This window comes from Vanessa cardui, chromosome 27 (assembly GCF_905220365.1).
Source record: "Vanessa cardui chromosome 27, ilVanCard2.1, whole genome shotgun sequence".
Taxonomy (NCBI): domain Eukaryota; kingdom Metazoa; phylum Arthropoda; class Insecta; order Lepidoptera; family Nymphalidae; genus Vanessa; species Vanessa cardui.
Window position 1 is genome coordinate 4,013,813 of NC_061149.1, and position 110,408 is coordinate 4,124,220.

A 110,408-nucleotide genomic window follows, 5' to 3' on the forward strand; every position below is an offset into this window, starting at 1 on the left:
TCTGGAATATATAAGTTTGTTTGAATGTAGTATTTTTTTATGGAATAGGTTGTCGGACAAGCATATGGGCCGTCTGATGATAAGTGGTCACCATCACCCATAGCCAATGACGCTATAAGAAATATTAACTATTCCTTACATCGTTAATGCGCCACCAACCTTGAGAACTAAAATGCTATGTCCCTTGTATCTGTAGTTACACTGGCTCACTCACCCTTTAAACCGGAACACAACAATACTGAGTACTGTTGTTTAGCGGTAGAATATCTGATGAGTGTGTGGTAGCAGGCGGGCTTGCACAAAGCCCTACCACCAAGTAAAAGTATAAAAGGGATCGTAAAAAATGAAGACAGAATTCCCTTCCAGATCCGGTTTCCTGAGCATTACGATTATATTCCATCACTTTCCATCATGTTTCATCGTGGTCAAGCGTAAGACAAAGTCATCTTGTTACTGAACGACAAAATTCCTGTTTTGTTTCTCTCTATAAAACATATTTGTTTTCAATGTGTTATTAAGTTAATGTTTCTATATCGATCCATTTTACTGCCACAATGACATTTGAAGAAATTACGAAACTATATTATATATGAATGTATTATTTATTAAATAGTATTAAAAATGTTAATTAATGTTAATGTCCTGTAGATAGATTTTGTTAGCGTTCATTACAAACCTACATGTTGGTTTTCTAACGCGAACAAAAATATAATTATTTTATAGTTAATTTAATTTATCCTGTAATTTTAAATAAATAAAAAACATAAATATAAAGCCTATTCGTCTTCCGTGGTTTGCTCGCAATTTAGGGAGTTGATTGTTGTGTCAGTAAAAAGGTAGCCTTCCTTCATTGAAATTCAAATTTGCTTCGCACCAAATTTAATCAAAATAGGTTCAGTGGTTTGGTCGTAACAGACAGACAGAGTTACTTTCACAATTATAATATTAGCATCTATAAATAAATAAATATGAGACAACATCACATACATTACTCTGATCCCAATGTAAGTAACTAAAGCACTTGTGTTATGGAAATCAGAAGTAACGACGGTACCACAAACACCCAGACCCAAGACAACATAGAAAACTAATTGTAATCTACGTCGACTCGGCCGGGAATCGAACCCGGGACCTCAGAGTGGCGTACCCTTGAAAACCGGTGTACACACCACTTCGACCACGGAGGAAGCCTATAGATTCACGCTTTCTGCTAATTATCATCAAAACTGTTAAACCGTCGTCCGTTATCTTAGCTCGTTTTATTATCTATAATTTTATTCAAAACGGGATAGGCGTAAAGAAATTCGAGTGGAAATTATCCATTGATTGAGTTGTAAAAGGCAGGTGATTTCCACGGTCCGATCTTAGGGGTTCGATGTTAGTTTTTACTTTAGACAACACAACTCGTCAAACCGGTTATAACTGGTAATTTCTTGAAAGTTCATCCGGTTTTAACTAGTTCTTGTCGATACGACAAAAAATTATAAAATTATGCAAAACACTACTTAGGCCGTCATGCAAAAATAAACAAAGCTTTATGAATAGTAAATAATCGTTTATTATATGAATTACATAAATACTAGATGAAAACCCGACTTTTCTTGGGTAAAACAAGTGAATCTGAACAAATGCTGTTTATTATTTATTAAGTTGAGTTTCTTGCACATACTTACTGAACATACACACATATATTTTTTGATCATACTGAACGCAAGAGGCGAGGTGGCCCAGGGGCTGAGACGCACGAATCTTAACCGTTGATTGCTGGTTCAAACCCAGGCAAGCACCACTGAATATTAACGTGCTCAATTTGTGTTTATAATTCATCTCGTTCTGCATGTGTCAAATTTCATAGAAATTCTGCCACATGTGTATTCCACGAATCCACATTGGAACAGCGTGGTGGAATATGTACCAAACCTTCTCCACAAAGGGAGAGGAGGCCTTAGCCCAGCGGTGGGAAATTTACAGGCTGTTGTTGTCGTAGTGAACGCACCCGTAAACGTCAAAAATGGTTGTACTTGTCATTTGTACAAGTCATTGAATTTTAAGGATTTGGAAGAAGTAGAAGAAAAGAAAATACATAAAAATTAAAGACATTTCTATTTCTTTAATGTTCTATGTCTGTGATAGGTTTTGATCCAGTTTATCGTTCTCTTCTATCTTGAACGAAATTACTATTAACGATACAGTGAAATAATTATAATAATAAGTCACAGTAGTAACACTATGACGTCATATATCTTAATTATTAATATTATAAATTTGAATGTAACTCTGTCTGTCTGTCACTCTTTCAGGACTAAACTGCTGAACCGAATTTGATGAAATTTGTTATGAAGCAAACTTGAATTTTGCCTGACACATGACAACCAACACATAAAACGCAAAAAAAGCCGCAGCAACTACTAGTATTACATTTATTTTTGTTAAGGTTTTCTTTAATATAATAACATTGCGCAAAATGTTTTGACTTTACCTGTTACACTTGTATATGTAGTTTTGAAAATAATATAGCTTAGGAAAAGCTACCATATATTCTACTATATAAAATACATATCAAAATAAAATAAAAAAAACATTATTTATGTATATATGTATGTATGAAAAAATCAAAATGACAGTGAACTTAATTTGGTCTATATAGCTCTGTCACCCTTCAAACCGAAACAAAACAATACTGAGTACGCTGTGTGTATAATAAAATTATTATAACACTTTGATTTCATTCATAATAGTTATTTACTAACTATAATTAAGCTATGCTTATCTGTGGCAGTTGTGCGGTCAGTCCAAAACTCGAAATTTTTTAACTTATTATGATAATATGTTTGTTACTGATAAATAAATAAAATCAAATAAGACCTCTTTGCGTCTAAATTTTGCAACCCGAAATCCTTATCTTATTTACTATTAACAGCTTGTAAATAACCCACTCTCGCCTGAGGCTTAGAGTTAATCCACCACACTGTTTCATTGTGGATTAGTGGATACACATGTGGTATTATTTAATTAAAATTAGATGCAGGTTTTCTCACGATGTTTTCCTTCACTGAGCGTTAGATGTTTTATAAAACACATGTTACTTTGAAGAATATGAATTTGACATATAGGTATGGTACGACACAAATTAGATGTAGCATCGGAAAATGCAATGAAATGGAAATAAAACCGATTACTGCCGATTGACACGACCAATAGAAATAGCTCCCTATCGCGCCATTCGACGCTATAGATTCTCGCGTCAGAGAAAGCAAGTTCATGTAAATGGACAAGTCAAATTGACGAATATATTAGGTCATATGATATTACAAGTTATTACGTTTATGCAAAGATCATATTCGCATGAGAAATAAATATTGATAATTTGGGATAGCGTACTCAATTCGGATGTGATCGGTTTTACGAATTTTGCCGATGCGACATCTAAGTTGTGTCGTACTATACAGTTACGATGATAATTGTCACAAGAGGCCGTGGATGCAGCTCGTGAGGAGAGTGCTTCTCCTGACTCACTTTAAATGATAAATATTGGACAACATCATATACATTAATTTGATCCCAATATAAGTAGCTAAAGCACTTGTGTTGTGGAAAATAAGAAGTAACGAAGTAACGAGTCGAGATTCGAACCCGTGACCTCAGAGTGGCGTACCAATGAAAACTGGTGTACACACTACTCAACCACAGAGGTTGTCAAAAGGCTTTGTAGAAGAGGGAGTAAGGGTGTTTCCCTTCTCAGGTGTTGTCTTCTAGTTTGGAGGCTAACCAAGGTGGGCCAACCGGAGATCACGGTAGCATGCTCAAGCGTTCCCTTGATAACCCCCTGAGGAGACGGAGTTGGTACCACTGTTGTTTCCAGAGAAAAAAGAAAAAAGGAAAGAAAACTTACTTTGTCCATACTTTCTCAACTGTCAACATAAACATAAAAAATCTGTTAAAGCTGTTATGAAATGTTTTTGGTAATAATTTTGTTCATATATATTTCTTATATTCATCTTAAGTCCTTAAACTGAGATATTACCATTATTTATTATGTATAATAGCCTAATTGCAAAATAAATACCTAGTTAAGATTTCATTCGAAACAGCACTATTTGTTTTTTTTTTTAACATTTGATGAAGGCACAAAGTTAGCAAGTGATAAATCTGTTTTAAGTTTCTTTAACGCCCATAGCCTCCAGAGTAACATATATAAGCTCGGACATAGTACAGCCGTTTTATAAACATAATACAGGTCACTGTTTTTTTTTTAATTTTATTTTTTTGTCCATGTTATCTGTGCAGCATCTAATCACGGTAGCAACAAAGGCTGCTGTTCTCCGAAAGGTCGTGTAATTATACCGTCCAGTATGATACGAAAGAGCCTTAGGCGTAAACTTCGTTATACAGAGTGAATATTGTTCTTAAAATTTTTATTGATTTATTTGAAAATGTTGTACTTTTTTTTAAGCAAAGGAATAATTTTATTATTCCCAAAATCTTATCAATTTGCTCTTTAAAAGATTTAAAAAGATTATTGAGTCTACATTAATAAACAAAACTTATTCTTAAAAGAGTAATTTTCAGAAAAATCGCCTTTATTTAGTTTCGGGTTCCATCACAGAACACTAATTATTGTAAAATAGATCGTTTTGTAAATCTGTTAATTTGAAAAGAGCAACTCTGCGACTTTCTATCCGTTCCTTCTCGCTGGAGGCTGTTTTTCAAAGCGGTCGTAGTATTTAAATATCGTATATTAAATAATATGCTCCATGGTGAAGTTTACTTAAATAAACTTGATTTGTGTCCTAAAATATATCAATTCGTACACACATTTATTAATTATCACGCTGTTATTTAAAAAGGTCTTGTGAAAATCTCTTCATATATAAAACGAAGTCAACACTGTCTAAGCGTTTAATCTTTTAAAACACTTAACTGATTTTAGTGCAGTTTTTATGAATAAATAGAGTTATTTAAAAGGAAGGTTTATGTGGTTAACACTAAAATAACAATCTTTATTAACATTAAATGCTTAAATATATATATACAAATATGAACTAAAACTAGTTACTGTATAAATCTTAATATAATATAATCGGTTAACACTTGTATATTATAGTAGAGAAAACCTCAGAAATTATCCAAGCCGGATTTTTTTTGTAATGTTAAATATAAAATTGGATTAAAGACCATTTTAGTATTCGAATGAAACCACAAAGGGTTTCAAGTCATGAAATAACATACTTAATCTTAATATAAATAATGAATATCTTTTTGACATATAAACATCAAAAAGCCCAGTCTTAAAACCTAAATAGACATTTAAAGGCTTGCAAAACAAATCGACAAACAAAACATAAAAATATGACAGTATACATCAGTATTACTAAATATTCAGCAATAGGCAATAGATTTTGTGCAAGTCGGTTCCCAAGGCTAGTAGCCAATTGTCGATTTATATGGTATTTCTTACAGTGCTTATGTTCTATAAAGGCCATCAATATAACCTTGTCTTATATCTTAATTCATCATAGTCATATATAATTATATAAATATGTCTAATGCAATTAAGAAATATGAACAAAAATAACGACGCAAACCGTATATCTCATCAGATTACATTTAATTTGTAAGAAGTGCACAGTGCACAGTGGTCCGCCACTACCTTTTACGACACGCACAGTGGTCCAGTGAGGCAACAACGGCCAAAACAAATATGGCACTGTGGTAACAAATTAGTCTGATACACAAAACCTCATAAATAAAACATATTAAAAATATAATAATTAAAATTATGTTTCATTTACAGATTAACGCGACATGTGCAAGACAAAAATATTATGTTTTATGGCTTAATTCTATAAATATAAACTAATTAAGATATTAGTTAGACACATATATGGTTTTTCTCTCTAATGATAATAGTAATTGTTATGCAAGTAATATGTGGCATCTTCGGCCCTTAAATGTGGGCCTTAACTGCTACGATCCGATTTCTTCTGTGCTTTATTTGCATAGAACTCTATCTGGGCATACTTTCGAAAATCTTCTATTGAGTCAGCATTTCTTATAAACTTATATTCGAATAATAATAAGGCCCTAGTACCTGTTACACTGACTCATTATCCTTCAAACATTACACTACAATAAATATTGCTGTATGGTGGTAGAATATCTGAGCGGTAAGTACCTACGCAGACGAGTTCCCACCTACCATACCACTGAGTAAAACTTACCTTTGGAAATCGGATTTTCCCAAAAATTTCAGATCAGTGAAGATAGCCTGCCAAAGGTAACAGAGACTATAATGTGGCAAGTATCTCAAGGATTTTACTCATTAACGTCAGAACGGCTGAACGGTAAACAGCATTTTGGCGTATAATTAGAACATAGTCTGAAATACCACAAAGGCTTTTATTTTTGACACAGAACTTGACCGCAACTACGGTCCTAGCTACCCACAATGCGAACTAGTATAAATCGTTCATTAATTTAGATTTTGCACTATTCTCTACGTCTTATCCATTTATTTAAAGATATTTTATTATACAACACATGATTACATAAGAAATTCGCTTACCGCTGTCTGTCCCTATGTATGCATAGATCTTTAAAATTACGCAACGGATTTTGATGCGGTGTTTTTTTATAGATAGAGTGATTCCAAAGGAAGATCTTTGTATATAATACATGGACAATATAGTAAAGAAACAATGATAACTTTAGGAGTTTCTATTGTGATGTCATATCATTGTATCCGTGCAAAGCCGGGGCTGGTCCCTAGTATTAGGTAAATGCTCTAAGGCGGTCTTATTTATACTTCAAATTATTTTTAATTTTGAGATACATAAAAAAATCTTTTAAAGTAAAAATTTCGGTTACTATTTACTTTATTAAACTCAACAGTGTGTTAAGTTAATAATTAATCATCCTGTATATAAGAATTCCAGAAGTTGACTGTATGGTAACTCGCACGCCTCGCTTTCGGCCCAAAATATATTTTAATGATACATCCTGTAGCTCATTTGTTGAATATTTAATACATCGGTAACATAACATTTAGTGATATTTCTAATGTTAGGTTTATTTGATCCTTCTAATAAACGATTAGATATCATGTTTTGGGATAAGCTTGTATTTATACTAGTTTTTACCCGCGGTTCCACTCGCATTTTCGTTTAGTTTTCATCTGTTAGAGCCCAGATGACCCAGTGGTTAGAACGGGTAGAATCATCGGGTACGATGCACGCATCGCACCGATGATCGCGGGTTAAAACCCAGGCAAGCACCACTGAATATTCATGTCCTTATTCTGTGTTTATAATTCATCTCGTGCTTGGCGTTGAAGGAAAACATCGTGAGGAAACCAGTATGTGTCTAATTTCATAGAAATTCTGCCACATGTGTATTCTACCAACCCGCATTGGAATAGCGTGGTTGATGTTCCAAACCTTCTACTCAATCTTAGGAGACCTTAACTCAGCAGCGGGAAATTTACAGGCTGTTGTTGTTGTTGTCGTTTTGTTGTTGTGTTAGGCAAAAGAGCAGTCTATGTCCTTCTTTGGAGTTCAAATTTACTTTATAAGTAATTTTGTCAAATTCAGTTCAGCGGTTTGGTCGTGAAAGAGCGACACACAGTCAGACTTTATTTTCACATTTATACTATTAGTATAAATTATATTTAGCGTGAATTTCTTCCTGATTATTTTATTCGTTTAACAACTTGTCTTAATCTGAGATAGTTTAGTGTATATTAGCCGTATTATTATTACGTAGTGTTGGACGTTCTCGGGCACGGTGGAGTGATGATTTACGCAAGACGGCTGGCAGGAGCTGGATGCGAGTAGCCGGAGATCGTCACAGTCGCGTGCAATTGGAGCCTATGTCCAGCAGTGGACGAAAAAAGGCTGTTGATTATAATGATATTAGCTGATATCCTGATCAAAGATTATTGGGTTTCTCTATAAATGGATGATACTGATGGTGAAAAGGAAAGCCATTAAACAGTTTTGCATCTGAACTCTGATCGTTTTTTTACCATCCCATCGCATTATCAGAGGTCATAAGCAGCTGGTTTTACGCGTACACTTTTGACTTTAATATGAAGTGCGTGCTTGGCTAGTATATCTTGAGATTTACCAAAGTGGCTGAAATGACAATGAACTGATATGGATGGATGGTTGTCAATGATGGTAATCCTGGTTAATCAGCCCGAAGCTCAGAAGCGTCATAGCAAACAAACTTAGTACCCACTTACACACACGGTACTTAGTGTCATTGTTATAGGATTCAAGGGTCAATGACCCAGTGTAAGTATAAACACAAGAGATGCATTACGTTTACCTTCAAGTGGCCCATTACACATACCTAAATAAAAAAAAAAAAGTTATGTTTGTGAAAATATAAAACGACTAAATAAACTTTGTTACGTACAATATTGTAACAAAACAACATCGAATGCTTTAATTTATATAATAGCACAATGCAATTTTAGCAAAGCGTCTACGATTGATTTTATATATTTGTTTTTTTATGAATCTTTTTTTAACCAAAGGAATACTTTTATTATTCCCAAAATCTTAAATGAATCCTAAAATATATCAACGCTTAGACACATTTATTCATAATCAAGCTTTTATTTAAAAAGTCTCCGCATATATAAAACTTTACTGATTTTATTAAAATTTTCATTAATAAATAGAGTGGTTCAAAAATAAGGTTTATATGTTCAAAAATAAGGGTTATATATAGCACTGTATCTTCTAAATCCAAATAGAATCCCGAACTAAAACAAGCTTTACTATCGTGTTTGTGACAGCTACTCTTGAGACTCTGCAAACGTATACAGGCAGTCCTCGACTTACGTAGTTTTGTTTCATCCGTTTCAAGTTACGTCCTGCAATATTTTGACAATGTTCCTCAAACATACGTCAACTGTTTCGATTTCCGGCATAGGAAAATCACTTGTCGCGAGGTCAATGCCATAGGAAGAAGTAAAAAGCTAGTATTTCTCGACTTACATCGCTTCTATTTGCGTAGCGTATTTTGAAAGCTTAACATGCCGTAAGTACGAGGAACGCCTGTATTACTTTACTAGTGTGCGTGCGTGTAGTTAGTATGGGCGACTATTTTCTTCGACGCGTTCTCTACTTAGACAGTCTATCTAGATATAGAAATAATCAAAGATACAATGTATTCCCGAAAAGCATCAAATCTTTGTTAGTTAAATATAAACACGATTAAATAATAATCTCACAATTCATTAGTGAAATTGCCCCTAGGATATTATGTAACATAAGTATATATGTTTATGAAATCACATGTGTACTATACACTCTCTAAATCATTGGCAATCTAATACAAACACGCCAATTACAGGTTTGAGAACGAGTGAAAAACTCCAAATTATTTATTGGCTTTGAACCCAAGACTTCAGAGTTTTAAACAACTAAACCAACAAGGCGTTAAATAAACAATAATTCATAATATAAGAAGTACTTATTATTTTGTATCTTCGTTTGATATTATAGGTAGGTAGAGGAGCATATAGGCCATACTTGGTAATTGGTCACCAAAGCCCAACGACATTGGCGCTATAAGAAATATTAACCATTCCTTACATCGCCAATGTTCCATCAACCTTGAAAGATAACATGTATTTTGTGCCTATAGTTCCCCCCAGTGATCCTTCAAAATGAAAATATCTATTTTTGCTTGGCAGAATATCTGCTGACTGAGTACTTACCCAGACGGATTTGAACAAAGCCCTACAAGCAATCTTAGACCTTAGTAGAACAGAGATACAATAATAGATTAAAAAAATAACATTAAATATTGTAGATTTTATAATTCAGCGGATGTCTAAGTCTATTAAGTAGGAAAAAAATATTAAAAAAAAACATCCATCGTTGTAGCAAAAAACTCGAGACATGCACCCTTCAATAATTCATGCGTACATAACGCCCCAGGCGGGGTTCGAACCTACACCTCTCGGAGAAGCAAACGCAACTCAACCCGAAACGAATAATAATAACCATCAAACAAAATTAGATCTTAATACTTTACTGATAAGGTTTAACAAAAAAATATAATTTATCGACTTATGACGTTTCAATAGAAACAGTTTCTCGATACAAATGATAAGAGAATCCAATGAAATTTATTTCGAATAATATATCAATCAAATTAAAGCCTTATTATCATTAAAATAAAGTCCAATTTGATATTTATTATCATTGAGCTATTGACTTATTTTTTAAAGAATAATTTATGTCTGTCTTTGACCGCAAAATACATACTTTGTAAAAAAGGCATAAGTCAAAAAATGAGTTTCTCTAAATTGAATTTTAATCCATTTTAATAAAATACATTTTCATTCGTCAACATCATATATTAGTATGCAAGACTGGTTAACGTGACATCGATGTAAAAAAAATACAGTATTTTTTTTTAATTGTATATAAAATAATAGTAGTTGTTCATGTTTTTTGTAGGCAGACCAACGAGTGACATCCTGGTGGTGGATTGACCATCCCTACCTCCCACAGACATTACTATAAGAAATAAAACCATACCTTTAACTTCCCACCTCGAAAACCTGGATCATATGTTCCTTATGCCTGTAGTTCTGGCTCACTCACCCTTTAAACTGGAACACAACAAAACTAAATAAAACAATTCCTCTTTTCTATTAACTCATATAACATTTTTTTATGGAATAGTTGTCGGACGAGCATATGGGCCACCTGATGGTAAGTGGTCACCATCACCCATAGACAATAACGCTGTAAGAAATATTAACTATTCCTTACATCGTCAATGTGCCACGAACCTTGGGAACTAAGATGTTATGTTTGTGCCTGTCGTTACACTGGCTCACTCACCCTTCAAACCGGATCACAACAATACTAAGTACTGTTATTTTGCGGTAGAATATCTAATGAGTGGCTGGTACCTACCCAGGCGGGCTTGCACAAAGCCCTACCACCAAGTAAAAAATACAAATATATTAAATACATTATATTATATCACTTTTAACAATTACCAACGCATTTCATAGAATTGGAAAACGTCTGTATTTAGGGCTCGGATTCCATCACAGGAAAATTATTGTGAAAAACGGCACTGTAACTCTGTTTGGAAAGATAAACAATAAGTTTCTTACCGTTTCTTGGAGGCTGCTTTCCGATGATAGTGTTTATATTGACTATTCAAAAATGTTTCGTTATTTTATTTATCCATTAAATATGCTGTTTATTTTATATTAAAAAACGATGTAACAAAAACACTATTGGATTGTTTTGTACATCGATTCTGGGATGAAGTTATTCCATAACAAAAACATTAAATAATAAATAAAAAAGAAGGTCATGACAAATATATAATGTTACAATATGTTGTTTGTGTTTTATTTATATATTTTTTTCTACAAACAGATAACTTGATATTTTATTTATTTATTTATTTATTTATGTACCAACAGAGTTTACAGAGAATTATATAAATGAAAAATGTGTACAAAGGGATAACTTATCTCTAACAAGAGATCTCTTCCAGAAACCCTGAATCTAGTGGAGATTATTTGTAATATCAATATGGTACAATATCAATTAGTTTTATATTATAAAATTCGAGTAGACTTAACGATAAATTAATATATTACACACTAAATACAAATAAATACATTAATATATACCTATATAAATATATATTTGTTTGTATAATTGAATAAAATTGATTTGTTTTGATTTGTAACGTTCACTGGAGTGTTTGACTGAACTTATTTGAAATTAAACCGACTTCAAAAACTAGAAACGGTTAGTGAACTATGAATAAAAAAATATTTAAATGAAACTTCTAGGCAGATTTTAATGAAACTTACTCTGTCCCCTAATTTGAAGTGTACCAAACTTATATTAAAAATTATCATCGTAATGTGACTTTTAGCTTTCGAGAAATTCGTGAACTGATTTTGATGAAATTTGGTATGTAGCAAACTTGGACTCTAAAAAGGAACATAGGCTCCTTTTTTTGCATGTCACATGACAACCAACACCCTAAAACGCAAGAGAAGCCACGGGCTACTACTTGTATTAAAACAAAACATTCAAAATATCTCACTAGGGTTAATGTAACATGACGGTTCATCGGAAGCCTGTACCGATTTTGATGCGTTGAGATCGATTAAAACGATAAATACTCGTTCTAACCTGTAATTATGAATTTATCGACGTGAATTATCTTTGAGCCTTTTTTTAGAGGTTCGTAAAGTATGTCAGATTATGTTTTATAGTATAGAAGATAGTATGTTATGTGTAATATATCAACAGTATATGTTTTGTATTAGTCATGGATTAGTATTATATTTTGAACAAGCCTAAGATCCTCATAGTTTTATTGTTAAAATAAAAAAGCTTGCCTTAGAAAGCTTGGAGTTTATTTCGATGGTGATGATGATGTAGATTGGACACGTGCAGGTTTCCTCACGATGTTTTCCTGAATCGAACACTATGGTCTGGTATGGTTTAATGTCATCTATGGTCAAAATTCGATATAATTCTATATAGGAAAATGGTTTTACGAAATTATAGATTAGATACGGGTTTTATTTCCCTCATTATATGTTAAAAAAAACTTAAAATTGATTTAAGAATCTATACTTACATACTGATTTTTATAGTAATTTTTGGAATCTTTAACTAATAAAAACAAAAACAATTAACATTAAACTTATTCCAGAAGGTGCAACACATTCAACAAATTCGGAGAAGCTTTAAGTATATGTACATATGTCTATATGTATGTATATATGTCACCGTAAGATTACAAAATTCGTTAGATAATAATCTGTTTCGTCAGATTATAATCTGTCGAAATACTGTGAACCGTGAAATATGATTGGAGTTGAACGCATTATTTATCCCTATATTGTAATTATAATTTACTTTAAATTAAGACTATTCACATAACAAAAACAGCAGAGATGGCCCAGTGGTTAGAACGTGTGCATCTTAACCGATGATTTCGGGTTCAAATCTAGGCAAGCACCTCTATATATATGTGCTTAATTGTCTTTAAAATTCATCTCGTGCTCGGCGGTAAAGGAAAACACCGTGAGGAAACCTGCATGCGTCTAATTTCATCGAAATTCTGCCACATATGTATTTCACCGACCCGCATTGGAACAGTGTGGTGGAATATGTTCCAAGCCCTCTCGTTAGTGGGAGAGGAAGACTTAGAACAGCAGTGGGAAACTTACAGGCTGTTTCTTACATAGCAAAAGAGGACTTCATTAATTCCCTTGAATTGAATTGTTTTTTTTATGTTATAGGTTAGCGGACAAGCTTATGGGCCACCTGATGGTAAGTGGTCACCATCACCCATAGACAATGACGCTGTAAGAAATATTAACTATTACATCGTCAATGTGCCACCAACACTGGCTCAATCACCTTTCAAACCGGAACACAACAATACTGACTACTGTTATTTGGCGGTAGAATAACTGATGAGTGGGTGGTACCTACCCAGATGGGCTTGCTCAAAGCCCTACCACCAAGTAAAGTAAGTGTTATTGTGTGTTATTCAATAAATATGACAAGATGCATAATTGTTTATTCATTAGCGAATCTTTCCTGATAATAAAATGTGGATGAAACGAAAATTATATTTTTAAAGTTCAAAAAGTATTATTTATGAGAAAACAGTAGCCCGGTGCTGTAATTACAAATTTTGAAAATTATTATAATCTCGACTTCACGAAAATTCCGTACTGACACTACGTACAAGCTTGTATCGTTAGCAGAAACATTAATATCTCATTAAATATATAGATTATAGTTGTTTAGCTTTGTGCAAATACGTCTGGGTAAGTCACACATATTATAGCAGACACTCATACTTGGTGTGGTTTTGTGATTTGAAATCTGACTGAGCCAATGTGAACCAACTTTCGCACAAGATTTAATATTGGTTCCCAAGATTGGCGGCCAATTGGTGATGTGAGATGGTTAATATTACAGTGGCCCATTTGCTTGACTTCATATATAATTTGAGGACTTCCGTTTACTGGCAGGAGCTGGATGCGAATAGCCGAAGATCAATCACAATGGCGTGCTATTGGAGAGGCCTTTGTCCAGCAGTGGACGAAAACAGGCTGTTGATGATGATGATGGTGATATATAATTTATAATAAAAAATAAGTGATTGTTGACTTCAAATCATTCGTCAGTATCATGAGACACTAATGTCAAATAACTCGTTATGTATTTGGGAACTGATCCTTCAACGTAAGCACATATGTGTTACGAAACTGGTCACGACAACATCAGGAATTATACACTAATCAACATTTAAAACAGCTAAGTATTTGAACAATTTGCAATGGCGGCAAGAAAGCTGTTATTAGTTATCTAAAATAATATTATACATGCAAAAGCAACTATGTTTGTCTTTTAAACTTTCAAGGTCAAACCACTGAATCGAATTTGATGAAACTTGGTATGTAACTTTTCATTTCTGAACGCTAGGATAAAGCCCGAAAACAAGAGAAAAGCCAGGCAACTAGAGTTATATTTAATGATACGCCATTTCCTATTCTTTCCTATTATTTTATTAATAATAAAATAAATGTTACTTTTTATTCTGTCCGTACTTTCAAACTGACGAACGCCAGCGGCCATTTTCTGAACGTGATTTTTAAATAAAAAATATATCGGTCGGTCTGTTTAGAGGTGATTTTTTTTTTTTGATAACTTTTTGTTTCACAAACTCATAAAATTTGAGAGAATGTTTTTGTAACCATTTTTATACTTTCGTTTTACTAAATTCAACTAGATAGTTAACAAAATAAAGTTTTAAGGTGTCATTTTTTATATGAAACGGTTGGACGATGTTAATAGGCCAAATAAGCTAACAACAACAGCTTGTAAATTTCCCACTGCTGGGCTAAGGCCTCTCCTCCTTTTGAAGATAAGATTTTGGAACATATTCCAACACGCTGTACAATGCGGGTTGGTATACACATGTGGCAGAATTTCTATGAAATAAGACTCATGCGTCCTCACGATGGTTTCTTTCACCGCCGAGCAAGAGATGAATTATACACACAAATTAAGCACATGAATATTCAGTAGTGCTTGCCTGGGTTTGAAAACGCAATCATTGGTTAAGATGCGCGTGTTCTAATCACTGAGCCATCTCGGCTCATATAAGCCAACCCTTATATGACCAATGCGCCACCAACCTTGGAAACTGTTACATTCACAGATCATTCTAGAACATTACAATACTCAGTATTGCTATTTGGCGGGAGAATATCTGATGAGTAGGTGGTACCTTAACGATCCTGCACGGAGACTTACCACCAAGTATATCTTTAAAACCACTACTCTAGTTGCGTAGTGAAAAAACCTACAAACCCATATCTTAAATTTTGTGTTACACCAGTAGAGGCAGGCTTTTAATTTTGCTTTTATGTTTCACAATAGTTTTTTCTATTTACTTTATTAATACTATAATCAAAGAAGAATTAATTCTAACAGGTAATCATGAATCTGATTAGATTTTTTTTAAAAACAATAATTCTTTAATAAACTATACTAACATTACTCATCATCATCACTAGCCCATATTCGTCCATTGCTGGACATATGCCTCTCCAAATTCACGCCACTGTGATCGTTCTTGAGCTACTCGCATCCAGCTCCCGCCAGCCGTCTTGCGAAAATCGTCACTCCACCGTGCCTGAGGACTACCTACACTACTAGAATATAATAACAATAATATATATGTATATATAGACATACGCAATTTAATAATGAAACAGAGAATTAGTGATCCAGCGTTTTAAAGGTTTTGGTTTTATGAGCACAACTAGCTTGCTGCACATAGCTTTTGAGCAGCGATATATTCATAACCAACCCTTGAAATATAGGTTATCTTTGGCCAACATTATTTTCAAAAAAAGGAGACATTGGCATTCATCATCATTATTTTCGACTTGGTGGTAGGGCTTTGTGCAAGCCCGTTTGGGTAGGTACCACCCACTCATCAGTTATTCTACCGCCAAACAACAGTACGCAGTATTGTTGTGTTCCGGTTTGAAGGGTGAGTGAGCCAGTGTAACTACAGGCACAAGGGACGTAACATCTTAGTTCCCAAGGTTGGTGGCACATTGACGGTATAAGGGATAGTTAATATTTCTTACAGCGTCATTGTCTATGGGCGATGGTGACCACTTACCATCAGGTGGCTCATATGCTCGTCTGCCAAGCTATAACATAAAAAAAAATCATTATCATCAGCCCACTGCCATCCACTGCTGAACATAGGCCACGTTGATTGGTCCTCTGCGTCTCTCATCCAGCTCTTACCGGTGATCGTGCGAATGTCGTCGGACCAGCGGGTCGAAGGTTCTACATTACGCTTTCCGAGACGCGGTCTCCACTCAACTGAGGCTGTAATAAATCTGACTTTGATACAGGAGGTATTCAGATAAATCCATTTAAATATTCAACAGACGATAGCGTGATGCCATAACCGTTTTTCTAAGGAACTATATTTTACGTCGGTATCGCGTCAGCCGCGGGCATTAAATCAATCCTTCAGAGATCCGATTTTTATTCAGAGCATTAATATTTTAAAAACAAGAGTGAAGGAAACGTCGATCAATTAAAATTATCGCATAGAAAACTGTTGAGTGGTTATTGTTTGATTAATTATTAATTGAATTTTTTTTTTGATATACCACCAAAATCAAATCAAAGTATTCAAATATCAAATCAAATCAAGTATTCGAGTAGGGTGAAGCTACCACCGGTTCGGAAAGTAGAATCTATGGAGAAGAACCGAAGAAACTCAGTAGTTTTTCTTTGTCTCATGTTAGTTAATTACAGTGGTATATGTGTGTAATATACCCTGCCTAGAAGTCACAGTATTAATTCCACGCTTTTTTATCATAGTAACATCGTAACATTATAAAATGGTACTCAAATAACTCATACTCAGGACTCCACCTGGTTTTTTAGTAATTATTATCAGAATGCACGCAAAAAATACCTATACAATTTGTATTCGTTTTCGTTGCTTTTACTTTACTTGTAATTATTTTATTTAGCATTAATTTTATTTAATATAATACCATCACTCATCATATATCTGCTAAGCAATGGTCAATTTTTGTGTTTCAGTTTGAAGAGTGAGCCAGTGTAACTGCAGAAATGTCAATTATATAACATGTCATTTCCCAAGGTAAACGATTTTCTTTTTTTTATTTGTGCTAGAACTTTTAAATGTATACAAAGTTAGAAATATTTCAAAATACCCGAAAAGTTTAACATTGCGTGCGGCTCCACGGATTCCTGTAGCATATCCACAGTTGGATTGATCACCGATCAATCAAGGATCGTAATAAATTCAATGTTTTGAACCGTGTTATTACGAGAATTATCGGCTAACCGGTAATTAAGATCTATTGATCTATAGTTTTTGGTTTTACCTTGTTTCCTATTTTCTTTTTTTTATTATTAGTCACAATGTATTTTAGTACATGACCCAATTGATGTAGTGGACGAATTTGGCGTCAGTTAATGGGTTTAAATCCAATACATTATTGTTTTTTACATTAACTATAATTTGATAATAATTACTTTTAATGAAGCTTTTTGCACCACCAATCCAAAGGCCAAATGTTTCGAGATCAAATGCATGCAAATTGTAAATTAAGTCAAAACTTGCTTCATCAAAAGTGTAACATCTCACCTTCTTGCTTTCACTGGTGACAGGAGGACTGGTTCGTTTTTAGCCCAGAGGATCGGAATTGCGATTCAACGGGAAAACGCTGCTAGCATTCTTGCCACCATTGCACGCGGTCAAGATTTATACAGTAATTATTTTTAATTCATATTTGTATACGTTCAAGGACTTAATTATATATTAATAATTCTTAAATAGAACTATAATTGCTAGATTTGCATAATTTGCCAATGATTGTTTTTGATTTAGTGGAAATAGGAAGGCAGTCTGGCATGTTATGGGCAAGCGGTCACCACTACCAGTAGACTTTATTAGCACCTTTAGAAATATTGATCATTCCTAACATCGCCAGTGCGCCACAACTTTACTAAGAAGTAAGATGTTATGTCCATTTAATGTATGTTAACTTAGCGTTCAAACCAGAACACAGTTGTACAAGATATTGCCATTTGATGGCAGAATACATGGACTGTACCTCATTTTCTCGTTGGAAAAACCCATTATGCAATTTCCTCAAGTACTTAGTACACCGGAATACTCATTAAAAAAACTAGCAACAAACTCTCCGTCATTTCAGTGGGCGCCACAGGAACCCTTCCAGCTGTGTCTACTCAGTAGAAATTGCAAAAAGCCCTACCAGTTAGTCAGTAATACAAATGCCAGTGACTTTAACCAGTTTTATCCGGATCTCCTCGAATTCAAAAAATTCGCTTAACAATGGTCAAATTAAAAATCCACAATGGTTTATATGCTAGCAATATCCTAGACCTAGACAGACTAGGAGCGTATTCCACAACATGAGATTCCTTGGAGTCCTTGCACTATTCTCGATGTTTTCCATATGAGAATAGGGCGGTACCACAAACACCCAGACCCAAGACAACATGAACCCATGAAAACCGGTGTACACACCACTCGACCACGGAGGTCGTCTAGCACAAATGAAGTCCTTGGAATTATCTTCTGTTCGAATAAATGATCCATTTTGTTATAATTATAGTTATACTTCATTTATTTGAATAAATTAAATCATTAAAATATTTCAAAACGTAAATGTTTACTGTAAATAAAAACAATTGTTATTTCAAGAAACGTTTAAATAAAATGTAACAACTAAGTTACTCAACCTCTCCGCCATCTTGGTCTCGCTTAGATCGTTGCGTGCGTCGCGTGCGCACGCGCAATCATGTGCTGGAATGCGTTTGTTCTTTCCTTTATTTTATCTACTCTTTTATCTTGGCCTTTGTTTTTGTTTGAGCAACTCTTGAAATACAATTTGAGAATGATTTAAATTGTTAGCAATTAGTTGTACATTTCAGACAACAATTATTATTTAACAAATTTATATCACTTATGATTTGTACATTACTTTTACTTTTTACTTTTAATTTTACAAGTACGTATAAAGATCGTCTGCACTAAAGATGCGCTTTACCGCGTGAAATTAAATTACTTTTTTATATATAAATTAAGTCAGGGCCGTATTTCCTACCGGGGGCCCTGGGCATATTAGGATGATGGGCCCCTATGACTTTAACAGAACACTTTTTTGTTAGAAAAGATTAAGAAAGTAGTTGAACAAGGTTATAGATTTATTTTTATTAACAATCTTTTTATCAAACAAATCTGATCTGAGGGCCTATCAATCGCGGGGCCTTGGGCACTTGCCCAAAGTACACAATGGGAAAGAGGGGTCTGAATAGTAACTTGATCTGAACAGTAAGTAATCTGAACAATATAATCTCAATCGTATATTGCTTTACTAAATCGATTTTATATGTTATTTGACGCTAACATAATTTACAATTTCACCTTTATCGCAAAGGAAATAAGAGTCAATTGCGTGTTTAAAATCAACAATGATTGCAATGCGAGTATGGCAGCAAGTAAATAAGTCATTTACTAGTATTACTTTTATGGAATCATACAAAGCAGATATAACCCCATCGCAATAAGTTAAGAAAAAAAAATGATAAGTTAATTAATAATATTTGGTAAGAACAACTCTATATACTTACTGTTGTTTCTAATAAGTTTATTAAACATTTAAAATACAAGGTTATACTATATGTATAATATAATATATCCTGTCTGAAAGTCAAGTAGCTCCAGGCTTTACTAGTGTGTAATTCTGGCTATTGTGTACAGATTCCTTAATGTGAGAGAGATTTATTAACACGTCTTATTTCCTAAAATATATTTATTTTATTTTCTTTGGACAACCAACAGTAGATAGAATATCATGTCCAAAATATGTAAATTTTAATATTATTACATATATTAATTAGGTTTGTACTGGGCTAACGCCTCCTCACCTTAAGGAGATAATTTGGAACATATTCCTCCACGCTGTTCCAATGCGGGTAAGTGAAATGGTCATGTGGTAGAATTTCTATGAAATTAAACACTGATTTTCCTTCTCCCCCGAGCATGAAATGAATTATAAACACACATGAATATTCATTGGTGCTAGCCTGGGTTTGAATCCGCAATCATCGGTTAAGATGCACGCGTTCTAACCACTGGCCATCTCGGCTCATAATTTTGTATAAACTTAATAAATTATTTTATAAAGTATATAATATTTTATTTATGAATATCACAATAATAAATGCCTGTGCTCAAAATTTGCATACATTTTAATTATATTTGATAATTTACGATTGATCTTGATGAAAGTGTGTGTATGAGTGTTTTGTACGATAAATCGATCGAAGCAGCTGTCCTGATATGGAGACTTCATACTAATTGTTAAGCATATATGTTTAGTGACGCCATTTTAATGATAGCTTCGAATTATTTACACGCCTTCAAAGTAACTCAATTTAATTTATATATTTAATAAAATATTGGAGTGTCTGTATGTAATATTAACTCTTAATCGGACAGGAACAAAAACAAAAAGTCAGTTTTTCTTAAGTATATGTTCTTGGATCATGATTCAGACGTTGACATTTAAAAATTGAAAGCTATATACCAGTAAAATAATTCTGTATTTATCCAAGATTATTTTTGTGTAAATAATACAACCTAAAGTTAGCCATTTTAAATATTGGGAAATCAAAATCAAAATAAACTTTATTCAAGTAGGCATTTACAAGCACTTTTGAATCGTCATTTTACAATTAAGTGAAGCTACCACCGGTTCGAAAAGTAGATTCTACCGAGAAGAACCTGTAAGAAACTCAGTAGTTACTCTTTTTCAACATTTAAAAGATACAAAGTCATGTTAGTTAATACAATTATTTAAATTAATATATCCTGCTTGATAGTCAACAGGTATTAACTCCACGCTTTTTATCATCTATTATGAATTTAGCTAGAATTGGGAAAATAGTTCCCTGTACCCGATTAAGGGTTAAAATAACCAATTTTAACTAAATACATATGTTATATACAATATACATACCAAAATTTTATTTTGTTAGTAAAACATGATATTTTTTATCTGTTATCTGTCTGACTTAACCTACTATGGAGCATATATAATGATATGCGATAGCCTTATAAAGCCACAGATTCCGAGGTTCTGGGTTCAAATACCAAGTCGATGACAAATTATGTATTTTTTTTTCAATTTAAAATAATATTGTTTTTTCCCTTATCAACGATAATCAGCACTAAATATCTTTCAATCAAGCTTCACATCTAAAACATTATGACTATGGATTACTTTATCTATTTCGATGAAAAGATTAAAGATAGATAAAAATAAGAAATCAAACAAATATAAACGGTTAAGTTAATCCGAACGATTCTTCAAATGAAATGTCTTTAAAACAAAAATAAAATTCGATTCGACGCAATTTTCACATCAGCGAAATTCACCTTGAACAATTCAAAGATGAAATAAAAAAGATAAGATAGAAATCGAGGCAGGAAACCAATTTAAACTGATTTCTGTACGATCCTATTCGGATTTCTTAAGATTGAGTAAGACATTTGTTTTCTGTTTTTATTAAATTAACTGAAATTTTATTTACATATATAAATTTTTTGTTGAAAATTTAACGGAGTTACGAAGACGAAATATACTAATAATAATAAGGATTTAATTTTCACAGCGATCTTCGTAATTTATATGTAAAATACGTATACAATATTAAAATAGCCCTTATTTACTCAATGCATGTTATTCATGTATACACGGTAAATATACCAAAATAACATTTTTTACAGTTTTTGTCGGTCTGTCTGTTTGTTCCGGCTAGTCTCTGGAACGGTTGGACCGATTTTGACGGAACTTTCACTGGCAGATAAGTAATATAATAAGGAGTAACTTAGGCTACAATTACAGTAATAAATAAAATATATTTTCTTTACAACCTTAAACCCCACGATATACTTGCTATCAAAAAACTTGCTAAGATTAGCAAAATATACCTAAAAACTTTGTTACTTCCTCATGATTAAAACAGTTTGTTTACTGATTTTGGTGTGATAGCAACAAATCGAGAGAAATCACAAAGCTGTAAAAACAACACAAAAAAACTCAAAACTCACCGCATACCATGACCGTGATATCTTTGAAAGTAATCCATGATAATGACATTAATAATTATTATTAAGGGATACAATCAAAGGAGCACAGAGGTCCACTGTATGTCGTCTTGTAAGCTTTCATGAGTGAAATGAGAAGTGAGTTTTTACAGAATAACACTGTTGTTGTATAGTCATTTATTACTAGATATTTGTAAATTTTAGTCCAGAATATAACTACAATTGGTTGGATTAAGCGCAAGTTTGGGGTTGGACCAATTTCCAATCAAATTCTATCACTAAACTAAGCTCCAGAAAGTAGCGTTTTTTTCTAATATATAATAAATAGTCAAGAAGCGATCGTTGAAAGAATTAATTCGAAATTCGAAATTAAAATTATTATATACCGTAACCAAAGAGTATCAATATCTTCAATAGGTATGTAAAAAAAGTTTTTGAAATACAGAAAGCATTCTTATTTCAAAATCACCAACGATAACATCTCGAGTATAGATAATATGCTCTATATTTCGTAAATCCCTCTGAACCAATAAATCACGTTACTGACTTATGTGAATTATTACAGCGTTCGTCGGTTCGATTCCCGGTAATCGCGGCCCCAGGGTAGGAATTAGTTGCAATTAACTGCACATTTCCACATACCTTAGAATGTTTTGTTTTTTTTATTCCAATTTCTTTTTACGTTTGAAAATTACCCCCTTTTCTAGATTTGATATATTGATCGATAGTTTCGTACTAAATGCTTATAAATATATTTCGTATAGAGTTATAAAGGTTTTGAAAATTACATGGTGTAAGTCAGGCTGTAAGAAATTCTACAGTTGCTTTTTTATGATTAAAAAAAAAAGAAAAATATCAGTGTCGTTGGACAAGTGATTAATACGAAGTTACTTTAAATTACTTATTAAAAAGTAGTTAATTGTACAATAATGAAAATATTGTTTAAATAAAATATATGTAGGTAATGAGAAAGAAAGAAAGAGAAAGACAGAGGATTTTGTCTTGAGAGAAAAACCTTTTTTCAACCAGTGTATTGTAAACCACTGGTTATAAAAAGAACTTCGTTACAAAAGGTACTTCTTTATACACATAGCTAGTTAGATCGGCTAATGGTTGGTAGTTACTACAGATAGACCGTAGCACTGATATTAACAATCCGGAACATCAATGCGTCACTTATCAGAACTAAGATATCATATCTTGAGCATTGTTACATAGGATCATTAATGAACACGGTAACAAGGGAAAGTGATCCCGTGGTGCCATCTGAAGAGTACGGTACCGCTGGTATCGAGGGTATTCTGGTGTAAAAGGCGTCAAGTATCACCGGTAAATACCACATACTGTATCAAGCAAACAGTTTGCAAAATGAGGCCAGATCTGTGATACAATTATAAGTACGATGAAATCAACTTATATACTTTTTAAATCACAAATATAAATGATTAAATAAGGTAGGTTTGTGCAAAGTTGACTGGGTTTGTATAACTCATCAGATGTTTTACCAACAATAACGATTAGTGTTGTGTTCCTATTTGAAGGGTGAGTGAGCTAGTGTAACTACAGATATAAGGAACACAACTTGGGCGATGTAAGGATTGTTTAATATTTCCTACAGCGCCTATGTCTACGGGTCATGTGGGGGCCAATTATCAACAGGTAGCACTGGATTGACGGTTAAATACTTTATAAAAATATATATATTATAAGTTATTCGAATAGGCACACATACACACACTTTCAAATTTTATATCCTGCCTTAAAAATTAGCCTGTTTTATTTTATCTTTGACTAGTGAACATAGTCGAGATGGCCCAGAGGATAGAACGCGTGCATCTTAACCGATGATTGCGGGTTCAAACCCAGGCAAGCACCGCTGAATCATGTGCTTAATTTGTCTTTATAATTAATCTCGTACTCGGCGGTGAAGGAAAACATCGTGAGGAAACCTGCATGTGACAAATTTCATCGAAATTCTGCCACATGTGTATTCCACCGCACCCGCATTGGAACAGCGTGGTGGAATATGTTCCAAACCTTCTCCTCAAAGGGAGAGGAGGCCTTTAGCCCAGCAGTGGGAATTTACAGGCTGGTGTTGTTGTAGTGAACATACGTACATGTACGTCTGTACTATCTAAGTAGATATGACCTATTTCAATGGAAGTAGGGAAATAGATATACAAACTTTAGATTTATTTCGTGAGTTTTGCTAATATCTCTTCTATGTATATCGTACACTATTCAGAGTTAATAATTCATATATATTTATTTACAATACAAAACTATTTCACTTAACTACTTATTTCCAATTTAATTACACTTCAAATGTTCCGGTAGCAGTTTCATCTACGTTCAAAGCGCCATTTCTTCACAAATCCATGGTGAATGTCATAGATTAATCAAGCTCTCAACCAATCACAACGCGGCAAATATTCTGTTAAATGTTGTCTATGCGAAATGTGAAAGTAACTCTATTTGGTATGAAGCAAGCTTAAACCCCAAAGAAGGACTATTTTTTTATGGTATAGGTTGGCGGACGAGCATATGGGCCACCTGAAGGTAAGTGATCACCATTACCCATAGACAATGACGCTGTAAGAAATATTAACTATTCCTTAAATCGTCAATGTGCCACTAACCTTAGGAACTAAGATATTATGTCTCTTGTGCCTGTAGTTAATTAACTATTTTAAAAATCTAATCTAAAATGTACCTACGCCTCAGTAAAAATAGTAATTTTTATTTAGTTATCTTTCGCAAGTAACGTGGTCAGTAAAAAGGATTGAAAAAGATTTTAAAACATGTTTAGTAGTTCGTAGTTTTAAAACAGCGATTGTCAATCTATGTCTGTATTTAATTACCGCAGTGCCTATGTACCGATATATATACCGTGCGTCTGTCCGTCTGTACAACTAATTGCGGAGCACCGATTGGTTGATTATAGGGGATTCGATTCCGTGCAGTTCTCACGGCCGGTTGATGTATTGGGGTGAATGTGTAGGTTATAGGGTGTACAGGAAATCTTTATATTTGCAGGACGATATAAAGTGTAATTATTATACATCCACGGTGGAAGGATTTAAATATACTGCCAAATCTATAAGCAAAAAGTCAAAAATAAAAATGTTTGCTCAATATAGAAGTTGTATACTTAAGCCGGGGATACACATGCCAATAAATCGGGAAAGTAGCTGGTATGAAAGTTACTGGCATGTACGAGTAACTGGCACACTACGGATACATTTGCAAGTAACACTGGCATGCATACTGTGCCCTTGCATGCCAGTATTACCATCGCGTATACAAAGGACAGTTCGTGAGAGTATTTCGTACCTACAACAACAGAAGTGCGGCCTACGGCCAAAACGAGTCGGCTACTGGCATGCCCGTAGCTGTCGCGGCTGTTCACACGTGCCAGGTTAGCAACCCCCCGCGTCCCCTCCCTCAACGGGCATGCAAGGAAATCAAATGTTATGCCAGCTACTTGTAACTAGCTAGCTTCCAGTTACAGGCATGCCAATTAGTGAATACACATGACTGTAGCTGGCACTTGCAAGGAGCTGGTATGCTAGTATGCAAGCTACGGGAATATGTATCCCCGGCTTTACTTGTTGATTGTCAAGAAAAATTCTAAACACGGTCCGAATGACCAACGTCAGACCTGAGAAGAGCCGCCAAATATTGATGTATCGAAACCGAAATTCCTCAAAGGCCATATAGTCAGATCACACTTTCAAGGTCAAACGTATCGACTTTCAGGAATTTTTCAATAGCATATAAACTGTCTTACTGTTTTTAAACAAGAAATTTGCTTTTCTAATACAACCAAAACCAGTTTTTCCTTCTTACAAATGTTTTTATATATTATATATAATTCGTAGCAACAACGGATTTTCATATATCAACTATTTTTTTATTATATTTTTTCACAGGACGTTCTGAGTATTTAAGAGTTTTATTTTATTACTTTGTGGCAGATCTATTTCAGCAGGTACCCACTCAACGTAGCTTAGTATTATGGTATTTCAGTTGAAAGGAGAAGTGAGCCAGTGTAACTGAGCACAAGGGATAATATATTAGCTTCCTAGTTTAGTAGAGCTTTGACAAAATAAGCAATGTTTTATATTTCATAGTAGGTACTAATGACTCTTTACGTTAATAATTATTTATCATCAAGTAGTCCGTTAGCAGGTCCACCTATGTACTATATATTTTTTTTAAATAAATAATGTGATAAACTTCCGTTGTTTATATATATGGGATTATCGTGAGTGAAACTTTTTAAAAAGTCTTACAGCGCGTTACGTTCTATGACAGCTGTCAAATGTGGACTACGTCCGTGGTCGAGTAGTGTGTACACCGGTTTTCAAGGCTACGCCATTTTGAGGTCCCGGGTGTGATTCCCGGTCGAGTCGATGTAGAGAAAATTCCTTGGTTTTCTATGTTGTCTTGGAGTTGGATGTTTATGGTGGTGTTTACTTCTGATGTTCCTTCACACAAGTGGTTTAGCTGCTTACATTAGGATCAGAGTAATGTATGTGATGTTGTCCAATATTTATTTATTTATAGTGTCACCATACTAACGAAAAAAAATTAGGATTTTTTATTTTATTTTGGATTAATTGTTTATTCTTACTAGAGGTAGTAAGAACATACAATTCACATAAAAAATCTTAATATATATGTATTAACAGATTAGCAGTAATATTCGATTGAATATCCGTTATGAACAGAAATGCTTGTCACCCTAACGATGTGGTCGACCGCATATACATTTGAATTGTATGTTATTTTAAATTCATGAATTTTCTGATCTCATAAAAAAATGCGTTAAAAAAATATTTCATTTGATTTGAGGTATTTTTAAAAGAGTTTTTGTAGAAAAAGGTTTTAATAAGATCTAGATAAATCTCTAGAGTGTTTGCTAGTATAACACTGGTAACTGGTGACTTTACTTATGGCCCAGTGGCTAGAACGCGTGCATCTTAACCGATTATTGCAGGTTCGCCACTGATCTTGTATGTGCTTAATTTGTGTTTATAATTTATCCTTTACTCGGCGGTGAAGGAAAACATCGCAAGGAAACCTGCGTGTCTAATTCTAACTAATGTCACCAACCCGCATTGGATCAGCGTGGTGGAATATGGTCCAAACCTTCTTTTCAAAAGGAGAAGAGGCTTTGGCGCAGCAGTGGGAAATTGTCAGGCTGTTCATGATGATTTCACGATTTTTTCAGGGTATTTACTAATATTTGATATCATGAGGTAGGCTTAGGTGTATAATTCATTATGATTTTGAGTAAATAAATGTAATATTGAAATCTTATTAACATAAGAAATAATAACATTAAATGTTTAAATATATACAAATAAGAACTAAAACTAGTTACTGTATAAATCTTGACCGCGTGCAATGGTGGCAAGAATGCTAGCAGCATTCCCCGTTGAATCGCAATTCCGATCCTCTGGGCAAACGAACCTCCTGTCACCAGTGGAGGCAATGAGGCGAGGTGTTATACTTTTGATGAAGCTTTTTGCACCACTACTCCACGGGCCAAGCGTTTCGACAGCAATTGGAACAAAAAAGTAATTTCATATAATACACGAATATTTAGTTCTTTTTTTTTAAATATCTTTCAAAAATTTTCACTCGTGGTTTCCGAACTGATACGACTTGGGAACCTTCAAGATACGAGTGAGCACCTCTATGTAATGAGTACGCCTTCCTTAAAGATGCTCACTTTCCATCAGGTAAGCCTTCTGTTATTAAGACATTAACGTTCTATGCAGACCCTTATTCTAGCCGTGTCTAAGCTGGGTCTAATAGTGTAAATAAAACAGCAATTTTACGTTACATTATAAAGTCTTACCTACTCTATAAAGTAAAACTAACTAAACAACATGATTTTTCAAAAAGTTTTCCTAATTTTTTTATGGTATAGTTTGGCGGACGAGCATATGGGTCACCTGATGGAAAGAGGTCACCATCGCCCTGACAATGACGCTGTAAGAAATATTACCTATTCCTTACATCGTCAATATGCCACTAACCTTGGAAACGAAGATGTTATGTCCCTTGTGCCTGCAGTTACACTGGCTCACTTACCCTTCAAACCCTAACACAACAATACTGAGTACTGTTATTTGGCGGTAGAATAACTGTTAAGTGGGTGGTACCTACCCAGATGGGCTTGCACAGCAAGCAAGCCCTACCACCAAGTAAATATATATATGAATAGTTTGCGCGTTTGAATATTTAACAAAAAACTTATTGTTCAGTTTGCAAATATTACTATAAGTTATTAATTCTGTATTTGGCAGCTTTGGTCGGTGGTGGGAACCCGATGTGACTACCCGTACTGGACAGTATTTGAACATTATACTGACATTGAATATAATTCTAAAATAAAAATAGCCTAAGTTAATCCTTATTAATTCTAGCCGTTAGTCCAGCCGTTTCAGAGATTAGCTGGAACAAACAAGGAGACGAACAGGCGAAAATTGTAAACAAAAATCTTTAAGTATATATACAAAACCATCGTGAAACATGCATGTGTCTAATTTCGTAGAAATTCTACCACAAACTGCTTCTCAAAGGGAGAGGAGGCTTTAGTCCAGCAGTGGGAAATTTACAGGCTGTTGCTGTTGTTTTTGTTGTTTTTAATTACATCACTACATAGCATAAAACAGTCGCTCTCTCTGTCCCTATGTCCCTTTGTATGCTTAAATCTTTAAAACCACGTGACGGATTTTGATGCGGTTTTTTTAATAGATAGAGTAATTCGAACTGAAGTTTTTTTTTATAATACATGGATAATTTCATAATGAATCACTAATAATTTTAGAAGTTTGTAATGTGATGTCGTAAATAGACAAATTCTTTAGTATAAGTTAGTCGGCGGGTCGCTTTTATTCCAAGGAAATCACTTTAAGAGTAAATAAAGTTCGAATTAAGAAAGTTTAAATGTAAATAAATAATCCAAATCAACTAATATAATATATTATATAAAACCAACAATCAGCAATTATTAGACTTTCACACAGTCAAAATGTATTTATAATTGTATATTGTTTAATATTACCGTCATAATAACACAGTATCTTGTATTATTAATAGTTTAATATTTTAATCACAGCCTTCTGAGACTTCTGTGGTAGGAGTGGGCTGGACAAAAATAATTTGATTAATTAATAGCTTAAAATTGTTTTGATTCTAAGCTTTAGATTCCACGGTTGTTTTATGATACGTTACTGGTTTGCAATAAATAAATTTGAAAATGATATTTTTTTGAAAAATAGAACGTGTTCCATTTTTAAAATATTTCAAAAAGAAGGTTCTCATTTTGATCTGTATTTGTTTGTGTGATTTGCTCTAAAATGACTGTTCCAATTTGGACAGGGTTTTCGCTATTAAATTTGTATTGTTCAGGGTAGGTTCTGCTGTATTATATTAAAGTAAAGTAACACCCTGTAAATTTCCCACTGCTGGGATAAGGCCTCCTCTTCCATTAAGGAGAGGCTTCGGAACATATTCCACTAAGCTGTTACAATGCGGGTTGGTGGAATGCACATGTTGCAGAATTTCGATGAAATTAGACACATGCAGGTTTCCTCACGATGTTTTCCTTCACCGCTGAGCACGAGATAAATTATAAACACAAATTAAGCACATATATATATATATATATATATATATATATATATATATATATATATATATATAGTGGTGCTTACCTGGGTTTGAACTCGCAATCATCGGTTAAGATGCACGCGTTCTAACCACTGAGCCATCTCAGGTCAGCTCAGCCAATGTATATATAATATTATTACACAGTATAAAACAAAGTCTGTGCCTATATATGCATAGATCGTTAAAATTACAAGGATTTCGATGCGGTTTTTTAATAGAGAGAATAATTCGAGAGTAAGGTTTTTGTATATAATACATGTACAATGTATTAAATGTAGTAAAGAAACGCTGATAATTTTAGAAGTTTCTAATGTGATATCGTAAATTAACCAATTTTTGGTTTATTTAGTATCAGCATTACACCCGTGCGGAGCCGGGCGGGTCGCTAGTATAGACTAGACCATAATATAAAACATAATTTTGTTACAGTTTTACAGGCATACCATAAAGAAATTGTTTAATATAACTTAAGTTTTCAATACCTTTGTAAATTGTATTAAGTAAATTATTTCTTCCTATCATTATTTTTTTCCACCAAATAATTAAATGAAAACCACAAGTTGTGCCACTAGCTGTGCCCGCGACTTCGGGCGTATGATTTTAAAAATAAAGTTATTGTTCAATTGGCAGATTTTACTGTAACATTTTAATTCTGCATTGAGCAGCTTTTGTGATCTTAAGTCGTTGGTGTGAGGCAGCCTACGTGCCGGTGTGGTGGTATGCCAGAAAGTTGCACGCGCTACTGAACAGTATTTGGAAATTCCAGTACAACTTTAAAACTATTTTATATATTTATTAAAAAAGTAGTAAATAACAGTTATTTAATAAGGGATATTTACCATGGTTTTAATTATAATTTTATGGAGCTCGATAGTTCGACATTATCTCTTGTTCACGAGACAACAAATTAAAATGAAAAACCATGGTAAATACCCGTATTTTATAACTGTAATAATTAAAATAAACATGTTAATTTAAAATCTTATTTTATATGTAATTGTAAAGTAAAAGTAGCCGAAGTTACTCTTTATTACATCAGCTATATGCCAGTTTTTGGTGGAAGGGCTTTGTGCAACCCCGCCTGGTTAGGTACATCCACTCATCAGATATTCTACCGCTCCGGTTGAAGGGTGAGTGAGCCAGTGTAACTACAGGCACAAGAGACAATTCTTAGTTCCCGAGGTTGGTGGCGCATTGACGATGCAAGGAATAGTTAATATTTTTTACAGCTTCATTGTCTATGGGTGTTTGTGACCACTTACCATGAGGTGGCCCATATGCTCGTCCGCCAAATTATTCCATAAAAAAAAAGTTTAAGTCCCATCAAAATTGGAAGTGAGAACAATCCAATAGACAAAAATTGTAAAAAAATGTTATATCGTTTTATGTATCGTGTATACATACATACATTTAATAAAAAGCGGTTAATTTAAAATTACAAACAGACACTCGTATTTTATTATATGTATAAATTAGGTATTCCTATAAAGGTTCTCTTCAATCTGTAAATGTAATACAATTGTTTTGCAAACAAAGTAATATCGTATAATGAGATATAGAAAACAAAAAACCGTCGTATAACAAAACGTCAAACGACATACGGCATCTGAATGACATAATTTTAAACTGTATTTTTCACTTTTGTATTGAAATATATTTGTTTTGTATCGTGTAATTAATTTGGAAGTAAATTAATTATTGTAACAAAAAAACCTACCAAAGATAATAATATATTTTTGTTATTTACTGTTTACCTTATTATGTATTGAGTGAGTCGAGATGGACCAGTGGTTAGAACGCGTGCATCTTAACCGATGATTGCGGGTTCAAACCTGGGCAGGCACCTCTGATTCATGTGCTTAATTTATCATTATAATTCATCTCGTGCTCAGCGGTGAAGGAAAACATCGTGAGGAAACCTGCATGTGTTTAATTTCATCGAAATTCTGCCTCATGTGGCGTGCACACCCACACAACGTGGTGGAATATGTTCCAAACCCTCTTCTTAATGGGAGAACGTGTATCTAAGATTTGTTTAACTTTATTCCTGCTTCCCTTGTAATACATACTTATATAATAATATTCAGTGTTGCTTGTCTAGGTTTGAACACGCAATCATCGGTTAAGATGCATGCGTTCTAACACCGGGGCCATCTCGCCCGCAGTTGAATAAAGAATAGCTTCATTTAACGAATATATATACTTTTCAACCGACTTCAAAAAGGAGGAGGTTATCAATTCGTCTGTATTTTTTTTTGGGAATAAAAAGTGCATGAAATTATGTTTTTATTTTTAATTAGCACAAAAAAATATTATTATGTGATGTAGCCTTTTAACCGACTTCAGAGTTACAAAAGAGGTTTATAATAATCGCGTTCCGACTTACGGTGAATCAATCAATGTAGGGCTGGCTTTATCTGACGTTCCCGCAGGCTGATACGTACCTCATCAATCAAAAGATACATTTTTCCCTTTGTTTTCGTATAAACATCGCTTCAGGAATCAAATGTTACCATCAAATTATTAGTTTTGATTTTATATTTCTGCTAAATGATTTATAAAATTTTTGTAGATTTATTTAACTTCCAATAATATTTTGACTGGAAACACTGTCGTAGAATTTTTGACTAATGATATAAGTTGGGTTCATTATGTTCTGTTTTAGTAAGAGTTTCTAGAAAATTTGTATAATCTATTATAATCAGAGAAGGGTATGTTATCTAGAGAATAAACATTTGAGTGCACGAATTTTCAATTAATTTAATTTTATTTATATTACAACACTGTTCTACTTCATTACATAGTATAAAACAAAGTCGCTTAAGGCTATCTGTCACTATATATACTTAGATCTTTAAAATTACGCAACGAATTTTGATGCGATTTTAATAGATAGAGTAATTCGAAAGGAAGGTTATGTATATAATACATATATAATATAGTAAAGAAACACAACATTAGAAGTTTCTAATGTGAGTATATTTATTTAGTATCAGTGTTGCATCCGTGCGAAGCCTTTATCCTCTTTCATTTTACTTCCAAAGTGCTGATAACAGAAAATCAAGAACTCTTAGTAATGCACAATATAGCTGTGTTATTAGCAAATCGTATGAAATATGTGCGTAAATAAAAGGTTTCTTTTTTGGAATAGTCTGTAATGAAACTATACTTTTAGTCCAAATTAATTTTCAATTATAATTTTGGATATAAAATTTATTTTAATCGAAATAAAGTTTATTACATTAAATGCAGTTTTATTAAACCCATATATTTAAACACAATTATTGATACTAATGCTAAAAAAATATATCGCAAAAGTACTTCAATATTTTGAATAAAAATTACGATTAATTTTGACTATCACCAAAAAAGCGTTGTTTCCCGCCATCTGACACTTCTTTTAAACTACGCAACGGATTTAAATGATTCTTTCACCACTAATGTGATTCGAGCATATAGTAGCTATACGCTTAGCATACTTATAGTAGAGAAAAGCCTAGAAAATTATTTTTTGCGTAACCGAATAAAAAGAAGGTTTTGTCTTTTTATATTCGTACTTTAATCTAAATTACCATGCCTTACTGAACTTGTATGACGTAAGAACAGGTACTTGAAATATAGAGGTAATTTATACGGAATTTTAATTGATTATATATACAAAAGCACTATTCGCCCTCTTTTCCAAAGTCTACCGGGATGTTCATAATATTCAATTTCGGAAAAAATGCCCTATAAAATCCCAGAAACTCTATCGTTTTATTGAATATTCATACAATTCGTACAATTTAAACTTGTGCATAAACTTTACCCAGCCTGAACTATGGAAAGATTCCGATCCCAAGGTTCAAATTATATCTTAGTTACTTATATCTGAAGTTTGGTGGCGACAATGCGAACTTTGTAGAATAAAATTAATCAGAATAGTATGTAAAGGGCATTTGATTTGTTTGTCAAAATTTTATTCGTGGTAATTTTCAAAATATTTAGGGAAACATTTTCAGATTTTTAATCCGAAAGTTTTGAATCATTATCTTCAATTGAACTTCGATTTCTAGTACGACGTTTATATTCTAATATAAGGGTGCAGTTTTAAAAAAATCATGAAATTACGTTCAGTATCCAGTATATGAAATGTAAATCATAAAAGAACATTAGTATCTTATTATGTATTTACAAATATGGCACCCGTCGAATCGTGACAGGCCGCGGGCGCGCCGCCACGCCATTGGCCGATCCTGGCATGTGGTATGTGCGCTTGCGCAGCTAACGGAGATTTATACTAAGGTTTGTTTCATTTTTGGTTTTATTTATCGGAATGTATTGAAGAGCAATCGAGGCAGGTGTTATTTTTATATACATGTGATTAATATCATTCGAATGTGTTGAGAGTTGCTTGCATATAACAATATTGAAATTTCTTAGTTTAGAGATTTGATTCTGCCAGTGAAAATCATGTTAGAAAAAAAAGAAATGTCAGCTGACAGAAAAAGAATTATGACGGATGGTGTCATAGCTTATAAAAATATTGTAACAGACAAATATACGAATCCAGCTATAGTTTCGTTGTATTATTCCCTGAATGTGTATATTGAAGACGACCCTTAACCAATGATATTCTAATAAACAGATATGTTATATTCATACTAAACAACAGAAAAAAGTGTGCCGCGCCGGGGACCGTTTATTTTACATTTCGTTACAAGTAAAAAGGATAGCTTGATAAAAACAATAAGTAAAAGGGATAACTAGATGTTTTAATTACGCAAAACGTATTACTACATAATTATGATGTATTAAAACGTATTAGGTACTGGCATAATTATGATGAAAACGATTAAAGGCAAACGTTCCAATTAGGACGTTTTCAAGTCTTCACTTTTTGCGCGTTAATGACATATCTGTTTACTAGAACATCATTGCCCTTAACCACAACAGTATTGCCAGCTCTCCGTTACATATATACCTACCTGTATCAAAATTCCATGTTACATTATTTATATACATAGAAGGTAGAATAGAGTGCAGATACACTAATCTATACTAAATTAATTAATATTATAAACGGGAAAGTAACTCTGTCTGTCTGTCTCTTTCACGATCAAACCAATGAAATGAATTTGATGAAATTTCATACGAAGCAAACATGAACTTCAAAGAAGGACATAGGTCTTTTACCTAACACATGAACTTACTACTTGGTGGTAGGGCTTTGTGCAAGTCCGTCTGGGTAGGTACCACCCACTCATCAGTTATTTTACCGCCAAATAACAGTACTCAATATTGTTGTGTTCCGGTTTGAAGGGTGAGTGAGCCAGTGTAACTACAGGCACAAGGGACATAACATCCTAGTTCCCAAGGTTGGTGACACATTGACGATGTAAGTAATAGTTAATATTTCTTACAGCGCCATTGTCTACGGGTGATGGTGACTACATACCATCAGGTGGCCTATATAAAAAAAACATACCTCTAAGACGCGAGAGAAGCCGCGGGCGACAATTGGTTGAGTATAACGGTACGTTAAGAATCTCGTAACTCACCATAGAACACGATGGTGAGTTATCTAAAAGTGATTTACGACTTTGACTGTAACGAAATTATAACATTCGAAATGCACGCGTCAAATTATTAATTATAGTGTGAGATACGAAGTGACTTCTGTTAGACGTGTGTTAATAAAAGTTAGTGCATCTCTTAATTATTATTGCATAGTATAAAACAAAGTAGCATCCTGCTGTCTGTCTGTGATGAAATAAAAGTAAAGGCGATTATTTAATTATTCATTTTATGTATAAGTAATGACAGTGCTCAATATATATAGACGTCAGACGAGAGAACATAGTTGACAAGTATTAAATACTTAAAAAGGTTTAATATTTAATTTGTGTATGTGTCCTCCATACTCCTTACATCCTCTCCTGGACGCAGACGCTTTAAATGTAGTCCCATAGATGCGGTGAAGTTTTCATGCTTCGTTCGAGGGAGCCCTTTCGTCAATATATGTTGCAGCGGTCTCGAACTCATATCGAATAACGATGAAGAGTTTATCGTATTATCAGGTATGTATGTTTCATCATTAATATCCTCAAATTGATCAGATTCATCTGAAATACAAATACTTTGAGATACATTCTGTATTTCGTCTCTTTCTTGTGTCTCATCGTTAATGTTTCTTTCCATAGGTTCTTCAGGTTCATCACACAGAGGTAAGTATATAGTTTTTCCCTTTTTTGTTCATTACTCATTCTACTAACTTCATGTGTATTTTCAGCTTTATTTTCCTCTATATCCATGTTATTTCTAATAATTTCTTTTTCTTTTTCAGGTACTTCATCTACTTTATTTCTTTTAATTGCAGCTTCGAGAAACACTACATCTCTACTAACAATTCCTTTTTTTGTTTCAGGATCTATGAATTTGTAGCCTTTTGTACCGTCGCTGTAGCCAACAAATATTAATTTTTGCGACTTTACATCCAACTTACTTCTGTTTTCTTTTGGAATATGCACCATAGCAGGACATCCGAATATTCTCATATGGCTCAAATTCGTTTTTTTTTCCAGTCCATACCTCATATGGCGTTGCATCTGATAAGCTGCGAGTGGGAGAACGGTTCACTATGTAAGCTGCTGTAGTAACGGCTTCAGCCCAAAAATCTTTCTGTAAACCAGAGTTTAATAACATACATTTAGCACGCTCAATAAGGGTACGGTTCATTCGTTCGCTTAATCCATTTTGTTCAGGTGTGTACGGATTAGATGTCTAGTGCAAAATTCCATGTTTTTTCAGGTAAGTCTCAAGATTATTGTTTGTATATTCAGTTCCGTTATCAGATCTAAGAATTTTTATTTTTTTATTTAATTCATTCTCCACTCTATTCTTATATTCAACAAATTTTTCAAATACTTCACTCTTGTTTTTCATCGGATAAATGTATACGCGGCGAGAAAAGTCATCAATAAAGGTTACAAAATACCTCGCTCCTCCTATTGATATCTGCTGCATCGGTCCACATACATCACTGTGGATAAGTTCTAGCAAACTGGTTGTTCGGGAACCTTCAGCAGGAAACGGTTTTCTCGTTTGTTTGCCTTCGAGACAGGTAATACAGAAGGAATTTTCCATTCCTGTCGATAACTTAACTCCTTCTGTACTGTAAGGTATCTTATTAAGGCTTGTAAAATTTAAATGTCCCATCCTCTGGTGCCACAGATAAGTATCATCATCAGCCTTGGCCGTCATGACTTGCATTTCTTGGTAAGTATTTAACAGATATGTTGCATTAATTAATCTAGCCTCTGCTACTAATTTGTTACTAGGATTGTAAATTTGACAGCCAGATTCATTAAATATTACTTTGCATCCATTTTGAATTATTTTGCTAACTGATAAAATATTTGTTTTCAATTCTGGTAGAAGTAAAACATTCCTCACCTGTATTGAATTGGTGCCACCACCACGTGCCTTTACCTGAATGCATACATTCCCGCAGCATTCAACTTTTAATTCTTTGTTGTTAGCAATCCTTATGCTCGGTACAGGTGAAGCGGTGATATCAGTGAGCCAGTCCCGGTGCATCGTCATATGCATGGATGCTCCTGAGTCAACATGCCAAGAATTGAAATCATTTGCTGTGGATGCTGAAAAAGCTGCAACATAGCCTGTGTCTTTATCTGTTTTCTTATTGTTGTTTTTCTTTTTATACCAACAATTTTTGCTGAGATGTCCGTACTTATTACAATTAAAACATCTAGGACCTTTTTTGTCACTTTTGGGCATATGTTTTCTTGTGTTTGTATAAAGTGCGGTAGTGTCTGACATTTTCACATCCTGTAGTAATTTATTTTTTACTAAGTCAGCACTAATCTTCATACCGGAACTTTCCAAGCCCATAATCATGGGCTTATACATTTCTGGAGCCCTGCCAGCATTAATGTGCCCAACCACTCATCGTCCACGTGAAAATTTATATTTCTTAATTTGTGCGCGGCTGTCATTATCTTATTTACATAGTCTTCCACTGACAAACTGCTTTCTAAATTAGTATTAATTAATTCTTTTAATAAGCCAACCTTCCGTGTCAGTCCTTGGTCTTCAAATGCCTTTGTCAAATTGTCCCACACCTGTTTTGCATTCTGTGCATCCTGTATGTGCACATATAAAATTGGGTCAACCAACAATATTAACTTGGATTTTGCTTTGGTGTCTTGTTTAACTGCGTTGAGATCGGAAGCATCTGGTGCTTTCAAAATACAGCTATACAAATCTTCAAGTTGTAAGTATGCCTTGACTGCAAAACTCCAATCTGCCCAATTGTCGCGACCCTTCAACTTCTCAATTGACATCATAGCGTTAGTTCCAGCCATATTTATAACATATAATGTTTATCTGAAAATAGCTGAAAAAAGTAATCAGTCGCGAGCCGGTAACTAAAAGTGAAGTTATACTCGTCAGATTTTACTTTTACATTAATTTTGTTAGTACTGAAGTAAAACTTGAAAATAATACAAAACGGCGGGCTTGATTGGGCCCATAACCTGATGAAATAAAAGTAAAGGCGATTATTTAATTATTCATTTTATGTATAAGTAATGACAGTGCTCAATATATATAGACGTCAGACGAGAGAACATAGTTGACAAGTATTAAATACTTAAAAAGGTTTAATATTTAATTTGTGTATGCGTCCTCCATACTCCTTACAGTCTGTCCCTATGTAGTATGCTTAGATCTTTAAAATGACGCAATGGATGTTTTAATAGATAGAGTGATTCAAGAGATTTATATGTATAACACATGTAAAAAATAGAAGATAGTCACTGATAATTTTAGAGATTTCCATTGTAATGTCGTAAACAAACACTTTCTTATTGCGCTAACATTGCAAACGCTGGCTGAATCCTAAGAATCATAATAACCAAAATAATGTACTACAGTATACTGTACATCTTAAAAACATCTGCAAAAAAAGTCTATTATGGTATATCCAAGCCTTAGGATTTTTTTACGAGAAATAATGGCTTATTGACAGAGCTCAGATGGCCCAGTGGTTAGAATGCGTGCATCTTAATCGATGATTGCGGGTTCAAACCCATTCAAGCACCACTATATATACATATGCTTAATCTGTGTTTATAATTCCTCTTATGCTCGGCGGTGAAGGAAAACATCGTAAGGAAACCTGCATGTGTCTAATTGCATCGAAATTCTGTCACATGTGCATTCCACCAACCCGCATTGGTGGAATATGCCTGCATTTCCAAACCCTCTCCTAAATGAACCCCTCACCTTATCGCAGCAGTGGTAAATTTATAAGCTTTATTTTTTTAACATTGCCTGTCACAAAAATTGTACCGCCGTCTATTTAAAGTAAGGTAATCAAAGTCAAAATCAAACTCATAAATCTTTATTAAAAATAGAAGCGATTACACCATCTTATCACCTCAGACCTGAGAAGAACCGGCGAAAGAAACTCAGCGGGATCTTTTTTTTCATATCATGTTACATATATACAATATGTATTTTAATAATAAAACAAATATATTTTTAATATTTGAAATAGCTTAAAGACGATTATCTCATTCCCAAGGTGTGCAGTTAACAAAATAAAGTTTATACCAGGAATGATACGTGTATATATCACAATATATGGGATGTCTTTTGACGAAACGATACACTTAAATGTCCCTGTGGGTATGTTTTCCTACCGCTGAATTTATTATTTATTCCGAAGTCGAGCTTTTTATTTGAATAGTTATCACATTGATTGTGTAAGATTATTTATTAGGAAGTCTTGTGCATTTGTTAAAAAAAGCAGGTGACATTTATAATTATAAAACTCGAAAATCTAGAAAATCACTCAGAAGATTTTAATTTGTAATTATTAGTTAAAAAGGGGGTAAGGGCCCGATTCTTTTTCTATGCACCGGGGCCCTTCCTCACTTAGCTACGCCACTGATAAAACTATATTTATAGATGTTATGTACCTATTAAAATATTAGATTCTTTAGTCTAAACACAAGCCCAGAAATTAACTCTGCCTGTCCGTCTGTGACGCTGTTATTGAACCGAATTTTATGAATTTCGGTATGAAACATCCCGGAACCCCAAAGGAGACTCCTTTTTATAACTAATACTTACGCGGGCGAAAGCTACTAAAAATGTTGTACTCAATATTAATATTTGTTAAATTTAAACCCAAATAGCTGATACGTTTAAACAAAACAAGTTTATACTCTGTGGCATCATGTGAAGAACATGCTTTAAATACTTAATAAAACTAAGGATTTTGGTTTTGTCTTTAAAATATATTAACGTATGTGCAGATTAAAATTAAATACCTATTGATCAATATTACACATTGACGTTGCAACTACTTTTACGGGATACAATAAAATTTTCTTCGATTGCTTTTATACTATATTATTTATTGTAAACAATAAAAAAATAGAACTGTATCAGAATATAATTACCAGTAAATAGATACAATAATAAAAGACTACAATAAAACGTTTATTTAATCAATTTAATAAACTGGGAACTATTTTATCTGTCAAAGGAGTCTAACATACAATTTGAATTAAAAAAAAAAGAGAAAACAAAATATCCGCCGTGGATAATCACAATATGGCGACTTGTCAATTAAATATGCATGCCCCAATCCAATTTCATTCCCTCTAAGTAGTTCTGTTTTACATCAATTATAGGACTGAACTGGTAATTTTATTGCGTTTCTTGTAGAATTATTATGACGGTAGATATAATTTATATATTATATAATTTAATACGAAACGTATAATGGATACATTAATTGGTAGAAATTGTGAGTATTGTTACATATGTCACGATAGTTGTTCTTTGATTTTAAGTATTGTATTTCCATTGGATATTTGAGGCAATTAAAATGAATTTGAATTTTACGTTGATGTCGGTTGTATATTGGACCTTATAAACATATTTTTCCTTGCCTATTCCTTTCATATACGGGAAAAAAAGGTGTCCCAGGAAACCTGTACCAGCGAAGGCCTGTGGTCTGGGTACACCAATACCTATTAATACTAATAATAATTTATTTATTCTATACAAAAATAATCTTTATAAACTTTGGTCGAACTACGACAAAAGTCTCAATGATAATACAACACGGTCATCAAAAGAAACACAGATCAAGTACTAGCTTTCCTAACTAGGCTAATTAAATAACTGTGTTCAGGATAAACAGTCCTCTTCCTGAAAGTTGAAATATTTAAAATGCATTAGAAAAATATCACCTACACAAACAATGAGAACAAATAATGAGAAAACATATAATTTCTGTGCGTGTGTGCGTGTTTGTGTGCGACGGTGTCAAATGCTTTGGTAAGGTCGAGGAATACTGTCAAAACTTTGTGACCGTTATTTAGATTTTCGATTAAGTAATTGGTAAGCTCATGGACGGAATCTGTTGTACTTTTGTTTTTCCTGAATCCAAATTGTTCGGTAGATATTAAAGCATATTGTTCGATATAGCAAACAAGTCTTTTATAAACTAGTCGATCAAGAACCTTCGATAAGGCTGTTTAAATTGCAATAGGACAATAATTGTTTATGGATTTCCCATCTCCGCCTTTGAATATAGGAATTACTATATCCTTCTTGGATGATATTGGAAAAAAACCCATGTGGAAGCATTGATTAAAAATATGAGGATAGGTGCTAGAAGTTGTAAATCTAAGTACGGCTGATGAAATACCGTCCCAACCAGTTGAGGAATTTGATCGTAGGCCTTTGATAACTGTAACAATTTCATCAGAGTCTGTTTGTTCCATAACAAAAGAGGATAGGTTGTTTGTTGAGGGTGCGGATGAAGACGAAATTGTGTCGTGAAGGTTATAATTAATTTTGTCAGCTAGCTTAGAACCGACATTAATAAAAAATCATTTATATAGTTGAATATTTGTAGCTGAGTAGAATTATTCTGTTATAATTGTGTACTATGCTGATTGATTTTAGAAGTAAAACATACTTTATTAAGAGTTTCCTATAGTTTCTTAGTGTTATTGCCTGCTTTATTAAATTCTTGAGTGTCATATATTCGTTTTGCCGTTTTCAGAATCTTAGAACAAAAAATTTCTGTATCGTTTGTATGTTAATTTTAAAAACTTTTTGGGTTCCTTAGCTACACGAAAAATTGGTACTTTATATTTTATGAGAAAACGGAGCTTAAAATTGATACAGACAAAAAAGTGAAATTTGTTAGCAGCATTTGAAATTATTTCATTTTTTTTTCCGATTAATATGGTACATAATTATGAAATAAATATTTAAGACAGCATGAAATGGTTTTATGGAAGCAGATTCGGATGTCACTCTTTTAACACGCCAGAATATGCTATTTCAGTGCGACTGAAATAGCCACTATACAAAACGGTAAAGTAGAGTAACAGCCTGTAAATTTCCCACTGCTTGGCTAAGGCCTCCTCTCCCATTAAGGAGAGGGTTGGGAACATATTCCACCACGTTTTTCCAATGCAAGTTGGTAGAATGCACATGTGGCAAATTAGACACAGGTTACCTTACGACGCAAGACAGGTTAAAGGCTATTTAAACAATCATTTTCCAAAGAGTAATTAAATAAATTATAGTTGAAAAAATAGAATTTATAAATATTAAAACGTACACACATTTAACCGTTTTAGTGTTCCGTATCTCATTTAGTTTATAAATAAAGATCGAATTGGATCTTTTTCTTTTTTTAGTTGAAAAACGTCTTCTAGAGTGGAGACCGCGTCTCGGCAAACGTAGTGTAGGACGTCCTCAGGTGCGGTGGAGTGACGATTAGACGAGTAGCCCAAGACAGACCACAGTGGCGTGCATTTGAAGAGGCCTATGGGCTACTGATGCAGTTGGCCTTATCGAGCTAAGTGTATCGCTTGAAATGCGCCGTAAATATAGTGGTGTCTTTTGTTTTGTTAAGACTCATATCGTCTTAAATAATAGAATTAAATACTTCATTAAGAAGAAAAAAATAAGCAATGTTGACAGTTTTTTTAGATGATTAAGACTTGAGGTGTATTGCCACTGGCTGTTCGTCACTGAGTCTTTATATGCATTTATACCTACAAAGTCTTTTTTTTATCTTTATTTATTATAGAGGGTTTTTTTCACTAAGTGAATATGTCATCCTCGTCATTATCTACAGTTAAATTCATTTCTCACATCAAATATTAGTAAAATACAGTCATAGATAAGGCTTTCTAATTTCTATTTTTGAGAGCTAAATTTACAAATTTATATACAGATTTAGCCTCGTTAGACAATGGAGAAGCTAAAATGCTATTATAAACACCAATATTATAACCACGACTAGCGATAACAGCTCCCTTTAGCGCCCTAGCACGAACACATTCTTCTTAAATGTGATAGACATCCTCTACCACACCGCACACAGTACAATTAGGAGAATTCACTTTTCTCATCATATATCCGAAACTATTCAGTGGAATGTGACCAGAGCGCAGTCTTATACAAAGTCTTGTCATCAATTGCAATACTTCAATTTTTTTTAATCTGTCTATAATTTTAATGCTTTACAATTTCGCGCGTTATCCTTGCCAACGTAATCATATCTGCTTCTTCCCATTTTTAATATGCACCACCATAGCATATAAATATTAACAGTACTTTTCGATACTTATATCCGATTTCGGGCTGGTAACCTAAATGATACAGTGTTGTTATAAGGAAAATGGTTACCACTCAACAACCGCTCAAAAACCTTGGCACTGTAAGAAATAGTAAACAAAACTCTTCAATGACAATGAATCGTGAAAACAATGATGTTATGACACCATTCAAAACAAAATACATTTTTTTATATTGTGTGAACAAAGCCTTACTTAATTTCGTATTTAATAAAAAACCTTCTTTTAATAAAATGTAACAAACATTTCGAAAGCAAAAAGTAATTCGATTAAAAGGCTTAACAAAAGCCCAACGGCTTAACCAACAAGGGTTGGAAAGCATATTTTTAATTTTTCATCTCTACTGAAAAGTAAAAAAATACCTAGAACTGCTTGAAAAATATAATGAGGATCCTTATAATTTATTAAGTGACCCATTTCACTGTTATAAAATAAAACACATTTACAAATTGTATAATTTATTTAATAATGATGTCTAAAAATACAGACAGTATAATCATTATAAAAATAACCTTACATGTATAGCAATATAAAAAAATGTATATCTTGTACAATAAATGCAGTATTCAGAATGAATGTATATTTAATAAGTTTAATATAATCTGTTGTATAAACTAAAACTGTTATTAGCTCACAGGTGTGTTGGTAACAATTAAAACCGGTTTATGCTAAAGAATAATAATAAAAATTGTAATATTCATTGATCTTTAATCGAAATTTGACTATCAAAATAAATCCTCTTAAATTGCTAAAATGGGGCTTCTGGAGTAAAAGGGGGAATAATCTGATATTAAATATTCCCGATGAAATGAAATGTGTTAATAGAGAAACAGAACAGATTAGTAATTTTGTTGTATTGAACAATGTGGGTAGTTGAAAATACTAAAAAATAATGACAGATTTTTAACAGTTATTTAATTATTATTTTGTATTTTAAATTATTTTAAGGGTAATTTGGGACGAAGTCGCTCTCTCTCCCAATAGAGTACTCCCCTCTACATTCCATAAACAACTAAGATAGTTTTTTTTAATATTTCGCCTGGAAAAGACAAATGTGCAGCTATCATCTTACAACCTATTAGTATTGAGCACAGACTATAAATTAAAAAAAATGTAATTGACTTTTTAACTAAACAGTAAACCAAATGTCATATAGCTTTTAAATGTCACTGATATATAAAATTAATGTATAACATTTTATATATGTATTCTGTTTTTTTATATGAATAGATTATACATTATATTATTAAAATTAAACTATCTATAACATATGTATAATATATTTTGTATACAATATAAAAATAGTTTAGTATTGGTTAAACTTAATCTAGTTTAAAAGTTCATAAGGCAGTATATGGTTTTTTAAGTGCAAAAGTGATTTTGAGTACTTGTTTTTTTTTTATAAATTTTAATAGCACAGGTATTAATTTAAATTAATTATAATGCTTTTCACATTTCTAAGATAAGAGCTGAGATGGCCCAGTGGTTAAAACGCGTGCATCTTAACCGATGATTTGAGTTCAAGCCCAGGCAAGCACCGCTATATATATGTGCTTAATTTGTCTTTATAATTCATCTCGTGTTCGGCGGTGAAGGAAAACATCGTGAGGAAACCTGCATGTTTCTAATGTCAAAGAAATTCTGCCACATGTGCATTCCACCAACAGGCATAGGAACAGCGTGGTGGAATATGTTCCATACCCTCTCCTCAATGGGAGAGGAGGCCTTAGCCCAGCTGTGGGAAATTTACAAGCTGTTACTTTACTACACATTTCTACTTTTACATTGCATAAGAAAACAAACATTGAGTACATTATTTTGAACATAAAATCACTTTTGCACAAACAACTTAAGTATATTATTTAAACTACAATATGCCATATTAAAAATATTATCGGAATTGAAAATAATTTAGAGACTTTTTTTTCTACATTAAAACTAAAATACAACCAACCATTCGAATTTTAAAGGAACGAAATAAAATAATACTGTTTTTTTTTTTATTTTAACAATTAAAGCCAAATATTTTTCATATATGGCAATGACATACAATCAATAAAAATATATGGCAAATGCTCACTCTCTTAGTCAATATAATATTATTATATATATTCTTATATGTTAAAATATAATCTTAAAAACTATGTGAGTATTACAAATTAAAAAAAAAAACGATTTCTTTGATATATGTGACTATAAAAAAATGTCAAGTTACGAATCGAATAAAAAAATATTCAAAAATGGAAGCCATTTTCAGTCTGTAAAATTGAGATTACAATTTTTAATGATAAATAATGCACCATAACTGTGTCCTCCTCAATTTTATCGTATAATATATTGAAATACAACCGATTTTTACGATTGATATCATTTTATTACCCGCAACAATAATATGAAAAAGAAATCCGCGCGATATGAGAATGAGATCGATTTTTAAATATAAATCAAACAACCGTTATTGAGTCGAGGAGCGTTAGCAAAAAAAAAATACGAAACTTTACGACACTCCCAAAGCTAAGTATGTTAAGAATGAATGTATGTATGATCAACAGTACAGGTGATAAAAAAGCATGGAGTTAATACCTGTTGACTTCCAAGCAGGATAAATAAATTTAAGTAATTATATTTCACTAACATGACTTTTTATTTTTTAAATGTTAAAAAAGAGTAACTACTGAGTTTCTTGCCGGTTCTTCTCGGTAGAATCTACTTTCCGAACCGGAGGTAGCTTTACTTAATTATAAAATGACGATTCAAAAGTGCTTGTAAAAGCCTACCTGAATAAAGTTTATTTTGATTTGATTTGACAGTAAGGATAACTTCGTGATTACCTTTTAAAAAAATTGCCTTTATATCGAAATCATTATATAATTTTTCATATCACTAGAGTTATGTTATGATGCCATTTCATAAATCTGTGTTAAATCACCACAATCTGATAACGTAAATAAATCTCTTAATTAATAGTAACTAATTGCGAATCAAAATCCAAACAATTAACAAATTGCATCTTGCTAACGCTACCACTAGCGGTCGTACCGTGTGTATCTTAATTCCCAAACGTCGCATCTCATTCAGACCACGCGCGGATTTAATAATAAAATGTTAATGATCAAAGTATCTGTATAAAAAAAATGTTATTTAGGACGGATTATAATCAGAGATTTCAATGAAATAAAGTATAATTGTACCATGTTTTGCAGACTGTACCAACCCAAACAAAACCATTTTTATAGTGACGGTAACCCTGTCAAATTAAAAATGTATGTGACTATAATATTATGCATATTATTTTAGACATCATTTAATTTCTCAAATTTGCTTTTCTTATTTAATGGTACATCTGAGGTGGCCAATTTCTACACAATACGATCCATATAGGCTCGAAGATTTTCGTGTACAGTCGACACGATAATTCTCAACCAAAACATTTAATTCTTAAAATTAACCAAAGTATTATTGGAAGTGGTCTTGTCACTACAATTAATACACTTTTACTCAACTGCTTTTGACTTAATATGCATATAATTTTAAATACAAATATATATAAAAGCATTCGAGTATGTTTTTTATTAAACTATTGATATAGTCGAGACTTACAATGAATTAATTTTAATATACCAAAGAATATATGTTTTTATCAGTCAAAATTATTTTAGGTTTAATCATGTATTACACAAATATAAAAAGGAATACCACTCACATGACCGTATACTATTTTGATCCTTATATGCTTAAAATTTTATAACTGTTACAATCAATATCGCATAACAGGAGTGATTTTTTAGTTTATTCTTGCAGAGTATAACTGAAGGATGATAATTGTTTTGGACTTATCAGACGAGACATATCAGCTGTTTCCCTTCATCCATCTGAAACTGAACTTTATCTGAGTTGGCCGCTTTATCAGCTGTCTTGGATAACGCGCTGGCCAGAAATACTTGAGCTACACCTATAGCTGTTACGAAGAGGGCCCATCCTGTGAAAGAAAAAAAGTTGTTTTGTCACCAATTTTTTCTGATAAAAACTTAATGTTTTATTGGGTAGGGTTTTGTGCAAGCTCGTCTGGGTAAGTATATAACACCCAATCATCAGATATTCTTCAAACAGCATAATGTGTAGTTGTATTTCGATTCGAAGGATGAGTGAGCCATTTTAACTACACAAGTGACATAACATCTTAGTTCCTAAGGTTCGTGGCACAATGGCCATGTAAGAAATGGTAAATTGCACACAATTGCACCATTATATATGTCTATAGGCGGCGATGACCACTTACCATTTGCTTGTCCAAAAATAACATAAAGCCGGAGTCTGTACGAGGCTTACGTTAGTAATGCCACATGCTAAGGACTTCTTACATTTTCAGGATTTTTACAGCATATTCCACTACACTGTTTCAATGTAGTTTACAAATGGAGTTTGCACAAGGTCAAGTCAAGATCAAAAACCTTTATTCAAAATGGAAGCGTTTACACTTTCTTATTGATTGTCGAAAATCTACCACCGGTTCGGAATATAATACCTCAGACCTGAGAAGAACCACCGAAAGAAACTCAGCGGGATCTATTTTTTATAATATCAATTTACAATATACAATAACAAACATATATTTGTTATTTGAAATAGCCTAGAGGCGATCATCTCATTCCCAAGGTGTGCAGTCAACTAGAAAATTATTAGTTCTGTAATATTCTTTAGCACACAAACGCTTTTTGGGAAAATCATTTATGTTTTTGCGTACACAAATTTCCCTGTACACTTTTCGGTCTCACAAATTAAGGACATAAAATTTAATCGTCCGTTTTTAAACTTTTTAGTATAGGTTGGCGGACGAGCATATGAGCCACCTGATGGTAAGTGGTCACCATCGCCCATAGACAATGACGCTGTAAGAAATAATAACTATCCCTTACATCGTCAATGTGCCACCAACTTCGGGAACTAAGATGTTATGTCCCTTGTGCCTGTAGTTACACTGGCTCACTCACCCTTCAAACCGGAACAAAACAATACCGCGTACTGTTGTTTCGCGGTAGAATAACTGATGAGTGGGTGGTACCTACCCAAACGGGCTTGCACAAAGCCCTACCACCAAATGAACTTGCAACTATCGGATAAATAGAAAGTATTCCCTATATAATATTCAGGTCTGTCTACGTATATCTTATATCGAACTGTTATTCCATGAGTAGACCAAGTAAGGACCAGGTCAAGGTAAAAGTTTATTTACGAAAAATCCTCTTTCCATTTTTACGTACTACGACCTCCATGGTCGAGTGGTGTGTACACCGGTTTTCATGGGTACGCCACTCTGAGGTCCCGGGTTCGATTCCCGGCCGAGTCGATGTAGATTACCATTAGTTTTCTATGTTGTCTTGGGTCTGGGTGTTTGTGGTACCGTCGTTACTTCTGATTTCCATAACACAAGTGCTTCAGCTACTTACATTGGGATCAGAGTAATGTATGTGATGTTGTCTCATATTTATTATTATTATTATCGTAAATTCCTGAAATACCAAGCAGCTCGCAAATTATAAGCCGCTTTTGATTTACACGAAAAGTACTAAGAAAATTTAATGTATCATAATATTTCTTAGAGCTGAGATGGCCCAGTGGTTAGAACGCGTGCATCTTAACCGATGATTGCGAGTTCAAACCCAGGCAAACACCACTATATGTGCTTAATTTGTGTTAATAATTCATTCCGTGTTCAGCGGTGAAGGAAAACAACGTGAGGAAACCTGCATGTGTCTAATTTCATCGAAATTCTGCCAGATGTGCATTCCACCAACCCGCATTGGAACAGCGTGGTGGAATATGTTCCAAACTCTTTCCTTAATGGAAGAGGAGGCCTTATCCCAGTAGTGGGAAATTTACAGGCTGTTACTTTACTTTTTTTAACTAATATTTCTTGGAACACTTTTCGTTTACCTGATAAGCACATACATATAAAAAATATTTATAAAAAGACGAACTACAATGACTAAATATATATTTATACTAGATGATCCTGCAGCTTTACCCGTGAGAAATTTATTACATCTCATCTATAGCACACAAAATGTGAATTAAATGAAGTCTCCTTTCCCGGGACTCAAACTATTTCCTAACAAGTTTCATCCAAATCGGTTCAGCAGTTTCAGCGTGGAGTTAACAGACAGATTTACTTTCACATTTATAATATATGTATAGATATATAATATATTACCGATAGAACATTCCCCTGGTATATAGGGCTCCGAGTATTCACCGCAGAGGCGCTTCACACGCGACGCGCCCCAACCCCACGGGTACAAGAGAAGGCCCAGGACTCCAAAGAAACCTGAAACAGAAATTCCCTTTTAAGCAAATGGGTAACATGTCTATGTGAAGCCCGGGCCGCAGATTGAAGCTCTTTCCTCTTCGTATTTTTTTTCGTATAATAATAGGCTATTTGACAGTGCGAAAAATAAATTGTCAATAATTGTAAACACTATATATGTATTATGAGTTTAAAAATGTCTATTTTTTAACGAAAGTTGAAAATAATACTTAATTTATTCAAAAATCCATAAATAAAAATGCATTTTTTCAAACGTTTGTCACAAAGCGCTCCCGATTGGCCGGGCTTATGATGAAGTCACTGGCTTGTTAACCTTGCTTTTCTACCATATGTATCACAGATTAAAATACAGCCAAGTGACGTCACCGACCCCATTACAGCGCCATATTGTCCAAGTAGAGTTTTTGCGCGCTTTTTAAATATGTTATTTTTCAGTAAATATGTACTAGAAGTAAAAAAAGCAACTTTTACTGGGTTCCCTACCCTAACCTCTAATAAATAAAATAAATGGATTTTAAAAATCAGTCAAATAGCCTATTATGCTCAGTTAAGCAAAAACCGCTCTTGTGTATTTTAATTTTATAATACAGTTGATTCTGATGATAAATGATAGAAAATTCTCTTGGCTTCGCGAGACACCAACGTATAGTATAACACAAATTAGATGTAGCATCGGCATAATTCGTAAAACCGATCACATCCGAATTAAGTACACTATCCCAAATTATCAATATTTATTTCTCATGTGAATATGATCTTTACACAAACGTAATAACTTGTAATATCATATGACCTAATTTATTCGTCAGATTGACACGTCGATTTGCTTTCTCGGATTGAACTGACGCCAGAATCTATAGCAACGAATAGCTTCGAATGGCGCGATAGGGAGCTATTTCTATTGGCTGTGTAAATCGGCAGTAATCGGTTTTACGAATTTTGCCGATGCTACATCTAAGTTGTGTCGTACTATACGTGTTCCTAAGGTAAGACGCATCAGCTTCTCGTTAATTCTGGCAATTTCTTCGCCTTAGTTATCGTTCTAGAAAGAACTAGGTTCTTCAAATACATCTCTAAAGACAGAGTTACCTATGTTCCCTTCTTGCTTGATAGCACTCCTATTTTCGGACAAACCAAGACATACTTTGTCATGCCATCAACACGTATCACAGGACTATAGGACCAGTTTTTTTTATGATATAGGTTGGCGGACGAGCATATGGGCCACATGATGGTAAGTAGTCACCATCACCCATAGACAATGACGCTGTAAGAAATATTAACTATCCCTTACATCGTCAATGCGCCACCAACCTTGGGAACTAAGATGTTATGTCCCTTGTGCCTGTAGTTACACTGGCTCACTCACCCTTCAAACCGGAACACAACAATACTGAGTACTGTTATTTGGCTGTAGAATAACTGATGAGTGGGTGTTACCTACCCAGACGGGCTTGCACAGAGCCCTACCACCAAGAAAGTGATGAAGTCACTTGCTTGTTAACATTGCTTTTCTACTAAATGTACCACGGATTAAAATATAGGAAAGAGACGTCACCGACCCCATTAGCGCCGTATTGTCCAAGTAGAGTTTTTGCGCGCTTTTTAAATATGGAATTTTGAATATGTTATTTTTCGGCAAATATGTACTAGAAATAAAAAACACAACTTTTACTGGGTTCCTTAACTTCTACTAAATAATACAAAATGGATTTTAAAAAACCGTCAAATAGCCTATTACCTATGTTCCCCGCTTGCTTGATATCACTTCCCATTTTAGGACAAACCAAGACATACTTTGTCATGCCACCAACACATATCAAGGCCTACGGGACCTGTTGTTTAAAAACCTCTACGAAATTATTAAATAATACACCAATTATTATTATAGTACAAAATGTTCACCTCCCAAAGCTTGCGTGGCTCCTGCTAGAGATATAACGCTCTTTTTGAAAACCGATTGCACACAGCACGCCAATACTCCGGCTAGAACTGTCGAAAACTGTATCGCTGCACCTTTAATGAAAGTAAATATTATGCAGAATATGTCATCGATAAATATTTACAGACGAAAAACTTATGATGATAATTATGACCTCTAGAGGCTAATTTCAAGGCAGAATAGCATCTGATGATAATGCCATCCTCCCCTGAAACATTCACTCTAATTCCTAACTCTTGTAAGCCTAATGGGACAAAAGATCAGACATGATCAGTGGCAGGAACAACGACTTGAGATGCTTTTCGAGGTAGAAAAACTTAGTAATTATTGGATGCATGAATTAATTTATAATTTTAGAAAACTAGTCAATATTTTTTCTTTGATATATGTATACTAACAGACCCAACCATGCATTGCTGTGACTACATTATACAGGATTATTGGTAATTCGACGTTTATCCTTTAGAAGGTGATAGGGGTGACTGTTTGCAATAATTTTAATCCCCATATACATTGTGCAATAATTAAACATTGGATATTTGTCAATGTTTAAATAATAATTATCTGGCCAAATTTAGAAATGCGAGACTAAAAACGAAATTATTTAAATTTCTTTTTTGGCCTGCAGATTATTTTAAAAACATGCCCGTTTTCTAGGCTTTCCAAAAATGTATAAAAAGTAGGAATTTATTTTAAAGCAACCGAAATAAAATGATCAGAAAGGACGTTGGTGGAAATTCGTATTCGAACATGAACGAATTCGTACAAAAAGTCGCTCTTAAAAATTCCCACAAAAATTAATTAAAAATAATATGCAATGAAAAAATCCTTACTTACTTACTTAACTGACTTAAGTAACTCAAACTTATAATAAAATTTAGAAACAGAAACAGTTCAAAAGCTAAGTTCTAACTAGGACATTTTGTTTGGAGATGCGCTCCTTCTGCGAAAAAGTGATGTCGCAGGGAGCGGAAAGAGGATGCCGCTGCAGACCCGCTCCAGCGTAGACGACCGGGGAGGAGGAAAGGGCACTACGCGCACCTTCTCCCCCCCCCCCCAATAGGCGCCGCATGGATCAGGGGGGGTCTCAGTACCCCGACCGTCAGGGCGCCACGGTAGCGTGCGTAAGCGATCCCGTGGCGCCCGACGAGAAACGGTGAGGGTACCGCTGGTTTTTTAGTCGGTAAACCCGGTGGAGCTGGAAACACTCGGCGTCTAAGAAACCGGGTGTCCCACACCCCCCCCCACTTTCAATCACGTGGGGAGAGCGCGTAAAGCGTTTTTCCAGCAATAAAAGAAAAACTTTATGAGCTAGGTCCTTAGGATCTCTGACTATAAAACCTAACATCTAGACTAATGGTATGTGTCAGTCAAAGAGGCATACTTACATAGAGATAAGAAAAACAGCGCAGCCTTCCATGGTTTAGGATACACAGAAGAATCCGTAGCCAAGCCATACAAAGAGAATGGTGCACAGTTGTAACGGTCATGTTTCATACGAATACATCTGAAAACAATAACATTAATGTGTATAAATACAGTAAACTTTACAAATTACGTATAGTATTTATGTAAATTTCTTCGATGCAAATTCTCCTACATCTTAATATTCTAAATTCAAAAAGTTTTACTGCTCAACCAATCATTGTAAATTATACATGTTATACAGTACAGTAACAGCCTGCAAATTTCCCACTGCTGGGCTAAGGCCTCCTCTCCCACTAAGGAGAAGGTTTGAAACATATTCCACCACGCTGTTCCAATGCAGGTTGGTGGAATGCACATGTAGCAGAATTTCGATGAAATTAGACATATGCATGTTTCCTACCGATGTTTTTCTTCACCGCCAAGCATGAGATGAATTATAAACACAATTTAAGCATACATGCAAGCACCACTATATACATATAGTGGTGCTTGCTTGGGCTTGAACCCGCAATCATCGGTTACAATGCACGCATTCTAACCACTGGGCCATCTGAGCTCCTGGGCCATATACATGTTATATTATAATGTATACAGCAAAATGCCACCAAACACAAGAGGTCAAATGTCAAATATATTATATTTGACATCCAATTGGTGGTATATAATTGGTCAAGAGCTTGATAATTCTGTTTCTAATATTTATTAGATTAAACTGTTATCAAAACTTTCAACAAACACCTGTGTGGGCAGGTGTTAGTTAATCCCTCAAACATGAGCAGAAATAATAATTATATGTAATTTTTATAATGGAGTTGGGGTTTAATATTCATATTATCATTTTAATATTCACTTATTGATACATAAGTACCAGGAAATCATAAAGAATAAACAAGTTTATAAATGTTTCAAAGTAATTCTATCTTTTATATAGACTTAGCTGTTGTAGATACATTAAGGAATTTAGATGATTTTGAGAAGTTTACTTAGTTTATCTTCATTTTTAGTCAGTTTGTGTGTTGTGTAGAAGATTTTAAATACAATTTTCTGAATTTTGATTTTGTCTTAAAACATAGATAATTTTTTTTGTCGTAGGAAAGACAAGAATATCAAAAGTTCATCATTAAGTTCCTGATATGGATTTTTATGTGTTGGTGTATTCTCAGAATTAAAAGTTTTTTTAATATTCTTTGTCAATGGAAGTTTCAGACCTAAATTGAGGAAAATATTCAAATATTTCATCTAAATTACAATTCAAGTTCGTTTACGATTTAATTATTTCAAGAAAAATATTATAAGATTAATGATCGAATTCAATAATAAAATCTAAGATATGAATATCAATAATACAAACCGATTATATATTCCTACGCTGGGTACATAGAACTTTGTTGTGTTGTTCTCGTTTAATACAACAGGCTGACCTAAAAGCCATTTGGGCGTCATTATACCGGTTAAAATTAGCATGAACGCTACTAAACTTAAAAGCAACCACGCAAGACTGCGCCCGGTAATAATTACGTAGCACATCGTACAATAGCTTGTTACGGTTGTTATTTAGAAGATATTAGCACCAGTTTAAGCCAGTTATGGTAATTTTTAAGTCTATGAATACATTAGTAAATACTAAATATACAAATTGTGGTCTTGTTGGTCATTGGTCGGTAATGTCATTGTCACACAAACAATTGTCAATGTCAAAGTGCCATTGAAAATACAGAGGATAAATCTGCAGATCCAATCGTAATATTTAATAAATCAACATAATTTATTTATTATTGTGAGACCTACTCCTAAAATATAGAAAATGTAAATTCAATGATATAGAAATATTTGTTACGTTTTCAAGGTCATAATTATTTATATTTGCCTATTTTCGTTGAATAAATATGAAATATTTTATAAAATTTCATATTTTTAATAATGAAAAAAATGGTTGGTGTTTATATCGTACCATTACTTCTTGCAGTCGTAAATAAATAAATTGTCAATAATATGTATAAGTATTAGTAGAAAACCATTTAAATTGAACGCAGCTTAAAATATTTCTTTGAGCGTCACCTAGCGTCAATAAACAGTAATCAATATTAGGGATGTCGGAAATGCAATAAAGTATCGATATATATTGTATCGATAATTTTTGAATATATCAATATCGATATTGATATTTTTATTTAAAAATATCGATATATCGATATATCGGTGTGATAGGAAAAAAAAATTATTTGGCCTAATCTACTTCAATCATCTTACATTACTAGATAAATACTAATCAATAGACATCATTTTTAAATTTTTTAAATCAAGGACAACAATAAAAAATATTAATTATTTATTAATCAAACCAATATTTATCTGATACAGACATAAGAAAAACTCTTTGATTTACATGCTCGGCTGTAAGCCGACTTCTGTTATTGGGTACTGCGAGATTTACAGCAGATGCCACTCTCTCTGAGGAAACCGAGGACGCAGGCGATATCAAATACTTTAGAGCTATGTCGGAAAGGACTGGAGTAAAATGACGACAATCAAACCAGAATTTTGTAGGATTCTCTTTTCTGGGTATTATAGGCTGATCTAGATATTGCTTTAGTTCGCTAGGCATACCATCACAGGTTGAAAGTAAACTGGAGGTTGCTGCAGCAATATCTATCATAATTTTTTCATGTCCGGACCACAACGACGGCGAAGAATTTTCTGAATTTGGAATTATGGTAGTGGTTGTGGGTCTGAGTTCAGGCGAAAGTTGTCCTCTACGTCTATGTTCTAAACGTATTTCTTTTGACAATGCGGTTATTGCAGTGGAAACAGCTAGTGCTGAATTAAAATGAATACGCTTAAAGCGAGGGTCTAAAATTGTTGCTATAGCAAGATGTAAATGTCGCTCTAGTGGTTCTAGTTTGGCAATAACTAAGTTGAGCAAACTCTTCTGAACAGCAACACCAAATTCAGTGAAAGGTTTTACTTCTTCAAGTCCTTTCTGAAGTAAGTTTGCAATGGGAATCGCCAAACTAGAAGTCACGTACTGATCGCCGCTAATTTCTTCAGTAGCTTGCTTAAATGGGGTAAGCAATATTATCAGATCTCGTATGACACTTAACTCTGAAGAAGTTATCATATCAGGTGCATTCCGCCTAGTTGCTAAAATCTTAGCCACAATAGCTGATAATGTATTGAATCTTTCCAACATATCAAGACAAGAATTCCACCTTGTGCTTACTGATTGTATAAGTGTTAATACTTCTCCCTCTTTCTTTTGTCCCTCTTGTTCTGCTCGCAAATCGTCCATTGCGTTCACAGATTGTTTAAAATATGTAACAATGGCTTTGACACGATTGGCAATTTCAAGAACTGGTGCATTATCTCTTGTTGCGCCATCCACTATTAAATTCAGCAAATGCGCCATGCAAGGAATTCTTTTTCCATCTTCCAAAAATTTCTTCACTGCAGCAACCATGTTAGCACCACCATCAGTGGTAATTGATAAGATGCAATCCTTTTCTATTGTAAACTCGTCGGTAATATTTTCAAAGCATTCTTTTATATAATCAGCTGTGTGCGCCTGCAGGAAAGAAGACCAATATTAGTCCACTTTATTAAATTTATTATAATTAACTATTTATTTTATTTTTTATAATTTGATGCATTTATTTTATACTTTACTTACCTGATACATTCTTCGTGCTGTCAATGTCACCATCTCATGCTCAGGAGTGCAGTTATTAGCTGTGTTAAGAAAATGTGCTGTCACTACGATGAAACTTCGTGTCGAGTTAGTAAGAGTTAATATATCACTTGTTAAAGCAATATTATTTATCTCACTTAATTTTTGTTTTAAAATGGCTTTGGTAGTGGCGTATCGTTGTTCCATGAGGCCAGTTATCTGGAATGAGAAATGAATAATAAAATAACATTTAAAAATAAAAAGGATAAGATAATAATTTAATATTATAGTTCGCTTACAGTAGTTCGTGATGGAATTTTATAGCGTGGACAAATGACGCTCATAAATCTTTTCAATCCTGATTTTTCTACACAAGATAGAGGCATGTTGTCTTTGCAAATCATGTAGATCAAAGCTTGATTTATTTGGCTAGTTTTATGACCCCCTGCTAAATTGAGAAAAATAATAAAATTAGAACATCCTCATAGAACTAAAATGTAAACAATACAGTAATCTAATATAAAAAAAAAATACCTTCATAGCTTGAACTTCTTTCAAACATATCTATGAGTGTAGTCTGTTTCCACAAGTCTTTACTCTGACCATCTTTGGAGGATTCAGTCTGAAAAAAATTATTGAATATTTTGTATATATTTCATTACACTTGTCGTCATAAATAGTATTAAGGTTAAGTGAAAACACCAAAATTTTAATTTATCGATATCGATACTTTTAGTAATTACACATCATTAGTTGACTGGTTATTGGTTATGAACAATTGATATTTAGATTCTAAAGCTACGTTTGATCTTTCACAAATAAAATACTTACACCAGTATCATCGTAAATCGCAATTTCAGACAATTCCATGAAGTTATTTTCTATCTCAGCAGGTTTATTAGTATTGGTAATAGTTGAATTAGTAGACGAAACAGGTGAACTAGTTCTTGTTCTTGGTGTAATATTCACTTCACTTGACCTTGAGTTTTTATTTTTAAGTTGCAAAAACGCATGGTGATGCTTATTTTTAAGATGTGTAGATAAATTCGTCGTATTGCCACTGGTTTTATATATTTTCCCACACACATTACATGAAACGTTTTGTCTGTCTATTTTTTTGAAAAAGTTCCATACAACACTAGACATGACTGGAATGCTCGAATTATTTTGTTCACATACGTGAATTAATTATTGATTTAATTAGTTAGATTGTTTGAGAACTATAATCAACTCAAATGCAGGCAGAAATACGCTCGCGTTGAGGTTATAATACGGATAACAGACGGACGGATAGTTGAAGCACAGACACTGACACCGAAATGACATTGACAGACAGAGTTGCCAACTTAAAAGCCAACTTAAGTACCAAATTAAAACGCAGTAAATCAAGTCGACCAAAGACAAAAAAAATGTAATTTGTTAAAAAATGTTAGTATAAAAAAAGTATTCTTTTTTAGGATTTTTTAATTATAAAAAATATCGATTTTTATACCTTTTCAATACTCGTAATTTTATATCGATATCTCGATACATCGAAACATTAAATATCGCTCAAAAATATCGATACATTGAAAAAATAATATCGATATATCGATGTATCGATATTTTTTCGACGAGCCTAATCAATATCGTTTTCTCGCACTGTAGCATGCTCGTGCTCTTTCTTATATTTCTTTTCATTTGATGTGATTTGACTGCGTGAAATAGTTTTTAGAAACAGGGCCTATATAAACTAGATTTCACAGCAATGACATGTACTAATCTACAAAAACTTGCATAAAAGTAAATGAAGTGAGTTACAACAGTTAATAATTCGTGAAGTGCTAGATTTCAAACTAAAATGTGGTCGATGACAGTGTAAAACGGGTGATCACTACGTAAGTATAATGAAACTAAATTTAGAGTTAACCTCAATTTTACATTATTGACGGCTTGAGAGACCTACTTCACTTGGTAGTATAATAAAGCTGTCAATTGACAGGTAAATTCAGGTGTACAGCTAAAGTTAAAACTTCGTCGAGTAATGAATCAGTGTAATTTAACATTTTAATTTTTATAAAATCGTTATCTTATTATAAAGAAAAGTATTTAATGTGTAAACGGTGCCATGACAGTGATTTCTTGAAAGGAAAACTGCGGATTCGTCACAGATGCGTAAGGAAGTAAAAAAAAACACGATTTAGTTTGCCCTTGTTGATTGCAAAATCTCGATTCCTTTGTCAGATGTTTTATACTTTTACTTTTCCCTCTTCGTAATCATCGTAGATACCATATAAAGTTTCCCGCTTATTTGCTTTTTTTCTTCTTAAAATGTGGGTAGAAAGTTGAGTTTTGTTGGGCATTTTTACTTTTACACAACAAATGTCGTTGTGTATATGTTAATAGGACGTAGTTTATGGTTGAGTAGGTCTTTAACTGTTGTTTGGTGAGTTTTTACTGTTTTTGTTAGAGCTTGAAATGCAGTTAGTATTAAATCTTGACATGTTCTCATTTTGAACTTGTGTAATCATAGTTATGTATAAAACAATAGCTAATTTTATATAACGTGTTTGTTTTTTTTTTAAATAGTGCACAAAGGTATCACATTTTTCTGAAGTTGAAGAACAAAATTATTGTATATAGTTTATATATAATAACTACTCAAATCCTACTTTGTGTTGAATTTTTATAAACATAAGTTTCTTTTTTTTTTAAATAAATACCATAAGCAATTGTTAAGTTTCTGTTAATAAACTTAACAAAAATATACTATTTTTATCTATGCTTTCAATTTATAATATATATTGTAACATACTGACAAGTCCAAAGCAGTATATAGACTATGCAGTCTACAAACAACTTCACAGCTTTGTAGCCTTGTAGTTGAAACTCCTTCTGCTCAAAGTTGGAGGAGGCTTTAGCCCAACAATGGCTCATTGGAAGGATGAGACTGACTCTGTAAATTTATACATATGTGTAATAGTTAACAGTAGTCTTAACAGTGTTGTTATTATAAGAATGACAAAAGATTCATTGTCAGATTACCTTTGTTAGGTAACTCGATAAATATGAATAGAAAAATATAAATCCCATCCTTTTTATATATTTTATCTGTATTAAAATAAATAATTTGGTAAACAATGATGTGAATCACCAAAATTGGTTCAAATTAATCACAATATTTGGTAAATCTGTGCGTGCAAACCTATTGAGTGGAAACCACTCATAGCATATTGAACAACTAAACAGCAATACTTAATATTAGTGTACGTTAAGTTTTGAAGAATGGCCAATGTAACTACAGGCTTTACATAATGTCTTAGTTCCTAAAGTTTATAAAATATAAGTAAACTAAACAATGGCTGTGGGTTTGCATGCCCATTCCTATCAGATAGCTTGTTTGGCTGATAAATTAAAAAAAAAGAACAGAATTTCAAATCGAGAACTAACTGTTGTATGCTATGTTGTCATGACAGCAGTAATAATAACATATGTCTTTGTTGTAGTTCAACCCTTTAGCTGTACTAATATATTATAATTTATACAATAATATTTAATATGTTATGTTGAGATGCTCTAAGTTAAATAGATTTTACTAAAACCTTAATGGGAAATTTGTTAATATATTTCCAAATTTAATGATTAATCAGAATGCAATATACTTACATTATAAACAGCTGACAGGCTGTGTATTCATATATCATCAATCAAAAATTTTTTTTAAATTATTATTTTGTCTATATGTACTTCTAACTGAAAATATAAACAATATACATAAAACTTATACCAGAAGATTCATTGCTTTATAAGAATTGTTCTTCTATAATATTGTTACATAAGTAACAACTCTTCATAAGTAATAATTTCACCATTTTTAAATATAAGATATAACTTAAGAATATTATATTGTTATATTACTATGTTAAGTAGTTATATGGTATTTATTTAAAAAGATAAATCACCCAAAACCTTATTAATCACTGTATATGTTGGATAGGTCATATAAAAAATCTACCAGAAAAAAAGCAAATTAGAGCATTATTATTTGTTTAGCAGAATTATGTAATTGACTGGATTAAAAATTCCAAACTTTTTATGTATACAAATGGTCACACCCCACTTTACACCCTTGAGAGTTGAATTAAAAAAGTATGTCCTTCCATGGCCTCATTTATTTCTATACATATTATTTATTCATGTATCACTCAAGAAGTTAGCAAACGAACAGACAGAAGTGAAAAGTAACTTTTTTCTATACTATTTAAAGATAACTTATATATATATATTGCGGGCTGCACAAGACTGGTTGTTGTGGCGATCTTTGGGGGAGGCCTATGTCCAGTAGTGGACGTATTATGGCTGAAATGATGATGATGATGATGATATATATTTATTAATGTTCTTATAATTTGTTACTCTGTTAGTAACAGTTTCATCTAGATGAAAATTGTGATTATACTTCTAATATGCATGATATAAATACAATCAATAGACTATATCTCTGGAAAAATCTAGCTTTCTACCCACAGAGATTATGCTAACATAGAGAATGCTAAAATGATATTACATAAAATGTATATAGTATTATTAATTGGCATATAAACCTATATTTATTTTATTGAAGTAATTATAATTTATTTCCTATTAGTAAACTAAAACTACTTGCTTTCACAAACAACCATCATTAATTTATTATAGTGTATGTAATAATTACATATATCGCAAAGAGTTAGTATTTACTAAACTTTTTTTTAATAAAACTGTGTTAGAATTATATAAAACCTCTTTAACTGTAATTTTCACTATTGTTTTAGTTTTATTACATAATCTAAGTTTTATATTCTTTTTTACGGTCCCAATGATCTATGTTCAGTGTCACTTACAATCAGAGGCCTCATTTGCCCGTCTGATTACAAATATTATTAAAAATATATATTTTTTACTAAGCTGCCAGCAGCTGTCTTACCTATAGCGGTATCGTACCTATTATTTAGTCCGTATAGTTTATTAGTCAATAATAATAATTTGTAGACTTCAGCCGGACTGATTCAAACTTCAATTGGAAACTTTGATTGATGTGTTACTTTCGCCTTAGATTCGTTTAATTTATTAAGGGGGTGGGGGGGTTTTACCGTAGTCCACTTTTAATCCAATATTTAAATTGAAAATTGAAAAGTATCTCTATTGTATACTGAAGAAACTTAAAGGATATCAATAAATAAACTATTATGAATGCATTAATGATAGAATTATGCCCTGTATGTAGTTACAAGATAGCTTTGATTTAAGTGTTGCCCACATAGAAAAAGAAAAATAGCACAAACTACAGAATTAATCAAGTTTAAGCCATTGGTCCGGTTTCAAAATATAAAACAATGTGTTGATATTTGTAATTGAATTGCATGTTCGTATGACGATGATAGTTTTAATCAAATTTCAATTTGAATAGTAAACGTTATAGAAGATATTTTTAATAAGATAAATTATTCAAAATGGCGTCCATTGTACACGTTTAACAAATTTGACAGATCTAGAAATGCTGACATCTCTTTCTTATGCATGGAGTTGAAAAGAATAGCAAGTATTAGTTGTTAGTCAAAAAGTAGTTCAAAGTTTGGCATATAAAAGTTTTTTTTGTTCGGGACAATATAAAAAAGAGCTAGAGTTAGGAACAGTTATTATATATTTATAAACAGATATCTTGGGACTGCATGATAAACTGCAGTACATTTTATTTGCCCGTTTTAAATCTATTCTATTTACAAAGTTTCACTTTTAAAAAAATAATGACATAAAACTTTAATACATAGAAGTAGTACTTACTTTTTTCTTTTTCTGACTATCAATAAATAACATGTTTTGGCATTACATATTCGAATCCAAGTAAATAACAAAACGAAATCAGAATGTGTTTTATTGAATGTCTATTTTTTTTTGTTTCAGGAAAGAACCATTGTGCCGAAAAATAAATCCTGACGCTAAAAAATTATGTTATTGTAAATAACATTATCTGTGATCTCGAAGTGACATAGTATTTTTATTATTTTTTTTATTGTATGAATCGTGTTCAGCTTTAGTGCAATTCATATATGACGATAAGATGAGTTCGATGAGTTCAAACAACGTAAGACCGCAGCTTCCCTTGCGACAGATTGACTTGGATCAGGTAAGATTTTTTTTATTATTTCTTACATACATATTATTTTTTAAAGGCTGTATGGTGCAATGCCTTTGCCTTAACAAAACACTTACCTGGAAGAAATAAAAAAAAAAAATACAAATTTGAAAATCGAATTCGGGTGACATAAAATGAGAGCATTGCTCGCAAATGAAAGCAAATGTAGATATACATACAGATATAGATTATGAATGACGCATTGTTTCTAATATTAGAAATGGTAAAGCTATTAGCTAAAACAATACTATAGATGTAAGATACGTTTTAACACGTGTCTCGTGTGTACGTCTGTACGTGTTAATATTAAACTTATAGTATCATGTAGATATTATTGTTAATTATCATATTTTTAACGTTTATAAAAAAAATACACGTTTTGGGTTGTGACTGAACTTCGAATCTCGTTAATTAATGAAAACCGATTTAAGGTGTCGTGTTGGCACATGAGTCGAGATGGCCCAGTGGTTAGAACGCGTGCATCTTAACCGATGATCGCGGGTTCAAACCCAGACAAGCACCGCTGACTCATGTGCTTAATTTGTCTTTATAATTCATCTCGTGCTCAGCGGTGAAGGAAAACATCGTGAGGAAACCTGCATGTGACAGTGCCACATGTGTATTCCACCAACCCGCATTGGAATAGCGTGGTGGAATATGTTCCAGACCTTCTCCTCAAAGGGAGAGGAGGCCTTTAGCCCAGCAGTGGGAATTTACAGGCTGCTGTTGTTGTTGTTGTTGTTGATTTAAGGTGATATGTGTATGCTTTAAGTGTGTCAGTGTTCGGCTATTGAAACTTCGAGAAAAACTATTTTCATATTTCGAACTCTTTTGTTATTGTACTGTTTTTTTTTATAATACTAAATACTTGGCTGGTTAAACCCTACCTAAAAAAGGAATATCAGTTTACAAATATAGAAGAAAATAATTAGATTTTGCCGCGTTTACGGGTGGTAGTAGGTTTTGGTATCATAAAAGATAGCCTGTATTCCATGTGTTTAAGCTTGCATACCAAATTTTATCGAATTCGGTTCAGTTTAGCCGTGGAAACGTAACAGACAGACAGACAGAGCTATTTTCGCATTAATATTGGTATAAATTATGTAGCATATTCCAACCACAGGTTATATAAACAAATAATAAACAACTTTGACCTTGAATGGACGCGATGTGATTGGTCGATAAATAATCTATGATATTCACTATGGATTAGCGAAAAATAAGCGTTTTTTATGTAGGTTGGTGGACAAGCAAATTGGTCAATCGTTGGCAAGTGATCACTATCACCCATAGACACACACATATAGGTCCTATAAGAAATAATAACACTTCCTTACGTCCCCAATGCGCCACCATCCTTAAGAACTAAGATGTTATGTCTCTTGACTGTAGTTATACTGACTCACTCTTCACACCGTCGCTTCCAACACATCAATATTGAGTACTACTGTCTTATGGTAGAATATTTGATGAGTGAGTGGTACCCACCCAGATATGCTTGCACATAGTCCACCAAGTAAAGTAAAATGAAAATGTATATAAGTGTTATTGATCAAGAACTATTTGTATTGCATAATAAACCATAGAGTATATATTCGAAGGTTTGTTTTTCTATATTTCATGAATGTCGCATATTACCTTTTGACATTCACGATCGTTATCCGCGTTTGTTCTTCAATAATAGCAATGCAGGAATCGTTTTAAGTGAGATTGCGCTCGAGGTCTTTTCCGATAAAGAGTTTTTGGTTTATAATATTACGTTTTAAATTAAATTTATTTAAATCCTATTGGCTGATATTCGATTTAGTTTGAATACAATTATATCAATTTAACGCAAGAGGTTCCGTTTTTTATTTAATTAAGTACTAGCGACCCGCCACGGCTTCGCACGGGTATAACACTGATACTACATAAATAAATAAATAAATATGAGACAACATCACATACATTACTCTGATCCCAATGTAAGTACCTAGCTAACGCACTTGTGTTATGGAAAATCAGAAGTAACGACGGTACCACGAAAACCCAGACCCAAGACAACATAGAAAACTAATAATAATCTACATTGAATCGGCCGGGATCGAACCCGGGACCTCGGAGTGGCGTACCCATGAAAACCGGTGTACACACCACTCGACCACGGAGGTTGTCTACATATACAATAGACTTTATTTATTTGCGACATCTCATTAGAAACTTCTCAAATTATCAGTGTATCTACTATGAATATGTATTATATACAAACACTCTAATTCATCGCAAATCACTCTATCTATTGAAAAAAACCGCATCAAAATCCGTTGCGCAGTTTTGAAGATTTAAGCATACATAGGGATATAGGGACAGAGAAAGTGACCTTGTTTTATACTATGTAGTGATTACTCGATATAAAACCGGGAGGATATATTTATTTAAATGAACTAAGGAACATTTAATTTGTTTTCGATTTTATTCGCTTTCAAAACTTTACCAACCCAATCCGATTTTTTTTATGGTATAGGTTGGCGGACGAGCATATGGGCCACCTGATGGAAAGTCACCATCACCCATAGACAATGAAACTAAGAAATATTACCTATTCCTTACATCGTCAATGCGCCACTAAACTCGGGAATTAAGATATTATGTCCCTTGTGCCTGTAGTTACTGGCTCACTAACCCTTCAAACCGGAACACATCAATACTGAGTACTGTTATTTGGCAGTAGGATAACTGATGAGTGGGTGGTACCTACCCAGACGGGCTTGCACAAAGCCCTACCACCAAGGATCCAATGCGTGATTTTATTTCTAGCAATCCTTTAACGTCGTTTGTTTTACAAAATATCTTTTAACTTTAATTAGTTCTATAATTTTCCATATATTTTTGTCCTATACAATAAAATAAATGTATAACAATTGTCCCACATTTATAATTATCTAACCACCGTGGGATCTTACTCGTTACGTCACTCGCGGTTCTAAAAGGCTCGCAATTAACGGTCTCACTTGTAGACTTATTACGTTACGTTATTCAGAGGGTGCCAAGTAAGACAATGATTTAATTGTTTCCGTCGTAATCGATTTTACATTGGGCAGAAAGGGACAGCATTATTTCACAAAGCACCTCTTTAAAATATTTATAAGAAGAATAGATTTGTTTGATGCACTTAACGTATGTATGCTACTTTCACTTTTAAACTTCGAAAAATCTTCAATATTCAGACGGACAAGGAATCGATATAGAGATAGAGGACGACCAAGGAAACGATGGATGGACTGTGTGAAAGACAATATGGTTAGAAAGAATGTTACTTGTGAGCTGACGTCTGACAGAGAAGTATGGAAGGAGAAGACATGCTGCGCCGACCCCAAATAAAATTGGGATAAGGGCAGGAGGATGATTACCAGTAGGTCGCCTCTTCTTAGCTCGCGTTTCAGGGTGTTGGTTGTCACGTGTCAGGCAAAAATAGTAGCCTATGTCTTTTCACGGAGTTCAAGTTTGCTTCATACCAAATTTCATCAAAATCGGTTCAGCGGTTTGGTCGTGAAAGAGCGACAGACAGACAGACGTTTCAGTCAGACAGAAATACTTTCATATTTATAATATTAATATAGATTATGATATGATATACTAGAAAGTGACTCGGTTAAAATGTGATAATGCACTGTCATTCCTCATACTAACATTGCTGATTATTTAATAATCGTAATAAAATAGAACGTCTGTATTAAGACTCAGTGCTAATGACAAGCAAAAATTCAACAATGAAAATGTAACAAAAACTTACGCAATTTAAAAAAAAATGGCGAACGTGTGACGTCAGTGCAACCGCTAGGCTTATGTTGGCAAACGAAGAGGTTACTCTCGGGCTCTCGAGTAGGTTTCAATGATCTCGCAAAACTAAAATTAAATACCGTAACGCATAAATGCAATGCGATGTTTCGACGTCAGATCAGCGATTCTATCGGTAAGAAATCACGTCGTATCTAAGTCGTGAATAGGCTATTTGACAATGCGAAAAATAAACAGTGAATTATTGTAATCAATGTATATTATGAGTTTAAAAACTCATATACTTAATTTATTTAAAAATCCATAAATAAAAGTTGCCTTTTTTCAAACGTTTGTCACGTGACACAAAACGCTCCTGATAGGCCGGGCTTATGATGAAGTCACTTTCTTGTTAACCTTGCTTTTCTGCTATATGTACCACAGATAAAAATACAAGAAAGTGATGTCACCGACCACATTGCAGCTCCATAATGTCCAAGTAGCGTTTTTGCGCGCTATTTAAATATAGAATTTTTAATATGATATTTTTCGGTAAATATATACTAGAAATAAAAAAAATCAACTTTTACTGGGTTCCTTAACTTCTACTAAATAATATAAAATTGATTTTAAAAACCAGTCAAATAGCCTATTGTTGACAATCTTTTACGCTATTTTGACACGTGTATCCTTTAAATGTTATATATATAAAAGTCAATATTGCATATAACCTTCTGATTTCCGTTCGTTCTCTGTGATGAGTTTCGAGAGTTGTTACAGAATTTCCTATCTCACCTGAAGCGTGTTTTATGTAAATGTATTTAATTATAGTATATAACATTATCTCCTGCCTGGAAATCAACAAGTATTAATTCTACGCTTATTTATCGCCTGTATAATCTTTTACTGAATGATATGCCTTCTTTACCGATGTATTTTTTACAAATGATTTGAATTTATGAAAAGTCAAAGTTAAAAAATGTCTGCGGAATTTTGGTATATAAACGTATACCTTAGAAAATTATATTTGGTTATGTGTGGCTTTTAATAAGAATTTATTTTCTTGTAATTTAATCTATATTTATATATTAATATTATAAATGTGAAAGTAATTCTGTGTGTCCGTCGCTCTTTCACGATCAAACTGCTGAACCGAATTTGATGAAATTTGGTATGAGGCAAACTTGAACTTACTTATTTTACCTAACACATGACAACAAATACCCTAAAACGCGAGCAAAGCCGCGCATATGTACCTATAGCGAAAGTAACTTTATCTAATCAGGTGTCCCACGAAACATCCCTTTTTTATTATAATGTGTCAATATCAATAGTCATGCACATGACAAACTTACGGATACGATTAAATGCATTCTCTCAGCGGTCGGATTATACATAACGGTTAAATGTTGACACGTGGTTTATATAGTGGAAAATCAACGAGAATGTAGAAAGAGGTCGAACATTTAAACGACCTCCATTCCAGTTTGACTTAAATAACGTTCTGGCGTTCACAGAATCGTTCATTGTGTTTGTGACTCTTTGGAAATTAATGTTCGATTTTTAAATTAATTTATATAACGGCCTATTGGTGTCCCACGTGGCAAGAGTTGTGTCCTTGATGCTTGTAATAACACTGGCTCACTCAAACTTCAAACTGGAACACAATTCACTAGTAATTACTTTTGTTTGGCGATAGATTGGGGAGTAGGTATACTTAACTAAGAACTACTTCGTAATTAGTGTAAACAAAACTCGGTAACATTGTTCGTACTACGAAAAACACAATATCAATCAATACCACACAGAGAAAATAAATAGATACAACATGAATCTATATAAGCATGAAACAAAGTCGCTTACCGCTGTTTGTCCCTATGTATGCTTAGAATTTTAAAATTACGCAACGGATTTTGATGCGGTTTTTTAATTGGTAGAGTGATTCAAGGGAAGATTTTTGTTTATAATATATGGACAATATAGTAAAGAAACACTGATAACTTTAGAAGTTTCTAATATCGTAAATAAACAAATTCTGTAGTATATTTAGTATCAATATAGCACCTGTGCTAAGCAGCGTCGGGTTGCTAGTAAAGATTTACATACAAAATTTGACGTCAATTTGGCGCTGTCGTTGGTGGAGGGCTTGAGTATTCTATGATACTCATCATTTATTCGCGGTTTATTGGTGACGGGAAATGAGAATACTCGTCTATGAGCGAGTCTTTATCTCGACAATTATAGAACTATGATGCGTTTGATATTATTATGATTTGTGACGTTTGTTTAATTAGTTATTTGTTTGACGTCATCTCACAATATACGCGTCTAGCGTAGACGATAAATTTTACAGAAACATATTTTGAATGAATTATAAATCTTTTGAACGTGTTGTTTTAAATGTATGGTAATTTCTTTATGGAATGAATGATATCAAAATTATGCTTTATTTAAATAGTTTATTGTGTTAAATGCTATTTCATCTGAGAATAATCGATCATAAAAAAATCATGTTTTTTTCTATAACTGGTAGTTAAAACAAGTAATAATAATGACGTTGTTTCTTTAAGGTTAGTAAGATGTGGTAGGGATTAGTACAAATCCGTCTTTGTAGATGAAGGGGTGTGTGTGTGTTGTATCGGTCTGTATAAATAATGAACCAGTGGCTCAATATTACTTAGCAAATCTTAAGCGACCAAAAAAGAACGATACAATCGCTGTGGCTTGTATCTTATCTAATGTATCTTATAAGATGGTTGGGTATTCATCGCGTTAAATGAAAAAATAATATTCATCTTGTATATATAGTAGCTATAGCTTGCTATGACCCTTATGACTTTTTAACACTTAATATAATTTTTTTTTTCATACCTTTATTGTTATCGTTGCGTTCACCTTTGAAACCCACAACTTTCACTACAAATCAAAATATTGTAACCACTAGGCGATTACGGGTTGTATATGTCGTAGGATGTTTATGATTGAAATATTCTCGACAACCTTAAGGGTATTGTGAGGTCATGGATTACCATTGGGAAATTTACAGGCGGTTTTTGTTGAGTCGAGATGGCCCAGTGGTTAGAACGCGTGCATCTTAACCGATGATTGCGGGTTCAAACCCAGGCAAGCACCGCTGATTCATGTGCTTAATTTGTCTTTATAATTCATTTCGTGCTCAGCGGTGAAGGCAAACATCGTGAGGAAACCTGCATGTGACAAATTTCATAGAAATTCTGCCACATGTGTATTCCAACAACCCGCATTGGAACAGCGTGGTGGAATATGTTCCAAACCTTCTCCTTAAAGGGAGAATAGGCCTTTAGCCCAGCTGTGGGAATTTACAGGCTGTTGTTGTTGTTGACACTGTTCACTCTCACTATATGATCTTGTCGAACTAACTCTGGAGTTGTTAAAAAAAAAACCAGAACGCGTCCCGTAACGCCGAAAGCTGCTGTAGTTTCTAAGTGTCTGATAAAGAAATTTATATTATGGTTCAAGAATATATTTTGTCTGTGTTTTCGCGTAAATTTTAATTGAAGACCTCCGTGGTCGAGTGGCGTGTACATCGGTTTTCATGGGTACGCCACTCTGAGGTCCCGGGTGCGATTCCCGGCCGAGTCGATGTAGATTAGCATTAGTTTTCTATGTTGTCTTGGGTGTGGGTGTTTGTGGTACCGTCGTTACTTTTGATTTTCCATAACACAAGTGCTTAAGCTACTTACATTGGGATCAGAGTAATGTATGTGATGTTGTCTTATATTTATTTATTTTATTTAATTAGCAAACCATCCTACGACGTACGACGTAATATTTTCGTTAGGTATTTTAAATTGCGTGATTAATCATAATTGCGAATGATCGTCGCGCGGGCGGTATCTGTTCTATGACCCAGATTTCGAACAATAATATATTATTTGATTATTTAGCGAACACCGTTTGTTCACGTAACTGTATATGTCATTGTTTTGTATGAGAATGTTTACGAGGTTGTTGAAATATATTAAGGTCTTTCGTTGATCTCATATATCTCCTCTTTGGTTAGGAATTCCAAATTCTAATTTGTAAATGAATTTAGCTGGTAAACTTGAGTTTTGAAAACAGTCATTCATTTGTTTTTTCTAATCATTTAAGGGCCTTATAGGTACATATAGTATACGAGGTTATTGAAATATATTAAGGTTGTTCTTTGATCTCATCTCTCTTCTTTGGTTAAGAATTCCAAATTCAAATTTATAAATTTATTAAACTGGTATATTTGAGTTTTTAAAACAGTCATTCATTTGTTTTTTCCTAATGATTTAAGGGCCTTATAGGTACATATAGTTTACGAAGAATTTGCAATATATTAAGGTCTAACATTGATCTCATATATCTCCTCTTTGGTATACAATTCCAAATTCAAATTTGTGAATTCATTTAGCCGGTACATTTTAGTTTTGAAAACAGTCATTCATTTGTTTTTTTCCTAATGATTTAATATGTAATAGGTACCATACATGTAAAAGTAGCATTGTAGACCCACACTAAAAATCATTAGCTTAACGATACACAGGCTTAGCGATAAAAAGCTGGTTCGATACTGATCTCTCGGAATATTAATACCCATGTATTAACACACATGACTCTCTTATGCACACATGCACACACGTAAAAGGCTTCTACCTCAATGTTTAAGATATGTTTAGTAATAACTTGGAATACGGGAACTCGGTGTTTGTATAGTTGAATACATTGCTTGTATGAATTCCTTGAATTTTTCTTAAAAGCTCCGCCTTTATAATAATTTATGATTAAATGACATTCTTTTTTCATTACAAAATTAACGTCCAATTTCTGAAACGTCCTAAGTCAAATTAAATTATTTGAGTTTAATCTGACTTATCATTGGTCGCCCATGACGTCATCGACTACCGCCGACCAATGAGCATTCGCGTATAAGCTGGAATTTAGACTAGAAAGAAATCTAACGAATAGAAGACACTTCTCAATATGTATACTTCTCAATTGGTATAAGAACATCGCGGTTGGTATACCGACCTGATACGACTTGGGAACCTTCAAGGAAAGAGCCTTTACATTTCTTAAAGACCTGCAATAAATTTGAACCCTCGGTATGAAAATGGTTATAGACGATAGTAGTCACTTTCCATCGGGTGAGCCTCCTGCTCGTTTGCCAGCATTTTCGCAAAGGAAATGATTAACTGAGTATAAAATTTGCCGGCAGCAGCAGAATTAGCTCAGTGGTTAAAACGCGTGCATCTTAACCTATCATCCAAACCCAGGCAAGCACCGCTGAATTTTAATGCCATGCCATAAATTAAGCCAGATGTGTATTCAACCAAACTGCATTGGAACAGCGTGGTGGACTATGTTCCAAATCTCATAAAGGGAGAGGAGGTCTTAGTCCAGCAGTGGGAAATTTACAGGCTGTTGTTGTAATTATCGTTATTATCCTTATTTTTTTCTTTTTATTTATTGTTAAGTTATCTTGCTATCAAAGTAATAAACTAGTAACAAGCAATGTTTAAGCCACTTGATAATAAGTGTAAACATTTTCAATTAAAGTTAAATTTCGCGATTTTCGAGCATCGCCCGAGATCCAGCGTTATCACTTAAATTTATCAAGTGGTGTTAAAGTGACAAGACAACAGTTTTTGGCGAGATGATTAAAATTTAATTGGAATTATAATTATCAGTGATCTTTCTTAAAAATAAATAGCAAAAAAAATATATACAGCTTTAAATATTTGCGATTCCCTGGCTTCGGACGAGTGCAATCAATGATGTTCTAGTAAACAGATATGTCATTAACGCGCAAAAAGTGAAGACTAGAAAACGTCCTAATTGGGACGTTTGCCTTTAGTCGTTTTCATCATAATTATGCCAGTAATACGTTTTGCGTAATTAAAACATCTAGTTATCCCTTTTACTTATTGTTTTTATCAAGCTATCCTTTTTACTTATAACGAAATGTAAAATAAACGGTCCCCGGCGCGGCACATTTTTTTCTGTTGTTTAGTATGGGTATAACATATCTGTTTATTAGAATATAATTGAGTGCAATGCTGACATTAAATAATTAACATAACATAAAACACACAAAATTACAGATTTTTTCTCGTTTCTTTACTATATTTTCCCTATATTATGTACAAAAACCTTCCACTCGAATCACTCCATTTATTAAAAAGAAGCGCATCAAAACCAATTGAGTAATTTTAAAGATCTAAGCATACATATGGACGGACAACGTCTCAACCTCTTTTTATTTCTGATTTCTGAAAATTGTAAACGAATATAGATATTAACTAAGTAATGCGAATAAATTAATAGTCGACATTTTTTATTCGCTCCTTGTCATACATCGTGGATATTAAAACGTGTTGATTTTGTCATATTTATTAATTAAAATCAATAATAATGAGACTATCATAAATCATATAATATCAGTAGTAATTTATTTCGTTTGTTCACCTCTGAGTAGATAGTCTATCTGTCAGAATATAATTTTATGATACGATTAATTAAAAATAGTCTGCATTAAAAGTGAGTGGTTTTTTAATTATTATTTTTGGTTTTCACGTAATTACTTACGTTTTAGAACTTGGTGTTAAGGCTTGGTGCAAGTAAGTAGGTGTCACCCACTCATGAGGTGGTATTGTTGCGTTTTCTGTTTGAAGGTTCTATGAGCAAGAATTCATAATTCATCTCGTGCGGGCGGTGAAGGAAAATATCGTGAGGAAACCTGTATGTGTTTAATTTCATAGAAATTCTGCCACATGTGTATTCAACTAACTTGCATTGGAACAGCGTGGTGGAATATGCCCAGCTATTTGCCAACTTTACAAGCTGTTGTTGTTGTATGAACAACAACTTCGCTTTCTTGGTTGATTTAAAATTGACATCTATACGTTGTGGTAACTTCTGGGTGGAGTAATGTATAAATTGAAAATAAAGTACTTAGTACATTTTGCCATAAGATACGAGTGCGCGTTCAACTGGTAATAAAATATCATATAACCGTAAAGAATATTCATTCGTTTAACACCTAGAAACGAACGAGTTGGAAACAATGGCCTCGTATTGTAGTGTTAAATGTAAACAATAGTATCGAGAGGTGGTTTAACAACTAACAAACACACTTTCTAGCTTTAATCCTTTAACTAAGAACGACTTGTTTCATTCACTCAAGTTTACAGTCATTCTCGGTTCAAACTTGAATATTGAATGAATGGAAGTTCTGTTTGGTTTAACTTCGAGATAGACTTTTTAATTACATTCTTTGTTAATGTTATAAATAATAAAATTATAAATTATTTTGAACGCTCCAAGTAAGTACGCCTTTTGATTTGATGATCCGGATCAAATAAAACTAGATTATCATCAACCTCCTGCCCTTATCCCAATTTTATTTTGGGCCGGCTCAGCATGTCCTCCATCCATACAGTGGAGGATTTATAAATCTGCCACTAGTAGGCTAGTAGGCTATTCAATTTTTGCCGCCCTTACTTTTTTTTGCAACATTTATGGTTTGCGTTGTATCGTCCTCATTACATATATACGTATACGGATTACGGACGTAATGTGTATGTATAAGTTGTTTTTTTTATTTCTGTAAGATAATAACAAATTTGGGCAAAATTTGCCGCCCTTCTAAATCTGCCGCCCTAGGCTCCAGCCTACTTAGCCTATTGGTAAATCCGGCACTGCATCCATACTTCTTTGTCGGACGTCATTTCACAAGTAGCATTATTTCTTCAAATAAAACTAGATGTGTTACGTTTAATCGAAAATTTGATAATAAATTCTAAGTCACAATGTTGTCTTAGATTTTCGCGATTATTACACATTGAAATAAAACTAGTTTAAATGGATTTAAATCGCGGGTAGGTCTACCACGAACGCTGTGAAGTGCTCGAAACGTCGGGATGATATAAATAATTAATATACGCGATTTAAATCCGTTAAAACTAGTTTTATTTCAATTCCAAGTCAAATCAAAACAATATTTAAATCATAATTAACCTTTACTTTGTATGTCAGTAGAACAATAACGTATTAAGATATAAAATACTTTCTCGGAAATGAGTGAAAGTGAGAGTGCTCGGTCGAATGCTGGAATAAACTCGTCGAGACGTTTTAAAATCGGCAATTACAGTTGTGATATAATCCGATATTATATATCCGATATTCGCATCGAGTTGTATTCTCCTCCATATACCATAACATTATTTATACTAATATTGTACATAAAAGTTGAACCAAATTTGATGAAACTTGTGGAGCAAACACCAAGGCCATGGGCTACTTTTTGTCTAACACATGATAACTAACTCCTAAATGCAAGCGAAGCCGCGGGCGACAACTAGCAGTTATTGTAGACTTTATATTAGACTTTGTATTTTTTTAATGTTGAAAAAGAGTAACTACTGAGTTTCTTGCCGGTTCTTCTCGGTAGAATCTACTTTCCGAACCGGTGGTAGCTTCACTTAATTGTAATTGACGATTCAAAAGTGCTTGTAAAAGACCACTTGAATAAAGATTATTTTCATTTGATTTTGATAGATTTGAGAAGATTTGATTTTTATATAATATTGTAGAACGAAAACTGAGTGACGTGGTCAAGGAAGTGACGTCACCTTTCTGACGTAGAAAAACCATCTTCATGGGCATCTTAGGTTGTCATGGTGGTAAAAAGTTTGTGCCTGTCAGTTGCATTCTTGATGAATGTGATAATATTATGCTGGCAATTTTGCTGAAACTTGGCTAATCAGTATTAATCAAGTTTCAGTTATTATTAATTAAATGGATACTGTTCCATCGATATTTATTTTATAGGTTTTAGTGGATTGTCTATTATTATAGTTTTCTTAGCTCACACACGTAGGTATATACTTTTAAAAGAAATTTAAACAAACAAATATATACTACTTTCCAAACATACACTTTAAGGATTCTCCTTAAACGAATTGTCGGTACACGAAATTCGTGGTGATTGAAGCGTTGATTGACTTATGTAGCGTCACGGGTACCACCAACACCACTTGTCATCACTCTTCGATTCCTTTAACGATATATATTTTGTATGGTAATGGTGAATCACCAGAAAAGCCGAAATGGCACAGTGCTTAGAACTCGTGCATCTTAACCGATGATCGAACACGGGATCAAACTCAGGCTAGCACTGAATTTAATTTCAATGAGCTTAACTTGTGTTTATAATTTATTTGGTGCGTCGATGAAGGGAAACATAGTGAGGATTACCTGCATGTGCCTAATTTCAATGAAATTCTGCCACATTCCAAACCTTCTCCTCAAAGGGAGAAGAGGCCCTAGCATAGCAGTGGGAAGTTTATAGGCTGTACATGTATGTAAATGTTACCAATGCGCCACCAACCTTGGAATCATATGTGTTTAAACCCTATAGTTACGATGGCTAACTCACATGTCGGACCGGAACACAACAAAATTAAGTATTCCTGTTTAGCGAAAGAATATCCGATGAGTAACCGGTACCTAATCAAACGGGCTTGTACAAAGCTCTACCACCAAGCGCTATTTGCTCTATTCCTAATTCGAAGGTTGTATTTCCGGTTTATATATAATAGACTAAACACGCAAGCAACTTGATAATCAACTCACAGGCGATATAGTCGCGTTTCTATTTATGGAAAAGCAAGATGCATTTGTGAACCAAACATGTCTTAGTATTACCAATTCTAGTTTGATTATTATTATTATTGAACCAAGTTCAGGTGCATCCTGTGGCCTATATATCTTGGATATATCGAACCAATATTATAATGAGACTCGTCTAACTCGATATTTTGAGGTTAAGAACTATAACTGAGAGTCAATGAGTTTGGCTTTGGAATATGTGGTCATATATGCCCCAACCAATGAAGCAGTCAAGTATTTTTCCTTTAATCTGTGATTAGATTATAGAACGCGAATCTTTGTGTATATTTGAAAACTCAAATTCCTTTATTCAATAAAGAACTATTCTTTTTCCTAGTCGTTTCCTCATTGCTGAGGGTCGTGATCACCATGCGTGTGACTCTCCAGAATACATCGGACCACCTTCCTCCAGCCATTCCTATTCTGTGCCATTTCGTAGGCAAGCCTATATATATAGAAGTATTACACTTATAGATTGTCAAATGAAACGGTATTACCGTTTCGGTAAAGGAAACACCCTGACCTGAGAATAACCGGCAAAAGAAGCTTATATTAGACTTTACAGATTTTCAAACCTATCACAGGTATTCTTCTGATTTGATTTCATTGTAAACTTACACCTGCTCGCGCGTTTAGCGTTTATAACGCCGCTCTCTATCCGGCCAAAAATTGTATACGCTCTCGATTAATTAATAATTTATTGTTGTATAAGAATCCTTTTTAATTTTCTACATATCTACGGCTAAAGCTCTTTGAAATGAGACCATAACCGACGGTCCCATAATCACCGGGACATCGAATATCGCTATTAATAAATAAGATTAGGTATATTTCTTACCAAATAATATACAGTAATACTACCAAAAATGATATTTGCGTCTTTTGGCAATGGTTTCGAGTGTTATTGCTTTTTAAAATCTGACGAGATTTCCGAAACGTTCCGCCCGAAATGGGGTTGTTTTTTGTTTTACCCCATTGACCTTCCATGTCGATCCGTCTGCCTCGCTATTAAGTTTGAACTAGTTTACACGAAAATAGCATACAGTGTAAATACATTCGTATCTAAGCCCTTACAGTTTGATAAAAGGATTAAAAAATATTGACAACGTTGAATGGTGATTTTGAGTGCAGCATAACATAACCTTTTTCTCAAAGGGAGGTTTCTTTCCCACTGCTGGGCAAAGACCTCCTTTGCCCAGCAGTGGGAAAGGAAACCATACGCAAGTCTCCATTGAAAGGCTAAAGACTTAAACAGGTTTACATTATACTTTCATTGGTGAATAGAAAAAAAAGTTAAGAATTTAAGAAGCCTATACGTATATAACCTTATGGACTTAGCGGTGCTTTTATAGAAACAAAAATTCCCTGAATAGTATTCGAAAAAGACGAGCTTTCACTTAGCTGATTTTGGTAATCGTAAGACAACAAAACTCATTTTCAATGTTTTTGCAAGCTATTTGACTTTAAGGCCGCTTATTATTAAGAGCTCTAATCTCTTAATCCGTACATTGTCCTTGCTGTATATATATGTAAATTGTGAGTTGTATATCGCATGAAATGCGTACTTAAATTTAAGATTTGTTTAATTTTGTATATAGGCTATGAGTATTACTATCCTGGGGGGGGGGAGATGTATGATTAGTGGTTTACAAGCCAGATAGGCTTTCACAAAGCTTCACCTCCAAAAAATATATACTCGTACAATATGTAAGCATAGTAAAGCTTTATCAAGATTTTCTCATAAAATCCTCCAAAATAGGGGCGAACTATTTTAAGTAATTTAATTATATCTTAAGTGTTAGGCAGTGAAGCATAATTTTACGACCGACAGATGAGCGATGTTTTTTTTTTTTTAAGCAGTGTAATTTTATCATGCATCTAAAGCTGTATGATATTTTAGGGTTCCATATACTGATTTAATTTCTCTTTAAATGTGTTAATGTTCTTCTGAAAGAGTTTTATAGTTGGTGAGTTATGGTTTTAACAAAATTCGTTTTTTTGTTGATCTTCAATTGTTTGTTTATACCCTAGCGACCCGCCCCGGCTTACTGATTCTAAATATACTACAGTATTTGTTTATTTACGACATCACATTAGAAACTTCTAATAGTATTTTTTTACTATATTGTCAATGTTATATATACAATAACCTTCTTCTCGTATCACTCTGTCTATTGAAAAAATACCATGGAAATTCGTTGTGTCATTTTAAAGATCTAAGCATACATAGGTACAGACAACGGTATGCGACTTTGTTTTATACTATGTAATGAAGACTCTTAAAATCCGCGAGCTGTAAACAATCTAAGTAGTTACTATTTCATACCAATTAACATACACATATTAATTGTTTGTTTTTTTCAAAATCGTTATATTAACATTAACACAAGTCTGTTCGTATGCTAAGGTTATTGCAGCATTTCAACAACGATAACATATAACAACAACACCCTGTAAATTTCCCACTGCTGGGCTATGACCTCCTCTCCCTTCGAGGAACATATTCCACCACGCTGTTCCAATGCGGGTAGGTGGATTTCAAATGTGGCTGAATTTCTTTGAAACGAATTATAAACACAAATTAAGCACATGAATATTCAGTGATCCTTGCCTAGGTTTGAACCCACATAAATCGGCTTAGATGCATGCGTTTGAATCACTGGGCCATCTCGGCTCTAGAGCATTTCACATATTAAAAAAAAAAAACTTCTGTAATAAGTATCTTATAATTAGATCTCTTCATCGATAATTACGACATCAGTCGGTTCTTTTGATACTTTGTACATTGACAAGGTTTTAATTCAATTTTTCCTTTATATAAATAAAGATCTTAATTAAGTTTGTATGTCAAAGTGACGTCATAGCCGCGATATTGAATTATATGTAACTCAATACATCCTACGACCTTCCATATGTCAAGACTAATGCTTTATACATAAAACCGTTTAAGCGTTTAGTATTGTAATCCTACGTGGACTATGTGGGCGCGCAAAGCGTGCATTGCACGCGGGGGGCTATTCTGCTAGTCGTTGTTAATTGACACTTGTCCTTATCGATATGATCCAGTTGTTAGAACTCATACATCTTAACCGATGATTTCGGACTAAAACCCAGGCAAGCACCACCATATATACGTGCTTAATTGTGTTTATACTTCATCTCGTTCTCGGCGGTGACGGAAATCTACATGTGTGTAATTGTAATGAAATTCTGCCATATGTGTATTCAACCAACCCGCATTGGAACAGCGTAGTGGATTATGTTCTAGAACCTTCACCTCAAAAGGAGATGAGGCCTGAGCCCAGCTGTGAGAAATTTACAGGCTGTTGTTGTTATCAAAGTCGTGTCTACAAGCGCAACGATCCTGTTACGGACCGGTCAAAGATAGATCAGATTGTCGATGGTATCGTAACCGATATAAATTAGTGGAATTGTCCCCCTTTTAGTTGAAGTAAATTTTTGTGAGTAATAGTCGAAGTTAGATAGGAATTGAATCTTAAATGTATGATTACCATTATACGTTAGTAGGATTACCCCCCTGATTATTGATCACTAGCGGTGCGTTTTTAGTAGCGTTGAACGGTACTGCATCGCCCCCGTGGATCCTAGTGTCATTTGTTATGGTCTAAAACCTATATCTATACTAATTTTATAAATTTGAAAGTAAGTCTTTGTGTCTGTCTCTCTTTCACTGTCAAACCAATGAATTTGACGAACTTTGCTATGGAGCAACCTTGAACTGCAAGAATACATACATACATACACTCATACATACATACATGCATAGGGTACTTTTTTCCTTTACATATAATCAATAAATAAATAGTCAACTCATGACTCTAGGTGAAGCCGCGGGCGACATTTAGTATCACACAATAAATGAAACATTTATATGTAAATTGTGTACATTTATTTATTGAACTTCTTTAATTATAATTCAGTACTATTCTTGTTTGTCAATCGGGTTTATAAACACACTTTTCTACTAATTCGTTATAAAAACCGCATCAAAATCCGTTTCATAATTTGAAAGATCTGAGCCTACATAAGGACAGACATTGGTAATCGACTTTGATTTATACTATGTAAAGATATTATAAATATAATGACTCCTTAAATGATAACACACCTTGGAAATGAAACGATGAAACTTTCAGGTAGTTTTTAATACTCGTAGAAATGTGAATAGTTTTAATAACATTGTAGGAAATATAAACTTATAAAAAATGCGCCAGTTCAGTTTCTTTCGTCGGTTCTTCTCAGGTGTTTCTTTCCGTTGATAGATTTTTTTCTAATCCATCAATAAGTATTTGTAATGGTTCGTATTGAGAAAAGAGTTTTCGTATAAATGTTATAACGGAATGTTTTTTCGTATCGCAATTTTCGATCCTAACATTAGCGCTTACAAAAAAGATACTCCTTAGCTTTATATATAGTATAGATGGTAATAAAAACCCAAGATGGTACATATCATCGTTACATAGTATTGAACAAAGTCGCTTACCGCTGTCTGTACCTATGTATGCTTAGATCTATAAATTACACAATGGATTTTGATGCGGTTTTTTTTAATAGGTAGAGTGATTCGAGAGGTTTTTGTATATAATACATGGACAATATAGTAGAGAAACCCTGACAATTTAAGAAGTTTCTAATGTGATCTCGTAAATAAACAAATTCTGTAGTATATCTGGTATTAGAACTGCATTCGTGCGTAGTCGGGGCGGGGCGTTAGTAACGTATATATGTATTAGGATATCGGAGGCATATTTTTTTATTATTAATGTGAGATATGTTTGAAGGAAAACTCCGTAAAGAAACGTGCCTATCGAATGAAATTCTATTAATAATATTATCTGTATTTGAGCAGATTGGTCGTGTTTTTGAATTATTTATATTAGGCATGCGTAAGAAATTCGCGTGTATCAATTATTCTAGTTCCGATGATTAATGGTCCATTGAACTCCTTAGAATAAAAGTAAGCAACCTCTTTGTCCATGTTTCGTATGGGAAGAGATTGCCAGAGGCATGAAAAGTGCTTTTTTGCTGTAGCTTGGTGGACGAGCGTATGGGCCACTTGATGGTAAGTGGTCACCACTGCTTATAGACAACGGCGGAAGAAACGTTAACCATTCCTTAGAATGCGCCACCAACCTTTGCAACTAAGATGTAATGTCCCTTTAGCCTATAGTTACACAGGCTCACTCACCCTTCAAAACGGAACACAGCAATACTTTGACGACTTCTGTGGTCGAGTAGGGTGTACAACGGTTTGCATGGGTACGCCACTCCGTGGTCCCGGATTCGATTCCCGGCCGGGTCGATGTAGAAAAAAGTTCATTAGTTTTTTATGTTTTCTTGGGGTGTCGATGTTTGTGGTACCGTCGTTACTTCTGGTTTTTCATAACACAAGTGTTTTAGTTACTTACATTGGGATCAGAGTAATGTATGTGATGTTGTCCAATATTTATAATACTAAATACTGTTGGTTGGCGGTAGAATATCTGAGTGTCATTATTTTTGGAATAGACGATGCTGCTGTCTAGTCTAGTCATAATATAAATTAAAATAATGAAATCTCATAATACTAAGTGCATTGCAAACGATATTTTTAATACAGCACTTGGATGACGGCCAATGTATTTCTCAAATCTTTATGATTAAAAAACGCAGTAACGGCCCAGTTTTGTGTTTATTATTTTTAGACATATAATTATAACGTGCGTCTGATAGCCCGTTTACATTACGACGTTACGATATATTTAAGTGATAAGTGTTTTTGTTTGGGTTTTTAATATATTTATCGATTACGATTTTTATACTGGTATTTCTTTGTTGTTTCGTATTTATATTAGATAAGAAAATCGTCATGTATCTATCAATTAATCGAAAATAGTAGTCGCCCGTAGCTACGTTTGCAGGGTAGTCATGTGTCTGACAAAAAGTAGCCTTATGGTCCTTTTATTGGAGTTCAATTTTGCTTCATACCAAATTTCATCAAATTCGTTTCAACAGTTTGGTCGTGAGAACTATAGACAGACAGAGTTACTTTCGCATTTATAATATTAATATAGATTTAAACATTAATAATATATGAATGCATTGCTGGAGTATTTGATTCTGTGTTTAGAATTCATATCGTGCTCCGTACTAAATGTTAAAATCGTGACTGAATTTTAGATGTACAATGTGCAACATGTGTAGAAACCTTGTGCCTGCAGTTACACTTACTCTCCCTAAAATCAGTATTGGAATACAACTGACTTTAATATTGTTTACGGTTTTCCCCTTTTTTTTCTTCTATATTTAAAGCGCTGCTGAAACTGGCCAGTAATTTTATTGTAAATAAATATTATATATAGTGTTATTGAATTGCTATCAAGAATCCTCTTTAATTATCTGCACATCTACGGATGGAGCTGTTCTAAATGTATAGAAACTTTGGGCCTGTAGTTGCACTTACTCCTCCTAAAATCTGAAAAACAACTGACTTTAATATTGTTTACGGTTTTCATACTTTTTTTTAATATATTCAAAGCGGTGCTTAAACCGGACAGTAAATTTATTCAAAAGAACTTTGTGTTGTTAAAATGCCATCAACAAACCTCTTTAATTATTTGCAAATCCACGGCTGAAACTCTTCTAAATGAGACCATAACTGATTTGTTATATGCAGCTATCGCCCCATAATCACTGGAATAAAAATCGGCTTACACTATTAATATAAAAGTTAAGTGAGTACCTATCGAGAAAGCCCTACCAGGTATTTCAAATGACACTATGAATAACGAATAGAAAAAAGTACAAACTAATCTTGTCTATAGAAAGAAAAGTGGGGATAACAGAAGGTTTTCTATTAAGTACCATGACTTCGGTTAAGGCATTTAAGCGAGGTAATCAGACAAGCGGTCACTTTCACATTTTTATCGAATCTATCAATTTCCCGATCGTGATTTCACGGTGATTTATTTGTATAGCGATGGGAATGATCGATTATACAGTAAATGTGTTTTTTGTCGTAATTAAATTCCAGTATCACTCAATTACAATATTTAACAAGTAAAGTAACAGCCTATAAATATTCCACTGCTGGGATAAGGCCTCCTCTTCCATTAAGGAGAGGGTTTGGAACATATTCCACCACGCTGTTCCAATGCGGGTTGGTGGAATGTACATGTGGCAGATTTACGATGAAATTAGACACATGCGGGTTTCCTCGCGATGTTTTCCTTCAACGCCGAGCACGAAATGAATTTAACACAAATTAAGCACATATGTATAGCGGTGCTTGCCTGGTTTGAATCCGCAATCATCGGTTAAGATGTACCCGTTCTAACCACTGGCCCATCTCAGCTCACAATATTTAACAAGTAACCAATACGACCTCCGTGGTCGAGTAGTGTGTACACCGGTTTTAATGGGTACGCCCCACCGAGTACGATTCCCGGCCAAGTTGATGTAGAAAAAGTTCATTAATCTTCTATGTTGTCTTGGGATGAGGTGTGTATGGTGCCGTCGTTACTTCTGATTTTCAATAATACAAGTGCTTTAGCTACTTACATTAGGATCAGAGTAATGTCTGTGATGTTGTCTAATATTTATGTATTATATAATAGTTTTAGAGTTCCGATTATTGATCTGTTTACGTCATGCTTCGAAACTTACGTAGCGTTTTGTAAAGTAGACAATTCGATAACTCGTAAGTGAAACGAATCGATTATATCGAATATAGTTATCGATTGTTATTTTGTGTGATGAAGCGATGATAGGTAGTCGATGAGTTTTAAATTATAAAAAAGATGAAAATCATTATACAAATCTAACATTACATAATCTTATATAAAATTTTATTAATTTATTTATAATGCAAAATTGTATAAATCTCATTGCAGGACGTTGTCCCAATTCGATATAACAGCACGTTAACAAAAAAATTTAAAACATGACCATCTATGTTGTATAGGATATTATTATATTAGTATACGTGGTGATCAGTACGAGATAATGTAAACGGGATTATTTCGTATCGATATAAGGGAGCGGATACACCTTAGCGATCAAAGTTGAAAATACACGAGTGTCAGGTCGGTTCTTTAATCTCGGAGTCTCCCAATCAGATTCGATTGGTTTATTTCATAAAAAGCTATGTTTCCTTAGCGTAAAGAACTGTAGCAACGCACCTGCAAGCGTCCCGGTGTTGTAGTCACTTTAAACCATGGGAGTCTACTGCTCGTATACAACCTCTACAAGTTATAGATACTCCCGTGCCTCGGACAACACGCAAAGACGTTTTGTAACTTAAATACTACCAGTACTTGGTGGTAGGGCTTTGTGCAAGTCCGCCTTGGTCGGTATCACCCACTCATCAGATATTCTACCGCTAAACAACCGTACGCAGTATTGTTGTGTTCCGGTTTGAAGGATGAGTGAGCCAGTGTAACTACAGGCACAAGTGACATAGAATCTTAGTTCCCAAGGTTGGTGGTGCATTGACGATGTAAGGAATAGTTAATATTTCTTACAGCGTCATTGTCTATGGGTGATGGTGACCACTTACCATCGGGTGGCCCAGATGCTCGTCCGCCAACCTATTCCATAAAATAAAAAAATACCTACTTTCATGTCGTTTTCCTGTTTCATCAGATTATTATGAGCGTGACAGAATACAGGGTATACTTGTGTTTGCACACACACTGTGGTCGAGTAATTTGCACGATGATGGCGTGATTATATATCATACAAGGATCACTATAAACATAATATGACAGCGATACTTAAAATTAATTAAACACTTAAGACGGCGATAGCTTTCTTAATTGAATTTTATCATCTTAATTCGCGTTACGTTTTTTGCTTAATCAAAGTAATTTATTCTACTTCATTCGTGAAAATTATATAATATAGGTACGTTAATAAAAATAATATTACTGTTTTATTGAGCCTTTGTCGACCAGTTGCTGGAATACGTGAATTTCATATAGTGATTACGGAATCGAAACCAAACAAACATTGCTGTTCTTTCACGTGTTTAAACTCGACCTTTGTCGACATCCGTGTTGTATTGTTGTGGTTGGTGTATACACCGGTTTTCATGGGTACGCCAGAGGTTCCGGGTTTGCTTCCCGACCGAGTCAATTTAGATTATCATAAATTTTCTATGTTGTCTTGGGTCTGGGTGTTTGTGGTACTGTTGTTACTTCTGATTTTCCATAACACAAGTGCTTTAGCTACATATATTGGGATGAATGAAGAAAGAGTAAAGTATGTGATTTTGTCTCAAAAAAAAAACCTCTTACAATGATGAAGAAACACTACATGTGCCTATGAAAGTCTTCCACATGTGTATCCAACAACCCGAATTGGAACAGAGTGGTGGAATATGTTCCACACTTCCTCTCCAAACATTCTCCTCAAAACGGAGGTCTTAGCCCAGGCGTAAGAAATTTACAGGCTGTTGTTGTTAAATACGAATAATCTTTATTTCAACACAATAATACTTACAATTACATTGAATCTTGAACTAGCTTTAACTGTAATCAAGGAATCAGTCCCCGCCTAAAACTAACAGTGCGTATTAACTGTTATGATGCTTGAGATCATGTTATTAGCTAGCTGAACCAGCAGCTTTGACCGAGCGAAATTTATATAAATAAAATTTTAACAAAAAGAAAAACCGACTTCCAACAAAACACTGTTTTAAAACAAATAAAAATGCACTAAAAGTAATAAAAATAATTGCATATTTAACATATTTTTTATAGTCCTCCTAGGTAAAATGAAATGAAAAATATTAGACTACTTAAAAGTCGATTTGCGATTATATAACGTAGTTATAGTTATTGTTATATTTGGTAGTATATTATCGTATAAAAGGTAATTTGTAAAAATATATTTCTTAAATTATTCATGTATTGTTTTTTCGTAGATATACGATAGGGTTTTCTTGTTACGTAAAAAATATTTAAAAAAAAAAATTCTAACCCCAATTTTAACCCTTTAGGGGTTGAATTATATAAAATCCGTTTTAAACAGTAAGGAAATATCAAGTTTGTAGGTGTTTTAGGTTCTGTGATTTCGTGATTGGGCATTTTTTTTTAATATAATGCAAAATAAGTAAACATACTTGAAACTCAAACTCAAATTACTTTATTCAATATAGAAGTATTACACTTTCTTATTGATGATCAATTGAAACAGTACCATCGGTTCGGAAAAGAAAACACCCTGATCTGAGAAGAACTTGAATTCCAATAAAGGACATACAATAACAACAACAACAACAGCCTGTAAATTCCCACTGCTGAGCTAAAGGCCTCCTCTCCCTTTGAGGAGTAGGTTTGGAACACACTCTAACACGCTGTTTCAATGCGGCTTGGTGAAATACACGTGTGGCAGAATTTCTATGAAATTTGTCACATGCAGGTTTCCTCACGATGTTTTCCTTTACCGCTGAGCACGAGATGAATTATAAAGACATATTAAGCACATGAATCAGCGGTGCTTGCCAGGGTTTGAACCCGCAATCATCGATTAAGATGCACGCGTTCTAACCACTGAGCCATCTCGACTCTAGGACATAGGGTACTTTTTTTGCCTAACACTTGACAAGTAATACCTAATCGCGAGCGAAGCCCCGGGCAACAATTAGTGTAGGAATGTATAAGTTACGTAACATTAATCGATGTTTTCCGAACCGCGTCCGTAAATAACGTATAAATTAGACCGCCACGTGTTTGATGAACGGTGTTCGACGTTGCAAATAATGTCTTAACGTATCTTGTAACGCAACGAATCATTTCGTAATCCGTACACGCCATCATAACACGAACTATACAATCGACTGTCTCCTTCCAAGGACTAGAATCGAATGAAGCGTTGGACCCGGATGAGCTGCAGTAAACAGCTGTATGGTTTTGAGAGGGGGAAGACCAGCTGTTTCGAATTAACACATGGTACAACATATGACATAAAAAAGTGCGCTTCACATCAAATGCGCCGTTTCGTATCGGGTGTCAAAGGAAATTCGAATGTATATATAATACTTTAAAGTCCATTTTTGAATAAACGAAGACAGACGTCTACCCTTTGATACCCTTTGATACGGAATGCAAGCGTTCCTCGGTATAAGAGTTCCGTACATGGTTCCCTTTAAGGAAAATATTTTGTTTATTTGATCGTATTGCTCGAATGAGGATTGGTTGATATCATAATTAGGGCGATATCAGCTGACCGATGCAGATATTAAAACATACCGAGCAACATTTTAATTAAACAAATTAAGGTTATTATTATTGTGTATGTGTGTAATAGATAACACATATTAAACTTTTTTAATTGGTAAAATTTAAATTAAGAATTTTTTTTTAAAGTATGTTTTCTTTTTTTTTTCAGATATGGGGCGATTTAAGGGAAGGTATCGAACAAGTCTACACGAGACAGCTGATGGTAAAGCAGAGATACATGGACTTATATACGTATCCTTTGAAAAAAGAACTTTATTAAGTGTTGCTAGCATTTAAAAATATTCATGAATAATTTGCTGTTATTGCCATTTACAATTACAATTATGTTTTAGATTATTGTTTATTGGAAGAAGATTGTAGTGGATTATGCAAGAATAATATAGCTGTAGTATATATTATATTGTTCGTGATACTGTAAAAGTAACTCTATAAGTCTATCTGCTACTCTTTTACTGCCAAACTACTGAACGGAATTTGATGATATTGTATTAGGAAGCAAATTTGAACCATAAGAAAGGGCCTATTATTTATGCCTAAATTCTTTATTTATTTATCTTGAAAAGTAGCTGTTTTATTAGTTTATGTATTAACTGGAATTGCCGAAGAGCTGCCTCACTGTTTCTCTAGGAGTTCAATAGTGTAGAATGGCTTCCAGATCCATTAAGGCCATCAGGGTCCCATCATTGCCTCTTAGAATTTGGATGGACTAAATTATCTCATGTATAGAAGAAGACGCCGCACTTTTTTTTAAAACAATAAATACCTTAATATAAACCAGACACGTATATAACTATTGTACATCAGTTCACCAGCAGGGGTCAAGTTCAAGTGGCTCCAGTAGGACGAGTGTCACCAATAATGGTGGCAGGAACAGCTCATATAAAAATAAGGTATGTCGTATAGTATTACTACCCAAGTACAGTCGAGATTTGTCTATATGTTGTGGTCTATATGCAATTTTATAAATATGAGACAACATCACATACATTACTCTGATCCCAATGTAAGTAGCTAAAGTACTTGTGTTATGGAAAATCAGGAATAACGATGGTACCACAAACACTAATTAAAAATGAAAATAAAATTTATAAACAAAATAAGCTTAAATCTGTTTAGGAACTATAAAGTTAGTCTTTAAAATTCTGGAATATTTAAATTTGTTCAAATATATATGTTATATAGTATAAAAGGGATAATAAATAATTCTGACGACCTCCATGGTCGAGTGGTGTGTACACCGGTTTTCATGGGTGCGCCACTCTGAGGTCCCGGGTTCGATTCCCGGCCCAGTCGATGTAGATTACCATTAGTTTTCTATGTTGTCTTGAGTCTAGGTGTTTGTGGTACCTTCGTTACTTCTGATTTCCATAACACTAGTGCTTTAGCTACTTACATTGGGATCAGAGTAATGTATGTGATGTTGTCTCATATTTATATATATTTATATTTATTAAAATATGTCAATTTGATCCGGATTTTACTGTAATTAATTAAATTAAACTTATCATTTAAAAACCTTCAACAAACATTTAATTTAATAAAGTAATTTAATTATATATAACAGGAAGGAAGTTGTGCTAGCCTCAAACAGTGTGTGGTATTGTTGTTTTTTTTTTCAGATCCAACAAGTGCCGGGTGGCGCTCAACTGGTCGGTCTTGAATTATACAAGAGGCTACGTGATTTCCTTATATTCTATCTTATTAATTTACTCGAGGTGAGATTATAACTATATAGTAATAATAATAATAATAATAAACATTTATTGAGAAAATTACACAACTTTCACACAACATAAACAACGAAACACAACAAAATTTCACTTATCCTAAAATACATCAAACAAAAAATAATAATAACTAAAAATACAACTACAACACAACAAGTTTTTGTTTTTTAGTAATTAACATAATTCTAATTCAGTACAAAGATTTTCTATTTAATATAAGGTTTAGTTTATGGCTTCAAGAAATAAATTTAAAAATCGAACGCTGGCTAACCAATCATAAAGTTCACAAGATATTAAACTTATATTAGGACAGACCAGCAATGCCGTAAATAGCCTTTTCTGTGCCCTTTTTAAGCCTTAAGACCCTTTAACTATTTTACTGTCTCATTCACTAAAACTTAAACGCAGTTTAACTACTGCAAATGCGTTGCCCATTAACGATAAACACTAAACAGAAATTCGCTCGTGAGCTGCCAAAAAAATGAGCGTGATGTATGTTTTTAATGATACAGGCATGTAAGTACGTTTGTATTGGAATCGAGTACTAGGGGCTCAGCGGAATCTTAACAAGAGCAAAACGAAAAAACAATAGCCCTGCCCGGTCCGTCTATTCTTGCGCCCCCCGAGAGTCTACGCCCTGTGCCTGGGCACCGGTGGCACCGCCCTATTTACGCCATTGCAGACCAGTATAGGATCTTGACTCTTTTCTAGCTGAATTAAAAAAGTGCTAATGACCTTGAAATAAATGAACACATTTAATCTTAGCTGCAATACAAACTAAATCAAAATCGATTCATCCGCTTCCAGCTACAATGTCAGGCAGGCACATAGACTTTACATTTATTACAATGAAGTAAAACAACCCAATATATGTTCTTTATGGATCAAAAGAAGACACTACATCTGAACTCTAATACATGTATGAGCCTCTTAAACCTCTATAATATAATATGTCCTCCGCTGTACATTATAATCTAGATTTTGTAGGTACATATACCTTTTATTTATTCGTCTAAATTTCCCTTTCCTTATTGGTTGTGCTGGATTTATTCTGTACTAGCTGTGTCCGCGACCTGTACGCCTCTAAATATAACAAAAAAGAATCACTGAAGCCTAAGTTACTCCATATATCAGTTATCTGCCGGTGAAAGTCCCGTCAAAATCGGTCCAGAGATTAGACGGAATGACAGAATGTTGTCTTAAATTTTGCGATTATTACACATTGAAATAAAACTAGTTATAACGGATTTGAATCGCGTATATTAATTATTTTTAACATCCCGACGTTTCGAGCACTTTACAGCGTTCGTGGTCACGGGTACCTACCCGTGAACAGAATGACAGAAATTGTAAAAAAATGTTATTTTGGTCGAAATTTTTATATGTGCAACTTATAATATGGTGTTCTTTATTGAATTTCACAAGACTTCCATTAGAAATTATTTATATATATCCATGCAACAGCACGGCGTTGACCTGATGGGTGAAGATGTCCTGGGCTTCTACACGACACAATGGGAGGAGTACCAGTTCTCGAGCCGAGTGCTCAACGGGGTCTGTTCCTACCTCAACAGGCATTGGGTCAAGCGTGAATGCGAAGAGGGAAGGAAGGTGAGATTGATCATTTGATCCGTTAATTAATTAATAATGCGACGCGTATTTAACATGAGCCGAGCCACTGAAGTTTCAGGTGCTCTATTGCTTGGCGATGAAGGAAAACATCGTGAGGATATCTAAAAGTAAAAAAGTAAAAGAAAAGTAAGTAAAGTAACAGACTGTAAATTTCCCACTGCTGAGATAAGGCCTCCTTTTCCATTAAGGAGAGGGTTTCTAACATATTCCACCACGCTGTTCCAATGCGGGTTGGTGGAATACACATGTGGCAGAATTTCGATGAAATTAGACACATGCAGGTTTCCTCACGATGTTTTCCTTCACCGCCGAGCACGAGATGAATTATAAATACAAATTAAGTACATATATATAGCGGTGCTTGCCTGGGTTTGAACCCGCAAGCATCGGTTAAGATGCACGCGTTCTAATCACTGGGCCATCTCAGCTCTCTCAGAGGATATCTGCATATGTCTAATTTTAAAGAAATTCTGCCACATGTAAATCCATCAACCCGTATTAGAGCAGTGTGGTCGAATATACTCCAAACCTTCTGGTCAAAGCAGAGGAGGAATTAGCCTAGCAGTGAGAAGATGACAGCCTGTTCCTGTTACCGTAACATTAGTAGATATAATCCGTGAGAATAAAATAGAAAGTCATCGCAGAACACGCGACGTAACGTCACTGACAATCGTGAAATGTCAGGATATCACGATATTAACTATTATAATTATAACATGTATAGCACACGCATTAAAAGAACATATAGTTGTGCGCAACAATAGGCTATTTGACTGATTTTTAAAATCCATTTTATATAATTTGATAGAAGTTAAGGAACCCCGTAAAAGTTGATTTTTTTATTCCTAGTACATATTTGCCGAAAATTATCGTATTAAAAATTCCATATTTAAATAGCGCGCAAAAACGCTACTTGGACAATATGGCGCTGCAATGATGTCGGTGACGTCACTTACTTGTATTGTAATCCGTGGTACATATAGTAGGCAAGCAAGGTTAACAAGAAAGTGACGTCATCATAAGCCTGGCCAATCGGGAGCGTTTTGTGACACGTGACAAACGTTTGAAAAATTGCATTTTTATTTATGGATTTTGGTATATAATAATTTAAGCTTTATTTTCAACTTTCGTTAGTAAACAACCGTTTTTAAACTCATAATATACACTGATTACAATAATTCACAATTTATTTTTCTCATTGTCAAATAGCCTATTAGAACCTATACGAAGTACTAATGTTACATAATTATTAATTTCAGGGTATCTATGAGATCTACCAGCTCGCGCTGGTGACCTGGCGTGATCATTTGTTCCAAAGTTTGAACAAACAAGTGACCAATGCCGTGCTGAAACTAATCGAGAGGGAACGCAATGGAGAAACCATCAATACTAGACTAGTGTCTGGGGTGAGTTATGACCTTTTTGCCTAGAAACTATCCAACAACTACGGTATAGTATTTGAGTATTATTACCGATGTAGATTACCCTTATATGACCTGTGTAAGGCTCAGTATTGTACAGTAATTTCATGTGAAATCGAACTAAGATTCATTTGCAACTACTTTGCACTGTCAAGAGTTAACAACTGCTTGTAGTGAAGATTACACAGAGAGTAAAATTGTTCCCCACAAATGTCATTACATGAATATAAAATCAAGGGAATTTTGGATAAATATATATATAGAATATAATATCAAGGGGAGTTCGACCGAATAGTCGAATAAACGATGCCAAATGTTACAAGAATATAGAATAGAATATATATATAGGATATGAAAAAACATTTTATTCAGATATATAGTAAAATAGTGCGATATTAAGTCAATCGCTGGATGATCAGTATAATTAAAAAAAAAAACTGTAAATATCCAATCGTAGATTAGATAGATTTTGGAGGATAACTTATATTATAGTGTCGATGAGATGCTTCTTGTAACATTTGGCATTTATTTTCATGATATATTACGAACAGATAACTCTTAAAATATATAGTTTTTATATTATTTTGAGCCCAAAGAGATTGCTATTTTAGAAAACCACTGTTCTAGTACAGAGGGACATTTTTAATGTATGAACCAGATTTTACTATTATTATTATATGTAATGACGGCCTCCACTTCGCTCCCGTTTCAGCGATTTCTCGTCATATACAAGGCATTAAAAGTCATCGAATCAGATCCGAAAAGCAACAAACAGAAAAACTTCCTCAGTTGTAATATTAGTATAGATTAAATTCATTATTAATTTTGGCCGTTAATCTTCAAATCAACCAATCCATCCACGTTCAAATCAAACTCAAACTCAAATAACTTTATTCAATATAGAAGCATTACACTTTCTTATTGATGGTCAATTGAAACACTACCACCGGTTCGGAAAAGAAAATACCCTGACCTGAGAGGAACCGGCGAAAGAAACTCAGCGGGTTTTTTTTTTTTATTTGTCTCATATACTATTTAAACAATTTAATATGAGATGAAATAGCCAGGAGGCGATCGTTTCATTCCCAAGGTGTGCTATCGATCATAAACTCAATTGTATAGTAATGTTTTGCACACAAGCGTTCCTTAATAATTTTCTTAAATTTGGCATCCAAACATATGTTGATAATATCCAATGATATTGTTCCAGGTCATCAACTGCTATGTAGCTCTGGGTCTTAATGAAGAGGAGCCTTCAGCCCGCGGTCAGAACCTCGCCGTGTACAAGGATACATTCGAGGCTGTATTCCTGGAGGACACAGAGAGATTCTACACGAGGGAAAGCACCGATTTCCTGAGAAACAATCCCGTCACTGAGTACATGATTAAGGTAACTGTAAATTCCCACTGCTGGGCTAAAGGCCTCTCCCTTTGAGGAGAAGGTTTGGAACATATTCACCACGCTGTTCCAATGCGGGTTCGTGGAATACACATGTGGCAGAATTTCTATGAAATTTGTCACATGCAGGTTTCCTCACTATGTTTTCCTTCACCGCTGAACACGAGATGAATTATAAAGACAAATTAAGCACACGAATCAGCGGTGCTTACCTGGGTTTGAACCCGCAATCATCGGTTAAGATGCACGCGTTCTAACCACTGGCCTAAGGTAACTTCACTGTGAAATAAATATATATTCCTCTCTTTCTAACATGGTTGATTTCACACTCGATAGAGGGAGTACACAATATTTTTATGTATGCCTTGAAATGTCCTTTCGAAAACTAGGCGTTACAATCTTAGTATTTCATTATTTTATTCTATCTATTGTATTTGTTCGGTTAATACAAGATTTAAATTTAAATTATTATTATACTAGTGAACCGCCCCGGCTTCGCACAGATGCGATGCTATATATACTACCTAGAATCTCTTACAACATTCACAGCTTATTTGTCATAACACAATACAAACCGCTGTCCCTTCGAGATGACCTTTAAAACTGTGATATCTTTGAAAATGTTCATTTAAATTCCATAATGTAAAGAGCGATATTGATCTATATTAAGTACATAATACATTTAAGATACTTAATTGTATAAACACTATATCTATTGAAAGAAACCGCATCAAAATCTGTTGTGTAATTTTAAAAACCTTAGCATACTAAGACAGATTGCTGTAAACTTTGTTTAATACTATGTAATTATTATTAAAACGAGTATGTATATTGTGTTAAATAAAGTATATAAAATGCATTCGATTTGACCCGTGATTAAATTTGTATGGTGTTTAAACGTATGAGATCCAAATGCGTGTTGCAATGACCTTGAATGTTATTTGCATATACCACGACAGAATACATAAAAGAAATTATGATAATACTTGTCCGACCCAAGGAATATGTTATACTAGCATATGTACCTGTCTCAGTGGCACTCAAACCGTGGCCTGAGGAACACAGGCACTCAAATATGCCACGTCAAATTTAATAACACCAAAATAATGGTTAATATCCAAGTAATGTTATATTAGTTGAGTGAGTGAGAAGTGTGTCGCGTTTAATTTCATGTGTAGTCAAAGTGTATTGTTCCCCGACGTCATAAAGTTTGGGAACCTCGGTTATATGTATTATATAAGGTTTGTATTTAAATTTAAGCTGTTACTGCAATGTAGTAAACAGTAAATACTTTATAACAGATTGAGGTATTATGACGTCACGTAGTTGTTATGAGAAATACTTGGTACCACCCAGTGTTGGGCATTAATCAATCAATTGTCAATTATTTTATTAATTGACTAAAAAAGTAATTGCAATTAAATTAATTACAATTAAATTAATCGCAATTACACTTTTAATTGCACCTTGCAATTAAATTAATTTGATTAACGTTTGTCAATTGCAACTTACAATTAAAATAATTGCAATTAACTTTTTTAGTTGTTTTATAAAACAATTAAAACTAACAATTAACTTTATATATCAAAATGTAATTAGTAAATTTTTAGGAAAATTAAGCTATAAGTATTAGACTTCAGACGAGTAAAAATGTGGTAAAAGGCGCTAAAAAGTGTTTATTTTTATATTATATAATATAAAGTTGCATTAATAAATATTTCTGCAGCGAAGGTATAAAACAAAAACATTTCAAGTCGTCATCTTCGTTCAAGTCTTTTATTTGTTGCTAATATATTTATTGAACTACATGAAAAGATAGGGGGGCACTATTCTACTACTCGGAACCACACGGGTATATTGTATTACCTTATATATTTATATACACCGGCTTTATATTATACAGCAGTATTTTTAATTGTTATTTTTAATTAAAATTAACAAAACAATTAAAAATTAATTAATTGTTAATTGTTACTAATACAGTTAACAATTAAATAATTGTTAGTTGTGATTTTACACAATTACAATTGATTAATTGTTAATTGTAGTAGTAACAATTAACAATTAATTAATTGTTAATCTTTAATTTTAATTGCAATTAAAATTTGCCCAACACTGGTACCACCCATTCATCAGTTATTCTACCGACAAACAACAGTACTCAGTATTGTTGTGTTCCGGTTTGAAGGGTGAGTGAGCCAGTGTAACTACAGACACAAGGGACATAACATCTTAGTTCCCAAGGTTGGTGGCACATTTACGTTGTAAGGAATAGTTAATATTTCTTACAGCATCATTGTCATAGGGTAATGGTGACCACTTACCATCAGGTGGCCCATATGCTCGTCCGCCAACATATACCATAAAAAAATTTAAAATTGTTAATAATATTTCTGTACCGAACGTATGTTTTTAATTAGATTATCGATAACAAAGCGTTTTGCTTCAAAATTAATTAAAATAATTGTGGAATGTGTCAATGTCCAATGTACGCTAGGGTGGCAGGTAATATGCGTTTGAATGCGTATTATATTTATTGTACGACCAAGTCAATAAGTTTATAGAATGAAAAAATATAAAAAAAAGTCTTTGAATGCATTCATGACTTCATTTTTTTTCTAGTAGTAGTTGTAGTCTATTCACTGTATCTGTCCATGTATGGTTATTATTTGTACTGGATACTGTATGAAGTAAGATTGTGATTTAAATACTTAGGTATTGTAGGCTTTCTCTGTGAGGTTTACAAGTCACTTGATGATTCAAGAACGAAGCGCTCTATTTCAGATTTCATTCAATTATTTCTTATGCACCAACAAACAAAGATTTCCTTTCAGGTTCTATATGTCTTTCAGTTTAAATTTTTCATTGATAGTTTGCTAGTGATAGTAATATACAAGTTTTATGTTTATAGATGATATGTGTGTGTGTATGTTTGTCCCAGGCGGAGCAGCGTTTGCAGGAGGAACAACGTCGCGTGCAGGTGTACTTGCACGAGACCACCATGGAGCGTCTCGCCAAGACCTGCGACCGGGTGCTCATCGAGAAACACCTGGAGATATTCCACGCGGAGTTCCAGGTGCGATTCCATTGTCTAATTTAATTCATTCACTTGAATTAGTAGATGACCAAATCTTGCAACTCTTTTTAAACAAATTTCGCGTAATTATTGTGGTGAGAATTTATGTAAACGTGCTGTTTCATGGCTTTAAAACTTTCTTCATTAACAGCTTCTTCTATTCATATGGAAAAGACAACTTTCTTCTTCTTTATATGTATTAAATTGTGTATTGTAACTGTGATTATACGGCAAGATACGATGGCCGTTTTGACACATTAAAAAAGTGATGTGAAATGTAAATTTATTATCGATATAATATATTCAAATTTTTGTTTTTTTGCAAGTAATTTTATTCAAGTTTTTGTTGCAAGTAGTATTTGATTAAAAAGGTTTAATAAAAAAAATATAAAATAAGTTTAAGTAATATATTCGAACGAAATCAATTTAAATAAAAAAATAGAATTAGAATGAATAACTTCATTATCATTTTACACACATTTTACATATTTTACACACATTTTACATAAATTCTCACCACAAATGGTGAGAATTTATGTAAACGTGCTGTTTCATGGCTTTAAAACTTTCTTCATTAACAGCTTCTACTATTCATATGGAAAAGACAACTTTCTTCTTCTTTATATGTATCAAATTGTGTATTGTAACTGTGATTATACCAGCGGCAAGATACGATGGCCGTTTTGACACATTAAAAAAGTGATGTGAAATGTAAATTTATTATCGATATAATATATTCAAATTTTTGTTTTTTTGCAAGTAATTTTATTCAAGTTTTTGTTGCAAGTAGTATTTGATTAAAAAGGTTTAATAAAAAAAATATAAAATAAGTTTAAGTAATATATTCGAACGAAATCAATTTAAATAAAAAATTAGAATTAGAATGAATAACTTCATTATCATTTTCTACAATACAACAACAACAACAACAACAACAACAACAACAAATTTATCTTCGCGGTACCCTAATATTTGTAGTTTAGAAATCACATTCGATAAATTTAATGACTAACAGCACGTCACTATTGACAATAAAGAACAACAATTTGCTCCTTTGATGTAATTATTTATTAAATACGAAACTTCATGATCGGGCAAACGTCAAAACGGCCATCATAGCGTGCCGCTGCCATAGTTAAAGAAACTTCCAAATGAATACGTCATCATTGCAAGATAGTTTTTTTTTATTTTTATTATTATTCTTTATTGCATAGATCAATCATGTACAACTTAACGCTATTACAGCATTTTCTGCCAGCCAGTTAGTTCTTTTGCCTCAACAACAACAACAACAACAACAACAACAGCCTGTAAATTCCCACTGCTGGGCTAAAGGCCTCCTCTCCCTTTGAGGAGAATGTTTGGAACATATTCCACCACGCTGTTCCAATGCGGGTTGGTGGAATACACATGTGGCAGAATTTCTATGAAATTTGTCACATGCAGGTTTCCTCACGATGTTTTCCTTCACCGCTGAGCGCGAGATGAATTATAATGACAAATTAAGCACATGAATCAGCGGTGCTTGCCTGGGTTTGAACCCGCAATCATCGGTTAAGATGCACGCCTTCTAACCACTGGGCCATCTCGACCTTTGCCTCGTGATGATGTTATATGGCAACACTGTCCCCCCCAGAAACTCCTGGACGCGGACAAGAACGCGGACCTGGGCCGCATGTACAGCCTGGTGGCGCGCATCCCCGACGGACTGGTGGAACTACGGCGTTTGTTGGAGCAGCACATCCACGCTCAGGGTCTCGCCGCAATCGACAAGTGCGGCGACTGCGCGCACTCCGTGAGTACACCGTTCACTTATGCTATAGGCTATGTCACTGGATTTTATATGTCGACCTCCGTGGTCGGTGTGTACACCGTTCTCTTATGCTATAGGCTATGTCACCGGATTTTATATGTCGACCTCCGTGGTCGGTGTGTACACCGGTTTGGTTACGCCACTCCGAGGTCCCGAGTCGATGTAGGTTATCATTAGTTTTCTATGTTGTCTTTGGTCTGGGTGCTTGTGGTACCGTCGTTGCTTCTGATTTCCATAACACAAGTGCTTCAGATACTTACATTGGGATCAGAGTAGTGTATGTGATGTTGTCTCATATTTATTTTCTCATATTTATCTCCCAATTAGTATAGATAATTACAAACGAATAACACACTTCAACATATTATTTAGTAGAGGTTAAGGAACCCAGTAAATTCTATTACAGTGTTTTCTAGTACAGATTTGCCGAAAGATATCATATTAAAAATCGAATACGCTAATTGGATAATATGGCGCTGCAATAAGGTCGGTGACGTCACTTGCCTGTATTGTAATCTGTGGTACATAATAGTAGGCAAGCAAGGTTAAAAAGCAAGTGACTTCATCTTAAACCCGACCGATCAGGAGCGTTTTGTGTCACGTGACAAACGTTTAAATTTTTTTTAATGAAATTATCTAGTAATTAGCGTATTTAAAGAGCGTGTCGTCATGTTCCAGGACCCCAAAGTGTACGTGTCTACGATTTTAGAGGTCCACAAGAAGTACAATGCATTAGTTCTGGTCGCTTTCAACAATGACTCGGGCTTTGTGGCCGCCTTGGACAAAGCCTGTGGAAGGTTCATCAATAGTAAGTTCTTTTTTATGGTATAGGTTGGCGGACGAGCATATGGGCCATCTGATGGTAAGTAGTCACCATCACCCATAAACAATGACACTGTCAGAAATATTAACTATTCCTTACATCGTCAATGCGCCACCAACCTTGGGAACTAAGATGTTACGTCCCTTGTGCCTGTAGTTACACTGGCTCATTCACCCTTCAAACCGGAACACAACAATACTGAGTACTGTTATTTGGCGGTAGAATAACTGGTGAGTGGGTGGTACCTACCCAGACGGGCTTGCTCAAAGCCCTACCACCAAGTAATAATAAAACTAAGTACCATATATATTATAACTAATAGTCGCTCATGTTAACATGTCTTAGGTTATAAAGTAGCCTATGTCCTTTCTCGGAGTTTAACTTTGCTTCATACCAAATTTCATCAAATTCGGTTCAGGGTTTTGATCGTGAAAGAGCGACAGACAGAGAGAGTTACATTAACATTTATAATATTAATATAAATTGGACATCAAAATTTTTTTTTAATTATTGTATAAGAAAACTTCACATTAATATCTATATATTTTTTATTATTTATATGTCATGAAAACCAGTATAATTTCATACAAACTTGAACCTACTTAGATTAATCATGTTGTATGGAAATATTCCAAGCCAAGAAACATTAAATGCATATTATTTTAAAGATATTTAATTATATTATCTAATACTCTATATAATAATTGCTAAGCCATCTATATCTGAGTTGTATAATGCAATACTCATACAAATATAATATTTCAGGTAACGCTGTAACGAAAGCTGCGAATTCCTCGTCGAAGAGTCCAGAGCTATTGGCGAAGTACTGCGATCTGCTTTTGAAGAAATCCAGCAAGAACCCCGAAGAAGCTGAACTCGAGGACACGCTTAACCAAGTTGTGAGTTTTACAATTTTAAACCTATATATTTATAAATAAAGAGTCGAGATGGCCCAGTGGTTAAAATGTGTGCATCTTAACCGATGATTGCGAGTTCAAACCCAGGCAGGCACCGCTATATCTATGTGCTTAATTTGTGTTTATGATTCATCTCGTGCTCAGCGGTGAAGGAAAACATCGTGAGGAAACCTGCATGTGACAAATTTCATAGAAATTCTGCCACTCGTGTATTCCACCAACCCGCATTGGAAAAGCGTGGTGGAATATGTTCCAAACCTTCTCCTCAAAGGGAGAGGAGGCCGTTAGCCCAGCAGTGGGAATGTACAGGCTGTTGTTGTTGTTGTTGTTTGTAGTGTACAATAAAGTATAAAGTAAAATAGACAGATGTCTATTTAATTATATTTATATGCAGATATATAACCTATGGTTTTGCTTATAATTCGGTGATCAAATGGCCTTGAAGAAAGTTGTATGTGTATGTACAAATTGAAGTCAAACTTATGTATGATTTAATTCAATCGATTAATTAATTAAATTTTTGTATTATAAATTGTATCACCATACATTAATCAAGAACCGTTCGTAGTGTATGAGCTTATAGGCGTGTTTATGAGAAATAGTAGATTCCACTAAATTGATATTTATTTTCAAGAAGTTATCTCTCTTGTCTATAAGAATAAAACATGCTTGTTTTCACCATCCCGTTTCCCACGAACAAATTCTTACTCTAAAGGGTTGTCTGTAAGAGATTGCTTTAAGCAATAAGACCGCCTTTGCACGCTTCTCTTTTTTGTTATATGTTCTTGTAATGTTATGTACACTGTATCTTTTGTCTTTTGTGTGCAATAAAGTGTTTATAAATAAAATAAATAAATAAATCTTTCCTCGCTGTTGGTCTTGATTTGGCTGTGTTTGCGTTTAGTTTTTAACACTTAATTTCCGAATTATTTATAAAGTTATCATTTCATTCACAGATGGTTGTATTCAAGTACATTGAGGACAAAGATGTCTTCCAGAAGTTCTACAGCAAGATGCTCGCCAAACGACTCGTCCAACACATGTCGGCCAGCGATGACGCTGAGGTAGGATATATGTATGAATAATATGAATATGAGACATCACATACATTACTCTGATCCCAATGTAAGTAGCTAAAGCACTTGTAAGGGAAAAAAGAAGTAACGACGGCACCACAAACACCCAGACCCAAGACAACATAGAAAACTAATGATAATCTACATTGATTCGACCGGGAATCGAACCCCGGAGTGGCTTACCCATGAAAACCGATGTACACACAGCTCGACCACGGAGGTCGTCAAATTTGTTCTGGCCAATTGTCTATTCTTGTATGTGTTTTGTTTTTCAATAATATATAATTATTGTTATTCCTTACTTTCCAGGCATCGATGATCTCAAAACTGAAGCAAGCGTGTGGTTTCGAATACACGAGCAAGTTACAAAGGATGTTCCAGGTCAGTATAGTTATTTAATTATAGTACGACACAAATTAGATGTAGCATCGGAAAATGCAATGGAATGAAAATAAACCGATTACTGCCGATTTACACAACCAATAGAAATAGCTCCTTATCGCGTCATTCGACGCTATTCGTCGCTATAGATTCCCGCGTCAGAGAAAGCAAATGCATGTAAATCGACGCGTCAAATTGACGAATATATTAGGTCATATGATATTACAAGTTATTACGTTTGTGCAAAGATCATATTCGCATGAGAAATAAATATTGATAATTTGGGATGGGTACTCAATTCGGATGTGATCGGTTTTACGAATTTTGCCGATGCGACATCTAAGTGTCGTACTATAAGTACTTTGTCGTAGGATTATATTATCTAATGATGGTAATTTTAGTTCAATTTACATATGTATAGTTTTGGTTGGAACCAGTCAGTGCAAATTATAGCAGGCTATATAAAAATATATTGATTTCATGGTAGTGCTTTGTACATGTCTGTTTAGGTCTAAAGTGACGGCGCAAGATCGAATCTTAATGTGACCAAAATACAGTTTGCGAGGCCCTTTTTTTACAGTACTCTGATCCTGTTATGTTGTACTTATTCAAATTAAATTTCGGGACCGAGGCCCTTTGCACCTCCAGTCCGTGGGCGGTGGTCCCCTACGCCTCCACTGGATATTTCTCATGACATATTCTACCACCAAACAGTAATACTTAGTAAAGTGCCCTACTTCAGTTAGAATAGTGAATTAGACTGTAAAATTAAGGGCACAAGAGATATAACTTATTAGTTCTCAAGGTTGTCAGTTGTGACAAGGGCAGAGTTATACACAGGAATTATTAGTTGGCTAAATTAGCCAACAGCGGATTTTGATTAATAAAAAAAAATTTTTAAACAATTTTTAATTAACGTTTTGAATGAATTATTAAGTTCTGTTCTCAACTTGACATGTCATTTTTTAAAGCTATAAAATGTATGCACTACATAGAAATAGCTTTAGTACTTTCTATAGGATTTTTGCACTAATTTTACATATGTAACACATGTTTTATTTTATTATACTTTTATTTTTCAGGATATCGGTGTATCAAAAGACTTGAACGAAAACTTCCGCAAGCACATGGCGAACAGCTCCGAACAGCCTCTGCACATCGATTTCAGCATTCAGGTCCTGTCGTCTGGTTCCTGGCCCTTCCAGCAATCGTCCAGCTTCCAGTTACCGACTGAGGTAAATAATTATCATTACATACATATATGTATTTGAATAACATGAATTTGTATTTTCAAATGTTGAAAAAGAGTAACTACTGATTTTCTTGTCGGTTCCTCTTAGTAGAATTAATATTCTGAAGCAGTGGTATCTTCGCTTAATATAGTTGTAAAGTGATGCAATTCAAAAGTGCTTATAAAAGCCTACTTGAATAAGGTAATATTAGCTGCTTTAAAAAGGAACAACAGATTTGCTTAAAATAGTTTCGAACATACATGTTCAGTTTATGGAAAGTCTGCTAAAATCAATTTTAAACAAATATAACTTTCTAGCTAAAACTTCAATTCTTAAATTCTATAAAAAAGGTTGACACCTAACTACACTTTCGTGTTAAGATTTACTTGACTTTCAAGCATGATTGACCGATGAATTGGTCAAGTGTGGCCGCAACTTTAGAGATACATTGATAAAAAATATGGTAGCTTCACTTAATTGTTAAATGACAATTCAAAACTCTTGTAAAAGCCCACTTGAATAAGTTTATTTTGATTTTGATATTGTGCTAGTCGTGAGTGTATTTCCTATTAGCATCGATTTCAATCATTACACAATATAAAACAAAGTCGCTTTCCGCTGTCACTATGTATGCTTAGATCTTTAAAATTACGCAATGGATTTTGGTGCAGGTTCTTTTCAATATCAATGGACAATGTAGTAAAGGAACACTGTTAATTTTAGATGTTTCTAATGTTATATAAATAAACAAATCCTATGTAATATTTAGTATCATCTGTGCACCGGTGTGAAGCCGGGGTAGGTCGCTAGTGTTAAATAATACCCTTCGTCCAGCATTTTTTTTTTTATGGTATAGGTTGGCGGACGAGCATATGGGCCACTTAATGGTAAGTGGTCACCAATACCCATAGACAACGACGCTGTAAGAAATATTAAGTATTCCTTACATCGTCAATGCGCCACCAACCTTGGGAACTAAGATATTATGTCCTTTGTGCCCGTAGTTACACTGGCTCACTCACCCTTCAAACCGGAACATAACAGTACCGAGTACTGTTGTTTGGCGGTAGAATAACTGATGAGTGGGTGGTACCTACCCAGACGGATTTGCACAAAGCCCTACCACCAAGAAAGCATTGGGACAAGCATTGGGATATTTGTGTATTGTTTTTCTAACTGTACTTATTTTTGTTCCTCAACAGTTGGAGCGCTCGGTACACAGATTCACGACATTCTATTCATCTCAACACTCGGGCAGAAAACTGAATTGGCTTTACAATATGAGTAAGGGTGAACTCGTGACCAATTGCTTTAAGAACAGGTGAGTTATTTTTTTATTTTTTATTTATAGACCTAAGTTGTGTGGTTTAGATACATTGAATATTAAGAAAAATAAATAGATATTGTAACTAAATGAGTAATTATAGAGGTGAACTTAAGTATGTATTAATTTTCTGATGTAATAATTATGAAAAATAGAAAAATATTAGACTAGTGAAAATTGTCTAGGTTTTCATCTGATAAGAGTTTTTTATTAGCTGTACTCCTCGTTTGTTTTTAATTTATTTTATATACATATTATTCACTATGAAACATACATTTGTGTATTATGTATGCAACAATACAATGTGTCAATCAGCTTTTTTTATTATCCATAGATTTGTTAATATTTAGAGCAACCACTTAAAATATTTATAAATTTGTATGATGTAAAGTCTAAATGAATTATTACGATTAATAATCCCAAAAGTTTTTTTTAAGGTTATTGATATTATTTAAATAATTAATTACTCAATAATATTGTTTCTATGTTCACAGATACACATTACAAGCGAGTACGTTCCAAATGGCTGTGCTGCTGCAGTACAACGACAACACGTCCTGGAGCGTGCGCCAGCTGGAACACCACACCGGGATCAAGGGGGACTTCCTCATACAGGTATGTAGGCCCTCATACTAAGGGGTAATTGACTATATAACATTTAGAGCTGCCATGTACAAAAAATCAAGAACATATCTTATCTCTTTATGAAATTAAACAATCATTATCTAATATATGGCTTTCATTGTTATGTATGTATATAAGTTTAAATTAATAAATAAATTGAACAAATTTTATTACTATAAATATTATTATGAATAATAGCTGAAAACGCGGCAAGGCGTCACTGAAGTTACTTTTGATATAAATGTATATAAATATTTTATAATAGGTGTATGCAACCATTCAAATAGGTCAGATGATGTTAATAAACCATTCCTTACATTGCCAATGTGCCAGCACTTAGATATGTGATCCTTATACTTAATGTACTACACACTGACTAACTCAGACCTTCAAACCAGTTAATTTAGTATTTATGTAATCATTCTCAGGTTCTACAAATTCTGCTGAAGGCAAAGTTACTCGTGTGTCAAGACGACGAATCTGAACTTATGGAGTCGTCTGTCGTCGAACTGTATTTAGGATATAAAAAGTAAGTATTGTTAACTCTCAATAATATTACCAGTAACCCATATATCATGATTGGTTGTAAATTAAAGGAAAAAGAAAAAGTTAACGTACTTACCCTTTAAGTACTGACTAAACCATAGTCAGATCATAAATGAGGACGTGACGTCTATCAGACGTTTATTTAAAAACCGAAATGGGTTTTTAATATTTACTAAAATTCACATTATTTAATTGGAATATGATCCATTTTAAACTTTGCCGTTTAGTAAATTCAAATCGTTTGTAAAAAATACATTGGTAGAAAAAGCATATTATTCGATACAAGATTTTATAGATGATAAAAAAGCGTGGAGTTAATACCTGTTGACTTCCAAGCAGGATACATTAATTGAAATAATTGTATTTAATTAACACGACGTTGTATTCTTTAAATGTTAAAAAAGAGTAACAACTGAGTTTCTTGCCGGGTCTTCTCGGTAGAATCTACTTTCCGAACCGGTGGTAGCTTCACTTAATTGTAAAATGACGATTCAAAAGTGCTTATAAAAGCTCACTTGAATAAAGTTTATTTTGATTTTGATTTATTATTCATTTACTAAGGAAAATTAAAAAACAACAACATTTTCGTATGAGATCAACATTTATTAGGTACTAATCAAAATTCTGATATTTCGCACTTTTTAAGAAATCTTCATTTCTTCATTATCGATGGGTTTTAGATCAACTTTATTTGGATTTTTATACTTTGTGCAATTCTGTAAAAGTTTTTGATTTAACAATTGTGTTAATCATCGTCGTATCAAATAGTTCAAGTCATAAAGATTCCGAGTCGTTGAATGTTTTGGGTTGACGTCGAGAATTTTCAACAATATTGTGACTTCACTCGACTTATAGATGATAAATAAATAAATTATAGTATTAATAATTATAATTGTTTTTTTCTATTTCCAGCAAAAAACTCCGAGTGAACATAAACATACCGCTGAAAACAGAACTGAAAGTAGAACAGGAGGCGACCCACAAGCACATCGAAGAAGACCGCAAGATGCTCATACAGGTGAGAGTTAGCTCATGTCCTATACTGCCGAGGTATAACTGTGCTGGAAGATCTTAAATGTATTTTTTTTGTAATTTTAAAATAAATAGTTTCCAAGTTATTCAAGAAAATGGACGAAAATTGACCATTAAAAAGGCCGATTAGGAGCGTTTTGTGTCACGTGACAAACGTTTGAAAAAATGCATTTTTATTTAGTGAATGTTGAATAAATTAAGTATTATTTTCAAGTTTCGTTAGTAAATAACCGTTTTTAAACTCATAATATACAATAATTCACAAATTATTTTTCGCATTGTCAAATAGCCTATTACTAGCTATGAGCAAAAAGTGCGTTAGATTATTCTCTTAAATAGAGACATAATATATAAAACCTCCTCAAAGCAATGAAGCGTGCCAGTAAACTAGTGAGTTACATCTAAATAAAGTATAACATACAACATTTACTTGGTGGTAGGGCTTTGTGCAAGCCCGTCTGGGTAGGTACCACCCACTCATCATTTTTTCTACCGCCAAATAACAGTATTGTTGTGTTCCGGTTTGAAGGGTGAGTGAGCCAGTGTAATTACAGACACAAGGGACATAACATCTTAGTTCCCAAGGTTGGTGGCGCATTGACGATGTAAGGGATAGTTAATATTTCTAACAGCGTCATTGTCTATGGGTGATGGTGACATACCATCAGGTGGCCCATATGCTCGTCCGCCAACCTATATAATAAAAAACGTGCTATAAGTTATATATTAATGTTTTATTTCATATGCCAGGCTGCCATAGTGAGGATCATGAAGACGAGGAAGACTCTAAAACACCAACATCTCGTCGTCGAAGTTCTGAACCAGTTGTCTTCGCGATTCAAACCGAGAGTGCCGGTCATAAAGGTGATATAAGTGTTTTTTTATATACAACAAACAACAACAACAGCCTGTAAATTCCCACTGCTGGGCTAAAGGCCTCCTCTCCCTTTGAGGAGAAGATTTGGAACATATTCCACCACGCTGTTCAAATTCGGGTTGGTGGAATACAGATGTGGCAGAATTTATATGAAATTTGTCACATGCAGCTTTCCTCACGATGTGTTTCCTTCACCGCTGAGCACGAGATGAATTATAAAGACAAATTAAGCACATGAATCAGCGGTGCTCGCCTGGGTTTGAACCCGCAATCATCGGTTAAGATTCACGCGTTCTAACCACTGATCCACCTCGACTCTCTTTTTTATATGATGATGAAGAAATGAACAGTTCAGCTGTTCTAGAGACAGACAGACAAACAAAAAATAAAGTTATTTTGGTGTATGTAGTCGGAGTAAGAAAAGGTTCGTCACCTTAAGATCTATTTTCGTGTGCTCAGTGTGAGCGATAATCTGCTTTACCGATCGAGAATGACGTATTGCGTCGCAATGATTTGATGTTTAGATTCAAAAGGTACTAAGAGCTTAAGACTTGATAGAGGAATGAATTTGAAAGCTGACGAAGGTTTTCTTACTCTGACTGTACTGTGCATACATACGTATATTTAGTAAAAAGCGGTTATTTTAATTTTATCAACAGACTCCAATTTTATTACATTTATACAACATTATAGTACGACACAAATTAGATGTAGCATCGGCAAAAGTCGTAAAACCGATTATTCGCGCCATTCGACGCTATTCGTCGCTATAGATTCTCGCGTCAGTTTAACCCGAGGAAGAAAATCGACGCGTCAAATTGACGAATATATTAGGTCATATGATATTACACGTTGTTACGTTTGTGTAAAGATCATATTCACATGAGAAATATATATTGATAATTTGGGATAGCGTACTTAATTCGGATGTGATCGGTTTTACGAATTTGGCCGATGCTACATCTAAGTTGTGTCGTACTATACTTGAAATGATTGATCTTTCAGTTTGAATCTACTTCTGTATTTGTGATAGCAAAGCTTCGAGAAGTTTCGAGAAGAACCTATGTCGTGATTTATGATTTATAATATATAATATCTTGTTATTTGTTTCAGAAATGTATCGATATTTTGATAGAAAAAGAATACTTAGAGCGCACCGAAGGGGAGAAGGACACATACAGTTATTTAGCGTGATCGCCTAACCGCATAATAAATATACTATAACTATTATCTACAGCTGAGTTTTATTATCTAACCTATTACCTACTTCTAGGTTATATAATACCAGTGATCCACCACAGCCTGGCACAGGTAAATTACTGATAGTAAATATAATACAGAATGTCTTACAACGTTCACAGCTTTTTGTCGTTAGATGTCGTTAGACAAAACAAAAGTCATCGAAAAAAAAAATAATATGAATCAAAAATCATTATAAATTCTAGCTTATGTGTTACTATAATATATAACTTATAATACTGTAAAATCAGATGCAGCTCAGTAGTTTTTTTCGTGAAATAGTAACAAACATACATACATAAATCCTCTCAAACTTTAATATAAATATTAGTAGGATACAAAACTGACAACCCTAAGGCCATGACTAAAAGTAGCCTTATGTGAGACTTCAAAAGATACAATAGGATACACCTGAAGTTTGACTTTATTTGTTATGGTTATCAGTATGTCGGAGTTAGGTTAAGCTGAATTTTAAGCGAGTTCCACGTGTTAAATGTTACTTGAATTACGCAAACATTGGTTGATAAATTTAGTGTCTAGTACTTTTTATTATGTGTGTGGATTGGAAAATGTTTTAGCTGATACCGTGTGATAATTATCATTTACTTTGAGGTGAATGAGTCGAGATGGCCCAGTGGTTAGAACGCGTGCATCTTAACCGATGATTGCGGGTTCAAATCCAGGCAAGCACCACTATATATTTGTGTTTATAATTCATCTCGTGCTTGGCGGTGAAGGAAAATATCGTGAGGAAACCGGCATGTGACAAATTTAAAAGAAATTCTGCCACATGTGTATTCCACCAACCCGCATTGGAACAGCTTTGTGGATATGTTCCAAACCTTCTCCTCAAAGGGAGAGGAGCCCAGCAGGGGGCATTTACAGGCTGTTGTTGTTTGAGGTGAATAGACGCATTTCATATAGATGCTTATAGCATATAGAAACATTACACTAAATTATCATAATTGTATATTATAGATCCAAACATATATGTATGTGGATTTTTTATCAATATTCTTATCAACTATAGATTTGTTTACGAATTGCATATGAAATATGAGGTTTGTGATAATATTGATCTTTTTTATTGTAAGTAACACTAAATTAATCATTATTATATTGTAACCATACCATATTGTCAGTCTTTAAAGTCTCATGTAATTTACCAATATTTGCAATATTTAATGCTTTCGTACCTTCAGCACATAGTAAAATATGAGATTATTCAGAAAGATCAACAGCGTCATTTATAAAAACGTTAAATAATATGGGTCTGAAAAGAGAGCCCTGTAGAACACCTGAAGTTATTGCTACAAAACTAAAAGGTAATTCCTTAATTACAATAGCTTATCTACTGTGATGTTAATTTGTAAGGTTTATATGTTAATCACAATTGTACAAATAAATATTTGAAATTATTTCCCATGACATCCTGAGATATGATCATGAATGATTTGGTCGAATGCTTC

At 33.8% G+C, this 110,408-nt stretch overlaps 3 protein-coding genes across 6 annotated transcripts; 1 reads left to right on the plus strand and 2 right to left on the minus strand.

Moving 5' to 3' along the window:
• Positions 1-47,289: 47,289 nt before the first annotated feature.
• LOC124541109 (LHFPL tetraspan subfamily member 2a protein) lies at positions 47,290-54,964 on the minus strand. Its single transcript, XM_047118939.1, has 5 exons — positions 54,657-54,964; positions 53,266-53,384; positions 51,841-51,951; positions 49,822-49,935; positions 47,290-47,589 (listed from the first exon to the last, which is right to left on the minus strand). Exons 1-5 carry the CDS (start codon positions 54,830-54,832, stop codon positions 47,447-47,449), a joined length of 663 nt encoding a protein of 220 aa, XP_046974895.1. The 5' UTR covers positions 54,833-54,964; the 3' UTR covers positions 47,290-47,446.
• A 653-nt stretch (positions 54,965-55,617) lies between these two features.
• LOC124541259 (E3 SUMO-protein ligase ZBED1-like) lies at positions 55,618-58,529 on the minus strand. The gene is made up of 5 exons (XM_047119150.1): positions 57,801-58,529; positions 57,504-57,591; positions 57,269-57,417; positions 56,973-57,188; positions 55,618-56,867 (listed from the first exon to the last, which is right to left on the minus strand). Exons 1-5 carry the CDS (start codon positions 58,113-58,115, stop codon positions 55,638-55,640), a joined length of 1,998 nt encoding a protein of 665 aa, XP_046975106.1. The 5' UTR covers positions 58,116-58,529; the 3' UTR covers positions 55,618-55,637.
• Positions 58,530-58,594: 65 nt separating this feature from the next.
• LOC124541258 (cullin-1) lies at positions 58,595-108,934 on the plus strand. 4 transcript variants are annotated; one of them, XM_047119145.1, is made up of 21 exons: positions 58,595-58,846; positions 62,892-63,114; positions 87,949-88,031; positions 88,579-88,690; positions 89,420-89,515; positions 90,992-91,138; positions 92,419-92,565; positions 93,791-93,970; positions 96,921-97,055; positions 98,692-98,850; positions 99,547-99,676; positions 100,457-100,590; positions 101,565-101,672; positions 101,994-102,065; positions 103,148-103,300; positions 104,500-104,618; positions 105,116-105,236; positions 105,674-105,774; positions 106,704-106,809; positions 107,574-107,687; positions 108,814-108,934. In XM_047119145.1, the coding sequence occupies exons 2-21, from the start codon at positions 63,049-63,051 to the stop codon at positions 108,892-108,894; spliced, it is 2,364 nt and encodes a 787-aa protein (XP_046975101.1). In that variant the 5' UTR covers positions 58,595-58,846; positions 62,892-63,048; the 3' UTR covers positions 108,895-108,934. The 4 variants fall into 4 exon arrangements, with proteins under 4 accessions (XP_046975101.1, XP_046975102.1, XP_046975103.1 ...); XM_047119146.1 differs by lacking the exon at positions 58,595-58,846 and adding an exon at positions 58,933-59,123; XM_047119147.1 differs by lacking the exon at positions 58,595-58,846 and adding an exon at positions 58,953-59,131.
• Positions 108,935-110,408: the final 1,474 nt, after the last annotated feature.

What these genes read in the sequence shown, in the direction of transcription:
- LOC124541109 (XM_047118939.1), bottom strand. Translation starts at nt 54,832, where the DNA reads ATGTGCTACGTAATTATTACCGGGCGCAGTCTTGCGTGGTTGCTTTTA. An exon ending in AGCGTAGGAATATATAATCG is followed by an intron (nt 53,385 to 54,656) that starts GTTTGTATTATT and finishes TATTGTTTTCAG; the next exon opens with ATGTATTCGTATGAAACATG. An exon ending in GCTGTTTTTCTTATCTCTAT is followed by an intron (nt 51,952 to 53,265) that starts GTAAGTATGCCT and finishes CTTTCATTAAAG; the next exon opens with GTGCAGCGATACAGTTTTCG.
- LOC124541259 (XM_047119150.1), bottom strand. Translation starts at nt 58,115, where the DNA reads ATGTCTAGTGTTGTATGGAACTTTTTCAAAAAAATAGACAGACAAAAC. An exon ending in CGATTTACGATGATACTGGT is followed by an intron (nt 57,592 to 57,800) that starts GTAAGTATTTTA and finishes AATTTTTTTCAG; the next exon opens with ACTGAATCCTCCAAAGATGG. An exon ending in AAGAAGTTCAAGCTATGAAG is followed by an intron (nt 57,418 to 57,503) that starts GTATTTTTTTTT and finishes TTCTCAATTTAG; the next exon opens with CAGGGGGTCATAAAACTAGC.
- LOC124541258 (XM_047119145.1), top strand. Translation starts at nt 63,049, where the DNA reads ATGAGTTCGATGAGTTCAAACAACGTAAGACCGCAGCTTCCCTTGCGA. An exon ending in ATCTTATTAATTTACTCGAG is followed by an intron (nt 89,516 to 90,991) that starts GTGAGATTATAA and finishes TCCATGCAACAG; the next exon opens with CACGGCGTTGACCTGATGGG. An exon ending in CGAGAGTGCCGGTCATAAAG is followed by an intron (nt 107,688 to 108,813) that starts GTGATATAAGTG and finishes TATTTGTTTCAG; the next exon opens with AAATGTATCGATATTTTGAT.